At 46.7% G+C, this 144,179-nt stretch overlaps 1 protein-coding gene across 1 annotated transcript; it reads left to right on the top strand.

The window, feature by feature from the left end:
• The first annotated feature begins 67,846 nt into the window (after positions 1-67,846).
• On the top strand, positions 67,847-133,733 carry LOC142571124 (galactosylceramide sulfotransferase-like). Its single transcript, XM_075679412.1, has 4 exons — positions 67,847-68,161; positions 81,251-81,556; positions 122,761-123,018; positions 133,364-133,733. The coding sequence occupies exons 1-4, from the start codon at positions 67,910-67,912 to the stop codon at positions 133,502-133,504; spliced, it is 957 nt and encodes a 318-aa protein (XP_075535527.1). The 5' UTR covers positions 67,847-67,909; the 3' UTR covers positions 133,505-133,733.
• The last annotated feature ends 10,446 nt before the right edge of the window (positions 133,734-144,179 follow it).

Genomic DNA, 144,179 nt, shown 5'->3' with positions numbered 1-144,179 from the left:
TCTGGGAGAGCGGCCCAGACCATGCGAGCAAAGCCGGCATGTAGCCTTGCATGTGTTGCATGTGTAACCTATTATACAGTTGTCAGTTAAAAAAAAAGTTTTATATGCTTATCACTTGATCACGACACATAGTAGTGAAGATAGAAAAATAACAGAAGGTGCATTGTCCAAAATTTCTGGACATGCTTGTGCCACTTCATCCTTCAATACACATGAGAACAGAATTTTTTTTGTAAAAATCGATGCAACACAAAATGAGCAAAAATCCCTAAACTATAAGAAAATTTGTCACCCTTTGGCTGCAACTGCTTTCCTTGCCAGTGATTTTATGTCTGTAATTCACTGTGCTCCTGCTCTTATTAGGGGAACAGGAGAAGAATAAGCCAGTTTGTTGTTTAGAGTAGTGGATGTCAAATAAGGGAAAGAAAGACAGACTGTAAATGGAAGCGTTTGACAGAGTGAGATTTTGAGTTGCGGTAGAAGGGGAGAGGAAAGGGGCTGCTCGTGCTGGGTTCTTTCAGGAGTTGAGATAAAAACCAAAAACACAAAAGAATTTACATGCAGTGGTAGGCACTGCCGATTCAGTGTGCCATGTTTTCTAAGAAAGCAGGACCTATTCATATAATCTCTCTCGAGGTTCATAAAAGAGGGGGAGGGATGAAGGATTCCAAAGAAGGGAACAGGGTCAAACAAATTGAGGTGTAGCAACCTGTGTGAACCGAAACCAAAAAAACATTCATACACATACTTGTGAGAAATAGAAAAAATAAGGAAATGAATAATTACATATTCACTCCCCCTCTGATATTAAAAGAGCTTATGATATCACTTGTCCATTCGTGTTTCAACTCCTCCCAAGAATATATTTCAAGTTGGGCATGACAAGTACATGTGTTACAATGCTCACCTACATTGGTCTTCCTTTGTTTTTATATTCTGCAAATGTTCTCTTGCCCTTTCATCGTGCAGCGTTCAATTTGGCTTGTGTAGAGCTTACCACAAGTAAGAGGTTATTTGGTAAACCATTCCAACGGTACAATTCATGAACGGTGTTGCATGCGTTTTGTTAAAAGCAGCTGTATTTTTATACTCAAGCATGGGAACAAAGCTTAGATGGCTTCTTCGGAACCAGCGGCACAAATGGGGCCCCATATTTGTCATCAAACTTCTTCAATGAGTGCAACTGCTGTTCTCTTGAGGCAGTGCCTCTGGCTGCTTCAAACTGCGCGCTTTTAACTTGCTGCTTTCAGTTCCTGAAATTTTCGCAGTAGGAATTCTGAGATTCCGATGATGAGAGTGAGGGAGGCCAGCTGCTATGAACCTGCCAACCTGAGCACAAAAGCTATTGCGCATTGTGTGAATACACATTTTTAAAGCCTATTCAAGGCACATTGGGGCAATAGTGCGTTTAACGTGGGTGTAGGCTGGTTCGTACAGTAGCTAACCATTCTTTGCTCTCAGTCGGTAACTAGTGGAAACATGCCTTAGGGTGACCATCAAATGTTTACCTAAGATATGCAGCGCATTGCCAGTGGCTTAATGAAGTTGAGTCTGACGAAGTCTTGTCCAGTTAGGAAGAGTCAAGGGAAAAAACAGAACGGACACCGACCAAGGTGAAAAATTATTTAAAAACACGTGGGAGCCTTGCTTACAATGTTTTCGCCTTGCGCGTCTCATGTGTAAAGGTTAATCTTTTTCTATTCCCGTTAAAAAGATTTCAAATGTAATCTATTGTATTCTCATGTGTCATATTAGAGTTAGGATGTAAAAGAATTAAGATATGCATGTATCTGAACACACTTAGAACCACGGCCTTGTCAAATATGTAGTGATGTAACGTCACAAAGCACAGGAGCATTGTGATTATCACATATCGATTCCCCTACAGCAAAAGCTTAAATGCCAAATGCAATGAAATTTCAGTTTGGCTAAATTGGTAATAAATGAGTAGTAAATACCACTGTAGTGATCTAGGCAAAGCTGCGGGGCTGGTAACTCTCTAATTTTCTTTTTGGTATTCTTCTAATAGTGTATTAGCGGATGACGCATGTACCTGGTGGTAAGTGGCTATGACGAGAGTCCACATCGCATCCAGCTTTTTTATTACACTGCAGGCAGCTGCAGGTGGTCCCTTATCTCATAGGTCACACTAAGGAGCCCTGCAATCTGAGTCATGCCTCAGTTACTGGTAATTGTGGCATTCATTTCAGTCTGGCTATAAAGAATGCTAGAATGCTTTTTTGTGTTTACACTGTTTAAATTATTTTTATGCAGCCCTAACTTTTCTTGTAGTTGAGCTTTAAGGGCTGTAAAACAGCATAAGCCAGCAGTGCACACACTTAAAAACAGCTGAAGCAGCTGGAGGTACTGCCTCATGAGCACCAAGTGGCGCACTCACTGCAGAAGGTTGCTGACAAGCATGGGCTCTGAGTTGGGCTGTTTGATGTTGCGCTGCCAAGCTTGAGGGTGGATGATCAAATTGTAGGTGTGGTAGCTGCATTTTGATAGGTGTTAAATGCAAAATGCATGAATGTTGTGCATTGTATGCATAGTAGAGTAACCAAGGGGGTCAAAATTAATCCAGATTCCCTCGTACTTCATGCCTCATAATCATATTGTGGCTATGGCAGATAAAACTACAGAATTTGGTTCAATTTGGTGCTCTTTGATTTTCCAGTTCTCTAGTTCTCTTGCTTAGACAAGCTCTGTTCTTGCTACAAATGATGAATATGTTACTACGAAAGGCTAACCTTCCATCTAACTTAGCTCATTATTTTCCTTTAGTGTCCCTTTACCGTGTAATAAAAGCATGGAACACTAATAGTTTTGCATTATTTTTATTTGACTCGCGCTCAACAGCTAGATGGCATAGAAGTTGAACTACTACTGTGGGCTTCAAGTTGATAGGTTGCCGTATAAAAGCTTGTCTATTCTTTTATAGATAAAACACCTGAGCCTAGTTCTCTGTCTTTAGATAGACTACTCAGAAAGGCAAACATCACTTGCATGATAGATAAGTGATTAGTTAATTGTGCTCTGTTTTTACCCCCACCCCCAAAAAGGAAAGTGAACATAATTGTATATTGTAGTTGCAGAACTTGGAACTAGGAAGCGAAATGCACTCAACCAGTTCCCTACTGACGATGAGCGAGGCTGGTCATTGAAATTTCTGCCTGTACAACTAAGGCTGCGCTGGGTCCGTCAGAAGTAAAACCACAAAGTTCCGCCTCGCCGTCCATAGGTTTCGCTCCACTACGCTGTTTAATGCATGATAGATGATACCACCGGGCAGTATGTTTCTGTCCTGGCAACCAACTTATCAAAATAATGTCATCATCTTGTAGAAGCTCTGATTGAGAACTCCCGGAGTCAACCTCACAAAACAAAGAATGCATATCCCTAGCTACTCACCTCGTGGCTTGAAAATAAAAATTAAATTCAATGGTTTTGTGTGCCATAACTACAATTTGGTTTTAAGACATGCCGCAGTGAGGTACTTCAGCTTAATTTTCACCATCTGGGGTTCCTTAACATGTACCCAATGCACGGTACACATGCATTTTTGCATTTCACACCCATTAAAATGTGGCGGCTGTGGCTGGGATTCAAGCCCTTGGGCTTAGTAGCGCCGCACCATAGCCACTATGCCCCCACAGCGGGTATGTTATGGCTGGTCACTTGCCAGTTCTCCATGTGCGTTCTGCTAACTGCTAAAAGTCAAAAGCCAGCAAGGATACACTTTGTGTGCAAAAAACATCCCTCAGGTTATCGAAAGAGCTCCAATTGAAAGGAAATGAAGACATGGTGTAAATACTGCTGCATGGCACTGTGCAATATTCATTGCTTCGGTCTTCAGAACGGTCAAATCCAAGTTACACGTGCATTCATCAGTTATAGTATTGCTGTTTTGGAGGAAAGAACATATCTTTTCAGCTAAGCTATTTCCTTCGCTTCTAGTAACCCACCTGAACCAGTAGAAGTTTACTATATGCAACGAAGATAAAATATATAAAAGATACAACGAACTTTTATGTCCCGGTTATATAGCTCACTTTGTATTACCAGCATTGTTTGGGTTAATAAAATTACAGTGGACAGCATATATTGTAGCAGAGCTTCTGCTTAAGCTACTAAGTCAGACATACTAGTGGACATATAGCAGGAAGAAATGGGCACAAAGAAACACGTTGAAATTGCTCACACCAAGTACCACCCGATTTGATTCTTGGAGGGAGTGCAATTATAACCACATTCACTCTTTTTGGGGTAGCGATGAGTCTGTCTTGTCCAGTGATTTCATTTTACCTACTCAGTGCCATATAAAAGCGGCAATGTTTTCATCAATTTGGTGTGAGTGATGTCAGTTTCTGAGCAAAATGATATCACAGGGTGCAGTGAGCAGAAATTATGCAGAAGTTGCTTTCCCTGGGTTTTAATAATTACCGTGCAAAGTGAGGTAGCTGCAGTGACTAAGGTTACCTATCCAGTGCAAGAATCCCATATCATATCAAAATATGTCTTGTATTTGTTCATCTAAAGTAAAGAATTGAAGCTGGAAAACTAACAACTCATGTTTGGAGCTTCAACTTAATAATAATGATTGGGAGGAATATTTGGGCCCCTGGCGACCTGTTTAGAAAAAAACACCTTTTTTGCTTACTATTCTACGGCTTACTTATCGTGCCACACCTGCAATAACATATAAGAAGCCAACAAACACTTGCACCAAGAACAACATAGGGGAACTTCAGGTTAAATGAAGTGACAAATTAATGTAAATGAAAGCGGATGAAAAAACAACTGGCCGCAGGTGGGTAATGATGCCACAACCTTCGCATTTCGCGTGGCATGCTTTACCAATTGAGCTACGGCGGCGCCGTTTCCCCGTCCTCTTTCTTGGTATTTATGTTTCCTTGTAGAACCCTGGGAATGTTAGCCAGCGCCACCACTCACAGACCTTGGCGGCGAACGTGGAACATTCTTTCTGCCGTAGGCTTCATGAGAACATGATCTTTTTTGGGTGAGGGGAACCTGTCAAGAAACCCACACATGGTACCTGAAGGCATCAATGTTGCCGGATTTGAGACCCTCATTATGTAATAAATGAGAAGAAATGGGGTTAACCGAGGGGCCCAATCTTTATTAGTGATATCATAAGAAGCCAAGAAACACTGACACAAAAGACAACATAGGGGAAATTACTTGAGCTTAATAAATAAAATAACGAAAGGATAAATTAATGGAAATGAAAGTGGATGAAAAAACAACTTGCCGCAACTTGTGGGATTGTTCCCCACCTGCGGCAAGTTGTTTTTTCCTCGAAAGCTCCCTCGAAATGTAGGGAGCTTTCGAGGGAGCGAGGCCTAATCCCAACAGATTTCAAAGCCAGCCGGAGCTGGCTTCAGAAATTCATGAAGTGCTTTGGCTTCAGCCTCCGACGTCGCACTTCAATCACCCAGAAGCTGCCAAGCGATTTCGAAGAAGAGCTGATAGCTTTTCAGCGCTATGTGCTGCGAAAGAGAGTAGCAAGAGGCTGCAACATTGGGCAAATCGGCAACGTCGACCAGATAGTTGTGTATTTTGATATGCCGGTGGCGTACACCGTGCATGAAATGGGTGCCAAGGAGGTGAAAGTGCGCTCTGCGGACTAAGACATGCAGTGCGCAACTGTGATGCTGTGCTGCACAGCTGATTGACATAAACTCCCTCCTTATACGACATTAAAAGGAAAAGCATGCCTGCTCGAGAAACTTTTCCAAGAAATGTCACTGTACAGGTAAATGAGAAAGGTTGGATGACGGGTGCGATTGTTTAAGAGTGGGAACAGATATTGTGGCGATGGCGTCCAGGAGCCATTTTGACAAAGAACTCGCTCCTTGTCGTCGACTCTTACAGTGGGCACTTTACCGACAACGTGAAGGCTGCACTCGCCCAAGCGAAGATGGACCTCGCTGTCATACCGGGTGGCATGACGGGCCAGTTGCAGCCACTTGATGTCTGCATCAACAAACCTTGCAAGGATCGTCTGCAGAAATATTACACGGACTGGTTAACTGATGAAGACCACATGCTAACGGCAACGGGCCGCATCAAACATGCATCGCTATCGCAGCTTGCGGGCTGGGTAGCTCAGCCTGGGACGACATCCCAGGTTCATTGATCGTGCGCACCTTTAAAAAGTGCAGCATATCTAGTGCACTTGACGGTACCGAAGATTGTGCACTGTTTCAAGGTGACGGGGACAAGTAACACAGCGACAAGTCTAGCAGCGACAACGACGTTGAATGAGCTCTGCGCATTCAGATTCAATAAATGCTGTTTGCATTTTGTGAACGCTGTCCTGGCTTCTTTTGTTAGGCCTACATTCGAGGTAAATGAAACAGTTACTACACTATAAGATGAAACACATGAAATGCACACCATGAGCACTGCTAATGAACTTGTTTTAGCACATGAGTGATTATATGCATGGATGAAAGGCTCACATTTGCAGCAAAATTTGACTATACGTGACATATAAGAGACATCACTCATTCTATTTTGCGTGTACGATACATCTTTTTCAGGTAATCAATTTTTCTATTCCAGATTTGAATAGAAGGTGGGCTATTGCATTTATCGGTTTCTCTGGGAAGGCCCTTATATATCAGTGTGCACTTTTAGCCTTACATTTTCTGAGTATTGTGTGCTGTTGTATTTTGCCATCTATTGACATCTTTTACAATGTCCTGCAAGTTTTTCAGACCTTGCTAAACTGCGCAGAATGCTCAGCCTGTGTTTGGGGCACCTTTGAGTGCCTTTAATGCCTTCAGCAGCAGGTGTTACATAGGATAGACCAGGATTTATGGTAATGGCAGGCTGCAGGAGCATCGTGCACAGATGTGGGTGGTAACAGCATCTGGATATCTCACAAAACATAGCAAAAGATGCAAAACTGTACCAAAATTTGACTGTACACATGCACTTTGCAAATATAAGGCAGGGAAGTGCAGATTTGCATACTAGGCCTTATCCATCCAAGAAACAAATAACGGCATTAACAAACTTTCTACAGGGGTCTGGAATAAAGAAGTTGGTTACTTGAACAATATGATGTATGACATGGGTGCGTCATGAATCACATATTTTATGTCGTGTATTGTGAAACTTCCTGCGAATGTGTCGTTTTTATATATGTAGTCATTGTTTACTGAGGTCATTTCTTTTCCAGCACCCATTCTCTGCATATCATGTTGGTATTTTGCTTTGTCTTAGAACTGTAATTATGTTTCATAAAACCATACATTGCTAAAATTTGACTTTGTGGCAGTTTGTTCTTTTCATCCACGTTCTTGTTTTTGTCATTTCCCTTACCATGTGAGCATTGTTCATTTTCATTCCTCCTAATTAAATAATTCGTCTTAATCAACGTGCTTCTCAAATAATACAATTAGATGAAAGGTATCAATGAGGAAATAGGAGAGCGACATGAAAAACTGCCGATACAGCATTCTGTTCCTGAATACGGGCTACACAAAAGTGTTTTTTTGAGCCCGGAGGAATCCCGCAAATACAAACCATATTTCCGCGCGACTGACCGCTCGAGGCACTTTGCGCGTATGAGCGGGTTTCCTTTCACGCTCGGAAAAACTTTGATGTAGGATGTATCGAGCAACAGAAATTTTCATCGGGAGCTTTTGACGTTGCTGTACAATTGTCTCGTTTCCACCTATCTAATTAACATATTTGAGAAGTTCTTTAATTAGGACTATATATGCAATTAGGCAGAATAAAACAAATATTCTGAGTATATGTATCTCGAAGCGACGGCAAACAACATTACCTTGGTCCTTTTCAGCTACGTGGCATTCGCATATTTTGAAACTCTGGCTAAACATTGCTGCGGCATCCTGTCATAAAACATTTTCTGCTAAATCATGCACCAGGGCAGATGTTCACTTTCAATTTTTTGAGTGGAAATGATTGAAAGTTAATTCTACAAGATATGTGCAATAACACTTGCTCCAAACAAAGCCGCCGTTTTACGTGTTTGTTATTGCGCACATATGCATAAAAGTATATGGTGGCCGATTTTTGGAGCCATCAGCTCAGTTTATATCGTACCGGACCGCTTGACCTGAGTTGCAGCAGAGGACAATACGCGCGAAAATCCGAAGCAGCTGCGTCAGCCTTGAACAACACTGCGGCGAACGCTCCTCCTTCCTGAGTAGCTGGGCCGAAGCCCTGCAAATCGCTCAGCTCCCACCTGAACGCACCAGGCCCACTTCACGGCAAGGGAGTAGCTTCTTGAAATTTTGTCATAACTCGCAGCAGGGGATTAAGAATCCTGCTCAGCCAGTGGTCTTGCACAGATAAAGGAAAGTCTAATCAATACATGCTAACCGAACTCACGGCTAGACAGCATACTCTCAGCCAACTGAATCCTACCACTTCTACTTCAATCGCATAACTTGCCTATTCAAGCTGATCTCAGCACCAGCGCTGTCAGTAGCCCCATGAATATCTTCGTTCAGTGTATGATTCGGACGAAACAAATATTCGACAAACATAATAGCGAATTTCCCACGATCTGCCGTCTTCACTTGAACTGTCGTGGTTTTCCCGATAAGATGGCGGAACTTACCGATGCTGTCACACGCACAAGCTGGACATCGTGATTTTTTAAGATACCCAGACGAACATTGTAATTGAGATACAGAGGAAGACTTCATGAAGATATCCCCGCTATTACGTTATAGGTGAAAGCGCATGGCTGCTTAAGTTGGTGGCAGATGACAGTTGGCGATTTCTTTTGAGGCCAGTCGTCTTGACACATCTGCGTCCTTACACAGGCGCAAAGAATCGCATTCAAGATGAAAAATTGCCTAATTGTAGTCTACATGAACCCTGTGTCCCTATTATACAACCCCATCTTTTTTATCGTAGGCTACTGCAGAGGTCTCCCCGAAACAATTCTGACAGTGTTAAGAGAGACACGCCGCTGTCATTCCTAAGTCAATACTCATGGTTATATTGTGAACAATTCATGCTCGAGGAAGCAAAGATCACAGATAGAAGTCTGAAGCTATAATTAATGCTGACATACAGCGTGTCGTTCCCGCGAATCCTAAAAAAAGCCGTCGCAGCCAGACGTTTCAAATAAGTTCTCTTCCTCGTGCAGGTGACACTTGATATCGAACAGATGGGGGTTTGTGACATTTGCCGCGACCGCCAAAGAGAGTTTGGCATATAAGTATTCGTGCAATGCGGTCGGCTCGCACTTATTGGCATTGAATTCAAGCACAGAAGATCCGAATGACAAGCACTTAGCAGCTACCTAGAACAAGGGAAAAGTCTCGGGTAAGTCATTATAGCATTCGTTTGCTCTGGTATTGAGGTTACTCATGATTTTAATAATTTTTGTCATAATTCACCCACATTATCACGTAGCAATATAGATGAAACTTGCAGCGCCTAGCATTATGATAAAAAAAATTGCAGATCGCACGCACTGTGAGAATCGATGCAAGCGAAGCTTTGTATACTTTTTGCTTTGCTTGAAGTAGCAGAACTGTCAAACTATATTGAGTTACGGGGATGCACGTCATTGAAATGATTTTATAGTTTCACGTATACATTGTATACATACGTTCGTGGTTTCCGCCACGTTTCGCAGCACAACGAAATCGTTACTGTCCCGCGCAATGCTTCTTTCGAGCCATGGTGTCATCGATGCTAAGTTCGCGCCTTGAAGCCATTTCGCTGGCGCGTGTTGTGACGCAGGTGTGACGCCATCTCCAAGCGCTCTCGTCAGGCAATGAACAATTGTAACGTTTACACTGTCACAGCCCAGCAATTGACTTAGGCAGAGCGCGTGCCCTACGCAGAAACTGTGAAACGCTGCCACGGTGGCGCCGGTCGGGATGCGTAAAACCCCATAAAGTTCGTAAAGTAGCGACACGCTTTGAAGAATGGCCGCCTCTTCCTCGCGCGTTCTGGCCGAGGCCTACGCCGCGTCGCTATTGGCCTAATAGTGTCACGTGGGCCTTCATGCCGGCGTCGTTTGCTTACAGTCGCGTTTCAGCGCCATTTTCGCTTCAGAAGAATTCCGCCTGCTCCACGCGCGCTCTGGCCGAAGTAGAAGCCGCGTCGCTATCGGCCTAGTAGCATCACGTGGACCCTCGCGCCGGCTCCGTTTGTTTAGAGTCGTGCGTCAGCGCGATTTTCGCTTGATAATCGTCTGCGGAATGGGGAGGAGCGAATGTTGACGCTGTTGCTACGTTCGAGCGGTTTAGGTGGCGTAGCGTCGAGGAGGGAGCGTGAAAGAGAGGAGAAACTAGGGGAAACTGGAGAAACTAAGAGAAACGAGGAGAAACTGTGTTGATATTGTTTTAGGACCTGTATATCTCTCAAGCCTTACCTGCAAGTGATAGAAGATTCTTACGGTAGTAAAGACTGTTCCTTGGTAATACGCATAATTCATCTAAAGCCAACATATTGCACAATGAACCAATGTGCAGTTATCCATAATTTCTTATGCGGAACACGATTTGTTGTGGAATGAAGCTGAGCTTAACAAACTAGGCGCACACTTTGGTACAAATAGGCTTGATCTCATCGGTCTCATTGCTTGGTTCTAAAAGCACTGTAGTTGTTAGATATAAGTAAATACGTGATCACTTAGCGTAATTCAGAGCAACTACCGAATTAAACAAAATGTAAGCTTGTTCAAATGTGGTGTTAAATGAAAGGTACATGATTTCATAATAATGAGGACCACTAATAGCATATTTCGCACTAGTGAGGGAGCGTGTGGTGGAACATGAGTTCATTATCTAGAATTACCCCAAGAGCAATTACTATATTTGACAATTCGCAAAACAAAAATGGCCATGTGTACATAAGGCGCGATAACAAGTTAAATGTTTGCAGAACCACTACAATTATTTCACAGGAAGTGATGTCAAGATGCTTATTTGTGCAAGTGACGTCGTGAGACTAAGTGTTCTGTTTACTGACAATTTCTGTTTATTCTATGTAAAAATTTTCGTGTTGTTTCCCTCTATCGCACATTTAGGATCGCTAAAGACAGTGAACAAGTCCTCAATAGACAAGAGACTGTGATAATGGTGAAGGGCATTCAAAACGTCCGTGGTATGTAGGTCATTGTCACCGCGCTCTCGTGGGCGCCATCAGGTTTGATCACGTAGTAGGGCGTCCACTGCTTGCTTAAGGCGGCCTCCGCCGACTGTTTAGAATGGCAGCACATGGCGCTGGTGCAGTGCAGCAAGGCGTTATTTCGCCGTTTGTTACCGAAAATGACTGCGTGAACGGCATGAAACCTTGGGTAAAACTTAAAACTACATCGAAATGTCGCATATTCATCCTGTTAGCTAAGAACAGCCTTAGAAATGATGCGAGCACTGTTTTACGGTGCGCGTACTAGAAGGCCGGCCGAGAAATAAATTTTCTATTGACACACTTGTATGTACCTGTAAATGCAGTGGCCTGTACTAAACCCTGCACTTCTGCAATAAATGAAAACGTCTTTCATTCGCGCATCGCTTTGTTTAGAGCGGAGCTCTTAGTCGCGACAGGGGTGGCGTCGTAGCGTGGCGCGCACAGAATTGCCACGCTACGACGCGGCCCCCAATGCGTTAATTGAAATGATGCAGTCGTTCAAGTGAGGCACCATTTGTTGTCTCATTACGCGTGTATCCAGGACATAGTGGTCGGGCGAGCAAACGAACGATTAAACTGACGAGTGAACGTCGACTAAACGAGCCAGCGAACGAGAGGGCGACCGCACATTTTCTTTGCGAATGCTCCACCGCCGCATCTTAACCTACACACGCTAGAAAGCTGGCAAGAATTAACGCGTATTGCGTCGCAAAGACTTATGATGCTGTCGTTCATCGCCGAACGACAGAATCATCTGCGGCTTTCGGGAGAGCGCGCACGCTTTTCTTCTGTATCGCAAATCCACCGTGCGACCGCCAATGAAGAACACGAACAAAAGAGGCAAACAAAGCTATTCGCTCTAAGGAAGGCTAGTTATTAACCCAAAAATCCAGTGAGTTGCTTTCCTAAGATGAGTTTTCAGGCTGGACCTTCAAATTTTGTCAAAAAGAATGCTCTGAATCCTCAAGGTTTCGTAATCAGATTTTCGCACACAGCCTCGCGTGCCTGGTAATTCAAGCCTGTTGGCGTACAATACGATTAAGCGCGACAAAGTACACGTCGTGTAGGACTATACTATGAGAGACTCGCAACTACCACTTATAGTTGTGTACAGATTGTTGGTCTGAAGTTCTCCCTCCCAATTCGATGAATCAATGTATTTCTTCCTAACCCGCCGCGCTCACCAAACGGTATCGAGAAGAGCTTCTTGCATTTGCTGAAACCATCTTAGCATACGAAAGCGCAGCATGTTATGGTGATAGAAGATGCCTTGGAGCGACGTCGCACTTGCCACAAAAGTTCAAGCCGTTCGCAAACCAAAGCAACACAGAAGAGCAACGGCGCCAACATGTGCCCCTCGCCACTCCGTAGACGCCTCTCTAGCAACAATGTTGCTGAAGCGCGACTGTAAACATAAAAAGCGGGCGCGAGGGCCCACGTGAGGCCATTAGGCCAATGGTGACGCGGCGTCGGCCTCGGCCAGAGCGCGCGAGGAGGGAGCGGCATTCTTCAACACCTGGTGCTACTTTACGATGTTTAAGGGGATTTACTCTGTCTTGACTGCGTAAACGGCACGAAACTTTGGGTAAACCTTAAGAAGGCATCTAAATGTGGCATACACATCCTGCCGAGCTCAGAACGCCCTTAGAAATTATGCGAGAACCGTTTTACGGCGCGCGTACTAGAAGGCCGGCCTGGAAATAAATTGTCCATTCGCACACTTGTATGTACTTTTATATGTAGTGGCCTGTATTAAACCCTGCACTTCTGTATTACATTCTCTATTATTCTCTATGACAATGACTTTCATTCACGCATCCCTTTGTTAAGAGCCGAGCTCTTAGGCGCATGGAGTTCTTAGAACAGAGCTCTTAATTGCGACAGGGGTGGTGTCATCCCTAGCGGACGCAGATTGTACTTTCAGTGAACTTTGTGCTCATGCGTTACTTTTGCTATGGTCGTCGCTTCGTGCTGTCATAAGCCACTTACGGGCCGGGGGGAAGCCTTGAGAAATTCTCCTAAGGCTATTCGTCGATATTGTCTGTCATCAGAAACCATATAGGAACTGTAAGAAACTTACACTTACCTCCGTCCTTAATACACGCGAAAAGAAAGATCAATTTCCTCGGCATCCATTGCACTATTCTTGATAGGGTTTGTTGCATTTGAAAAGAAAACTTACTTTTTTTTTAGAAAACTGTAGGAATTATAATTTTATTCCATAGCAATTATATGAACACAGCACTTGCATTTTTGTCGTCGGTGTCACCGTTGCTGTTGACGTCGCCCTGATGTTCCACATAGAGTCCAAGGGCGATAACACGGTCGCCGCGCATCGTGTGCTGCCTGTGCGAATGGCCCAATCGCGGCTCAATATAGCCACCATCAAAGGGCGGCGCAAAAAAAAAGGACGACCACGAAAGGAACGTGCAAAGGACGGACGCGTACCTGTTATGTGCTCATAAATGCATCAACTAGCCCAAACAAGAGCTTAACTGCTAAACATGATGCGCGCGAGGGAGGAAGCGGATAGCAAACGCGGGAAAGACCGTGGGGGCGATAGGAGGGAGGCCGAGGGGGCGGGCGCTGGGCTCAGGCAGCCACTGCGCGTTTCGCAACCGGGCCCGACGAGAACTGACAATCGCGGCTCAATCTCGCGCACCACAAGTGGAAGAAAGCAGGAAGGCTGAGCGGGAGGGAGGCGAGGTGTCTTCCAGTGCGCCAGTGAGTGCGTGCTTTGCAAGGCCGCGCACGGTCGAGGGCGCCGTACCTTGAAAGTGCTTGAAATGAATGTACAGCCTGCTCATACCTCTGTGCGCGCTGTGTTCTCGCAGCCCTTGCGTTAAAGGGACACAAAGGCAAAGATTATGGGAACCTCAACAGACAGGTCAGTGCTCGAGAAACCCTAATGCGCCAATATTATCGCGGACAGAGTCTTCATAATCGAGAAATTGACGTAATTGCAGGTCATGAATAGAGACTTCCCCGTGACACTGAAGCACTTGGCCGATGACGAAAGCACTCCTCAGTCAGATTCTGTCGCTAGTACCCAACCACTCGTCGCGAAAAACATCCTTGCGTTGTGTTATAAGGCTAAATAAAATGCTACTTGTTCAGCTCTATTTCAGTTTTAGAAGAAAAGAACTCACTGAAGCTACCGTTGACTATGACGCCAGTGGTTGAAACATTTCATTTTCGATCGACTCCGCGCTGCCCACGTTTTCGCGTTTCAAAGTAATTTCGTGATTGCGTATTGCTACGCTGGTTTTGCTTGTTCGCGAAACTCGCACACACTACAAGCAGCAATGAATTCAACTTCCATGTGATGTCGCGGGTCTATCCATATAGGTGTCCTGTGGGTCTATGCCCCTTCACCAAAAAGCAGCTGCAGCGGCGAATCAACCGCTCTGTCTTTGAAACCCCTTAAACTTCTTAAAGTAGCGACACTCACCTCCTCCGCCTTCACACCTCCTCGTTTCTCCTCTCTTTCAAGCTCCCCCCTTGACCTACACCACTCGGGCGTAGCAGACGACCTTTGGCAGAGTGAATGCACGCATTAAATTCCATAGCTTTAGACGTTCGCGTCGACTTTCTAGGTCCGAGTAACTACGTGTACAGCATAGAATTTCTGTGCAGAGGGTTATAGAAATTCAGTGACGGCAGCTTTCTTCCTCTTTTGGTCATTATTAAAGAAAAAGGTATCTGAACGAGCGCTAACGCTGTCCCATGACGACTTCGAATGTATTGCGTGCGCTACAACTAGGTGCGCAACATTTGTAAAGTGAGTGTCGCAAGATGCTGTTGCGAATGGTTGTAAATAACACATTTACGATTGAATGCCAACATCCTGATCTCCAGCAACCCCTCAGTATCCTAAAGACTGCGTGCCATCCATACCATGTGAATTCGCGGCGCGTATGAGCTATGCCGTACAAAGGCCGACAGAGGACACGGACGATCGCTGCTCAGAAGGTTCGAAAGGGTATTACGAGCTACAGTGCAGCGAACGTGCGTGCTTGCCAATGTTCTAAGCACGAGCTCAGAGGTGGGCGCTGGTGCCATTATGTTTCTCGTGCCTCACAGTCAACACAAATACGCGCTGCTGATCCTTGAGTGGGAATTCTGCGTATATAGAAAATGAAATGAGTTCTTTAGTATACGTTCGCGAAGCGATAATGCGGTAACAGCGCTTCATTCATGCCTCAAACAAGTGCGTTATTTTTCAGGTTAGTGACTCATCCCGAATAATATTTTGTCGTGCGTTTACAAAGTCACTTACTTGTCGCGAATCGAGTTGCACTAACGCGCATGCATTTAGGAAGGCTGCGCACACTCCGAAACAACATTTGCGAGATATGACTCTGGCGAACTGATGACCGCGCACAGAATTACCTCTCCACGACGCGGCCGACATTGCGATAATTGAAATGATGATATCGTTCAACTGAGACACCATTTGTTGTCTCATTACGCGTGCATCTAAGTCATAGTGGTCGAACGACTAAACGAACGAGCGAACGACGACTAAATCAGCCAGCGAACGAGAGCGTGGCCACACATTTCTTCGCGAACGTTCCTACACACACTTTAAAGCTGGCACAAATCAACACGTAGTACGTCTCAAAGACTTATGATGCTGTCGTTGTTCGCCGAACGACAGCATCATCTACCGCTTTCAGGGGAGCGCGCACACTTTTCTTCTGTATCGCAAATCCACCGTGCGACCGCCAATGACGAACACGAACGAAAGAAGCAAACAATGCTATTCGCTCTAAGGCGGGCTAGTTATTAACCCAAGAATGCAGAGAGTTATTTTCCAAAGAAGAGTTATCACGCTGTACCTTCAAATTTTGTAAATAGGAATGCGCTGGATCCTAAAGGTTTCGTAATCACGTTTTCGCACGCAGCACCATGTACCTGCGAATTCAAGCCTGTTGGTGTGCAACATGATTAAGCGCACCAAATACGACCGTACTACTGATATAAACAAAGTACACGTCGTGTAGGACTATAGAATGAGAGACTCGCAATTACCTGGTATAGTCGTGTGGAGAATGTTGGTGTGGAGTTCTCCCTCCCAATTCGATGAGCCCATGTCATTCTTCCTAACCCGCAGCGCTTACCGAACGGTATCGAGAAGAGCTTCTTGTATTTGCTGAAACCATTTTAGCATACGAAAGTACAGCAGGTCATGGTGATAGAAAATGCCATGAAGCGACGTCGCACTTGCCACAAAAGTTTAAGTCGTTCGGAAACCAAAGCAACACAGAAGAGCAACGGCGCCAACATGCGCTCCTCGCCACTCCGTAGACGCCTCTCAAGCAAAAATTGCGCTGAAGCACGACTGTAGACGAACGAAGCCGGCGCGAGGGCCCACGTGACGCCATTAGGCTAATGGTGTTGCGGCGTCGGCCTGGACGAGAGTGTGCAAAGGGGCGGCATTCATCAAATCCTGGCGCTACTTTACGAAGTTTAGGGGGATTTACTATGTCTTAGCTGGGTACCGCCGTCTGTAGGGTGCCGTTTCATTCACGGATGGCGCAAAGGGTGGCGATGGCGTATGCAACGTCACCAATCGTCCGGTTGGGGAGCAGGAATTAGGAATTGCTCTAAACGTATTAGGACACAATTTTCTCGTAAACTAAGTCTTTTCTTGGCAGGAGACAAGCGTTGCGAGCTTTCTAGGATAGTATTTGACCAGTCCACGTTGACTTAGTGTTTGCCTTTAGTCTCCCTTCAAACGACAGGCCGTTGAAGGTCACCTCCCTCGCTGCTCCTACGGCACTTGCTCAAACCAGCGTTTTGACACCGAGCGTCCGCGCTCATCAAGTGTGATGTGTTCATGTTTGCTTGGGAGCGGAAACACCACACTTGTTATTTATATGAGTAAGCGAATGTTTTCAAAATGCTGCCGATAACACTATTATTAATACTTCGTAAAGCTGTCTACTAATTTCCTGTCGTAATCGATGCTTCGCCTTTAGGATGAAACTGCGAATTTTTTATGAACTTGTGAATCTATTTGATAAATATATCGTGTAACTAAAAAATTAAGCATTACATTGAAATCATTACCAAGGAAAAATGTCACAAATATTTAAGCTGCAATTATCCACTGGGGTTCCAACAGTGCGCAAAATTGATGTATTATACACTGCTCGGAAGTACACCAATAATTTCGGAGAAGGAATTTTGCAAAATATCCGCAAACATTCTGAATATTTCTTGTAAGCTGCAGATTTATATACCGCATTTCTTCCCTCGACATGCTCTAACAGATGGAGTTTACGCAATTGAGCTATCTGTTTTTAAACCAGATTTAGAGATATATGGGCTCTTCTGATTTTTCTTTATGGGCTCAATTTCGTAGGTTTCTCGGCAGATGACAATGAAAGACGCACACCGACCAAGTAAAGCTTATTTAAAAGACGACACGTTTCTACTTCCAGACGGAAGCCTTGCTCACAATGGGGCAAAAAAGGTTGAAGTGCCTACTTAAATAGTTATTAGCATGTGGAGCAAGCACCCTGCGTAAGGCTTGGGAGGGTTCCTTCGCTTTAATTCAGTGCGTGTTCTGTAAATTGTATCTCGAGCGACTCCAGGTGCGGACGTGACTTCCAGTTCCTTAGCTGGCCCGTTAGACTAGACTTCATCCAGTGAATATTGTGCATCATTGTTACTGCGTGCTCTGCCAAAGCATTTAAAGCCACTCTTCTCTTATCGACATTGTTTCGATGTTGGCGCCGTCACTGTTTCAAGTTGCCCGTCCTCCCTACGCAGATGCCCTCGCAATCCGCACTGGGGATCTTGCAAACAAGGCCAGGAAAGGTTTCCTTCGGTAGCTGGTCCTTCCCACTAACGAGTACGTGCCTGAGTTTGCAAATAGGACCGTGAGTCGTCTCAACGTCACGTTTACGCAGCACGAGTGATAAGGTCTCGCTTATCTCGGGCACGTACGGAATGGAAGCGTCTTTTTTCGGACGGGCACAACCAGCTTGTAAAGTGTTGACCAAACTGTGCTCCACAGCGTTCATGAAAGCAGAGGGGTAACCTCTTGTCGAAGCATCTTTCCGGATTGTCTGCAGGTCGGAATTTAAGTGTTCCGGTTTCCAGCAAATGCGGCTCGCACGGCCCCACAGGGAGGCAACAACTGCCCTATTGGGAGCACCACGTGTACAGACAAGAAATTCAGGTACCGACCAGTGTGTGTACTGTTTCTGAAAACGTTGAAAGAAAGCACACCATTGCTTCCTTTCATCACTACGTCCAAAAAAGGCAGTTTCTGGTTTGTCTCCATCTCAGCCTTGAACTGAATTGAATCTGCTGAGTTGTTTAGATGCGTGGCAAAAGCTTCCAAAGGCACAGCGCTTCATTATGGAAAACCATCGTCAACGTAGCCTAGAAAATTCTTGGTGATGTGTTGAAAGAAGCGAGCGCGCGACCTTCCAGGCATTCCATTGTCAAGTTCGCAGTGGTCACCGAGACAGAGGTGCCCATTCGTGTGCCGTGGACGCCGCCTCATTGTGAACATGGCATCACCATGGAAGCAGAAAAATCTTGTCTTTTAAACAAGTCTGACTTGGTCGGCCTACGTCTTTCTTTGTCATGTCTCGTGCCGGCCAGTCGGCCTTCCGTCGAACTCTCGATTACGTTTCCCTGGAGAGTCCAACATCTCAAATCAAAATTCTGCTGCACATTGTTCCTTTACTTCCAACATTATCTCCTAAACGCAACAACAGCAAAATAGAGATATAAACGCTTTTTTTTTTCATCTGAGTCACAAATGTGCCGCACAGCTCGCACAAGCACACACGCATTACAGGTCGTAACACGCCAACATGCTTCAAGAGTGTGCGCACGAGCGCCGCCGCTACTTTCTCGAAAAGAGGGGACGCTCGTATGCAAGGCGCGGTGGTTTCGGTGGCGCGAGTGAATAGTTCTAGTAGACTCTAGTTCAAGGTCGTTCAGTGGCGATTCACCAGTAGCGCCTTAGACGCGAATAGGTGGGCTTCTCGTGCTTCTTCGCCGGCTACAAGTTCCTTGAAAAATTAACCGTAAATATGTGACTTACAGAGCAATTACCTGCGTTATGTATTTGTTCAGAAGGCCAAATATACCATGTATATTTTTTAACACGCGGGCTCGGTAAGTTAGGTATGGTTTGTTCCAGCGAATGATGGTACTTACCCTCTATGCGATTAGCTCATATTTAGATTATTCTCCTAACTTCTTACCCACCTTGCCTTGGATGAATCGAAGTGATGATGTTATCATTGCTGGGAACCGCTAACTCCTGCGATTGTGTTGCTTCAGTTCTCTCACGTTCCGTAGGAGGCTAACAAGAAACAACATACGCGGAATTCACCATGCCTCATCCATAAGCGGAAAGCTTTAGTTTTTAGGGGGGGGGGGGGGGGGGGCTGGCGCCCGACCAGCTTTCGAACCCTACATCTTTATAGAGGGTGTTCATAATTAAGCTTCATAGCTTTCCTTAAAATTAGGCGCCGAGAGACACGTGAAGACCGCCCGTACAAATAAGTTGTGTGGCCAGGGGGGAGCAAAGTGAGATGATAATTATCGCTGTCTGCAGCCCAATTAACTAAAATTGAATAATTAACTTTTCTTTTTTTAATATTTTATAATATTTATAACTATTATTACTATTACTATTATTGCTGCTATTATTAAACTATTATTTATTTATTATTAAAATCGTCTGCATTTGGAACTGTTCTGTACCTAACTCGATATTCCACTCAATTTTAGATACTTACTGCTATATCATTTGTATTCTAACATGTCATATTATCCCACCTTTAGTTTACAGCACAGAAAATGGCGTCGACCACTGTCCTGGCAGATATCTTTCGTATTCGTCGTATCATCTTCATTACAAAAAAAAGCGCTGTCCTCGTATACGCAAGTGATCTGCGGTCAAAACAGCGTGCGCCTCAATGCTCTCGCTGCAGTTGCATGGAAACTAATGAGCCCATTAGCCAATTCCCAGAATTCCAGATCACGGGAGTGATGGAATTTGGTGTGGATCAGTGTCTTGCGCCGCAAATATTGCTCCTTCATGATAACTGCAAGGATCAGTGACAAGAAACAACGCCCAGTGATAATGCACCGCCTCTGCTCGCTGACCAAATAGGCCTTCCGGCACGTGGCATACCGGCTATAAAGCAGAATCTATTGGTACATTCTACTGGTTCCTACCGCGCTTCGTCAGACGTAATCAATATGCGGTGCCCTGTATAACTTAGAGCCAGATTAAGCACATGCTGTTTATGCGCAAATAGCGCGAGTTTTGTTGAGCGCACGTGTATAGAAAAGGGCGTTATGTTGCACCTGTCCCTATATGTGAGTCGGAGAAAGAGCTTAGGTAAAAGAAGAAAAAGAAAAATAGCTAAAGTGGACATTACGACGTCAATCGAGAAGTGGACGATGCGTTGTTACAGTATGCTTGTTGCTGCGAATGATTCAAGTCCTTTAATGTAGAGCATTTCGAGCGCTACATGATTTCCAATTTTCTTCTACCCGGTTGCAACTTAGATCAGTTTACGGGCGAGCATCTACAAAAACTTGGCTCCGTACTTTCCTTAAGAATGTGAGGGGAATTGGATGAGTGTGAGTAACAATGGCATAATTGTTTGAAAAACCAGTTTCGATTTATACGCCCCGAATTAAGGACATAATCCATTCAAAAAGCTATTTTCGAATGGATGAAAACTCGTGCGCTCAGCACACTGTCACAATGCGGGAATAGAAGAAAATCTCTCCACGTGAGAACTCAAGAGCTTATCATGTATTCATAAATGATTGACCAAGATATTCAACGTTACCCACTATGATCGTTTAACAAGCACTTCAACCTAATAGTCCAGCTGCCCGTAGGGTGCTCACTGCTCATGTTACGGAGAATGCAAAAACATGCAGAATGTTCCTTTTTGTAGCGTTCCGCATTTATTGCCGCAGTGGGACACGGCAACGCCTCAAGCAATTAATGCCGTTCTTCTAGGAGAAATGCAAACACAAACGAGATAAAGTTTAACGAAAATTGCCGGGGGGCTGATAGCTTGCAGTACGGCCAGTGTGCTGGTGAACTAAAACTTGTGTGGATAAATTACATACTCTTTTACGATGTGTTGGAAAGCGTCATATGCGGGCAGCGTTGCCAAGAGAGTAGTGATACAGGGTAACCATTTTTTACGCGATTTAAACACGGACATCACAAATTTTCACTGCAATTCATTATAAGAACCCACTTTTCCGCAAATACGGCACTCATTCTTATGGCAGTAGACACTCGCGCATGTCTACTGCCATATTTTTTTCAAGCAGCATGCTTACTAAGGAAGGCAGCCACTTTCCTTCCTGGATATGTCGTTGCTAGGCATATGGCACAACTGACGTAAAAGCTGACGCGCCTGAAATGCAGCAATTCGTGACTCGGCGAAGTGCTGCGATCCCAGCTGCCACCTCTGCTCCTTGCTCGCATCTCTCCTGCTTGTGCTACTTATCTGGAAACCAGTTGAAAGCCATTGGTTGTATCTGAATCTTTGTGTTTTGCGAATTGTTACGTCAGTTCAAGAGCAAACAGAATCGGGTGCCTCTTTGCCGCAATAAGAGAAAAGCAGGAGCCGTCAGGAGCGAGAAGATATAAAAATGAATTCCGCAGCATGTTACGCCCCTGTAACATGTGGAGGCCAAAGCCTTCTCACAGTTAATGCGCCTTCTTCCATCGTTGCGTTGCTGCTTTCACAGTTGCGCTTCTTTGGACCGTTTTCGACGTTTTGTTACGGCTTCGTGCGCTCGTATAGCTGGGCCAGACTAGCGCCAACGACATTTCTCTTCAACTTTAGGTTCCATCCCCTCAGCAAGGGATTGAAACTTATGATGTTCAGTCTCTTGTATGGGTGATTGATGTATGCACTGTTTCCTTCACTTTTCTGAGCGCTTGTAGCCACAGCCTCACGGGCGTATGACCATTGCAGTTTTTCCTTCCTTAAAGGGGTATGAGCTATTGAGAAGGCGAAATGTTTTTTTTTGTCACTCGAATAGGCACCATGTTTCTGTGCGTTGGATGCGTGAGATGACAATGAATGTATGCACTGTACGTTTCACTTTGATGAGTGCTTGTAGCCTCTGTATTAAGAGAGGTAAGAGCCATTGCTTTTTTTTTGCTTGCTTTGAGCGGGTATGAACAGTTTCTGTACCTTTGGACCAGACGACGAGTTTTTTTTTTTTTTTGAGGGCCATCGGGGTATAAGTTATTTAAGGTTTTCGCCTTAAAATGGAACCAATCAACGACAATCAATTTTGTAGACCTGCAAAGGGAGAGCCCGAGAAAATGCTGTCGCTCCAGAAACATTTCTTCGGCAAGGCAGCTGCAGCTGCTTGTGTCAAAATGTCAACCTAGACGTTATCTCTACGACACATATACGAGGCGAATATCCGAGGATGTTGACATTTTGTGTGTAGTAAGCCAATGCTCCACATCGTGCCCTTGACGACTGCAAGCCGTCAAGCCGCTGCGTCATGTCATGCGCACGTGTGTTTCTCGTGGTTTTTTTCGTTTTTCCTTGCTCTCCACGCGATACGCTAGCCTCAGCAGGTGCCACCATAAGCTTAGGTTAACCTTACAGTTTTAGTCAATACCGGCTTAAAATAGCGCATATAACACGGAAAGTAGTTCAAAATGTCGAGGCTTATAAAAGACTCCTTCCAAGCGGCCTGCTATGCGCGCTATCTTATGCGGCTCTTGCATATGCGGCCCACATTTAAACGGCCCCATTCGTTGCAGAGAAGGGAGCCGCTTGGGAGATGTCACACATAACGCCAAATGTTTATATGCGATATTACAGATCAAATTTGTCCGCTTGACAAGGCGGCTCAAATGTTATGAGGCTCAAGATAATGCGGACCAAGAGGCATTTTTCATTAAAAAAATATTTTTTTATGAGCAGGTGCCGCCCAGTGGTGTTTTGCGCAAGGTTTCATTCACACAGCTTCGAAGCACATTATTGGAAATGGGTCACATGATCACACAAACATCGAGATAGGCATTGCACAAACATGAACACAATAGGAATCAAACCCTTATAAAGAGGGTGACAACCGAACACTAACAACTAGACCACATCGATACGCTGACGGGGAGGATTGGCATAGCTAGTTGAGCATACATTTGTGCTTCTGAAGCTGCAGTTTTATGTCGATTGGTCAATGTCAGCGATCGTGTGTGGTATGCATAATTCGGGAAGAAAGAGGGTTAACCGAAGGGCCTGATCGTTATTAGTCATATCATAAGAAGCCAACAAACACTGAAACCAAGGACAACATAGAGGAAATTACTTGTGCCTAATAAATGAAATAAACAAACCATAAATAATGCAAATTGAAGTGGATGAAAAAACAACTTGCTGCAGGTAGCAACCGAACCCCCAACCTTCGCATTTCGCACGCTATGCTCTACTAATTGAGCTACCGCGGCGCCGTTTCGCCATCTAATTTCTTAGTTATTTAAGTGTCTTAGTAGAACCCTTTGAGTTAGCCAGCGCCACCACTCATAGACCTTGGCGACGGACTTGGAACGTCCTTTTTGCCGCAGGCGTCTCGAGAACGTGATCTTTTTGGGTGTAGGAAACTGGTCAATACATTCACATACGCTACCTGAAGGCATGAATGTTGCCGGATTCGAGACCCTCGATATGTAATAAACGAGAAGAAAGGGGGTTAACCAAGGGACCCGATTTTCATTAGTCATATCATAAGAAGCCAACAAACACTGACACCAAGGACAACATTCGGGAAATTACTTGTGCTTCATAAATAAAATTTGCCGCACCCTGCCGCCTCACACCCTCTCTCCTATAGAAGAACCCCACCTATATATACTGTGGCGAGGAAAGCATGCGTCCACTTGTCGAAACGTCGGCTCCTGCTGTCACCTTGTTCTCGTTTTGCTCATGTCAGACAGGAGTCGTTTATGAAATTCTTTGTTAGGAAGTAGAAAGTATTTGGGAAAATCGAGCACTGCGTGAATGATAGGCCGAGGCAGCATCAAAACAATGTTAGAAATGGGAGAGAGGGCCACCTGGTAATTCATTGTAGAGATTGCAAATGAAAGCCGAATTTTCACGCCTGCCAGGAGCCGGGACCAATTGGTTAGATTAGTAATTGACGCCAAACGCATCATTGAGGCACATGATAGGCGTATCAGTGTTGCATAAATCTCATTATCGCAAAAAAAGAACTGCTGTATTGATGTTTTTGCTATCTGAAAAGGAGTAGCCGTCACCATTATAAGGTGACTACGTCTTTTTTAATTTCATTTCAGTAAAGAAAGAACTGCTTTACTTGAGTGAAAATGTGCACAGATGAACTGTGATACTGATACTTGCATAGAATAGCGGCGTTTTTTTCCTAACTGAACATTGTTGGAAGCAAATAACGTGCCCGGTGTGTGTATTTATCTTTTTGTGTGTCATCTTTGCACCTTTCGCATCAGATCATGCCTAACCAACATCCTCAGTTTTCCATCTTAACATTATAAAACTAGGTGGCGATGATTTACTACAGAAAGCAGAGCATTCAGTATCACATACTACACTTGTGCGTAACTCATAAGAAATTGTGAACATGCGAATGTGTCCGACCTTTCAAGTTAAAACACTGTGTTTGAAATGTCTCGGGTATTATAAGTACGAAAGTCTATCCCTACTTAGTCTGAATGGAATGGATCTACACGTTGAGGTACCACCCGACTGGGCGAGTATCTTGTGCTTAGAAGTCTAAGCGATACCGCTTCTATCTCTGCATTCACTACGTAATTATTTGTTGGCGCAAGTCTATATCTTTGTCCACAAATACAGTGTCTCTTTACACATTAACCTAAATAGAAGAGTGGAAGCAGTGGGAAAGCTTGGGAGTGGGCTAGTTGGCATTTCATATTGAGTATAGTCAAGGGTGAGATCATGATGCGAAAATCTTGAACGGGATGGAAAAGCCCAACCTGCCATACTACTCATTTCAATGAGCGAAGCAGAACGGTTACGTGCACAAATTTATAATGGAAACCATGCATGATGCAATTGCTCCTTCGCCGCCACTGCATGATATGTGAAGAATACTGACAGAGGAAGGCTAATTCTTTGTCTAGTATGCGGAATTGATGTGACGCTATCCTACAGATCATGCGCGCTTAGGATTTATACTGTCTCTATTTTTCATCTCGTGCGATGTCTCTGAAATCTATACACTATGTACCACTTGCCCCTTTTTGGCCCACACCTTAGTGTGGGAGGAAGGGGCGCCACGTGATCTTCATGCGAGTAATGTTAACGAAGGGCTTCCAAGCGAAGGTGCTAATAGATATATAAAATGGACTGTTTTCGCATTTATTTTATTTAAACACGCCTAATCAGTGGGTATTTTAGGTAAGCGCTAATGGAAATGGATCCCTACATTGAATTATTGTTATTTGACTTGAAAACGCACGCATACACCTACAGAGACAAATAGGGAAAGAGCAGGCCTGTAACTTCCAATGGAGAGGCAGAAAGCCTGCCCCGTCTTTAGAAATGAGAGGAAACAAAAGGAAGTTGAAGATAAAGAGAAGGGAAGTAAGGAATAAAGAAACAGGAAGATGACAGGCCACAAAAATGAAAACAAAGCAAAACATGCGCAGAGCAAGTAGGAAGAGAACATACACGCAGGAGCAATAGGAAAGCACACAGGTCGCACCAAGTACAAATGAATGTAGAAATACCAAAGCAAAGTTAGCACAAAATATTTCGACCCCTGCAAAGTCTTTGGCAAACAGAAAGCCAAGCCAGCTTCCTGTACAAAAGTAAGCAGGCTGCCATGAGCCCGGTTGCGTCCAGGATACCTCCGTCCCCAGTGCCTGTGAAGCACCTATCCAAGGCAGCGGTGGGCGCTCCAAATTTCTTTTTATGGACAGGCAAGCGCTAGGAAAGGAACCTGTCAACCTTTAACTCCCAAACCCTCTCGAGTGAGCGTAGCTAAACTAGGTAAAGTAGGCAAAGTAGGATTATCAATCATATACAGCCTGCGGTATCACTGGAATTAGTGTTAGAAGAACTGGTGAGGATAATAAAGTACCTCTAATGGTCACATCATTTGATACAGGGGTCATCCAAATAAGATAGAATACGGCTTAGGATTTACGAATCGTAAGCACACAATGGGCCACACTGTTTAATTCTTCCGCATTAATAAGAGGTTAGCAGTCGCAGTGTACTGATCTTGCACCTTTCTCATTGGTAGTTCAATACCGATGTCAAGGCAAAAAGTGCAGAAACAACAGGCTTGAGAACGAGCAACAGGAAACTACGGCAGCGATTCCAAGAGAAGTAGATAAGATATGATGTGATAATTTGCGGAAAGAAACAGGCTCCGAATAATGAACATCTTTTTTTGAATTGAAGTAACAGGAAATGGGCCTGGAAAAGCCCTAATTGACGAACAAATATAGAAATAGATTTCATACTCTGTACCAATCGCAAGAGAGTGGAGGATTTAGAAGTGTTCAGTGGGTAAATGACAGTGATCATATGTTAGTGAGGTCTAAGATTGCTATGAATTTGAAGAGTGCAAGCGAAACATTATTCACGAAGAAAAAGCCGAACCTATAAGAAGATAGGGTAAATCACACGAATGCAGGCTGGTGTTTGAAAACAAATGTGCAGCTTTAGAACAAGAATTTGAATATAGCATAGAGGTAATGAATGACACGGTAACTAGAATAATTTCAAAAGTTGCAACTGAAGTGGGAGCTAAGGCATCAAAGCGACTTCTAGTTAAGCACTCCCCAATAATGAAGGACATAACAAAGAAAGATGAACGTATCTAACAAAGCATGAACCTGTTTACCTTAAGGAATCAGATACAATTTACTGAACAATGAAAGCTGATAAACAATTAAAAAGTAAGTGATATTCGCCATTAAAACGTCGGGAATATTAACGCAGCAGTTAAAGAGGACCACAGCTTGAAATAACTCAGAAGAAAACTTGACATAAGACATGGCAAGATGACGCGATGAATGATGAGCAGGGTCATATCATAGGCAATTTCGGTGATATAGTAAAAAGAGCAGAATATTTTGTACCGACCTGTAAAGTACCGAGAGCAGTCACGCAAACTTTTCCGCAATTGGTGATGAATGGATCCAGAGGCTGTTTTTGATAAGTAGCAGTCAAGTTAGTAGGGCTATAAAAGACACTTCCCAGAAAAACGTGGCAGGAGAAAGTCGAATAACAATCGAATTTATGAAGGAGGGAGAAGATAGTGTGCTTGAAAACATTGTGCCACATTAAGCGCAACGCCCCACAACTGCAAGTGTACCGGGAATCTGGAAGGATGGCAACAGTATACAAATGCACAAGAAGGTAGAAGCTAAAGGAGTGAAGAATTACAGGCTGGTTAGCTTGTTTTCAATATTGTATGATATATTCATCAAAGTAATTTAAAATAATATCACGGAAACCGTTTAATTTATTCAGCCGAGAGAATAGGTTGGCTTTAGGAAGGAATATTTTACAATGAATCACGTTATGCCATCAATGAGGTAACTGATAAATGTGCAGAGTACAATCGACCTCTCTATATGACTTTCATAAATTATGAAAGTGCATTTGGTTTAGTATATATGAGAACAGTGATAGAGGCATTGCATAAAGAAAACAAAGAGGACGTGTGCGTGAATTTCTTGGGAAATAACTACGATTCCACAGCTACCTTGGTTCCACGTCAAGAAAAGAAAGATTAAGAAAGAAGTAAGAAGACACAGTCTCACCAATGCTTTAGAGTGTGCAAGCTGTTAGACTGGGAAGGCTCAGGAGTGAGCACCAACGGCGAATTTCTCTACAATCTTCGGTTAGTAGATACATTGTCATGTTCCGCATTACGATGGTTTAACTGCAACAAGTGAGTGAGGACTTTAACCTAGATAGTGCAAGAGTAGGGTTGAAGTTTATTATTGTTACTGTGATGTTAGTAATATATAAAGAATATATTTACAATCCGCGTAGACAAGATGACTGACCACCACCAACACGCAGCAGCCAGCGTCTCGCAAATTTCTTCCTTTGTCTTCTTTCACCCTTCCGTAACAAGAACCCCGGGTGGTAAAGTGCCGTCTCGGCGCATGGTAGGCAAATAATTGCGAGCGAAGTATGGCTTCAGCCGCGAAACGTAGAAGACGTCAACAGGCGTCGGACTTGAGGATGAATCAAACTATAGCGGCGAAATCTCGTTATTTACGTCGGTTAGTTGACGTAGGACTTCATAAGGCCCTCTGTAGCGTTAAATAAGTTTCTGGGAGAAGCCAACCCGACGACATGGTGAGGAAAGGAGCACTCAAGCACCTGGCGCGAACTTAGCATCGCGATGGCAGCGGTCAGAACGCTGTTTTTTGTATATTCTGCGAGACTAATAAACGAGATCACGCGACTTCAGGTGCCATGTGAGCGCTATCGATGACTGCACGAAGGTACTCACTGCAACATGTGGCACAGAAGGGAGGATGGTGTCAAACGCCAATGTGTGCTCGGGACCATACAAAAGAGAAAAAGGGTAAATATCCTGCGGTGTCATATCGGGACGAGTTGTACGCGAACGTCACGTAGACCAGCGCGGCGTCGCAGTCACCGTGATTCTTTGAGACGCACATCGGCAGCATCTCTGTGATTGTTCGGTTGAGACGTTCCGTAAGACGGTGCGTTTGTGAGTGGTAGGCGGTGGACAGTTTGTGCTCAGGGGAACAAGAGCGGAGGAGGTCGTCCACAACTCGAGACAAGAACGAGAGGCCGCGGTCTCTAAGTAACTGTCGAGGTGCACCGTGCTGGAGAATGACGTCGTGGAGGAGAAACTCGGCGGCGTCTGTTGCGCAACTAGTCGGCAACGCCTTTGTTATCGCGTTGCGTGTCGTGTAATCAGTAGCGACAGCGATCCACTTATTCCCTCTAGTCCTCGTGTAAACAGAGCGAAGCAGCTCAAGGGCTACGGGAAAGAATGATTCAGAGGGAACTTCAATTGGATGGAGTTGGGCGACAGGTGGCAGGGGAGGTTCGTTCCGGCAGTGGGGGGGCAAAGAACAAGAAGCCGAGGTGAGCGGACGCGTGTCACATGCACTCCGCAGTTTTTGGACTTTTTGACCCGTCAAAGCCTCTTAGACCACCAAAATTTTGGCTGGGATCGACGCCCGAACTTTGGATTTTATCGGACTTTGAATTTCCCCCTTGGTTGGCCGGACGGTAGGCCTAACGAGACCTAGCACGAGAGCGGGGCTCCGCGGGCTCCCCAGCCTCGGCCCGAGGTAGAGATGACCCGGGGCGAAGTCCCGAATACCCAACCCCAACTTTGAGCAATCATCGACGAGAGGACCGACAGGTTTCATGGCGGAAACCCAGGAAACCATGGTGGAAGATTTTCCCGAAGCCACCGAGCCCGTCCTCGTGCAAGATCGAAGCGGGCCCGCGGCAGGCACCCAAGTCCCGAAAGGCAGCACCCCAACGACAGGAAGACCACAGGCAGAAAGCAATAACGACGCGGACCCGGAATGGGAGATCGCCATGTCCAGGAGACAGAAGAGGCGCCAGCGAGACGGCAAAGGATCGAGCAGGCAAGTTCACAGGCGGCGCGCTAGCTGCGCCGAAGCGAGGAGGAGGAGAGGGGGTGCCGCAGAGGTGACTGCCTCCGCTCCCCAAGGACGATTTAAAGATAGTGCTCAGGCCGAGGGGACTCGCAGTCAAGAGCTTGCAGACACACCAGGTTGCGCGAGCGGTGGTCGCGGCCACCGGATCCGGATGCAAGGCGGAAGACTTGATCATCAGGCTGCGCAATGGCTCCAACATCATAATAGTAAGCACCGACAACGAAGAGGCGGCCCAACGTATACGGCGCATCACGCAGCTAACGTTCGGGAACAGCAGCTACGCCATTAACGCACACGTGGCGGCGCCGGATGGCACGTTGCGGGCGGTCATCCACGGTGTGGACGCGGGGACCTCGCCGGAAGAGCTCCAGGCGAACCTTAGAGTCCGAACGCAAGGAGTCAAGATCTTAGCAGCCAGGATGCTGAGACGGTCGAGCACGGCGGTCATCACATTTTATGGCCCCATAATCCCGAAGCAAGTACTCTACTACGGTGGAGAGATGTGGTGCTACCCGTACCGCCTGACGAGACAAGTATGCTACAAATGCTGCCAGCAGGGGCATCGGTCGGACGTCTTCCCGAATCCAGACGCCAAGGCCTGCAAGCAATGTGGCTGCCAAAATCCCGCGGAACAACACCAGTGCACGCCCAAATGCCTGATATGCGGGGGCGACCACGTTACAGGCACGCGGGACTGCAAGCAACGACTCAAGACGGCAGGCGAGCTGCGAGGAGGTCCCCAGGGACATCATCAGCAGAGGCGCAGCCGCAGCCGAAGCAGAAGCGGCGCAAGAAGACCGAGGTGGTTCCGAGACGAGGGCCAGGACCCGGGTCAACAAAACTTCAATGCCTACCGGAGCGGGTCACGGAGCTGGAGCAGCGGCCGGCGCCGGAGCCAGAGCCGAGGGTCCAACCGGGACGGATCCTATCCACCCCTGGGCGGCACGGGCCAGCCGCAGCAGCAAAAACAGCAAAAGAAGAGCGGCGGCGGCGTTAAGGTGAGCTGGGGGAGCGGCCCTCCCAAAACACTTTTTGCTCCGCACTCGGGATCACACACTAACAACAACAACACGCAGACAGCGGCCGAAAGGTAACTAAGTGAGGAAAACAAAAGTCTCAAACGCGAACTCGAGCTAAGCCGAGAAGAAACGCGACAACTCAGAAAGAGGATAGATGACCTAATTAAAGAAATGCAAGAGCTCAGACGAGCGGGTTACTCGCCAATCAGAACGCCAACGCCACCACCGCAGGCCGTGGCACCAGTGCAGAAAAACAGAGAAGAGAAAAGCTTTATTGATGAAATCAGGAATTTTATGACTAGCGTGCAAAACCAAATGCAACAGATGCAAAATCAGATGCAAAAAACGCAACAAAAGATAGCTCTGCAGGACCAGAGCTTCCCTAACTACGTCAAAAATCAAAACACGCAGAGAACCACTAATGACGCCAGGGATAGGCTATACAGTGACCGGAGATTCGGATCAGAAACCCAAGGTACAAGCAACAACAGTACCAACGCAACATGGCAGGACAAAACCAACTAAAAGTATGGCAGTGGAACTGCAGAGGGTACAAGCGCAAGCAAGGACTCCTGCAACAGTTCATATCTGCGCGAGAAAATCCACCAGATATAATCATGCTACAGGAAACCAATAATAACCCCGCGCTTAGGGGCTACACGTGCCAGGAGAGTGGCCGTACCGCGACCCTCATAAGTAGCAAAGTAGTAACCATAGCGCATAAAGAAATCGAGGACACCCAGATAGAACACGTGATCACGGAGATGATTCCCAAAAAGAAAAGAAAGGCTAGAAGTACCTACATAGTAAACTTGTACAGTCCACCTAATCAGACAAAAGGAAACTTTACTCAGCTTTTCACGGAGGCCAAAAAATTCGCGGGACAAAACACCCTAATCATAGCGGAAGACTTTAACGCTAAAAGCCCGCGCTGGGGCTACAAAAAGAAAGACAAGAAGGGACGAGGCATCTGCACGGCGGCAGAAAACACCGGGTGCGAGCTGCTAACCGATGAAAACCAACCGACTAGACAGGGAAACAGCGTCAGTCCAGACACGTGTCCTGACCTAACCTTCATCAGGGGCGCCAAGCAGGCAGAGTGGGAAAACCTGCTCGAGAACCTTGGCAGCGACCATCACATAATAAGAGTCAGCACGGTGGCAGACAATGTCAAGAGGAAAATCGGTACGGCTCGGCTGACGGATTGGGACGCCTTTAGAGCACACTGCCGACAGCTAAAGGGTAACATTACCTCGGTAGAAGAGTGGAGCCAACAACTCAAGCAAATTCAGGCAATGTACACGCAAGAAGTGCACAGAACCAAACAAACACAGGAGGTGAACAAGCGGCTCCTCAGGCTCTGGGAGGCTAGACGCGGGCTCACCAAGAGATGGAAAAGACAAAAGCTAAATAAGAAGCTAAAGAAGAAGATAGCGGACATCACTAGGCAGACGGAGGAGTACGCGACGCAGCTGGCCAGGCAGGGGTGACAACAGTTTAGCAACTCGCTGAACGGGACCCTAAGTACGGCCAAAACGTGGCGCATCCTCAAGGCCCTAATGGACCCTAGGAAGAACAAGTCCGAAAGCGGCAAATCGATCCATAGACTGGTCCACCAGTACGAAGGTTCCGAAGAGCAGCTCCTGAAAGAAGTCCGAGAAAAATGCTACGGGAAAGACCAAATCGAAGGTTACAAAGGAGATTATCTCGATGAGGAAAACCCGAAAATGGACCGACCCATCACGAGAGAGGAGGTCACCGAAGCCGTGAGAGCTGCCACCAAGAATACAGCGGCGGGAGCGGACAAGATTCGAGACTCCCTCATAAGAAACCTAAGCGACGAGGCAGTCGATCAGCTGACGTCGCACCTCAACATGCTCTGGCAAGAGGGGCAGGTACCGGCGGAATGGAAACAGGCCGTCGTGGTCATGATACCCAAGCCGGGCAAGAAACTACAGACCGATAATCTCAGGCCGATCTCGCTTACGTCGTGCCTGGGAAAACTGTATGAGAGAATAGTCACCAGAAGGATCCAGCAGCACCTGGAGAACGGGAGGTGGTACCTTGACAGCATGTATGGCTTCAGGGCAACCTATCGACGCAGGACGTTCTCCTACAACTCAAAGAGGAGGTACTCGACACAATACCCAAGGCGGGTGAAAACGTTGTGATGGCGCTCGACATCAAAGGCGCCTTCGACAACGTCAGCCACGCGGCCATAAAGGAGGGCCTCAACAATACCAACTGCGGAAGGAAAGTACACGACTACGTCAAGGACTTCCTAACCGACAGAACGGCAACGGTAGGGCTGGGGGAGTTTAGAAGCGACACCTTCTCCACACCGTGTAAAGGCGCACCCCAAGGCTCCGTAATATCGCCCGTGCTATTTAATGTGGCGATGATCGGCCTGGCAAAACGACTCCGCGAAATCCAGGGCATCCAACACGCTATGTATGCGGACGACGTCACGGTTTGGGTCGCACAAGGTTCACTGGGAGAAAAACAAGAGAAGCTACTAGAGGCTACAGGGTGTGTCGAAAAGTACACCAGAGAGAGGGGACTGGTATGCTCCACAGAAAAATCCGAACTACTCAGAGCAGGTAGACACCCCACCCAAGCAACACTGGAAGTAACGCTTGACGGTCAAAACATCCCGGAAAAGAATATGATCAGAATCGTGGGCATGTGGCTACAGGGCAGCAGAAAATGCAGCCATACCATCAGCCTGCTGAGCAAAGTGACGGAGCAGGTGGGCCGGATGATCAACAGGGTCTCCCAAAAAAGATACGGCATGAAAGAGCAAGACACACTCAAACTCGTCGGCAGCCTGGTCGTCAGCCGAGTCATCTACTCGCTACCGTACCACGCGATGACCAAAGGAGAGAGGGAACAGGCAGACACGATACTCAGGAGAGCATACAAGACGGCTCTCCATCTGCCAAAAAACACGTCAAACGAAAAACTGCTCCAACTGGGCATCAGCAACACTTTCAGTGAACTGGCGGAAGCCCTGCTCGAAACGCAAAAAGCCAGACTCAAGAGCACCCCTTCAGGGCGAGCGCTCCTGACTAGGCTGGGACGCGACACGAGCGGACACGTAGATAGATACGCAGACGTGCCCGACTGCTTAAGAAAAACAATAAGCGTTAGGCCAGTACCTAAGAACATGGACCCCAACCTCCACGAGAGCAGAAGGCAGGCGCGAGCCGAATGCGTGGAAAAGAAACTAGCGCTACTAGAGAACACGGTATACACGGATGCTGCCACGTACCCGCGAGAAGGGAAGCGCACGGCCACGGCGGTGGTGGTGGACGGCGACGGGAATCTGGTCACATGTGCGACGGCAAAGGCAGCCGACACAGCGGAGGCCGAAGAAATTGCCGTGGCGCTGGCGGCAGTAGAAGGATATGGGACAGGCAGGCCTCTAAACATCTTAACAGACTCGAAGGAAGCGTGCAGAAATTACACGAGGGGCAGGATTACCAAAGCCGCCCTCAGAATTCTTGGCGGAGCCAACTTCGCCGAGAAGAACGTTACGCACAAGTGAATCTGGATTCCGGCCCACGCAGGCATACAGGGTAACGAAAGGGCTGACAGCCTAGCTCGAGAGACCACGTTCCGAGCAGAGCAGCCGCACGCCCCGGAGTATCACCCACACGCTTGTGAAGGAGGATACACAGAAATCTTAAACTTATACAGAGGGACGAGAGCCAAATATCCCCCACCGCACGAAGCTCTAACGCAGGAGGAAGCAACGAGTTGGCGCAGATTGCAGACAAACTCCTTCCCAAATTTATACATCCTAAACAGAATGCACCCAACACAATACAGAGACACCTGCCCATGGTGTGGGGCCAGACCCACACTATATCATGTCACATGGGAATGTAAACACAATCAATCATTCCACCAACACAATAACCCGAGTGCGGAGCAATGGGAGAGTCGGCTTACCAGCTGCGAGCTCACGGCCCAAAGGGCCTTAGTGCAGCACGCTAATCAGGTTGCTAGGCTCAGTGGAGCCCTGGAATGGGGGCCCACCCTTGCCGGAAGAGGCTCCAAGTCGCCGGCGCCTAAGAAGACGACCGAGACCTCGAGACGCTAAATCCTCCAAGGAAACAAATAAAGTTTCTCTCTCTCTCTCTCTCTCCGGCAGTGACACGATTCGCAAGTTGCGACATAGCGACGCACGGAGCGGTAGAGACCCGGCCAGAAGAACCGGTGTCGTACGCGGTCGTATGTGCACAAAACTCCAACTTGTCCCGCCGTCGGTGCTTCATAAAGTTGTTCGAGAGCGATGAATCGCAGGTGACGATAAAGGACAAGGAGCAACTCAGGGCAGTCAGGGGTCATATTGTGGCGGTAGAGGATGCCGTCGTGCAGCAAGAACAAGAGGCACGTGGCGTCAGGGCTGCCAGATTGCACTCCAGCGATGGTGGACTGCAGGGATTCGTCGCGTTGTTGTTCAGCGCGCATGTCGGTCATGTCAGTAAAAGCCACCACGCAAGTCACCGGATCATGCCCAGTAGGATCAGGGGGATCCACGGGGTTAGAATAGAGGCAGTCAGCGTCCTTGTGGAGGCGCCCAGTCTTGTAACTTACAATAAATGAAAATTTCTGCAGGCGCAAAGCCTAGCGACCAAGCCGTCCTGTCGGGTCCCGGAGGGAAGACAGCCAGCAGATTGCGTGCTGGTCTGTAACGACTGAAAACCTGCGGCCGTACAAATATTGCCGGAACTTGGCCACAGCCCAAACTAAAGCCAAGTACTCGCGCTCGGCGATGGAATAATTTCTCTCGGCAGTTGACAACAGGCGGCTGGCGTAAGCTATGACGCACTCGGTACCATTCTGTTGTTGGACGAGAACAGCGCCGATGCCATGACCGCTTGCGTCAGTGTGGACTTCGGTCGGTGCAGGCGGAACAATGTAGGCAAGCAGGGGAGGGGTGGTCAGAAATTCGATGAGAGCGGCGAACGCTTAAGCTTGCTCAGCGCCCCATGAGAACGACGTGTTCTTCTTTAGAATATCGGTCAAAGGCCGAGCAACGTCGGCGAAGTTTTTGACGAAACGGCGAAAGTATGAGCACAGGCCATCGAAGCAGCACACGTCACAAGCGGAACGTCGCACAGGGAAACTGCGTACGGCGCTAACTTTTTCCGGGTCTGGTTGAACACCGGATGCGTCAACCAGGTGTCCCAACACGGTAATCTGACGCTGCCCGAATTGACACTTCGTGGAGTTCAGTTTGAGGCCGGCTTTTCGGACGACTGCAAGAATGGCAGCGAGACTGATAAGGTGGCTACCGAACGTGGGAAAAAACAATGACGTCGTGAAAGTAACAAAGACAGGTGGTCCATTTGTAGCCTCGCAGAAGAGAGTCCATCATACGTTCAAATGTCGCAGGAGCATTGCATAGGCCTAAGGGCATGACTTTGAATTAATATAGGCCTTCCGGCGTCATGAAGGCCGTCTTCTCGCGGTCCCTTTCATCAACTGAAATCTGCTAGTAGCCGCATCGAAGATCGATGGACGAGAAGTATTTAGCTCCGTGCAATCAGTCTAAGGCTTCATCGATGCGTGGTAGTGGGTAGAGGTCTTTTCGCGTGATCTTGTTTAAATGGCGATAGTCGACGCAAAAACGCCAGGTACCATCTTTCTTACTCACAAGCATGGCAGGCGAGGCCCAGTTGGCTGGCTGACGGCTCGATGACCCCTTTGTAGAGCATTTTGTCTACTTCTGATTGGATGACTCGACGTTCAGCATGCGATACTCGAAAGGGACGCCGATGAATAGGATTCGTGTCTCCAGTGTTTATACAGTGGTGAAAAACAGATGATAGGCCAAGAGGCCTGTAGCCGAAATCAAAAGATGTCACTGTTCGAGTCAAGCAGGAGTCGAATGTTCGTGGCCTGTGCCGAGGTGAGCTCAGGTGCAATCAGTTTCGCGAGGTCATCCGTTAAGGAACCAAAGCTGGGAGCTGCAATTGGCGCTAGGAAACCACTCTCGGCATTCAGACTCTCAATGTCAAATTCGGAACCACCAAAAACGCTGGCGAAGAACATGCCGGCCGGAATCACTTGAGAGCACAGGCTGAAATTCAGAAGCGGTAGAACGACGTTGTTATCAATAACCGTGACCAGCGTATGCGCGACACCATGGTTCCGGTTCAAAAGCACGTCGACGATGGGGCGAAGCACATATTAACCGTCAGGAACCTGTGTCTGAGCTGTCAAAGTGACGTAAGGAACTACCTCGGGTACCAGACGCACATCGTGGCGAGCACTAATGCGGTGGGTTGGTGCACGGAGCATTGGCGAGTTTCGGCAGTTTTAACTGAAGAACGACGGTCGCGCAGTCGATTAGAGCCGAATGAGTGGATAAAATTTTTAAACCAAGGAAAACGGCATGAGGGCGGTGTTCGATCACAGCAAACAGAACAGAAGTAGGGCGGCCGGGTATACACATTCCAAGAACGACCAGCACGCCGTCGTCGGCAGCACGAAGCACTCGGGCAGCTGCTGGGAGGGACCTTCATTAAACGTCTACGTAAGCTAGCACTCATCACAGACACGTGGGCTCCACTTTCGACGATTGCTTGGACAGGTACGCCGTCTATTTTAACGTCTATTACGCTTCTACTTGTGGGCACAAACAGAGGATTTGCTGCAGTAGTAGGCAATGCAGCGCCACCTCGGAGTGCTGCAGTTCTTAGTTTTTCAAAAAGTTGTGGCCAAAAGCCACAGGCGACGAAAGGTGACGTGGCCGCGGCGAACGGGAAGAGGGGCGACATTTTTGTTGTTAGCGCGTCTGGTGTCCACACGGCGATGCTAAGCGGCTGTACGACGTGTTCCTAGCAAGAGTTGTACGCGCTGCTAGACTCGGCGGTGGGCGAAATATTGCGGGCATTTCCACCAAAACGGCTCACGTTGTTCGGCGTGCGAGGTGTTGAGGGCCACGAGTTGCCACACTATCGGGCGACATGACCAATGCGGCGACAGGTGAAACACATCAGCTGCTCGTCCGCAGTCATCGACTCAGCCGGGTTGCGACAACGCCTTTTACGATAACCTACTAACGCCTTTTGCGATAACCTACTATTTAGAATGGCCGAGGGCCGTTCTAAATAGTAGAAGGGCCCTCGTTGGCTCTGCGGTTGTCGACAGCACAGACAGGATGTACACCAATGTTTTCAAGTTCCTGTCGAACGATGGCTTGTACGAATGGAACCGAAAAAGTGGTAGCATGAGGGCTACGCAAACAGAAAGCTGCGGACGCCATCGCATCCACTTCACGTCGAATGATTGGCACCACGTCCTCTGATGGCGACGCATGCTACTGTGCGGGTTGATCTTCACGCGTCGACGTTGCGGCAGTATTAGAAAGTCTGGCGAATGGATGCAAGACGCATCGGCTTTTGGCCTTATGGAATTGTCGGCACTCTTTAATGATGGCATGAACAGTAGAACAGCTTTTGCACTTGAGCAGATTAAAGGCCTCGTCGCCATGCCCTTAAGCACGTGCCACGGCCTTCTCAGCTTCTTACATGCCGCGATCGGCTTTACGACAAAGTGCCAGCACGTCCCGCATGTACCAGACATAGGCCTCCGTGGGGACTGGGCATGGGAGGCCAGTTCCTGCTTTGCGGCAATATTACGGCCGGCTGGTTTGCCAAACAACTCTGTCAACTTCTCTTTGCATTGGTCCCAGCTGGTGAGCTCCTCTTCGTGGTTTTTGTACCACAGCTTTGCCGTGCCTCGTAGGTAGAAGAACAGGTGGGCTAACATAAGCGTAAGGTCCTATTTATTGATTCCACTCAAGCTTTGATATATAGCCACCCAATTTTCAACGTCGGCGCCATCGGTCCCACAGAAAGTTCCAGGATCCTTGGGTTGCGCAACCACAACCGAAGGCGACAGCGACGTAGGCGGTGACGGTGATGTTGGAGGCGGCAACAACGTTGATCCTGCGTGCTCACCGTCATTCATGGTGGGGATAGTGATGCGACGTCCACTGTGGAGCTCCGTTTCCTGCCGTGGTACCCCGCACCTCCCACCAATATCCTACGCGGATGTTAGGAATACATAAAGACTGTATTTACAATATATATACAGGATGAGTCAGCGTAGGCAAGATGTCTGACCGCCAACAACGCGCAGCAGCCAGCGTCTCGCAGTCTTATTCTTCCTCTGCCTTCTTTCATCCTTCCGTAACACTATGACGTTGGTAAAGGTAATGTTCAATAGCCTGGGAAAAGAACATGAACTCGTGATAGCCAGTCAATCTCTAGAATCTGTGAAGGAGTATGTTTGTTTAGGTCAACTGCTCACAGCGGACCCTGATCATTAACAAGAAATTTACAGAGGAATAAAAACAGGTAGGAATGCATGCGGCATGTTTTACCAAATGCTGAGTAGGAGAATACTACTGGGTTTCAAAAAAGTGTGCATCCATTGTATTCCGCTGGTCCTAAGGTATGGGTAGGAAACTTGGAGGTTAACATGAAAGCTCGAGAACACGGGTAGGACCGTACAAAGAGCTGTGGAAAGCAAGAAACCTTAGATATACCGTTAAGGTACAAGAGAACGGACGGGATCAGAGAGCAAACTGGGATAGCCCATATTGCAGCTCACATTAAGAGAAAGAAATGAGCTGTGCCTTCAAGGTGATGTGTACAGTTGATAACCGGTGGACTATTATAGTCACAGAATGGGGTCAAAGGAATTGACGCGACGCCCAGAACGCAGAAGATTACGTGGGAGGATGAAATTTTGATATCTAGTTGTGCAAATACTTATCAGCTATGCAAAGAAAGAGGTAATTGGAGATCGCCGATAGGTCTTGGCCCGGCGGTGGACCAGAGCTGAGCAGCGCTGGAGTCACATGTGTAAACTAGCTATGGATGCTACGCCAGAAAGACTAGTTGGCTTTTCTCGAAAGTCATGTGCGGGATATTGTTCTTTATTTCTATGTGTATGGTTGCTCTTCCCGGTGTGATTATCATTGATGTAAATCCACAAAAGGCGGTTTTCACTCTCTGTTCTTGGACATTACCGTTATTTGTCCAACTTTCCGTGCATGGTAATGAATATTATTGGACCTTTTGTTTTTGTATTTTCTTTTCATTCGCCATCCTTAAAGTTCGTAAACGCTCCAACTAGGTGGATATTGACGGTTTATTCCCATCTTCGGGCTAGATGCTGATCTTCATTTTTATCCCACTGAGCATATTGTTTCGCTTTTGTTTGCTCGTTGCTGACACATGTAGCCTTTATGAATGACGTCATTTTTCATTTTGAATTCTTTCAGTAAGGTCACACTTACATCGCGTTTATACGTAATCTGGTTTTCCTTTTAATGACCTACGTCCTAATGACCTAAGTCATACCTAATTGCGCGCTTCCTGCTGGTGATAATACATTGCCGGCATTGATATGTTTGGTTGGTAGACGACGCTGGTCCTATGTATACGTGTTCTCGCATCCTTGTTTATTCGCATCGGTTAAGTTTGCAGCAAGATAATTTCTTCGACAATAATATGCCAAGCATGGTCTATACAAAAATGTTTTTGATACCGGCCCTGCTTCTTCAAGGCACTGGTATTTGTTGAGTTCATTGCATCTTCGTTATGGCTGTTACAATCAAGCATATGCAGCCTTCCTGTGGAGTTTTACGTACAGCGTACAGCAGCGACGCTCAATATGTTTTTTATTATCTCTTCCTTATTTGATTAGATTTACTTGCCTTATATCCTAGCAACTACCGCACGAGTCGTATGTTGAAGGCGATCAGCGATGGGGACACAGCCTAGGTGCGCCGCGGGCTGATAGCAGCCTGTGTGTTGTGTTCATGCCCCTTAGTTGGCGTTGCAGCAAGAGGCAGCTCGAAGGTCAGTTCGCTAGCTGGTGCTGCCGCTTATCACCACGCCAGTGTTCTTACAGCGAGTGTCCCCTGTCAACGATTGAGATGTGTTTATGCGTTAATAATAATTATTATTATATTAGTATTAACTCTAATTTGTATTGGTCCGTTTACAAGTTGATCACGGCCGACGAAACTACTATCCTTTAATCTAATAATTTGCTATCGTGATCGAAGTTCCGCAATTCCGGCGAAACTGCAACATTTCTTCAAGATTGCCCGTGAAATATTCCGCCACAATTTGTGCTCATGTTGATTATATGAAAAAGCGACCTTACTTGCTCGACAAATTGAAAGGGATATTTGTATTATTAAAAAGCTGCATTATTGGGCCGCAGTATTCATTCACATGTGGAAGTTATGAAATTGAAACCGTCACATAGTGAAGTCAATGCGCCTAACATAAATTCCGAGAAAAGCATCGCTTGGGGATATCATTCCTAATGTTTGCGAAAAGGTGTGCTTGCGTCGCAATTATCGTTCGCAGATTTTAGGCGGATGTTTCTTTTTCTGAAAGTTACCAGGAACAGTGGTATATTTTAAACGAAAGTTACAAGGCCCACATGTCCAAATTAGCGCTAGCTTTAGGATTTCCGCTAGCCAAGCATGAATTCACCACTATTCAACTTCGGGATTCTTAAACAATTAATGAAGTTAACAATAAAGAATCAATATTCACAATAATGAATACTTTATATTGTAACTATATGTGCGCTGCGACCCGCCATGCAAATAATGTGAGCTTCTTCAAAATAACTAAATATTAAATACACCCAATAATGGAGTTCACAAGCGCAGCAACATAAAAAAAGATGTATATTGCAAGTACGCCTAAATGTTAGCTTCGTATACGGATGGCTGTCATAGAAAACAGTGATGAATAAGAGTGCACATGACAAGGCGGTGTTATCTCCGCACTTTTTTGTCCCTATTTCCGCGCAATATTTTTCGTCACGAACTTCGTGTACAAGAAAGGCACATATTTGCACCGTAAATGAGACTTTGTACCGCAGCATATGAGCCTTTGGCAAAACAGCAGTAAGCATGGTTGTGCGCAAGTTTCCCGACCGGTTCCAAAATGCTTCTTCTCTACAGTGAAATTTCGTGCATCCCTCTGCCCTTCCCGGCGGCTCAATATTTTTATGCTTTTTTTGTTCTGATTGATTATCAAACATTACCTGCGAGCCACAATGCGGCTAAGGCTTCCCTGGCGTTACAGAAGCTTTAGTTCTCAGCACGCTCTCCCATTTCTGATGTGGCTGGTGTGGACAACGCCATAGAGCTTCATACAATAATTTATAGAGGTGACTCTTGCGCTGAATTCGTTCAGCCCCAATGGGAACGGTGGGGAGCACATTTGTCTGATCATAGTGCGTGTGGATTCGTTATTATTAAGGCTTTGTTTGTTACGCTTTATCGGCTTTAATTGTCCAAAATTTCAGAGCAAGCCATAAGTTCAAGTGCTCTTTCGTTTATCAAATAAGCAGTAGCATGAGTTTCACCTATGAGGTGGCCAAGGAAGACGAGGTGCAACTTTTCAAAACGTGCTTTACTATATTCAAGCGGCGTGTGCATGTTTAATATTCGTAACATTTGTTACGTTCATGTTAAATGCCGCCCTTATGAGTTTAATATAACACGAATCGTATAGTGAGCTCTTACTAAAATTCCGCTTTCTCTTCTCACTCATGTAGAGAATGCGAATATCATTTCGTGTCGACTAAGAAGACTCAGGTCATTCATTCAGTCTTGGTTTACTCTAAACCACGGCGTATCCTTTCTTACAAACAACGTCACGCTCAGTGTAATAGCTAAGGAACCATTCCTACAGCTATAGGCATTTCCGGTTCTGCAGAAACTAACAACATATTTAACCATTCACTACATCAGTTACGATGAACGGTGTCAGGTGAATGCTGATAAACTAGGATAGCAGTTCTTTTTCTAAGGGTGTGCAAAATTTTAGGCAGAAATATGTAGCTATTGGCTTATAGCATCAAATATCTACGGCAATTTACTGCTCAAACGTCACTTTAAACGCTCCTGCAGTATTTTCGCACTTCTGTAAGTTAATTCCAAGGTGCCTAAATGTTTACATTTGTTCGCTTCCTTTCCGAAAACACACTTCATTTGCATATAACGTTTTTTTGTTGTTGATATGCCGAGCTTTTGGCAAGAAGGAAATATTTATTTCTCTGGCTGGCACTTAGAATTTTTATATTGATACGGTTGTGAAACTAGGTGAGATTTGGTCTCACACAAATAGCGGAACACTTTGAATGCAGTAAACGCCATGCGGATACTTGTATCTATAGCCCATAAGTTGTAGGGTTTAACAAGCGTCATCACTGATTCATACGAGTGCTAACTGTCAACTATAAGTGTAGGCACAATTCACCGGTGTTCTTGAGCATTATTCTATTTTTGAATTGAGGTCGCGAATTCGAAATACGCACAGGAGGTCGTTTTTTGACCCGAAAAGACTAAAAAATCTATATTTCCTATCCACCTGATTATTTAATTGGCAGCTATCTGAAAACGATGAACTTTTTTTCTTCTTCAGTAAAACTACTTTGTGCACTCTCTCCTCTCCCCTTCTCCTTTCGTTCCGAACCGAGCCCTCGTCCTCTAGACTATGGCGCTCGGATCAACAGCACGCTAGCTGTTAACATTCTAAGTTTCTCAATAAAGATATGTTTTATACTTGGTGCTCGCTCCGCAGGAGGCGAGTTCTTTGATATGTGAGCAGTTCAGGAAACACGATTCTACTCATACAATGGGACCGGAGCTAAGTTAGTTTGAAAATGAGACGATGAGCGTCCCTGCCTTGCGAAGCAAGTGCAACTCTCTTAAAGGAGAGAGAGACGGAGATAGGGGAGAGTTCGTTGCTGCGGCAGCGGCCACAACACCTGCACCTGAGAGATGCGCTTTGGCTGACGCAGCTGTTTTGCTGAATGTCTATCAGGGAACTTTCGGTCAAGCCATGAGGAACTTTCAGCGTTAAATTTGGCACTTCTGTGGGACGTAATATTGAATTATTTTCAGGATTCAGCTAGGCAGAAATGCCACTCCACTGTAAAGGACGAGTTAACGAAACCGTTCCTGGTACAAAAGCCACATGCTGAGGTGTCGAAAAGAAAAATGCCCTAGGTCGACCTCTCGGTGAATTCTGGTCAACGCTGCGTGAAACAAAATCATACACAATGGCGAGTTCCGGCTGTACACAAGGGCGAGTTCTGGAGGGGTCCTTGTTATGCAAAGAACAAACAAGCTGATTTGATAGTGGCCTGATGTTTCGTGTAAAAGCAAGCAATTACCTTAAAGTAAAGCAAAAGCTAGGGCTTTTACCAGAAGTATATGACTCAACGTTCAGCCCGATAAACCGTTCTACTCTTCGGTGATTCACCGTTTGAAAGTGGAAGTATTATCCTAATAAGTCAGCCTTATCCTAAATTATTTTTAGTAACCTGAACTTTTTTGCAGGGTCGCTGTTCACGTAAAGTGGATGCTATCGCTATTATTTTAAAATGCATTATGTTTGCGTGAAAATTTAAGAATGGTAACGTGGCTTAAAAAGTGAACTGTAGCATTCGGTGTGCTGAATTTTGAGAAACCGCCAGTGGTTCTTTTGAATACACACAAAAGAGGTACACAAACTTATTTGCTTGTTCTCTTGTAGTCTACTTTGTGTCAGGCTTGTGTCACCGTCGTCACATTTTCATACGGCATCGCTCCCAACCGAGTAACTACATGTGTCATTGTACAGTTCGCTAGTTCAAGGGTGTGAAGGCAGGGCAACGAAGTGGATGTACATAAGCAAAAATTCCATAAACCAATATATGGTAAGAAACGGTAAAGTTAAGTACAGGATAACAGATTGGCAGCTTAAATTGGGCAATATCTACAAATCCTACAAGGTCCGTAATTGACAGTTTCCTTACTTTTGTGGCACGCAAATGCTTAGATGAATTGCAACCTCATTCATTTATTGAAATGGTAATTTATCTCTAATGAACGTTTACGACTTGTATAGTGTGAACATAAAACCAATATTTGTGAGATCTGTAGTGTTAGGCGACAGGTAATGAATCAGTGACGATCATCATTAGTTTCAGCATAGCAGTGGTATTAAGTACACTATAATCGGTACTCTCGTGATACCACGCGTAGGTTCGAATGGTTACTAATGTTTCCTATATTAAAAAGCACTGGCATTGGAGAATCTCCTAAATCTCATACAGGGCTGGATGAAATAAGCCAACAACCTGTTATTTTTACCGCAGCATAGGGATTTGTATTTCCCTATCATGCGGCCACAGATTCAGTGCTGTTCTCTGCTACAAAGTAAAAGGTCGGTTATAAAAATTCTGAATGCTAAATATGACAACGCTAACTTATTGCAATAAGTGCAATTACCACAGAGCCGTAAAAAATGAACTGTAGTAAAGTGTAATCAAATGTGTCCATTCTAACGTAGTCACAATAAATGTGAAAGGTAAACATGAAGCAAAGCGTTATGACCATTCAGTTTTTAGCTTGCGGCTCAATGCCGTTGTTTGTTCGTTGCTTTAAGAATACGATAACTCCTACTCGATTTCAGGAGTTAGTAATCTATTTTTGCCTCATCATGTATAATAGGTAAAAATGGAGATGAAGTGGATAGGAGTAGTGTATGATGGTCCGAAGTACACATCTAATAATGCGGCCGCAAGTTTTTCTCCCATTCTGAAATTACAAAGCTCGCTTCTTGAGGCTGAAGAAGAGCGAAACGATTAGAAGAAAGGAACGGACAGGAAAGAGCGTCACGCGCAACTTTGTCTGCTCAGTGAAGACAAGCACGCTGTATTACAGAGGACACAAGTGTACGACACACATTTGCGCACTAAAATTGGATTAGTTAGCAACGAAAATGAAATTGGCAAGGTATATGCTCATTCTAACATTAGCTCACCGAATGGAATTAAATTTATGTATTCGGGCACATATGTATCGTTGATACAAATGTCTAGTTTGTGCGGATATCATAGGAATCCATTAACTCACGTGCCAAAGCATTTTGGCGTTTGCCGAGTGTACAGGTTATAGAAAGGATTCTATAATACCTGCAAGAGCCAAAGTGCAGAAGCAAACGTGCAGAAATCATGTTCTTGGGGGAAAGTTCGTGCTGCCTTGCTTTCTTTAATGCAGCAGCTGATCTGGCTAACCCAAACCTCACCGCAAGCTAACGACATTTCAACGCATAACCTTCAAGAAGCCTAATAGCCAAACGTACTTCATTAGAAGGGAAACATTTCACACCACTCGTATCACTGGCACTCATAGAAGTTTTCGCGTAGTACCTTGCAATTTACCGTGCTTTCGTTTCGCGACGGACAATAAAAAAAAGGCTACACGCGGCCTACGTTCTTTAACGGCGCTGTCAGCCATTTCATGACATCATTCAGAACTTTAACGCTAAGACAGTATAGATTAAGTAAGGTAAGTAAATTTAAGTAATAAAATTTACTAAATATTTATTTTAGCCAAATGAAAACAACATACGCGACCACTATAAGAATGTCCACTCGCTTCGCCGAATATCTTGACTTATTTTTAATATTTTTACGACAATGATTGGAACAGCATACATCTTTGCCAATGCCCCGCATTGTTATTGGCAGTTCGTGTGCCAAAAGGACCGAAATTAATTTGGTTGATATTTTTGGCTGCTTTCCCAGGGAATCTCCTTCGACGTTCTGCCTCAGAAGAATTTGGTTATTTTCGCTCCTAAGCTTCCATTTGCCTCCCAAGAAAAATATTCTTGGCACACTGAATCAGTTGGAGTGTCCTGTCCAGCTTGACAGCAAATGAAAAAACGTGTGGTACGTATTTCACCTGGTCCAAGCCAGTTATTTGTCTTTATATTTACGAACCACAAAAATAATTTATCAAAATATGCGTTCATCTCTTTGAATGCCTCTTGAGAAATTCTCGGACCCAATAAGTGGTACTAAACTGTTTTTTTCAAACTTTTTGATATCCATTACCCACCGTCTTCCTAGACCCACCAAGTTGGTAGAAATAAAGAAGTTTGATAAGAGACGAGGCCAAGTGGACTGTAGAATATGTGTGTCGTGTTGCCTGTGCCGATGTATGCGCGGCCGGCAGGAGGTCTGGACACCACTTCACGCAGTCATAGACGAGCAGATCTTTCTCGGAGAACAGTTCTTCATACAATGTTTACATGTTGCCGTGGTTATGAGGAGAGAGGAACAGAGCAGCCGCAAGTGGCTTAAATAACACCCCTCAATCCCCAGATTCCCCATATATTCCGAAGGACGAAACAAGGTCGACAGAAAGAGAGGGTGCGGGCAGCCTCTGTGGTCCTAACCCCGCTATTGGTGGCTAGCGCTTAGTGCAACCGCGCTGCGGCGTCAGACCGATCTGGTGGTCGGTCAGGGTGGTGCGCCGGGCAAGTTTTATGGCCCGGCATAGGCCAAACGGAACCAACTGCAAAGCATGGGGTCGAAGCACAGCCCTCCTTTGGAAATTGTCCCGAACACTGCGGGAGCCGTCGTCGTGTGGGCGCCGCCGCACGCAGGGGAGGAGCCTGCATTGCTGCCGGCACGGGGAGAGGCTGAATAGCAGTCCGTGGGCCGGTGGCTGCTTCCGTCGTGGACGCCGTACCGCCGCGAGGAAACCAGGGCCGTGCACGTAGTCGTCGTGTGCCCGAAGAATGGGCCATGTAGGGATGAATAGTGCCTCCACCGTCGACACACAATAGCAATGGACCCCGTCAGGCAAATCTCAGGGCACAAACATAACAGCTCCTGCGCCGACGGGGAAGATCTCGTACGGTGAGAAGTCTCAGCTACTCGACGGAAGAAATCTGCTTCGCCTCCCGTCTCTTGATTTTCTACTAAATCACGTTGAACGAAATCACTGGCTTGGCAGGGCCAGCCATACTCTCCAGGTGACCAAGCTGAAATTGACATTGAAAAATCGAATACTTCGTTAACTCCTGACAGTCACACAAGTGTTCCGGCTTCTTCACAAGGCAAAAAGACAAAATTATACAGTTGCAGCCAGAACAAATTTAGCACAAGCTGGCAAAATAAACTGAAACGCGCGGCCTAAACCATCGGCATTGCCATTCGCTGCTCCCTTTCGATACCGCACGCTGAAATTCAGCTCTTGAAGTGCTAGACCCCACCTTAACAATCAGGGATTCTTGCCTGACATTTGAGGCAGCCACTTTAGCGGGCAATGATCAGTCACAAAGACAAATGTCGTTCCGTAAAGGTAGCAGGCTAGTTTTCGAGATGCCCAAACAAGCCATGCACATTCTTTTTTCCGATGCGCTATAGGCCTCCTCTCGCACCGTGATCTTTCGGCTAGCGCATAACACTGTGTGCTCTTCACCATTGTCATCCTCTTGACACAACACAATCCCCAACCCTTGATTGCTTGCATCGCACTGTACAATAATAGTTCTGCCTAATTTCGGCACACGCAGCACGGGAGAAGCCGAGAGAACCACTTTGAGCCGCTGAAAGGCGCCCTCGTTGACGTGATCCAAAATCACGCCTGCAGGAGCCGATTTTCTTAGGTTAAAGGACAGTGGAGCCACTAGTTCTGAGTATTGCGGAAGGTAACGCTGGTAAAATCCAACCAGCCCTAGAAAAGCTCTGATGGCCGCTTTCCTTTTTATTTTTTATATTTTCTATAGGGGGGGGGGGCTCCCGGACACACCGTCACTGCTTCTAATTTTTATTCGTCGGGTCTCCATTTGTCTTGGCCTACAATATGGCCTAAGTACTTTACCTCAGCGTGAACTCACTGGCATTTTGTAGGTTTCACAGTGAGACCTGCATTCATCAAGCGCCTCAAAACATAACGGAGGGGGTAGCTATGCGCCTCCCAAGTGACAGAAAATATAGCTACGTCGTCTAAATAGGGACGGGAATACTCCTTCGCGCCCCTTAACTCCCTGTCCATTAACCTTGAACAACAGAAAGGATGACCTTCAGCCCGAAACTTAGTACAAGGGGTGTAGATGTGCCCATCGGAGTTACGAAGGCAGCACACAGGCTGCCTCGCTCCGCCATTGGCAATTGCCAGTAACCCGTAACTAAGTCCAGAGTGGATACATACCGCACGGCGCTCAAGCTCTCATTATCTGGAATGGGATACACCTGATATTTGGTTATGGCATTCAGCTACCTATAATCAAAGCAAGGTTGTGTGTCTTTAGCCGGGACCTCTAAAGGAATGAACGCAGAAGCATAGAAGCTCTCGCAAGGTGTGTTTATTTTAAGTTGTAGCATTCACTCAACTTCTCTCTTTATTTGCTGTTATCTCGTTGCCATCCTGTAAGCTCGTCATTTCACTGGAGTCTCGGATGTGAGTTCTATGTCGTGAGTAATCAGATTCGTCTTTCCTGGATTTTGAGAAGACAAATCCATGCGCTCTTCTACCAAGTTTTTAGATCAGCTAATTGCATCTCTGTCAAAGCTTTCTAAGATGCAGCGACCATCTCACATCTCCCACTCCTGCAATTTCGTTGATTCCACTTAGGCACGGAATTTCTGTCGCCGATTCCTCCGTCATGGTGAGAGCTCAATTAACTGTTTTCTCTTTAATGAGAACCTATCTCGTCACTTTCGCTAGTAGGCTCAAATCTCTCTCTCATGCGTAACAGTCTCTCCCTCACTACTCGCAGTTATTGAAAGGCTTTCTGATTCAATTTCGGACTCATCGCCGAGTCGGTTGCTCACATTCCCGCCGGCATCCCGTTCTTTCCTCTCCAGTTTAGCAGCCAAGGCAAGCGCTCCAGATCTCATTAGAGCCTGAACGGTACCCTCCACCTAATCTTTACCTTGGTCCACCAGTAAACGACCGGTGCGTTTAGACAACACGTAAGGGTACTGCGGCGGCAGGTTGTTGAAAACAGCCACCTCAGTGCACACTTCACCAAATGGCCCGCTGATCACCACATACGCGACCGGAAGGCAGACGCCCGTGTCTTCTAACACAGGCTTTATCCAAGCGCATTTGCCATTGTATTGCTCCTGCTTCACGTAATCCGGGTGCACCAAGTCAATGGTTGCTCCACTGTTCCCCCAACATGTTACAGTTTTTCCCATTCACCTTCATTTCAGGCAGCTATGGTGTGAGCAACTCGTAATTAGTCAGAAACATACGTGAACACAACTTTGTGTTTGCGGCAGCCGACCGCTATATGACCGGTTTCGTTGCAGTTAAAGCACGTTACCGGCCTCCGTTCTTCAAACAAGTTCTTTGATCGTTCCTCACGAATCTCTGTCTCCTGCCTCCAACCGGATTCTCGCAGACCTTCGTCTCCACTTCTTTTACACCTTTTACATTACTGGGCTTAGCTGTACCTTTCCAGCCTCTCTTTTCCAGCGCACCGGCGATCGCAGACTGCTCTTTAATTCCTCACCGTGAGGCATACTGATCCGCCAGGTCAGCGGCTGACTGCACCGACTCGACACGATCCCTGCCTTGGATCCAAAGTTTCATTGCCTCAGGCACCTTTGGGTAAAACTGCTCCAAGGCAAACACCTCTACCGCCTTTTCCGAGCTACCAAAAGCTTTGCACCCTTTAACCACTCGGCTAAATTTACCTTTAACTCGTAAGCAAACTCTGCAAAATTTGCGCTTGCGTTTTGTTCAGACTTCGAAATCTCAGCCTGAATGCCTCTGCTGACAAATGAAACCGCTTCAATAGGCTCGCTTTCACTTGATCATAGTTCCGCAGACAACCTCGCAAGCACATTTGTTGCCTGGCAGGGCAACAAATTGTGCAAGCGGAGCACCGACGTGTTGCGAACAAATTTTGACTTTACCCTAGTTCCCTCAAAATTAACTAGATAGAGGCCTATTTGTTGCCCAACCTTGAAGGGTTGCATAAGTTTAGATAGACCATAAAGGTCATGTCTACCTGCTCCCTCTGATTCTGAAAACACACTAGCATTTTTCAACTCGGCTTCAAGTCGAAGGTTCTCTATCTGAAGCTCTGCTAGCTTCTGCTTGTCGGCCTAGAGCCTCAGAATCTCGTTCCACATCTCTGCGATTTCCTGTTTCGCCAGATACGCGCTATCAATCGCTTCAATGATGCTGGCTTTCGTCATTTGAAGCTTCATTTAAATGCCTAGCTCCTCGCAAAGGGATATGAGCTCAGTTTTAAGCAACTGTCTCAAATCCATCGCTGAACAGTGGCGTCATATTTCCTCGACCTCTACCCAGAAGTACCAAAACATACGCTTCTGCGGCAGGCCCCTACCAGCGGCAAGGATTAAACCTCTATCCAGTCAGCCTGGTCACTCAAAAGAGCAAAGCCAACACTCAGCAGCCCTAAGCTGTCCGTCACTGTGATCTCGGTTTGCTGTCGTCCGTCATACTTCAGGCTTGATCCCCTCGCTTGCCATCCAGTTGTCGCCTGGGCCTAGGTATGCGTCGCCGGAAGGAGGTCTGGACCCTACTTCACGCAGAGTCATAGACGAGGAGAGCTTTCTCGGCGAAGAATTCTTTATGCAATGCTTACATGTTCTCGTGTTTATCAGGAGAGAGAAACAGGAGCAGCCGCAAGCAACTTAAAATAACACCGCTCCGTCCTCAGATTCCCCAGACAGTTGCTAATGACGAAAAAAGGTCGAGAGAGAGAGAGGGTCCGGGCAGCGTGCGTGGTCCTAACGTATCTGTCGGTGGCCGGTGCTTCCTGCAACCGTGCTTTGGCGTCAATGCGATCTGGCGGTCGGTCAGAATGGTGCGCCCGGCAAGTTTTATAGCCCGGCATAGGCCAAACGGAACGAACTGCAAGGCACGTGGTCGATACACAGGCCTCCTTTCGAAACCGTCCTAAACAGAGCGGGAGTCGTCAAGATGCGGGCGTTTCCGGACGCGGAGGGGTGCATTGCTGCCAGCACGGGGAGGGGCCGAATGGCTGTCAGTGAGCGCGTGGCCGCTTCCGCAGTGGACGCCGTGCATCCGCGAGTAAACCCGAGCCGTGCACGTAGTCGTCGTGTGCCCGAAGAAGACACCCTGCGGCGATTAATGCTACCTCCACCGTCGACACACCATAGCACCGGCCTCCCGTCACCCAAATCCCCGGGCACAAACATAGCAGTCTACGATATCTGCTCCCCACATCTCGGGCACTCGATAAAAAAATTGCTGCTTGTTTTGGATTTGACGTTACCATTGCGCTCTTGAAGGAAACGACTTCGACCACATTCCGCCAGGGAGCAGATTCCGAGAGATGTGAGTCACCTGCAGCTTGAAAATTGCCGCTGTCAAGCATTCTCAGCGGTGAATAAACACTAGAAGTCCCGAAATAGGCTGCTACTCTGCCAGTATTGCACGACTTGTGAGTCATTATTTATTCCTACACATGTAGCCCGCAGATATCTTGGTAAAATAAGCAACTCTTTCAATACTGCTGCTTATAGCTGTCATCTACCCAATATTATTCAATTGCCTTGAATAAGGAGAATTTGTATTTTAGGCGCACCGGCTGCTTCGTTGTCTTGCGACAGTTTCAGGGCTGTGGTGTCAATTCGGGCTAAGAAGTTTTTTTGGTGGTTTTTTTTATTTTATTTATATAGGCGCACATATTGCTATCGAGGAAGATAAGATATGTGATAATAAGCGCTCAGTAGTTCCACCCTTCGACACCCCTTTTCCTGCGTCGTTTTCATAAGAACCTGTGCCAATGAGGTTAAGTTTAGACTCTTGTAAGATGTATGGGAAGTACCAATCCCTTCGCAGATTCAAGTGCACAGTATTTCTTTTACGAGCGGGGGCATTTATTCATGGGCCACCTTTCTCGCGCGTAATGCTTGTGACAGTTATCTTTGAGATAATGTAGCTCCGAGCGTATATGGCCTACCGCTACTGAACTACACATAATTTTGTGAGAGCGGGCCCAGCAATGCTGAAATGCCGTGGCGAAATTTAGACAAACTACAAAACAGCGTTAAATACAACCACTTTGGACAGGAAGTGACTGCTCTATCATGAAGGCACTGAAGCGATGCCACAGTGTGACCTGCGCGCCCGAATTGATGCTACTAAGTGGTCCTCTCCTTAAGCTAATAAGGAATGTTTCTCAACACGAAGGGGCACCGACTCGCAGAGGCAGGTTGCAAGTGCGGCGCAATATCTGGGCCCGAAGTTGTGTTCTTAGTCGTCAAAACAGGGAGCCTTCAATGCTGGCGAGACTTCGAAAAAGCGCAGTGTAATCAGCGACACACCAGGCAGTCGCCAATGTTGGAGACTTAGTAGTACTGTTATCTATAGTCTGCAATCATTATGCTTAGAAATGTTCAGAGGTTTCCGGACCTTCTGCCGAAGCTACCATTCTATAAAGCTTACTCGAATAAAACGAAGCTTTCCTTGATCTTCCGGTTTCGTAAATTTCGAACCACACAACTGTGCACTAATGTGCTGCGGATATTTCCGCAGACCCTTTTCCGGCTGGCAGCTCGGCTGCATCGCCCACGCCTGGCGCTGCTCATCGCTTCGACACTTCTGCTTCTGGGATTTGTGAAGGAGCCAATCTTGAAAACCGGTCTCAGGTGAGCACGAGTTGCAGCGCGTTTGCCAACTTTAATTTTCCTCCGTCATTCATTATTGACTACGCGTTGCGCGCATTGCCCTTGTATTTAGGCATGATGTAAGTAGGTTGCAATGGCGTATATCAAATTAAATGGTTTCCCTCCGCCCTCCAGAATGCATATGGCACCAAAACTGTATTTTTTATTTGTTCAGCGAATATAGGAAGTGAGCGCTCCATTAAGTTTTAGCTCACATTAAAGAAGTATGCAAAACGCTGGAACAGTTTTGTGAGTATATAACACGTACCCTAAAACAGAAGTTTAGCTCCTAAGCTAATACACCCCACAGGTTCACGTCGTGAAGCGGAATTTACCAAGAATTCCAGACATGCTTTAGTTTTACCAGTACACAATAACGTAGCCACAATTTAAACGGCTGCCCTGCTGTTGTGTAGCAATGTAGAAATGCTGCCTAATTTCAACGTTAAGAGAGGTGATTTATGAAAGCACCAGGTGTATCAGTGCTGTACCATGTGGAAGCGAGATTCTGGGAACAATTAAATGCAAGATTCAGTATACCTAGCACGTATACCTTAAACTACAAATTTAGCAGCTAAGCCAATACAACCCACATGCTCCCCTGATGATGCGGAGGTTAACAAACCGTCCAGAGATGCTTTAGCTTTAGCGGTACACAATAACGAAGCTATAATTTAAACGCTTGCCCAGCTGTTGTTCTAGCAATCTTGAAATCGTGCATGAATTTAACGATAAAAGACGTGATTTATGAATTTACCAGTCGTATCAGTACTGCGCCATGTGGCATCGACATTCTCGGAACAATTAAATGTAAGGTTCTACTTAGCGCCAGGACGATTTTAACAATGCACAAATAATACACCTTCAAATGCGCTATATTCTAATACTGGCCCCGAAAGGGGCGGCGCGAAAACATTGCGTAACTTACCAACGCATTATGAGAGTAAGTTTCTTAAGTATTTCCCAGTTGATGGAATGGGACCGTTCTGCCTTTTTTTGCATTCCCATAGTGAAATAAAGAATTTCTCAGTATTTACAAGCTCTTGGTATACATTATTAAGCCTATGTAATTATACTTCACGCTTCTCTATATATAAAAGAACAACTTGTTAGTTGGCATTAGCGCGACCGAAATACACAACCATACGTCTTCTAATAAAAAGAAGCGGCATAAGAAACCATGGTGAAACAACACGACTCTCAATGGATTCATTCCTGGTGAACAGTGAAAGGCCTTTTGTAATTTATTGAGCCTGTTGCGGCACGCAGGAGATGACGCGATCAACCTACAATTAATTACACTTATACTAAGAAACAGCCAGAAAGCTGCAAAACAAACTCTTGAAAACAATCTAAAGTTCAATGCTGAGATGCGTAAACAGCAATAGTAGCATCTGCTCTAATTAAAGAAGAAAATATCACGGATGCGTGTCCTGAATTAAGTTCAGCATGCAACACCCACCAGTACGAGTAATAAAAACCAAAATGCTAAATTAAAGACGACCAATGTGGGCACTGAAGACCAACGAAAGCGCTCATGGGGAAGCACACGTTTGTTTCAGGCTGACGCACAAAGAATATGTGAAAGTGATTACTACAATAGAAGCTAATAGCTATCATTTGGGTTTTCTGTGCCCTTCCTTCTGTTGGGCTTATCATTTGAAGCCGTGACATCGTCATCCTCGTTACCATGTTGAGGTGGTATAGGCACCGACTCATTTTCAGCTGGAACCTTGCCTTAGTGCGAAGTACAATAAAGCTTACGCATAGTAAGCACTCAGAACGCCATGTGTGCAAATCGGCACCACGTCTATACATTGTCATGACTCTGCACCGTCTGCGCTGAATTCAGGTTGAGAGCGTGAAGTCTTTGGTTGGCTACCAGGCACATGCGTCATTATCATGCGTTTATATGGTTGTCAAAAAAGGATCGCGTGTCAATGTCATGTGCAAGTGACCGAATCATAGTTGGTCAAATATAATATGGACCTCTCAAAAAGTGTGGCTTCAAAGATGGTGGTTTCAAAATATCTACCAGAGTGTGCCTCTATGATTATTGCCTCTGATGATGTGAAAACTGGTCAGACCTTTATTTTGCTGCCTGAGAGCGGTGGCCAATGCTATGAGCTTATTGGGAGGTGCTGCACAATCAGTGGGACATTCTGTCATGTCTCTTCTAAAGAAGCATGTTGGATGCTGTAGTGAATAAAATAGCAGCCTTACGGAAAGAAAAAAAGTGCAGATGCATGCGTGCCCGGAAAAGGCGCACTAATAGCAGCCACAAAGTTCATATTGAGTTGGGCATGGTGAACAGAGACACAAGAAAAACATATGCCTCAGGAGGCGCCCATCAAGAAGTATGTTATGGAAAGTTACCGAATACGACGTCATAAATTAATTTCATTGCCGACATGCAGCCCATGACGAGGGCTAACCGTTTACACCTCTAAGTCAAACCTCCTCTCTTGTCCGCATTTCAAAACCCAGAACGGAATTAAAAGGCTTGGAAGTGCAGGAACTGGTATTACTAACTTTAGGCAATATTTTCTTAGCGTACTTTTCAGCGTAAAAGCACAAAAGCAGGGCATGTGCTTGTTCCGGAATGTAAAACGTGGCAAAGATTTATTGCATTCTCACAAGACTATTTAACTGGTGGGCAATAGATGATCCTCTCATCGAAAAACGTTCTGGGCAAAATTCTGGGTTTTCTTACGTCTTGTACCGACAAAAGGTGTTTAGGCTTCTCAGTTAACATGGGAGCTGTAAGATCTTTTCCGTAATGACCAAATGCTTATCACTGCAGAACAGTATACCGAGATGAATGGTTATTCTGATTGTGAATGTACGTCAGAAGCACATTTGGTCCATAAGAGTAAGCGAGTTACCAGCGATAATACACTTTTGCTACAGAGTATTACACTGTACAAAACTGCTACCTGTCAAGCTTTGCGGGCACCAAGAACAAATATATCGGAACTGAGCCAACCCGCGAACGATTAGGCAGAAATAATAAGATAGTGACCGCACCAAGGAAATTGACTGAGTCAGAAATTTATTTTTATTTCATATACCTCAAAGGCTCCAGAAGGAGTATTGCGTGAGGGGAGCGGTACAGATAACAATTGTGGAGCAAAAACATTTTGTTACACAAATATGAACAGAACTAGAATAAAATAAAAAACAAAGAACTCGAAATAAATAAAGATAAAAAGAAAGGAAGGTAAACGAACAGTAGTTAGTTTTCAGTATACAGTAAAGTAAACAAGCTTAGAACAAATGCTTACAGAAATAACTAACAATCAAGTTAAAATTACCAAAACTAAACAGATACTTGTTTTTAGCTAATTACTAGCCAAATATGCAGTGATTTTTTGTCTGAAGGTTAATGGGTCGTTAATGTTAGCGATGTTATCAGGAAGATCATTCCACAGTGCAATCGCACGTGGCAAAGCTGAGCAGTTGAATGCATTGAAATGCAGTGAATGCAATGTGACAAGCCGCTGCTTCGAAATATTTGCTAAGTAAATAAGGGACAGCAAAACACACTAATCCTCATTAAATTCATGAGCGGAGAGTTTTAGTTGCGTGGAATGCATATTTAGCCTCGCTATTAAAACACGCACCACATACGCTACTCACGCTGTTTGGAACATAGCATAACCAGCTTCCAAAGCGCATTTACATGTTCTCTGAAGCTGTGGCCAAAGCTTCGTGTGGTCCACCCAGTCACTGGCTACCGTATCTCCCGAAACACAGGTTCGCTAAACCGCACCGGCGTCACACACACCCATTGCAAACGCGGAGGCAACGGAACCACTTAACAGAAGCAACGGACGCGTTACCACGCGATCAAACATGGTGGTGCACCCGGGATCACAGCGAAAAGCTTAAATGATTAATCAGGACGTAATCAGCTGGTTATCATGCTGCCTCTTAAGAGGAAAATTTAGTTCGGGCCCAGCTCCGATGCTGCCTATTCAAGTACACGTACAATGTAAACTGCTTTTCTGAGATAACCATTCGGCCTGTTTTAGCGGTCTGTGTAGCATTTGAGAGAAAAAGTTAAATGCTGGTGAAAGTTGAACGCGCAATTTTGATTGACCGCCTGAATTTTTTTAACAGAAATTTTCAAGATTGGTGTGTCTGAAAAGAAATATATGCAAGAAGTTGCCAAATGCTTAGCTTTGGATCCAGAAACAGATATCACAGCTGAGTAAATTGCATCCATTAAAGCACGCGAAGCAAAGAAACTTTATGTAATAACTTATGGCTAAATTCAGAGGACGAACCACTGAGACCGAAGCTCAGACACAAGAAGTGCTTCGCGCTCTGAATTTAGCCATGTTTCCGTACCAACTCACGCATTTTTTCACTTTTGATCAATATTGATTCACATGTTACAGGAATTTGTAACGTTGTTCACATTAGTTTAACAAAAGACCGACCCACGTACTATTGGTATATTTAAGATACATACATATAACAGGAAACTTTCCCGCTTCATATGTGCTAATAGTTGTAGTTTACCACCCTGTCAACTATCTGTCAGTGGCGAATAGTGGTTGCCAAGTGGCTAGGTGTGGCATGCAACAGAAGAAGACAGGTTTACATTTGTGCTTGAACACATCCCTTTAATATCCCCGGGCTAGTAATGATTACGAGTTCTCCAGCTGCCCTGGAAGTAGGCTTAAATGTTGCGTTGTGTAGTCTAGAAAAGACAAGAAAAAACGCAATATATTAGTTTTGCTACAGTGACATTGCTACACACCATGCATCTGTTTCTTAAAAAGGAAGTGCACAAGACAAGTTTTCAAACCTGTGAGCTCTAAACATCTCCACCTGTTTTGTGCAAAGTCCTAAAATGCATGAAATGACTGAATTAGTGCATTAGAGCTGGGAGCGTGATGGATGTGCGTAATACCAAGAGATGCACAACACATAAGCTATATCATACCAATTATCATCTGCAAACAAAAGCTGGAAATCAACTTCAGTTTAATGAACTTCGGTATTCGTATTGTGACCAGTACATGGAAGTTTAATGTGTGAATTATCTTAGGAAAGGCAAGGTGCCAGTCAGAACTGTGCTGCAGCTTTGCTTGGGCGCAGGTACATAGAAGAGTTGACTTTTGTGTTGCACTTAAGAACCACGAAATGATACAAGCAACATGTAAGCAGTTGAATAGGCATTATGGACGTTCTACAGCAAGATTAGATAACGCCTTGGCTGTGCAGGCCGACATTGTAAGCTTGTTACTAAACATGTTAGGTTTCCACAAGATAGGATATTATATTATCAGTGCATTCATATGACCAGGGCCTCTATCACAAAAATAGATATGCCAACAGTAATGACAATTTTCTAGTTATGGTGGCAAAGCTTGCATTATAATATGCTATTATAATAAGGTTAATAGCTATTTTAGCAGGAAAGAAAGGAGCATACCCTAAGATAGCACTGAAATTGCCATGGAAGGAGTTTTGTTGAAAACTGCACAAAGAATATTAAGATGCTTCTTTGTGACACATCATTGTATGGTGTTGACCTTCTTGGAATCCAACGGGCCCTTCTGTGGAAGGCATTTGACAGCCGCCGAAGGAAGGGCCTCCCTTCAACCACTTCTTTTGAAAAAGGAGCTTTAAGGAGGCACTCCGCGAAGAGAAAGCCTGAGTTGTTAGCATCCAGGCACAGTCTCTTCAGCAGGCCCTTTTCAACGTATACACCAACACCGATGTGTACCTGTGAAACAATACAACAAGCACAGATTGATTTTATACACGTTTGATCAAGGAATGGTTAGGAAATAGGGTAAGGTTTGCAAAAACAGAAGTAGCTGCTTCTTGTTGTATTTGGTTTAAAGAACAAAGCAACCTTACGAATACCATACATGTAATGTACTGAGCTGTGTACTTTTACGTAAGACTAGAAAGTATTAGGAACTTCAATGCGAAAGAAAGACATGTATCTGCCTAGATCTAAGCAAATGTGTGCCACCCCTTGACACAGAGTGAGATCTGGTGCTGTTTTAGCGATTAGCAGACATTGAAGGCTTCAAGCCTGATCGAGTATTGGGCCAAGCTGTGCTCGATTACTGACGTACAAGTGCTCGAGAAATTGTCTTCAAATACAATTCTGACTTCCCCTTGCAGACATGCAGTTTTCAATTTACTGACTGCACTTGGGTGTAAAGATTTTGTCTGACAGAGTGAATAAGCCACATACAGAAGCAGCATTTTCATAGTTAGCATAGTCTTTAATAGGTACTGATACCTTCAATTTATAAAGCTTTGTATATTGGGCCTCATCAAACTAATTTCATAAAAGCTTTGTCAAGGTAGAAGCATACAACTTTAGTGATTAGAAGACAAGTGAAAGGAGCTACTTATTGCAATTATTACTGAAAATTAAATTTTAGACAGCTCATCTCTATAAGAAATTGATGCAAGCAGTTTGTACATGCCATATAAGCATTTAGATGTCAAAAATAGTGATTAGAGAAAACCTTCGCTTGGAGGTTCATTAGTGCAAGCAGCCATGCCCTCGAGGAGACATAAGTTCTTTTTCTGTAGGCAGAAAGAGGCTCGAGTATTTTACTGACACATATACGTGCCCATGCATATATGTAATCTCTGTTGTAAACCTTTTTTTCATGTACATGCAAGGTGTGTTTATAACATCTCATTGTGCACAAAATCAAATCCATAAGAACCTGACAAGAAGCTAATCAAACAAGAGAGCAATCCCAGTGACAAGCCATGCTAAACCAACTGGACAGCCATCCCGATAACAAACCGTATCAAAAATTTCACTGACATGAATTCTGACTGTTGAAACATGACGTGTACATGAATGTTATCTACATTTGGGCAAGGGGCAACTTTAAACAATGGCTACACCAAGATCAGTATGATGTGGATAAAAAAAGAGTGGCATCAAATGCTTTGGCAGAGCATGCAGCAATAACTAAACACAATAGTGACTGGATGAATTCTAGCCTAATCGGCCAGGAAAGAAATCGGAAGCCATGCCTGTACCCGCATTCGCTAGAGATACAATCAACAGGACACACGCTCAACTGAAACCAAGGTGCCCTCCCCCGTCTAATTCTAAAACGCACTTATATATGCATTTCTAGTTTTTTGCCCCATTGTGAACAAGGCTTCCATATGGAAGCCTAAATTTATTGCTTTTATTGTTGTATTTTTTTGGTCCATGTCTTTCTTTGTCATGTTTCATACTAACCACACAGGCTTCCGTGAAAGTCTTGATGATCAACTTTTGTGCGAAAGCACTGCTTAAGGCACTTTTGCCTAAACTGTGTCTTTAGAAGGTAGAACACATTTTTCTAGATGCTCTAGAGCATATTATTCACAGCAAGAAACCTCAATTCGTGGTTCTTAAAAAGACAATTTGGCTAGAATAATACAGAGTATATATGGAGCATAAATCAGGCGTAATTACCCAAGCCCCCAATTATATTTAACTCAGAGGAGGCTACTTTTGGTAAGCTCATTAAACTGAGGGCACTCCACCAAAACAAAAAATTCGTGATCAGCCAATAGAAATCCTGAAAATGGTCATGCAGTAAAATGAATGCATATTACACAAATGTATCCTACAACTCGAAAGGTAGTGCCAGTTTTGTACACACCTTTGTGAAAGCACACAGATCAGGTGCTTTGTCGTCGTGCTGTCCAGCTTCCAGCAGTGCAGCAGGTTCCTGCAGGATGTAGGGATGCCTCCAGAATCCGCATAGCCTTCAAAAGAAATGTTTAATTAATTGTGCTGTGAACCTGGAAATTTGTGATTTACCAGAGTCATGTAAATTGCAAATAGGGCCTCACACAGCCAGCTGCATGAATTTGGGTCTGGTTGTACAAATGTCTCTTTGCTACATCTCGGGAGGTTACACTGCTATATTGTAACAAGTGAAATTTCAGGAAGGAACGAAATAAGCAGCAACAACAGACTACCAGCACAATCAACAACAAAACTCAAATATGTAGTAAAACATAAAGCATTGGATGAAAAAAAATATTGAGCACATGAAAACCTTTCTGAAAGCTAGACCACGATTTTGTAGCGATGCTATTCCTTTTCGCTATTCGTTCGTAGTCTGACCTACGCCCCGGCCCGTGCTACGTACTGGAACTGCCGGCCGTTAGCGTTGGGCGAGAAGAGTGATATAGAATCGAGGGGTAAGTATCGCTACAAAATCGCAGTCTTTAAATTAATACGCACTGCCGTAACCTACGATTGCAAGAGCTGACATCTCGTTATTAAGTTTGGTTGGTCTGTCTTTCGTAAAGGCCGGCGTCTGATTGAAATGTCTAGATTAAAAATAAACCTCGTTATTGTAATATCGGCCTATTCCGCTCTGAAACATAGAAGACAAATACGCGAAGACACTCAAGAACATAAACAATACACACAGGTTCTCGCGACGCGGACCTCCAAACCGAACTGCATACATACAAAAATCTTCATACAAGCTTCTATCTGCTTATACGTCAAGCATAGCAATCGTGTGTCAACGCGCGAAGCCCATGATACATCGACGTATACATTACACATCTACTGTACTTGCGGGAATGCCTATATAGCGAATAACTTCTTGCCAGAAAACTATCGAACGAACACCAACTTTCAATGTGTTTTCATAATTGTGTGCCCATTCAGGCATAGCAATCAAGGCGGGAAGCAGAATGCCAGTATGCCGTAACATCAGAGGAAGCTTTCGTGAAAATGCTTGCTAAATGTGCATAGCAACATGGCTAACATACGACAGGGGAGCACTTTGCTCTAGCTAGTTAAACAACGCTCATTAGGTAAATCATAAGCTTCAAGAATGCGCGCAAGCGCCAAACTTGCTTATCTTTCAAGACTTGGCAAACGCTCCTTCGTCTAACAGGTACAGAGGCACCGACGTTTCTCTGGCGCAAGCACTGTAGAACTTCCGATGAACTCCAGCTCCACAAAAGCACAACCTTCAACAGTCTTCCATACACTACGATTCGAAGCCCCAGTACCAGACTTTTCACGAGAGCGCAGGCAGGCAGCTCGGCAGAACAAAGGCAGCTCGGATGGGCGCTGTACTAGGGCACTCACTGTCGACACTGGTGGATCGCTCGAAACACACGGCGAACTATTGGCGTTACACGAGTCCGGAGGCTTTGGGATGGTTACTGCACACGACAAAGAGCACATTTTGTCTAGGCACTTCTAAAATATAACTCAAATACCACCTTAGTGCAAGGAGCATTCACTACCAGGGTTGCCAAGTCCAAAATGTGAAGAGTAGCGAAAAAATCTCGGAAAGTAGCCAGAAAAGTAGCCAACTTTGGCCAGATACAGAAATGTAGCCGAAAATGTAGCCACATTATGGAAAAACGTTGCATTTTCATTCATTGTGTAACTCGGAAGACATCATTACAGCCAACACTTAAGGCTGCTTTTAGAAAATACATACAAACATGTAGGAACATATGAAAAAAATATTATGATACGTGTACAAATGACTAGAGCTAACAGTGCTTGCATCAGCATGACTGTAATGTTATCACAAATCAGAATCACAGCTGCAGTTCAGGTGTAAATGTTCGAATTAATCTTGGAAATCATTTCTGCAGGAATATCAAAGCTGGAGCTGATGAAGTGTCTCAGTCGCAGTCCGTATCTTATCCTCAGAATTGAGACTAACAGATCATCAGACATTCTGTTTCTAAGGTCAGTTTTGGTCAAGGTTCTCACTGCGAAAACTCGCTCGGCTTCTGCGTTCGATATTGGCAAGACAAGCAGCTTCATGGCTCCCTTTGCGAGATGCGCCATAGGGTTACTGCCGGACGGATCTTTGTAGTTGTATATCTTCGTCCAGAAATCTACGACTAGTTCACACGCGCGGATCTCTTCCACGTGTTGTAAATATCGTAGCTCCCGTTCCAGATGCAGCTGCGCACAAACAAACAAGCCAGGCGGCAAATTGCGTAGTACATTCATAGCTTCCGTTCCGAGAACTGACTTCGGGCTTATGGCCTTCAGCTTCCGAAGCAGTGAAGCAGCGTTTGCTAGTTGCTTTTGTAGTTCACTCGCACAACGCTGAATGAAAGAAAAACAACGACGCTTCAGGTCGCCTTCCTCTGCAGCATCCAAGCTTGTTTGCTGAAGGTGATCACAGAAAGTAACCCCTAAATCTGTATCCTCCAAGCTAAGAAAAATTGAGATAAAGCTCATGATGTCGAAGTCCTCAAGACGACCCTCGTGCTGCCGCAGAATGGATGGTTTAAGAATTGTTGTCATCAAGCCGTTTAGAAGTTTCTCGAGTTCTTCAAAAACGCCGAGCGCGTCAACATCATGTCCCTGAAAAAGCTTGTTGACCTTTTTCATATCCGCACGAATGGGACTAAGAAATCAGGTGAGGTAGGCCCGGTTCCTTTTATCCACATACATTTCTTTTAGAAGTCGCACATTGTAGCTTCTATCCACTATAGTCGTAAAGTGAGTTTGAAGAGAATCGTATTGTGACAATATGTGGTCAATGCAGTGAGGGATCCCAACCCATCGTGTCCCTGACGGAGAAAGGAGCTTCAGCGGCTCACCTGCTTCGTCACTCCCGCTGACTTCGCGGTAGAGGCTTCTGTAGGCAGCTTGCCTTGAGCTACTATGCGCGAAGCAATTGTGGGTCTCTTTAATCATGAAAACAAAGGTCGAAGGCATGTCTTGCATAGCTTTTTCAGCGACGAGGTTAAGGGAGTGACAAACGCACTTTACAAGTGTGAGTGAAGGATTTTCGCTTTCCATCTTTTTCCACAGTGAAGAATTTCGGCCGCACATGACACTAGCACCGTCTGTACCCAAGCCAACGCAGTCACGTACATTTAAAGAATGTTCCTGAAAAACGGATTTCACTCTGTCGTGAATTGACTGTGCTCGTCCTTCCACCGTCTCTTTGAGCTCGAGAAACGTGGTTGTGATGTTCTTGGCCACGTCGCTATAGTAGCGGACTGAGATGCACACCAATTTCTTCACTGACACATCAGTCGTTTCGTCGACTAGGATTGAGAATGGTTTGTTGGCGAGGTCGTCCCTCAGCTTGTCCGAAAAGTATGGACCGATCACTTTTGTTAACAGGGAAGTGCACTTTGTCCTGCGTAGCGAGACGTCGTGCCGCAGTTCGCCTTTTAACATGTCAGTGAGCTCATCTACACAGCTGATTGGCATGTGGCAAGCCGTGAGCAAAGCCAGCTTGACGGCACATCACTTCTGTGCTTCATCGGGCGACAAGCGCACCGCGACTGCGTCGCGCAAGGACTGTTGACCCTTCGGTTTGAAAGCTTTACGATGTTTTTTTCGTTTCTGAGTGCTTTACTAAATCTGTATAATGAGCTGGAACTTCACATGAGCAGTACTTGCACTTAACCGAGTGCTCATTTCCGTCAGGCGGCGTAATGCAATCTGAAATCAATAGAAGAAAGGCAGCGTAAACACTTGGCACTATCGGCGTAGATTCGCAATTGCTTCAGGTGCATGAGGTTTACAAAAGCACGGCCTTCGAGATCGGACTATGTCACTCAAAGGAAGCCGTAGCTCAGAGGCGGACAGGCATTTAGGCCCCAATCGTTGGGTTTACAGTGCCTAGGTGGGCTTCCTTACTTATAAAGCATATACAGGGACTTAAGCCGAACCATGAGCGAGCTGTACAGACACACGCGGTACGATTCGGCGTCCGATCCGACGTGCGGCGCTGCATGCTCTGGCATGCGGGATACGACAATTCGGGGCACATGGTGCGTGCATCCGAAAGATTGAGCAGCGCGTGAGCTCCGCCCACATCCAGCTCCACAGCTTGCGTTCATATCCACGTAGAGAAACGCAATATAAACAACTCGGCACAACACTGCTTCGCTTTACGCGAGCACTGTCGACAAAATTATGCCCCTGCGAGTGAATAGAACACTTCACGACGGCGTGTTGTCCACTGACGGCTCCGCAGTCAGTGATAGGGCCGGTGGGCACAGCTTAGCGGACGCTGCGGCCGACGGTGCTTGCGGTCCAGCCCGAGCTCGTCGAAGAGCGCTTATTTTTTCCAAAACAATTAACACTACACTTAGGTGGGCCGTAATTAAATGCAATTGGTTTACTCGACGCAGTCGTTGCTAAGGGCAAACGTGCAAGCGAAGCGAGCGGCCTCGCTCAGACGGACGGTGTGTGATGTCTGCCCGCGAAATACCGTCGCGTCGCGGCTGCCGATCTCGCTAGTAGCTTAGTGCTAGTGTACTAGGCGCTGATTTGCATAACACGCACACGTTCGAGATAATCTTACGGAACTGGTAACTATTTCATGTCGGAAACAAACTGCAGCAGGCAAGGAAAAAAAAAACTGCGAGAAACCGGCCACCCAGCACCGCATCCCTAGAGAGAACGTCAGAGAACGTCACATGCCAGCCGCGCTGTCATTGGCTGCGGCCAGACGACAGTGAAGTTGTCGGACGCGTCGGACGATGAAAATCTGCCCGGTTTGTCGCACGCCGGACCTCCGATCCGGCGCTTCGGCACGGAAAAACACCTCGATTCGGGCTGCCGTTTTGGCGTATCGGACGCCGGATCGGACACCGAATCGGACTGTGTGTCTCCCGCTTTAGTTGGCGAACACAAGCCGATTAGCGCGCCGTCCGTGCAGCTCCGTCTGCGTGCAATAGTGCATGGCCTACGGGCTTCTTGGACACATACTGTGCACAAATTCATGATCACCGCTCATATACACGCTTCCCATGGCGCTAGCTGTCGTCTTCTCGAGAATACGTGCCCTCATATTGAATTGGTGAGATTATATTTCCTCTTAGCGTCCGGTATTAAAAGCAACCTTTTTCTATGAACATTCTACTATCATCTGTTACTAGGAAGTTGATTAAAAATTGGGAAAAAAGTTACCGTGCAAGAAAAACATTTTTTTTAAAGCAGCCAGTCTTTGCATATTCATATATAGTTCAGATGATGTTATCTGTTCATTTTTCACTAAACCAGTTTTAACAACTTTCTAGTAACCAGTGTTACTAGAAAGTTGATTGAAAATTGAGGAAGTTTACATCTGTGCATGAAACAAGGCTGTCTTGCAGCAGCCATGTTCACTGAATAATCATAACCTGTTTTAATATTATTCATGCATGTTTTGTAACTTGGGTTATGTAATTTAAGAACATAATTATTTTATTGACTTCCTATTGAACGGTGTTTCTAAAAAGATAAAATAGTGTGTCTTAACTTTCTAGTAACTTTCTTTTTACATATTGAAGTTGGAAAAGAAGTAACGAACTTTCTTTTGACAAACGTTACTAAAAAGTAAAAGTCAATAGGATGTTACTAAAGTTGATAGGAAGTTGATAAAAGTTCTAAAGAAAGTAAGGAGGCATTTTTGTATGGGTAGTGCGCGTTCCAATGCCCCCTTGCCCCCTTCATACTGCCTAATTAAGCTGTTACACGATAAACAAGTTCGAAAGAAAGCATTGAGTAACATTTACGAATGCACTGGTTCTGAAAAGCCATAAAACGAAGTTCGCGTAGCACAAAGCAATCAAATGATTTGAACAGTAGCGAGTGTGACTGTAACAAAACGTCGCAGAACTGTAACCGGCTCCCGAGGTGACTATCATTACTAGGTGGTGCACCCTGAAGTTTCAAGGGTATACAGAAACACAAATGGTATGATGAATAGTTTTTATCAATCAGCGGTATCTACCACAACGCTGATTTGTGCAGCTCAACTCATCGCGCAGTACCGTTGTCAAGGCGATATATTCCAGTTTCAATTACGTCTCCGATTTTAGACGAATCCTGTGAGAGCATCGGGCTAGCCGGTAGACCACAGCACAGAATTAAGAGCAGGTTGACTAACTTCAGGCTTGTTTTTATGGATCTATACGATGAATCATCAACCATGGCTAGGATTTCATGTCGTGGCGTGCGAATGCTACACCTAAAGTCGTGAGAAGCGAACTGCCGCAACGAACGGTGTTTCCGGTTAAGTTTCAAAATAGCGGTTTGCTTTCTTGGCGATGGGTTGATGTAAACACTTATTTCCACGGCACAGTTCAATACTGCGCGATATGATATGTGCACTGCCCTCAACCGAAATGTATAATTAAAGAGAGAACTGAAACAATCTTGATTGATGCGGTCGGCAGCATGCCAACATGCTAAACCAAAATGAAATAGAAAAACAAGTTCTAAAGCCGTTAACAAGAATACACAAATTTTGATCTTTGCAACGTGGCTAATCTTCAAAGTGTATAATGCACACTGGCAAAGAAAAACTGAGCCTTTTCTTCCGTCCCGCTTTATATGTGGTGATGCTTTGTGGGTTCTGCAGCATTGAGCCTTTTTTCTCTATTATTTTTATTTTAGTAGTGCTTAAATGCTTTCCCTGGATGCCGCAGGTTGTTGCCTGTGCCTGGAGGTAAAATGGGCCGCTGTCCTACGGAAGAGCAGCGCAGTGTGTGCTTCTTGAAAACGCACAAGTGCGCCAGCTCGTCTGTGCAGAACATGCTGATGCGCTACGGCGAGAGCCATGGCCTCCGCTTCGTGCTTCCAAAGAGCGCGAACTACCTTGGTCATCCAAGCCTCTTCCACCGTAAGATGGCGTCAGGACGGCCACCGTTCGACATGCTCGTACACCACGCGAGATTCCATGAGACGGAGATGCGCGCTGTGCTGAGACAGCGGCCGCTCTTTGTCACCATTGTACGGGAACCTGCCGCTCTATTCGAGTCTCTGTACTCCTACTATGATCTAAAGGTGCGTTCCAAAACAGATGGAAAGAATTCACAGAACATGACTCCACCATGTTCGAACAAAAAGGTAAATGGTTTCGATGAAAAGTGTAAGTTGCACACGAAATTATAATGCGTTCGTTTCACGGGCACTAACAACTTATTAGCACAGACAAGTAGGTAAACGCAAGAAATGTTCACTGTCTACAAAGACTAAAATTAAATGACCATCTTATTAACTTGGTGGTATAGGACAAGAGGACACATAATGCCTAAAATGAACTTTTTTTAGAACTTCAGATGTGATCATAAAACTGCATTTGAATTATTCCCTGCCAATACACTATTATTCATTATTCTGCAAAATTATTGCAGAATAGTGAGGATAAATAAGGTTGCGAAACTGGAGAAAAGAAGGAAAGTTAGAAGAAGGATTGAAAGATGAAAATAAAAATGTTGCGCAGCCGTCACCAGCACCAGGGTCCTTCAATACTTTACTTTTTGAAAAGTATTGAAGAATACCGGTGGCACTTAGCTGCAAAGGAATCCCATGTGGGTTTTCCAGAGTAAAAAAGGGGCCGTGGACGCGCTCGGAGGCCTGGCATGATATCGTCAAATTCCTATGACTGTGATGGATGCAGTAGCGACAACTGTTGATCATCTAACTGATTCTTACTTGGACGAACTTGTGTCCAGCAGAACAAGGAACACTCAGGTACAACGAGAGCTGGGAGCAAAGTCGGCGACCGTTGGAAATATCATCAGCGGGTCAAGGTGTGCTTTTATGCAATGCTCGCCGAAGGTTCGAGCGGAATAGCTGGTGCAGGCATGCCTTGCATAAATTACTGGAGAACTTGCGTCGCGCATACAGTCGGATTACACAACGTTCAGTTACAACAGACACAACAGATAGAATCAACGATAACCATCGAGTAAGTTCCGAATAATGCAGTGGCGTCAAGCGCTGATTGATAACTTTAATTTGTTGGCGAGTGGAATGCGGTCCCCGAGAAAAATCTAAATGAGTGCACGCCTCAATGCCTCCTCTTGGTAAAGCATCCTGCCGAAGCTACAAGCAAGAGAACAAGAAACGAAAGCACATGTAGTAAGAATAACAAAGACAGAAAGAATCGAACTGCCTGAGTTCTTCAGCGCCGGTAGAACGGCCTAAGGCGCACGATGTGGGCTAGTTCAGGCCGTGAGGGGCGCCACTTTGATAGGAAAATGTTGTTTGGCACGACCTCAGTCGAGTGCGCCATTACATCGGATGATATTGTTACGTAGGAAGACGGCGACGAAGATATACAACTGTATTTGCAAGGCAGTATGCCGCACTTGGCCAAGAGGCAACAGCCCGCGCTAGCCTCTAATCGTCGTCGTCGTCTCCACCCTGAACTCCTCTTTGACATCGCAAATACTGTTCCGTAGCACTACCCCCGGCGGCAAAAGCGCCGTCCCGGAGCGACTAAACGCCGGACTCGGAAGCAGTGTAGTAGGTCTTGAGCCTACTGACGTGCACAACATCACTAGATGCCAGGGTGGAGGACGAGGTTGAACGCACAGGAGCGATTTCGTACTTCACAGGCGTCACCTGGCGGAGCACGCTGTAGGGCCCAGTATATCGCGAAAGGAGCTTCTCTGAAAGTGCGACGCGACGAGAGGGCGACCACAGGAGCACGAGCGCACCAGGCAAAAACTGTACGTCATGGTGGCGGGCGTTGTACTAACGCTGCGGAGTGGTTTGCGAGGCTGGCAGTCGAGTACGGGCAAGCTGGCGTGCATGGTCCGCGAGGGCGATGGCATCGCGCGCATACTCGCTTGTTGAGATCGCAGCAGGAGGAAGTGCTGGGTGTAGGGGCAAGGTCGGTTCGCGAGCGTACAATAGATAGAATGGAGAAAATAAGGTGGTGTCGTGCAGGGAAGAATTGCACGCAAATGTAACCTAAGCAAGGGCAATGTCCCAGTCCTGGTGGTCCTCGGAAACGTACTTGGACAACATATCGGTAATAGTATGGTTTAACCGCTCTGTCAGGCCATTGGTTTGAGGATGGTATGAGGTAGTCAGCTTGTGTTCAATGGAGCAGGAACGCACAATGTCGGCGATAACTTTCGAGAGGAAGTTACGACCACGGTCAGTAAGCAGGTGTCGCGGGGCGCCACGAACTAAGATACTGTCACGCAAGAGAAATTCCGCGACGTCAGTGGCGCAGCTGGTAGGGAGAGCCCGCGTGATAGCTTATTAGGTGGCGTAATCAGTTCGTCGGCTACCCATTTGTTCCCAGAGGATAACGTGGGAAAGGGACAGAGGAGGTCTAATCCAACACAAAAGAACGGTTCCACAGGGACGGTGATCGGCTGGAGATGAGCGGCAGGTAGCACCTGAGGTGTTTTCCGACGCTGGCAGGAATTACAGGCAGCAACATAGCGTCGGACGGAGCGAGCGAGACCAGACCAATAGAAGCGGCGGCGGGCGCGGTCAAACGTGCGGATTACCCCAGGATGTCCTGCACTGGGTGCGTCATGCATCTCAAAGAGCACAGTGCGACGGAACAGTATTTGCGATGTCAAAGACGCGAGCAGGGTGGAGACGACGACGAAAAGCTATATACAAGTATATTTACTAGGCAATACGCAGCACTTGGCCAAAAAGCAACAGCCCACGCTAGCCTCTAATCGTCGTCGTCGCCTCCACCCTGCTCGCCTCTTTGACATTGCAAATACTGTTCCGTAGCAATATTATATGGTCTAGGATAGCATCGCAAAAATTTCTCCCTACATCAGCGTCGGTGTATTTGGGTCCAAACACAAACTCCACGTCCAGACTGGTACTCCACGGACAGTCGTCAAATATCATAGTGCCGGCTGTCGGCACTGTGCTTATTCTTGAAGGGTGGGGGATGGGGGGAGACGAGCTTGTTGGTCTTCTTTGGCGCGCTGGAGATAGGCATCGACGGCGACATCTTCTTCGACGAAGATGCGCGGCAGCATGGCGTCAGAGTCATCGTCGGGTTCCATTTGCAAACCAGCTTGAATGGCGTGATCTGCATTGTTTCTATAACTGCCGTGTTGTAAGCGGCGGCTACGTAAGCGACGGCGGTATTTAACGTCCTGTGCTCCATATCGACGCATATTGTAACATGTGGGCGAGAGTTTCGTTCAGTTGTTCCGTAAGACCATTTGCCCCCCCCCCCCCGGTTGGTAAGCAGTTGTCCTGATGTGGCTTTGCTGGCTTCATTGCAGAATGGCTCAGCTTAGCTGTGCTGCAAAGGTGATTTCTCTGTTGCTGATGAGGAATAGAATGCCTCGATGTTGTAGTATTGGTTGCAATACCCTTGGCGAGGCCTCTTGCTTCCGCTAAGAGAGTAAGGTAGTCAGTCGCCACGGCGATCCACTTATTAGCGGACGTTGACATCAGAAAAGGCCCAATTAAGTCCATTCCGATGTGTTGGAATTGTCGGCAATGAGGCTCGAATGGCTGCAGCAATCTCGCTGGCATTGTTGTCGTTGTCATGCGTCGCTGACGGTTCGGAGGTCTTGACGTAACGGGGGATGTTCTGGGCCGGGCGCGTCTAGTGATGCTTCTGAATCCTCGCAAGGGTACGGGAGAATTGAAGGTGCCCAGCAGTCGGATTATCATGAGGGGCATGTAGAACGTATGGCCGTAGAGCTGAAGGCACAACCAGAAGGTAGCTGGCACGGACTGGCGAAATGTTCTTCGCAAAAACGCCGTTGTGCAAAGTAAACGAAACGAGTCCACGCCAAAATACCCTAGGGAGAAGGCCGGTCTTGCCTGCTAAGTACCCCACAAGGCTTCATAACGCCAGCTGTGCTCGTTACTGTTCCGTGAAGTCGTCTGTAATTCTTCTTCCAAAAATGGCGTCGTCGCCTCGTTCAGCGGCAGGTCAATAGGGGCGCGAAACTTGCAGTCGGCGTCAGAATGCTTCCATCCGAACTTCATGACCGCGGTAATGACATATTTCTCGAGTCTGAGACGCCATAGTTCTACGTGCAATCTTCAAGATTTGCGTCCGGAGAAGCTGAGACGACCAGGAAGAGTGAAACTAATTCAAGAACCACAATTATAGACCAAGCATTACCTGCAGCCAAAAAACCCAGAGAACCGCCAATCTTCCGTGGCACTTGGTACGCCGACGCAGGAAGCGGTCTCTATACATTCGAAAGGGTTTTAAACTTGAAGAACTAGAACTCTGAGAACAAGTTTCGTCATGTGTACTTCTCCTTGGAGGGCGCCGCAAATATTTGCTTTGAGATCCGGCACACCACTCTAACATGACCTATTTAGAAGCAATTTCCTGACGACATTTACGAGCGTCGTTCGAAGAGAGATGGCCAACCTACTACTCGAAGTCAGAGTATAATTGCGCCATGAGAATGTCGCTATCTTCACGGAATAGATGACGCGTCTTTGTCGTGGCGCCAACGTGTTAATGTCCGAGAAAACTTCCGCTTTCTTATGCGGAGCACAAAGCAAGAACTGTTCGTCGGACTGATCCGAAAACCGTTGAAGACCATAGCAGAATTTTTCGCAGAGACGAGGACTAATGGGAAGACTGGAAATACGTTCTAGGCAATATATTCAGGAAATGCTCACGCCGCAGCGCCAAATTTAAGTACTGCGCAAGATGTCCCTTTCCCTGCATGCTTAGGTAGCCCGGATCAGTGATATGGTCAAGTAATAACTTCAACGGTTCCTGTAAGTTTCTTAAGTGCAGGCGGAATCGCCGCATCCCGCACTCGAAGTGATGACCGACATCTTCATCGGCCGCCGTCATAGGCCGCCGCGCCAGCGCTAGGATTCCTGAAAGGCCTGAGTTTCGCTGTCCGCCAACGCTGCCGCAAACGCCAGCTCGCCCACCCATCGCCCAGCGCAGTTACCCAGAACATCCACAATATGTCACAATGTAGCAACGGTGAATAACACAGTAGTGACAACCATGCGTCACGTAATTAACTCGTTAATGTGCGAACTTGTGCCCAGTAACACAAGCAAAGCTCAGGCCAAAGTCAAAGCAAAGTCAAAGTCCAAAGTCAAATCAAAGTCGGCAACCTTCCAATCAAGCGCATCGGCTCTTAGACATTACTGGTCGAAGATTTCAGCATAACTGCTTGTGTCCACGTCCCTTCCAGAAAGTGAGGTAATTGTGAGATAGAAGATTAATTGTGAGATAAACTATTTGAAGCGTAGGATTAAAAGGCTTAGGAAAAATAAGAAAACTCATCTACCCGAGTTTGGTGAACTTAAATAGGAGCTCTCCAGGAGGTTGAATGCAGCCAGGCAAAACTTTTTCAATAATCAACTTGCTGATTTCGTTAAATCTGAGCCGAAAAAAACTCTGGCTGTTTTTAGGTGAAAGAAATGAAGGGATAGACAATATAAAAGTCAATAATGATAACAGAACAGAACCCAGGGTAATCTTTGATACCTTGAATAATTATTATCAGTCAGATTTCACTGAGACCAATAACAATTTGCATACGGAGCGCTTTTCTGACTCAGGGTGTGATTTAATATTAACGCGTTAGGTAGTAATGACCATGTTGCCTAATTTGAGCGATAAGAATTCTGTAGGGCCCGATGAAATTCCCGATGCATTTCTTAGGCGTTACGTTAAGCAGCTATCACAGCCATTAGCTAAACTTTTCAGTCAGCCTATTTCTACTAGTGAGGTTCCGGCTGTTTGGCTCAAAGGTAGGGTTGTTCCTACACGTAAAAAAGGCACTCGGTTACTGGTTTCGTGCTGCAGGCCAGTTTCTATTACCTGTTCCTGGTAAACTGCTCGAACATGTGGTCGCTAATTATATAAACAAATTTTCAACACCTAAGAAAGTTCTGACGCGCCATGTTTCCGTAAAGGGTTATCCATAATCACTCTGCAAATAATAACTCTGCACAATTTTTCGAGTGTTTTTGCATTTAGCAGGACAAGTTGACCTACTGTTTTTCGACTTCTGCTAGGCATTCGATGAAGTGCCTCATGGAAAGTTGACAAACTGCAGCAAATAGGGCTTCCAGGGTAAACTTTTCAGTGGATAACTGCTTACCTCTGCAATCGTTCACACTTTGTTGCGATAAAAAATGTGAGTACACAATGCTGCATGTCAGTTCTGGTGTTACCCATGGAAGTTTTCTGGGACTGCCATTATTTATAATCTATGTGAGTGACTTGGTCGATGCCGTGCCCCAGGTGGTAAGCATTAGATTATTGGCGGATGATATTATTTTGTTAATAAAATATCCTCTACAGCCAATCAGAATGTATTAGAGACAATTCTTATGTGCATTGATGATTCGTGTAGAAAGAGGAATATGGCGCCATATATTGTAAAGCTACTTTAACATGTTTATAGTCCAATCACCTGTCGTTAAATTATGGGGTTTTACGTGCCAAAACCACGCACTGATTATGAGGCACAATCACCTGTCGTGAAATTTGCGTAACCACCCACCGTCACCTGCAGGGTCGTCTGAATAAACCAATCAAATGCTCTCCTTATTCATGGGAGGTCACTCATGTTTGCTTGAAAAACGAATAACATTGCCTGCTCTGAGCCGCTTGTCTTATCTAATTGGCCCACAAGATACGAGGAGCATGCTCAAGTGGAGAGGGATTAGATGGGGCCCAGCCACTGCACTGAACATAGATAACCAGATGAAGACGGTGGTGCCGGCGTCTGCGATTGGTCCGCTTTCTCTTACTTAGCTTGCGGTGGCTTGTCAACAATCGCGGCGGTATCCAACGGAAGTTAAGAATGACGCTAATACAGGTCCTCAGCAAAGAAGTGTTGGCAGAACGAGGTCGTAAACGTGCCGAAAGTTCTCGAAAACGTTACACGGCCACGTATAAAGTTTTATTACACACAAATAAACCCATACTGTCCGGTAGGGACGAGTAGCCAGTGCTCGAGCGATCGGCGGCCGCCATCTTTTATTCCTTTCGGAACGGGGCAACCTGCAGCTATTCAGAAGAAAATTACAGTTTTGTTAGGCATATTAAAGAATCTTTAACGCGTACGCGTCACTTTGACGCGGTAATTATTGCGATTTTGTGACGTTGCGTGAGAGGCAGGTGCAATGGCTGCAGACCGAAAGCTTTTGACCAATAGCCGAAGGCTAATGGCAAAAAGGCGTCAAATGAGAAATAATTTTTTTTTGTTTGGTCAAATTACGCATAATCAGTGCGTACACGTCATATCAGATGGCGAGGTATCGCAGTTTTCGTGACGTCGCGTGACAGACAGGGGAAGCGGGGGTGGTGCAAAAAATGTTTTTGACCAGTTGTGGATGGCTGATTGCAGAATTGGAATAGAATAAAAAAGTTTGGAAAAACGGCGCTATAACCTAAAACTATTCCAAACTTTTGTATTCCAATTCTGCTATCAGCCCTCCGCGATTGGTCATTTTTCGACCACCCCCCACTTATTATGCATGGTTTCACAGAAAAAAGAAAAACAGTTATTTCTTATTCGACCCCTTTTCGCCATTAGCCCTCGGCTATTGGTAAAAAGTTATCGGGCTGCACCCACTTCACTTCCCTATCAGCCGACGTCACAAAGCAGCACAAGCTCACTACGCCAAAGTTAAGTGTACGCGATAAAGATGCATTAGTATGCCGAACAAAACTGAATTTTTTTTCGGAATAGCCGCAGGTTGCCCCGTTCCGAAAGGAATAAAAGATGGCTGCCGTCGATTGCTGAGACGCTGGCTACTCGCACCTGCCGGAGAGAATGGGTGTATTTGCGTATAATGAAACTTCTTGCGTGACCATGTAACGTTTTCAAGCACTTTCGGCACGTTCACTACCTCATTCTGCCAAATCTTCTTTGCTGAGGGTCAGTTTGAGCGTCACTCTTAAGCTTCCGTTGCATGCCACCGTGATTTTCGACCAGCCACCACAAGCTAAGTAAGGGAAAGCCGGCCAATCGCAGACGCCGGCACCGCGCTCTTCATCCGGTTATTGATTTTCAGTGCACTGGCTCTGCCCCAGTGAATCCCTCTCCACTTAAGCGTTCTCCTCGCCTCTTGTCAACCAATTAGATACGAGAAGCCGCTCAGTGTAGGCAATGTTATTCGTTTTTCAATCAAACAAAATTGACCTCCTATGAACGAGGAGAGCGTTTGATTGGTCTGGTCCGACAACCCTGCAAGTGACCGCCCGGTGCTTGCGTCGGTGGTTACGCAAATTTGACGTCAGGAAATCGGAATAGAAACATATTGGAATAGTTTTACGTTTTAGGGCCCTAGTTTTACGTTATAGCGTCCATGATGCTGAATTCTAAAGAAAAGTGTTCTGGTACGCATTACGGCGAAGAAACCTGCCGTAATTTATCGCTACATCCTTCGCGATAGTCTACAGATACAAGTCCACTAATATAAATATTTAGGCGTTAGCCTCAGTAGCAACCTTACTTCGACACCACATATAACAGATATTTTCACTAAAGCGCTTCGCAAAATATGGTTTTTAAAAGAAAGGTAAAAAGTGCTCCCCGTAGCATAAATGTTTTCACTTACAAAGTTTTCATTCCTTCTAAACTTGAATATGCTGCAGTCACATCGGATCCCTTTACAAAAAAGATATGCCTCCTGAAAAGCTACAACATTTGGCAATCACATTTATTTTTTGCAAGTATCGAAGACTCGACTAACCTAGTACAATAATGCAATTACATAATATTCCTTTGTTAGAAACAAGAATGAGTCGTTGACGTTCTTCTACAAAATCATCGCGGGATAAAAACACTAAATGTACCATGTTGTAGACTGGAACTCACTGCATCGGGAGATTTTAGCAGCTGAGAATTTAGCTACAACACCTGAAAATTATCTCTTTGGTGTTTAGTGTTCAAATGTATTGTACTGTTGTGGTTGTTGCTTCACAGGCATGCTGTTCTTTTTAGCGTATTGGTTAGTGTTTAAAGCAACGAATTGACGTTTTCTTGTTCTTGCTGTTACGATTGCCTTTATGTTTCATTTGCCCCTCCTGCTTGGACCAAAATTTTCAACCGCAGTATGTTTAAATAAATAGAAATAAAATATAATAAACGTTCTACGTAATTCGCGCCGCATACAATCAGATCAAACAAGGTTCGTTGACAACAGATAGGATCAACGGCAACCTTCGCGTAGGTTTCACACAATGCCGGCGCATAGTGCGCTGAGCAATAGCTTTAAGCTATTAGTGGGTGAAATGCGGTCCCCGAGAAAAGGTAAATAAGTACCTGTGTCAATATTCACGAGCGATGTTGCTTTGCTCTTTGCCGGTGTTCGGATTTAGCGGTAGATCAGTGCCAGTAGTACGAAAAGGAGGCGAGCAAAGCAGAGGGCCAATGGCGTAAAGCTCAACACCGCTTGCACGCCCACTTCTGGATGTCTGTCTTTCGGTTCCCCGAACCCGTATCAACTTTCTGAGCTTCTTGTCATCGTAGCTTTTTGGATTTATTCATTTATTTTGAATACTGCTGGTATCAATTGAGACCATAATAAGTGGGGCTACAATAATAAAGAAAGGCAGAAACATGAGAGAAAGAGCGTACCATCATATCTAATCAAGTCTACTTAAAGGGAAGCTGAAGAGTCCGTCGAATTCAATAAGACGCTCATATACGCATGCGGGAACCTTATAAACCATGCAGGCAAAATTTTGGGGTTTTTTTTCCTTACGAGCGACGAATGGTCGGTTAAAATTGCGCTGTGGCTCGCCCTCCGCCGAGCGCTGCGCGCTGCGGCTGACGCTGACGATGCGAACGGACACCGGAAACAGCGGCGTAGTGACGTCAGCACTGGTGTTCCGTTCCTTCGCAGTCTCCCCGACCGTGCCTGACCGTACTTATTTCTGCGTGCGTGCCGTCCTAATCCGCTTCGCTCGACCCTACATTCCTTTGTTTGTGCGTATGTAGAGTGGTAGTTGACGTGCGCAGCATCAAATCAACTTGTAGGCCGTTCATGTCAGCATTCTGTACAGCCTACAGTATCACGAACACCAGCGACCGCGACGATGTTCCGATGTGCAATTAGTTGCCGCAAGCCAAGAAGCTTTCAGCTAAGTGGGAGGCTGCTGTGAAGCGAAAGAACTTCAAGCGCGCAAGAACAACAGTACTGCGCTCTCACCACTTCCGCGACGACGATTACTACCGGAGTTTATCAATAGTGCGTGCTTTGGGTTCTCCTTCATGTTAGCACGCTGAACGGAAGGTGCACGCTTATCTGCCACCCTTGACGCAGGTTTCATCGCCAAGTGCATCGAATTTTCTATTCGCACGTGTGTTGTGAAACATCCTGCATGCAGCTACCATAGCGCAGTGCAATTGTAAGGTTTGCATGTGTTGGAAAGCCGGCACGCGCCAGGACGCTGCGCTCTCCCTTCTCTCGCACACATAGAGAAACTGGCCATCTCACGTAGGCGACGGAATTATCCGGTTACGAGTAGCGTGCGGATGCCGCGCCGATGAAGGTTCTATACTACACGTGCTACAACAGTCGGTAAGCCTTTCCCGTGTTTAAACCGTCTGTGTACATTGCCAACAGCTTTGGGGCAGCGCACAAATGCCGAAGATCGCGTCACCGCTTACGTTCAACGAGGAGGCATGCAGGAACATAACACTACAGTTGTTTGCCCGCAGACGTACTCACTGGATCGCTGAGCGTAGCTTTGAAAAAAAAAAACATACTCGCCAAAGAACATTTCCAACACAAGGAGATGCTAACACTTCGCCCTCGTACGCGTGCAAAGCACTGCTTGCACCAGCATTTCTTGCTTCTTGGAGAGGCCCGTTATTCGCAATTTGCTGGTACGCGTAGGGAGTAAAGTATAAACCCAATACAAGTGATCTTGCACAAGACAGCGACAGTGACAAGAGAGGCGATGGCTGTCGCGTTCACTCGTCGCCTACAAGCCGAACTCCACGCGAGCGACGGCTTTGAGCAGCAATTTCCCTTTATGAGGGCAGCAATATACGCGCCGAAACTAGCGTGACGCATACTTTGCTAATTTCAGTTGATGTATTTTACTGTAAAAAGGAGCACAAAATACTTCTGAAGGTCTTGCACTAGGTTCTTATTCTCGCACGTCATAAATTCAATAGTTTGCTCGTTCCGTGCGACGAACAGTAGTATTTCAGTAATTTAAACCCAGTTCCGGCTTTGCACTATTGGCTAGTCGCTCATACTACTTCCGCATGACGAGCGACGAGTTCTACATTTCTAGAAACGAGGGGATCGTGTGACAACAACGAGCTATCTGTTAAAGCGACAGCCTGTTTTGTCGCTCGAAGCAGTCGCCCGTCGCCGTCACGCGCAATATCGCTCTCCTAGGGTTTGGACCTAACGCAGAACTCTTTAGAGAAACGCAAGCTCTCCAAATTTTCCATGACCGTCTCAGCAAAACAGCACCAAACTACATTGCACCGGGCTTCATGTGTAGCGGCAGCAGTCGTTCCGGACGAACACCATTGTTTACGTCATGAGGCGCCCGACCAATCACAGGCGGAAACGAGGCGCGCGAGAAGCGCCGAGTCTGCTGCTGCACTTTTCGTCGAAATAAAATCTGTTTGCGCTCTCTTTCATTCAATTTCGATACGATATTCGAATTCAGAGGGTTGAAAACCATGACGTACTGCTCTTCACTCATTTTTTCTGCAAAAGCTTTCAGCTGCCCTTTAACTAAAACGGAAAATAATGAAAAAAAAACTCAATGTTATCAAGCTGTCGTTCCCCATTTCCTGTTCAAGAACTCTGTCACGAACTTCCTTTATTCTTTCAAACTTTTTATGGAAAGAACCATGTGTCAACAGATTGTGCACGCATAGCGATCAGCGTTGTACGTGCTCAAATATGCACATGAGTACCAGCGATTGTACTGGAATGTACAGGCGCCATCAGACTTCAACCAACACTGAAGACACTTGTGAAGCATTTGCGTTTTTCGTTTCTTTCCTTTTATTTTTTTGAGGTGCACGCAATTTTGCAAAATCGTCTGCGGCAGATAGCAGAATTCTAATCTTTGATTTAAATTTCTCGATGAGCCGATCAATATTTCTAGGAGAAATAAATATATCTCATCGATGAATTAACAAATTTAGGTTAATGAACATTTTCATTATTTACCTAACGGCACATATTTATTTCGAAGTATCGTAGCTAGTTAGTATGGAAGGCATATCGACTTGGAATGAATTCTGATAGTGGCACCGGTTTCGGAATATACGGCGTCACACTTGCGCCAAGAATGCACTCTTGTGCCACTTAGTGTTTTTAGAAAATACTATTTTGTGCATTCCAGCACGAAAGTAACACAAACGCCAATATATTTCGTTGGACACGTTCAAAATTAATATCTCAAAACTAGTACAGTCCTGAGAATCATTTCCCGATGAAAATGTGTCGCATGCTTACTAGCTGGCATTCTTGTGTTGAAATATGTGCGTTAAAGTAAATATATGGAAAAATACTTAGCTTAATTATGTTAAATGTTCAATTAGGCGTTCTGACTTCTCGTACAAGTAATGGCCGCCTCAGTGAGTAACTTACATCAAGTTTCGAATTGTACTATTTGCCACAGCCAGTTCTTGAAAATTTGGTGCAGCTAGAAAAAATAACCTGTATCGTGGCTTTAGTTTCGCGATCGGGAAGTGCAAGGATCGATTATGAGAAGTACTGGAAGGAAGAAGCCAGTCTGACTAGATATCTGCAGCACTCTCTGCAAGAGACGCAAAGCAGTGCCTCAGGCATGTTAGGGTTAAGTATGGCACCGACTCCACTGATACATTCAGTCACAATAAATTCGACTACCAATCACTGTGCTAACCAATGCTATTGTTTTGGAGTATTGCTTTTCTTTCCAGTGTACCTCTTTGCCTTACAAAGAGATACTTAATTTGCACCTACTGCACTGTTTTCCTTTTTTAAGATCGCTGCAACATTAAAAATTTTTACGTTGCATGTTAACGTATAGTGCAAGACATTCATCTGATGTCGTCAAATAATACAAAAGAATTGCTCGGTATTCCAATAGCTCTTCCAAGAGCAATAAGTTCTTGTTAGAAAAACCGAAGTTGTTAACAGCAGGAAACAATTTTTCTTTTGTGGTTGTCACAGGGAAAGACCAACATGAGTCTGGAGCAATTTGCCAGCACTGCTTTGGCGAACCGGTCAGTGATGGGCCTGCTGGACCGAAGCCGCACCCGGAGCCCGCAGGGCTTCAACCAAATGAGCTTCGACCTGGGAATGGCGCCGGCGGAATTCGGCAATGCTTTCTCAGTGCGTCGCTTCGTTGAGCAGCTTGACGCAACGTTCGACCTGGTCATGGTGGCTGAGCGCATGAACGAGTCTCTGGTCCTGCTCAAGGACCTCTTATGCTGGGACACAGATGACATCGTCGTCTTCAAACATAACGCCCGACAGGTGACCTTACAAGACCTTGCGACAGCTGTCATACAGCTGTGCTTTTAATACCATACCCGGTAGCCTAACTGCACCAGTCCTTCACTTGCCTTTTACCCTTACCGTGTATCAGTTGAGTGCGAAGATGACCAATCACTCAATGGGCGCGAGGATACGGGAGCGGAGATGTAAAAAAAGAGACGCCTGGAAGTGTTACAGAACAAATCCAACAAATAACAGTGGGAGAGGGGAGAGGGCAAGAGGGGGGCAACATAGGGAGTGTCGATGTTCATGCAGCACATTGGGGCCCTTAAAATTTGCCTTCAGTATACGGTCATCGTCGCCATGAGACAAATTTCATTACCCAAACAGAGGTCCGTGCTCCTGCTGCTGGTCCATTGTCCGTTTTTGACGGGGCCAATAACATTACAGTATATTATTCCGGAACTAATCGCATTCTGTACATTTTTTCTACTTCCATACGGTAAGACAGGTGTGTGAAGCAGCTCTCCAGCATGCCGCATGCATCCTGCGGACCAGAGCGCCGATTGGGGAAGAAATTTCCGGAATGACAGTATAAAACTACACAATCAATCATAACTTCACGGTCTTCACATGCACAACTCGGTATGCCACATTATGATAGGTGTCGTTTGAGAAGTAATGGGGATATGCGAGTTTTTTCTGCATAAATAATGTGTGGCTGAACTAGAGCAAAGCGCACAGGTAGCCTCTTGCATTTCTGTGCAGTTTTAGAGCGCAGCTTTTAGGCGCCAGTTACTGTGCGTTGCAGTGCCAGTTACAATGCGTTGCTCGTAGGCCCTCGGCGTAGCGAAGGATGTGAAGCGAACACGAGGAACAGCGGGGTATGAAAGAAGGCGGTAGCGGAAATAGTGCGAGGAGGAAAGCAGAATAGGACGGTGCAGCGGAACGATGAGGCGGCGGAAAGCGGAGGATGAGGCTGTGGCTATTAGCGGTGAGAATTTGGAGTGGCGCCCTCTCGCAAGTGACGTCACGGCCTGGACGCTGCACACTCCGGGTCGCTCGGCTGCCACGTGCGCTCGTTTTCTTGCTGGGTGCTTGGGACATTGGCGGCTTGAGCCGTACTTACAGAAGGTTATTTCGGATTATTTCTGTTGTCATGCGTGGACCGCAGTTTCTTCTTTGAAACCGCGTGAGTCATGAACATTTGCGACTTGGATATCGCAAGCTATGTAGCGCTGAAGGGGTCTCTTGGTCTTGCAATGCATATATGCACCCTGTTTGTTCATAAATTTTGCCTGAAAAGAACTTCTGCAAGTTCAACACGCGAAGTTATTTTAGATGCTCATCTAAACACTTAACATTCCCTTATTACTTAAGTATGAGAAACATAGCATTTTACATGGAAGAAATACCTTGATATTTGGCGTCATCATTGTATATCCGTGTTACAAGGACACTGCCCTGCGAAGCTTCCATAATGATTCTTATCACTCTGGTGAGTTGTGAAATGTCGCAATTGTATTAAGGCCTAAATGGCAGAGATAGGCGCGCATATTGTGTGAAAAGGTTTAGTACTACTTTCACCGTTCTCTGAAACGGATCGATGGATGGAATAACTTTAATGAAAGGTCTGCGAGCTACGGAGTACAAGGTCCCATAGAGCGGGCTCCTCTCACGTTTAGACCGGGAGGTAGCTTGGTGATAGTAGACTGTGACGTCACAGACGGGTGGTCTGCCATTTCTAGCGGATCGAGCCTTGCCCCATGGATGTTGATCTTCTCCATCATGTGGTTTATTTGTAGCGTTATCCTGTCGTAACCTTCCTTGAGGGTTCCTACAGTCGTCGGAAGTTTGTCTTGCCCTTCCTTCAGTGACGCAACGATAGTTCCAAGCCCGCCGAGCAGTTCCTTGATTTCCTTAATGTCGCTGTCCGTGCGCGATGGACGTGTGTTTGTCACGGCTTTTTCCTTATGCGGATTGCGCGTGGATTCCGCGACGGGTATTTCCACCACATGGGTTCTGATGTGGCTTCGGTTTGATTAGAGTCGGAGGGTGGTGGCGTTTTTAGTTGTCTGATGTCCTCGACAAGTTGTGTGAATGTTTGCCTTAAATGTTTGTTGTCGTGTTCCTGTCTTTTAATCGTACTTGCTATTTCTAATTGCTCTGGCCGTGCCATAGGACTCACCTGGCTGGCGGCCGCTGTTGGTGCTGCTGTTCTTGTAGCTCCTGTTGTTGGTGCTGCTGAACTCGTTGGGCCCACGTCAACCGGTCATCACCGCCAACTGATGGGCTGGGGGCAAATCGCATCCTTGACGTGGATCTCTGGCTCGGGTTCCTGGAGCGTCCTCGCGATCGTAACGCCAGGCGACCGCGGTTCTTCGATCTCGAGTGGCCCCGCTCGCCGGACAAGCGAGCATCTGCGTTGGTGGCCACGTTGTCGTTGATGGCGCTACACTCAGCGTTCTTGAGCGGCAGGAAGTCGTGCTGACTCAGGGCGTTTGGTCCTGATCTCGTGGCGCTTTTGTTTATTTATTCAATAATACTGTCAGCCCATGAAGGGTCATTACTGGAGTGGAAAATACAAACACATACAAGGATACAGTATGACAACAAAAAGGAAGTAAATGAACAACTGCAGACATTTAAGCAGGGACGAGAATCAGTTTAGATTCTATGCGCCTTACAAACTTCCCCCAAGAAATAAGGAACCAAATGAACGGATACACCTTTGGCAAAGTTATGATATACATATTAGTTAGCGCCAAAAAGAATAACCTGTACACATTGCAAAAATTCCTCAACGCATGAGGCCGACATGACAGAGTCGGCGAGCGCATTTCGTTCCGTAATACCTCTCGGGACAAAGCTGTATTTAAAACAGTCATTTCTGACTAAAGGGGGTGTGATATACTGGCTATGACGATGTCTCATTTTCTTGCGTTTGCTGCGATTCTTCTTTCAACTCGTCTTCTTCGGAGGACGTAGGGGAGTTGGAAGCGGTTCGTGCATTCCTTGCTTGCCCTGACGTGATTTCCCTCGCAGAGCGCCCACTTAATCGAGGTGCACACATGATCTGCGTTGGGGTTAGCTAGTCCAGAGTCTTTGCAAATTGCATCGCTTGGCGAGGGGCATACGTCGACACGATGGCCGAGTCTTCCACACACATGGCACATGGCGATCTGTTTGCGGTAAAGAGAACGCTTGATCAGGGCGTTGTCGTATCTGACATAGTTCGGGACTCGAAAGCCGTCGAAGGCGATGATGACCGTGCCAGTTTCCTTAATTTTCTTTGCCGCCAGAGCGAGCGGGCTGCGTGGGTTCACGATCCTGCGGTTAATGGAGTCCTGCATCTCATTGAGCAGAACCCCTCTTATAACGAATTTGCCCGTTTCGTGCGGCGCCGTCCTATATGCAGTGGTTTCAAACGTTTGCTCTCCTATGGAAACGCTGCGGATCCTGAGGTATTTTACTGCGTTCGCTTTGGTCGGTGTGTTGACCACCATGATGTTCTGCTTCAAATTGGGGCATATTGTATATATATATATATATATATATATATATATATATATATATATATATATATATATATATATATATATATATATATATATATATATATACGTCATGAACACCATAACAGCAATCACATGAAAAAAATTTCGTTGTTAAGATCGAGTACCATGCAATCACCTGCAAGTGATAAAAGGTGTCATAGTGACCCTCACTAGTTTTTATCGACGATATGGCAAACCCTTCCCGCAACGGAAGCAACTGACTGTCGTTATGGCGAGGTGCGCTTTGTTCGCGAAACCCAACATTTCCTTGCAACTTCGAATTGAAACCATGAAGTAGCTCTTTACAGCTCCAATTACTATGGCTATAGCATACTCAAAGCACTACAGCGCAGCTTAGGCTGCGTTGAAATGAAAAATGCAGACACATCGTGCCTCAGCATGTCTCAAGCCTGCGTTGTTTAATTACACAGACTGAAAACAATTTGCTTCGTCAGTGCATAAAAGAAAACCACGCATCCCCGCCTCTTAAAGAAGACACCACAAGTCATTGACACAAGACTTGACCTCCAATGGGGAACAATGATATCTTGAATATGTGCAACACTACTAATGAATGGGCCTTAGGCTTCTTGCTGGCTGCCGCGAACGGGTCCAAAAGGCATATTTCACTCAAATATTTGACCACAACAGTCTGTGTCAGTTCTCCAAACAGATTCATCATGTCTGTTTCTCAGACAAGAAGCACCAGTAAGTTGCTCAAGTGAGTTGAACGCGTTGCACGGAAAGGGAACCCATATTGGTACATTCCTTTCTCTGTGCTGCAAACAGCTGTAAGCCTCAACCAGCTTTGCTTCAAGTTACCGCCACTTAAATCAAGCCGGCGAAGAACGGCCTAATATTGAGAACCAGTTAAAACGCTAGTGGTGCTGGCCGAATCTAAACTGCAGTGGTAGTTAAGTCCTCGAGTTACTGCCGAAGGTTTCTGTGAAGAAATAGAAAAAATAGATGCTGTACCGTGAACTATTCGTCGTGAGCAATCATGTTTAACGGGTTAAAATCAAGATAAATGTTGAAGAAGTCATATATAGTCAGCGTTTTTTGTGGCACGCCTATTACAAAATGGTTCGTATGGAATCTTAACTAGATTCTTCCATGCTGTGCTTTTGCGTCTATGCTTCTATTATTCACGTGAGCTACCACTGGAAAGTGTAGATCCGCGCATGAAAAACCCGTAATGGGCTGGTTTGAGCTCCCTCGGGTGGCACTGTAGCGTTACCTTCGAGAAATATATTGTCGCCTAGAAAATAACCTACTTGATTACAATTTTGCGAACGAAGAGTTCGTAAAATGCATATTTGACATGCCCGTCATAAGTATACAAGCATTGGGAAGGAGAGGGAACAAACGGAAACACTGCAGCAGATTTGCGGACACCGCCCGAACTGCAGCAGACGACACGCGCGAGTCCGTGCCCTGACGTCACGCCAGCGGCGCTCGCAGCGCCCCTCTAGGTCGTTCTCGGGGCTATAGAAGCAAAGCTTATTGCCGTGCAAGACTGGCTCTGCGGCGGCTACCGCTACGAGATGGTGCCAGAGTAGTGCGCCCTCATCTCCTCAGCAATGGCATGCTGCGAGCCCGTCCATTGATATCATATATGGAATCAAACACAACACAACAATCAAACCCCGGCCCTCAGTCCCCAGCAGCTGCGAAGCAACAGACCACGGCGGCGTTCAGACCTGTGACGCAGCAGAGGGTGCTAAGATTCACTGGCTCCGGACAGGCCGCCATTGGAATATGAACCTGGCAATGTTTAACGCTAGAACGTTATCCAGTGAGGCGAGTGTAGCAGCACTATTGGAGGAATTAGAGGGCAGTAAATGGGATATAATAGGGCTTAGTGAAGTTAGGGGGCCAAAAAAATTATATACAGGGCTAAAAAGCGGGCACGTCCCGTGCTACCGGGGCTTAGCGGAGAGACGAGAACTAGGAATCGGATTCCTGATTAATAAGAATATAGCTGGTGACATACTGGAATTCTATAGCATTAACGAGAGGGTGGCAGGTCTTGTTGTGAAACTTAATAAGAAGTACAAAATGAAGGTTGTACAGGTCTACGGCCCTACATCCAGTCATGATGACCAGGAAGTCGAAAGCTTCTATGAAGGCGTGGAATCGGCGGTGAGCATAGTGAAAACAAAATACACTATACTGATGGGCGACTTCAATGCCAAGGTAGGCAAGAAGTAGGCTGGAGACAAGGCAGTGGGGAAATATGGCGTAGGCACTAGTAATAGCAGGGGAGAGTTATTAGTAAAGTTTGCGGAAAAGAATAATATGCGGATAATGAATACCTTCTTCCACAAGCGGGATAGCCGAAAGTGGACGTGGAGGAGCCAGAACGGAGAGACTAGAAATGAAATACACTTCATACTCTGCGCTAACCATCGCATCATACAAGCTGTGGACGTGCTCAGCAAGGTGCGCTGCAGTGACCATAGGATGGTAACAACTCCAATTAGCCTAGACATGAGGAGGGAACGGAAGAAACTAGTACAGAAGAAGCCGATCAATGAGTTAGAGGTAAGAGGGAAAATGGAGGAATAGAGAAATAGAATAGAGAAATAGAATAGAGATAGAATAAATAAATAGAGAAATAGAATAAACAGATCAAGCTACAGAACAGGTATTCGGCTTTAACTCCGGAAGAGGACCTTAGTGTTGAAGCAATGAACGACAGTCTTGTGGGCATCATTAAGGAGTGTGCAATAGAAGTTGGTGGTAACTCCGTTAGACAGCATTCCTCTAAGCTATCACAGGAGACGAAAGATCTGATCACGAAACGTCAATAAATGAAAGCCTCTAACCCTACAGCTAGAATAGAACTGGCAGAACTTTCGAAGTTAATCAACAAGTCTAAGACAGCTGACATAAGGAAGTATAGTATGGATAGAATTTAACATGCTCTCAAGAACGGAGGAAGCCTGAAAGCAGTAAAGAAACTAGGAATTGGCAAGAATCAGATGTATGCGTTAAGCGACAAAGCCGGCAATATTATTACTAATATGGATGAGATAGTTGAAGTGGCTGAGGAGTTGAATAGAGAGTTATACAGTACCAGTGGCACCCACGACGATAATGGAAGGTAGAATAGTCTAGAGGAATTCGAAATCCCACAGGTAACGCCGGAAGAAGTAAAGCCTTGAGAGCTATGCAAAGGGGGAGGGCAGCTGGGGAGGATCAGGTAACAGCAGATTTGTTGAAGGATGGTGGGCAGATTGTTCTAGAGAAACTGGCCACCCTGTATACGCAATGCCTCATGACCTCGAGCGTACCGGAATCTTGGCAGAACGCTAACATAATCCTAATCCATTAGAAAGCGGACGCCAAAGACTTAAAGAATTATAGACCCATCGGCTTACTGTCGGTTTCCTACAAAGTATTTACTAAGGTAATCACGAATAGAATCAGGAACACCTTAGACTTTCGTCTACCAGGGGACCGGGCAGGATTCAGTAAAGGCTACTCAACAATAGACCATATTCACACTATCGATCAAGTGATAGAGAAATGTGCAGAATATAACCAACCCTTATATATAGCTTTCATTGATTACGAGAAAGCGTTTGATTCAGTCGAAACCTCAGCAGTCATGGAGGCATTACGGAATCAGTGTGTAGACGAGCCTTATATAAAAAAATGAAACATATCCATAGCGGCTCCACAGCCACCGTAGTCCTCCATAAAGAATGCAGCAAAATCCCAATAAACAAAGGCGTCAGGCAGGGAGATACAATCTCTCCAATGCTATTCACAGCGTGTTTACAGGAGGTATTCAGAGACCTGGATTGGGGAGAATTGGGGATAATAGGTAATGGAGAATACCTTAGTAACTTTCGATTCGCTGATGATATTGCCTTGCTCAGTAACTCAGGGGACCAACTGCAATGCATGCTCATTGACCTGGAGAGGCAAAGCAGAAGGGTGGGTCTAAACATTAATCTGCAGAAAACTAGTGTTTAACAGTCTCGGAAGAGAACAGCAGTTTACGATAGGTAGGGAGGCACTGGAAGTGGTAAAGGAATACATCTACTTTGCGCAGGTAGTGACGGGGGATCCGGATCATGAGCCGGAAATAATCAGAAGAATGAGATTGGGCTGGGGTGCGTTTGACAGGCATTCTCAGATCATGAACAGCAGGTTGCCATTATCCCTCAGGATTAAAGTGTATAATAGCTGCGTCTTACTAGTACTCACTTACGGGGCAGAAACCTGGAGGCTTACGAAAAGGGTTCTACTTAAATTGAAGACGACGCAACGAGCTATGGAAAGAAGAATGATAGGTGTAACATTAAGGGATAAGAAAAGAGCATATTGGGTGAGGGAACAAACGCGAGTTAATGATATCCTAGTTGAAATCAAGAAAAAGAAATGGGCACGGGCTGGACATGTAATGAGGAGGGAAGATAAGCGATGGTCATTAAGGGTTACGGACTAGATTCCAAGGAAAGGGAAGCGTAGCGGGGGGCGGCAGAAAGTTATGTGGGCGGATGAGATTAAGAAGTTTGCAGGGACGACATGACCGCAATTAGTACATGACCGGTGTTGTTGGAGAAGTATGGGAGAGGCCTTTGCCCTGCAGTGGGCGTAACCCTGCTGCTGCTGCTGCTGCTGCTGCTGCTGCTGCTGCTGCTGCTGCTGCTGCTGCTGCTGCTGCTGCTGCTGCTGCTGCTGCTGCTGCTGCTGCTGCTGCTGCTGCTGCTGCTGCTGCTGCTGCTGCTGCTGCTGCTGCTGCTGCTGCTGCTGCTGCTGCTGCTGCTGCTGCTGCTGCTGCTGCTGCTGCTGCTGCTGCTGCTGCTGCTGCTGCTGCTGCTGCTGCTGCTGCTGCTGCTGCTGCTGCTGCTGCTGCTGCTGCTGCTGCTGCTGCTGCTGCTGCTGCTGCTGCTGCTGCTGCTGCTGCTGCTGCTGCTGCTGCTGCTGCTGCTGCTGCTGCTGCTGCTGCTGCTGCTGCTGCTGCTGCTGCTGCTGCTGCTGCTGCTGCTGCTGCTGCTGCTGCTGCTGCTGCTGCTGCTGCTGCTGCTGCTGCTGCTGCTGCTGCTGCTGCTGCTGCTGCTGCTGCTGCTGCTGCTGCTGCTGCTGCTGCTGCTGCTGCTGCTGCTGCTGCTGCTGCTGCTGCTGCTGCTGCTGCTGCTGCTGCTGCTGCTGCTGCTGCTGCTGCTGCTGCTGCTGCTGCTGCTGCTGCTGCTGCTGCTGCTGCTGCTGCTGCTGCTGCTGCTGCTGCTGCTGCTGCTGCTGCTGCTGCTGCTGCTGCTGCTGCTGCTGCTGCTGCTGCTGCTGCTGCTGCTGCTGCTGCTGCTGCTGCTGCTGCTGCTGCTGCTGCTGCTGCTGCTGCTGCTGCTGCTGCTGCTGCTGCTGCTGCTGCTGCTGCTGCTGCTGCTGCTGCTGCTGCTGCTGCTGCTGCTGCTGCTGCTGCTGCTGCTGCTGCTGCTGCTGCTGCTGCTGCTGCTGCTGCTGCTGCTGCTGCTGCTGCTGCTGCTGCTGCTGCTGCTGCTGCTGCTGCTGCTGCTGCTGCTGCTGCTGCTGCTGCTGCTGCTGCTGCTGCTGCTGCTGCTGCTGCTGCTGCTGCTGCTGCTGCTGCTGCTGCTGCTGCTGCTGCTGCTGCTGCTGCTGCTGCTGCTGCTGCTGCTGCTGCTGCTGCTGCTGCTGCTGCTGCTGCTGCTGCTGCTGCTGCTGCTGCTGCTGCTGCTGCTGCTGCTGCTGCTGCTGCTGCTGCTGCTGCTGCTGCTGCTGCTGCTGCTGCTGCTGCTGCTGCTGCTGCTGCTGCTGCTGCTGCTGCTGCTGCTGCTGCTGCTGCTGCTGCTGCTGCTGCTGCTGCTGCTGCTGCTGCTGCTGCTGCTGCTGCTGCTGCTGCTGCTGCTGCTGCTGCTGCTGCTGCTGCTGCTGCTGCTGCTGCTGCTGCTGCTGCTGCTGCTGCTGCTGCTGCTGCTGCTGCTGCTGCTGCTGCTGCTGCTGCTGCTGCTGCTGCTGCTGCTGCTGCTGCTGCTGCTGCTGCTGCTGCTGCTGCTGCTGCTGCTGCTGCTGCTGCTGCTGCTGCTGCTGCTGCTGCTGCTGCTGCTGCTGCTGCTGCTGCTGCTGCTGCTGCTGCTGCTGCTGCTGCTGCTGCTGCTGCTGCTGCTGCTGCTGCTGCTGCTGCTGCTGCTGCTGCTGCTGCTGCTGCTGCTGCTGCTGCTGCTGCTGCTGCTGCTGCTGCTGCTGCTGCTGCTGCTGCTGCTGCTGCTGCTGCTGCTGCTGCTGCTGCTGCTGCTGCTGCTGCTGCTGCTGCTGCTGCTGCTGCTGCTGCTGCTGCTGCTGCTGCTGCTGCTGCTGCTGCTGCTGCTGCTGCTGCTGCTGCTGCTGCTGCTGCTGCTGCTGCTGCTGCTGCTGCTGCTGCTGCTGCTGCTGCTGCTGCTGCTGCTGCTGCTGCTGCTGCTGCTGCTGCTGCTGCTGCTGCTGCTGCTGCTGCTGCTGCTGCTGCTGCTGCTGCTGCTGCTGCTGCTGCTGCTGCTGCTGCTGCTGCTGCTGCTGCTGCTGCTGCTGCTGCTGCTGCTGCTGCTGCTGCTGCTGCTGCTGCTGCTGCTGCTGCTGCTGCTGCTGCTGCTGCTGCTGCTGCTGCTGCTGCTGCTGCTGCTGCTGCTGCTGCTGCTGCTGCTGCTGCTGCTGCTGCTGCTGCTGCTGCTGCTGCTGCTGCTGCTGCTGCTGCTGCTGCTGCTGCTGCTGCTGCTGCTGCTGCTGCTGCTGCTGCTGCTGCTGCTGCTGCTGCTGCTGCTGCTGCTGCTGCTGCTGCTGCTGCTGCTGCTGCTGCTGCTGCTGCTGCTGCTGCTGCTGCTGCTGCTGCTGCTGCTGCTGCTGCTGCTGCTGCTGCTGCTGCTGCTGCTGCTGCTGCTGCTGCTGCTGCTGCTGCTGCTGCTGCTGCTGCTGCTGCTGCTGCTGCTGCTGCTGCTGCTGCTGCTGCTGCTGCTGCTGCTGCTGCTGCTGCTGCTGCTGCTGCTGCTGCTGCTGCTGCTGCTGCTGCTGCTGCTGCTGCTGCTGCTGCTGCTGCTGCTGCTGCTGCTGCTGCTGCTGCTGCTGCTGCTGCTGCTGCTGCTGCTGCTGCTGCTGCTGCTGCTGCTGCTGCTGCTGCTGCTGCTGCTGCTGCTGCTGCTGCTGCTGCTGCTGCTGCTGCTGCTGCTGCTGCTGCTGCTGCTGCTGCTGCTGCTGCTGCTGCTGCTGCTGCTGCTGCTGCTGCTGCTGCTGCTGCTGCTGCTGCTGCTGCTGCTGCTGCTGCTGCTGCTGCTGCTGCTGCTGCTGCTGCTGCTGCTGCTGCTGCTGCTGCTGCTGCTGCTGCTGCTGCTGCTGCTGCTGCTGCTGCTGCTGCTGCTGCTGCTGCTGCTGCTGCTGCTGCTGCTGCTGCTGCTGCTGCTGCTGCTGCTGCTGCTGCTGCTGCTGCTGCTGCTGCTGCTGCTGCTGCTGCTGCTGCTGCTGCTGCTGCTGCTGCTGCTGCTGCTGCTGCTGCTGCTGCTGCTGCTGCTGCTGCTGCTGCTGCTGCTGCTGCTGCTGCTGCTGCTGCTGCTGCTGCTGCTGCTGCTGCTGCTGCTGCTGCTGCTGCTGCTGCTGCTGCTGCTGCTGCTGCTGCTGCTGCTGCTGCTGCTGCTGCTGCTGCTGCTGCTGCTGCTGCTGCTGCTGCTGCTGCTGCTGCTGCTGCTGCTGCTGCTGCTGCTGCTGCTGCTGCTGCTGCTGCTGCTGCTGCTGCTGCTGCTGCTGCTGCTGCTGCTGCTGCTGCTGCTGCTGCTGCTGCTGCTGCTGCTGCTGCTGCTGCTGCTGCTGCTGCTGCTGCTGCTGCTGCTGCTGCTGCTGCTGCTGCTGCTGCTGCTGCTGCTGCTGCTGCTGCTGCTGCTGCTGCTGCTGCTGCTGCTGCTGCTGCTGCTGCTGCTGCTGCTGCTGCTGCTGCTGCTGCTGCTGCTGCTGCTGCTGCTGCTGCTGCTGCTGCTGCTGCTGCTGCTGCTGCTGCTGCTGCTGCTGCTGCTGCTGCTGCTGCTGCTGCTGCTGCTGCTGCTGCTGCTGCTGCTGCTGCTGCTGCTGCTGCTGCTGCTGCTGCTGCTGCTGCTGCTGCTGCTGCTGCTGCTGCTGCTGCTGCTGCTGCTGCTGCTGCTGCTGCTGCTGCTGCTGCTGCTGCTGCTGCTGCTGCTGCTGCTGCTGCTGCTGCTGCTGCTGCTGCTGCTGCTGCTGCTGCTGCTGCTGCTGCTGCTGCTGCTGCTGCTGCTGCTGCTGCTGCTGCTGCTGCTGCTGCTGCTGCTGCTGCTGCTGCTGCTGCTGCTGCTGCTGCTGCTGCTGCTGCTGCTGCTGCTGCTGCTGCTGATGATGATGATGATGATGATGATGATGGAATCAAAGTGCTGCATGAGTGGAAGTGTGTTTTTTAGTGTGGTCTACATAATTCGAAAACAGTGTTTTCCTTTTTTTGCAAGTGCTTGTTAGCAGTCTGACTTTCGCACGTTCCACTAAATTAGGACTTTCAAAAAGTGCATAATCTTGCTGTTCGCAAAAATTTGATTTTAGAAAGAACCAAGAAAACGGGTCTTGAAGTTTGGTATGGAAAAGTTTGGAGGGAAAGTACTTACTTAGAAAAATCAATCAATTTAATTTGTTGAAAACAGGATACTGGTATACTAGGAGTATCGTGCTGCTGCAGATGTTGCGTCATCTTCTGCCTGCCACCAAGAACAAAGAAGAAACTTACTACGTACCTAATATGCCTCACGAAAAGAAAGTGGAATCGAGTTTTGTCTAAGTATTCTTTAAGGCTATAATTAGGTCCGAACTGTCTGCCGCGCTGCACACAATGAATAACACCCGTTTCAATCGAAGAGAAATTTGACGTCACCTTGAGTTCTCTAGAAAAACGGAAAAATAATGCTAATAATGGCCATGCGTTGATTTCGAACACATCCTGAAAGAATTTTTTTACAACGGCTGGAAATTGTTTGTGGTAAGAAAGCTTCGCACTGAATTTACAATAAAATCTCACAAATCTTTTGCAATATATGGTATCGTGGCACTTAATATTATCTCAGGAAAAGGAATTCAATAGAAACCTTCTAAATTTTGCCCAGAAACCCCAAGTAATTTACCCTATCCATATCAAAGAACTACGCGTTTCACGAAGGTGACTTCTTTGGGTCGCCAGAAACATTGTGGGAACCACGTATAACGCATGAAAATAGAGGCAATGAAAAGAGAGCGTATACCTTATTTTGAGATCAATGAGATTCGAGTACGGCGTCTTTTTAGTGGGTCTGGGCCCCCACCGCGGACGTGGTTCCGAGACCTTGTCTAGAAGCGGCTTCCTCGGCTCGCTGGACGGCCCAGAGTTGAGCTGTCAAGTTCGAGATGAGCAGTGCGTTCTTAAAGCGCGAGCGGAGGCTAGCGGTGGAAGAGACCGAGGGGTCGGCACTTCCCGACTTGTTTGTTAATTCCTGGCACTCCCATAACGTGTGATTTGGTGTGGCAACCTCGCCACACGATGTGCATCTGTTTGTAGTGTACATGTTTTGTACATGGCGTGCATGAGTCTGGGGTTTCTGTAAGAATCGGTTTGTAATAGTCTGAAGTGTACTGCTTGCGTCCTGTTTAACCTAGCGTGAGGGAATGAGTATACGCGTCTTTGTAGTTGGTAGTGTGTCGTGATGTCGTGGAACCTGGTCATACGATCGTCCCACGCCCAGACGTTTTCAGTACCCCGCGGGGCTCTTGCTCCGATAATGCTCAGTGAGTGAGGCCTGGAGCAGCGCGGTCAGCCGCTTCCTTTTGGATGCTCAATTCAGTGTGTGCCGGGATCCATAGAACATGCCTTCGGTTATCGAAGTCGGCTTCACCCTGTTGTATGGGAAGTTGCTGGAGTTGTAATACGACTCTCGCAATGTGCGCCCATTTGCAAAATTTCTAATTGCCGTTTGCAAATCGCCGATCACGTATGTAGCTTCGGTTTTTGTGACGACCAGTGCTATGGCCGCTTCCTCTGCCACATAGGCATGTGCCGCATTCACGGTACATGCCGTGTTCACCGTACATGAGCTCGTTGCCTCGGTGGCTAGTAACTGCCGCCACGAAACTCTTCCTGTATGGATAACGGGCTGCGTCGGTGAAGACCGGCTCCTTGTTTTTGCAGGCAATAGAAGGGTTCACTAATTATTTAAAACGCTGATATTTCAGCCAAGTATTTTAATCGTTCGCCACATATTACAATTACAATGCCCCCTAACCCCTCCCCATCAGTTTTCCCCAAGCGTGAATTTGTGGGAGGCACGCTTCTCTAGGGAGACTTAAAAAGGGAAACATAGGGGATCAAGGCCGTGTCAGGCCTTGGAGCACTTGTTGAAGCAATGTTTTGTAGAATGGCTCTATTTTATCCAGTCCCACTTACCCTCTGAAAAATATTGATTATGTGGTTTCTCTACTTTTACTAAACTCGGTGTTAGTGAAAGTTACTCTACTCCCTGGAAAGCGCACTAACTTCTGTGCTTTTCATAACATACCACACGCCTCGGAGCAATCGCTTGCGCAATTCACGCCAGAGATCAACCCAGGCACTTTGAACTTCACTTACAGATCACCCATAACATTGCGCTTCTTTCCCTAGTTTATAAAGAAGGCGTCTGTTTTAGCTATCCAGAGTTACCGAGGATATTAACTCCTAACGTCTTATGATGTATAAATATAAGGAGGAAACGAGTATTTGACAATTAATTACAACAATCATATTTCAGCCATTAATGTCAAACGTTCTCCACATGTCAGGCCTAGCATGGCTCCCAGTAGATAATAACTCTGTGTCACGTAGTCTTAATATAGGGCTCTGGGACACATTGCGGATAACGCTTGTGTAGCGCCCCCTACCACTTTCTTGTCAACTTATTCTGCAATGGGCCTTTGTCAATTTATATTCAGCATCTACTTAACACGTGTATTTATAAGTTTTTCTGGGCGTCACCCTCAACCAACCCACCCAACCGTCAGCTTTTGTATAGTAAAGTTTCTAATAGCAGCAGAAACAATGTCCATATCGTATCGCCGTCGTCGGTTTGTTTCTGTTGTGCCAGACACGAATGGCGGTACATACGGAATTTATGCCCTTACATAAAGGCATTGGTCCATCCTCGAAACACTTTCTAGATACCAAACTATACTACGCGGCCAGATATTCGGTAAATTCTTCCCGTAACGAAGATTCCTGCAATGCCTGAAATGTGCATATTCTTGTGCGCCTCCTCCTCGGGTACCATTTTTCATCAGCTTTTACGACCACTGCTCGGTTATAATTTTGGTTTTTCTGCTAAAGAAATGGATATGTGATTTCTAAACCTTGAATCTCCAAACTTATCTTTAGTAAGAATATATGTTTGTGAGCGGGCACTCCGTTGCGCGCCATTTATGAAAGCCATCAGCGGGACAACGAGACGATCAGTGCGTGGAAAAAATATATTCTAGAATAGTGATAAGCCGGAGTGCCAATATCACAACTGATTATGAAACAAGCCGTAGTGGGTGAGCCCGCTTAAATGTGGCTACCTGGGTTTCTGACCGTCTAGCCATTACGCAACATACGACTTTTTTGTCCCTTCGCTCCCATCAGAATAAAGCCATCGAGGTCGTGATCGAGCGCTTGACCTCTGGCTCATTAGAGAAGCACCGTAGCCACTGTGATAATACGGTGAATGGCACGGAAAAGCCAACCAAGGTACAGAAGAAACAAATTTTGAGTGCGAGGCCTGGATGTTTCTTAAGAAAGTTTTTTTAGCTGATTTTAGACGGCGTTGGTGTATGTGGCACCTCGTTATCCCTTAACCACTTCCAGAGAAAAACGGTAGTCTAAGCCAGATGCAGATGCCAGATGACAATGAAAGTGGAGTCAGATAACCTATGAATATTCAGTAACAGAAGATATAATCCAAAAAGTACTGACGATTACGATACTCCCTAATGCGAAATTTGAGCCCACCTCTTTAGGTGTTTCAAATTCCACCAGTAGTATCGCTGATTGTTCAGAAAGAAAGCGTGAACACGGAAGCGCGTGGGTCGCGCGCATTCTCTAGCAGTGGCGGCGCAGGCGAAGAAACACAGGGCACTCGGTCCAAAGGCAACGCCAGCCTTTCGTTTCCGTGTATGGTATCGGCGGACGCCTCGCCGTAAGCCCTAATAATGACGTAATTGGCGAGTGGGTGATGGCGCACGCTAGTATAGCGCCATCTTGCAGCGGGGCACCGCCGTGCAGCGTGTCTCCTGCAACGCTGCATTTGCCCCTTCACCTTTTTGTCATACTCTCTTCCTCCAGTTTCCGCCTCGTGCTTTCTTCGCTATCGCCATCTTTCTTTCTCCACTGCGCTTCGCTCGTTCGTTTTTGCGGTTACACCGAAGCAGAGGCGGGCGCTCAACGCAGGAAGGGGCGATTGAGAGCTGCACTATAAAATGAGTTGAAAAAGAGAGAACGATGAGCCACTGGCCACGCCAGTGCATCGCCCGAATTTCGGGCAGGTATTTTGGAAAAGTCACAGTTTCGCCCATAAGCGAAGCATCGATGCCGATGGCAAATTATTAGACAGCTTTACGAAGCAAGGATAATTATTTGGCCGTGTAAACTTCTAAACATTCGTTCACGAACTAACTTAACAAGCATGGTGTCACACGCACACCAGGCAAAATGAGCATATATCACTCGCTGACCGCCGACACTCGCTGTCGAAACGCTGGAATGAGGAAACACGTCAGCAACAGCAAGCGAATTGATCTTCGTGCTGATTCTCGCTTCATTGCGAACTAAGCGTTGAGAACACAGCGAACAAGAATATTTCAGCCCTCCGCGGAACTAGACTCTGCACTCATCGCAGTTCGCTTTCAAGATAGGGCCTCTGCGGCCCAGTCATACGCAGCAGCCACCAGAGTATAACTGCCTCTCCATCCTCCCGGCAACTTTCGCGCGACGGAAGATCGCTTTCAACAATGGCCCACTCGGCGCGTACGCGCCATACGCAGCACCCACCGTAGTAGGAGGCGCCCCTCATTCTTCCCATTCTCCCGGATCCTTCCTCGCGACAGCACGCTTCTTGCCCGGTTTCCTCCCTTACGCGCATCGAGATTGAGCCGCCATCGACGCCTCACCATCGCATGCTTTCACTCGCACATGCAGCATACAGTGCGCGGCGACAATGTTAACGTTATTTGTCGTTACACGGAACATCACTGCGGCGGCAGAGACGCGTCGTGAGCGTCCCTCAAATAATTCGCGCAATAAAAGCCGTAACCAGTTGGTGCACCTTGAAAGCGCGACGAGAGAACAGAGGCGTGTGGTGCGTTGCAGAGTGTCACCCGCTGGCAAAAGAACGCGTCAAGCAAACATCGGCTCTAAGCCAGCGCATCTGCGCGTGCAAAAGGCTGATAATTGTTCCCTCCCTTGCCGTACGCCCAGAGGTACATACAGAGTGAACAAAGTTGGCATGTGGTTAATTACCGAGCGGAATATACCCAGTGCATTCTTTGCGCATCTGGTTGAGCCTTTGGCGAGAGAGACGTTCATCTGAATGCGGCACAAACATAGTGCATTTGTCGTTCACCCTACTAGAGCGCCGTGTTATTGTTCTTGAGGAAAAATCTGACAGTGGTTCGATTATGCTCCTTGTAGAAGATACCTAAGAAGTCATTTCCCTCATTGTAGTGCGGCACACACCTAATGGTACAAACCCAGTGCTCCAAGTCGGCTTCAAACAGTTCATTAGACATCGGTACATAGCACGCCACGCATCTGCAGTGACCCATATCAGCGTGAGAGAGGTTGGTTGAAGTGCAGCACATGTGTACACGTTGCCCCATACTCAACCAAACAAGTTCTATTTATTTATTTATTTATTTATTTATTTCAAAGTACTGCAGCCAGCAATGATGCCCTAGCAGGAGAGGTTTACATCAAGTGCAATGACAAAGATTTCACAAAGGAATCTGCATTTGCACAATCAACAATAGACGCTGGCAGACAATTGCGCTCTTCAATTTTGAGCGGAAAAATAGTTCGTACAAGAGTTGGTTTCGAACCTTGTTACCTAAGCATAGCACACCGATGAGTTATCCACTTGACCATGTATTATTACCCTGTAACTAAGGCAGGCGGCAAAACGATTAGGTACAAACAGTCGTACATAGAAAGAGAGAGAGTTACCCCACAGAAAGTCCGTAAAGTACCCGAACAATGCTAACGCGTTGATATGGAGGCCTCCAACTGACACTAAGGGCTGGATTCTGAAATGACCCTAACCTCAAACCGTTTCTCTGCCTTCCGCAAGGAGTCCTCCATGCTACCTAAAGGTTAGGATCCCTCGGAAGGCCACCGCGTATTCTAAAAGCATCCTTTCGCCTTCCCTGTGAAAGGAGCGCCTCACCAAAGGAAGTGTAACGTTGGAGGCTTCTGGTTTCGAGATTACTTACAAAAATGCAAAATATTTGAAATGAATTGCCAAAGCAAAGTGCCGGGACTGTGAAAATTGGATTTATGCTTCTTTACCGGGGCATAAATTCTATTTCTGTGTTGTAATAACGTAAAAATAGTTCAGAAATGATGCATATGGCAGGAACGAAAACTCAGTCTAGCAACTATGACAGCATCTGAGTGCGGTTGGTCAGGCGTCGCTTTCCTTTTTTTGCGTGCGTTTTGTTTCGTGTGTATGTATTTACCGAGAATATCCCATTCCTGTTTAGGAAGACTTCTACGTCGTCTCCACCGGGTGTTTAATTGGTATATGAGTACAATCGATGCACCCAGTAACCCCAGGGAATTCTCCGACTGAATCGAACCTGGTCATGACTACCCTCGCTTCACTGGTGTTTCGCAGCCGAACGTACTTAGGATACAGAGGTAGGCATATCAGCTGTGTCACCTCCGAAATACATAGGCACACAGAGGGTTGGGATACACACACAAGGTCGCCTACGACAGTTTGCATGGCGCCCGTTCCGTAAAACCGCAGTGCGATGAGGACCTTCAAGAGAACAGGCAGCGGCTGTCCTGTGTTGTCAGTGCTACAATGCAGTTGCAGCTCCGCCAGTATGGTTATAACAGCTCGCTTGGAAAAACGTTACCGGGCTAGAACGTCCACTTCGTCGTAGTATTCCAGTGGATTCTGCCTGTCAATCAGACGCCGGGCTGGTGTCAAAGGCGGATGCTTGTGCACAGTCCCGTAAAGAAGTTCATTTGCTCGTCTAAGAAACCGTGCAAAGCTTTCGAATCTATCGTCTTCGAATAAATATCGCAAGGCCGTCATTCTCGCTGCTCACTTTTCACAAAATCAAAGTAAAAAGATTTGGCACAAAACGCGGTGCACGGAACCAAACTGGACGGCAATACACGGCGGCTGCCTACCGCACGGCTTTCGCTGCGCACGGCACCTATTCTAGCCGAGCGTACCGTGTGCTCGGAAAAGCGTGTGTTCAGTTAGAGGAGCACGGTTAGGAAGCATTAAGGAAGCATTCCGGCTCCCTAAGCGCTAGTAAGCACAAAGGAGGCCCAACCTTAGTGCCCCTTGGTAATGTACGTTCCAGAATTGATGGCAGGTCGCCTTACAACGTGTGAGACATCCTTAGTAAGGAAAGCATTGTTTCAGAATCCGGGCCTAAGACTTTACCAACGTCTCAAGTTACTCATCATGTGCTATCTTCCGGTAACCCAGGACGATAACAAAAAAATGTATGCTTCAGGTCCACTAGAAATTGAAATTACTGAATACTATTTCAATGTAAACAGCGCTAAATATACACGAATACTGATGGGTATGGGCTAATTGGTATTGCATATTTAATGCTTACCAGAAACTGTAAACGAATGATCGCATGTAATCACAGTCGTTCACAAAAAAGCGCTAGGTTGTGCCGCATTCTTTTCATACCTAATTATTGCACCCTAATCATCAAATGTACTGCTTTTGCACAATTTCACTTAATGTAGGCACATCATATTACCATCATAAATTATTACGACAGTATGAACCTATTATGGGTAAGAATTGCTTACACAAATTTGGGGCACGAAATAAAACAAACGAATGAACGCACGACCGAAACACCCCAAAATTCAGAAAAGACTGGATTTAGAAAATCGAGGCGGTTTGCGTAGCAGAGAAAAGTCGCCAACCACGACAAAAGAGAGGCTAAGTTCGTTTCAACGAAGCTCATGGGCAAATCATCCGAGTTTTGTCACGAGCAATCAAAAGACTAAGAACGCCTTTGACTTCAAGTGGCTTATTTATTGATATGAGTAGTTGGACTGGGGTTATTTTGAAGTTTCCGGTAACTGAAGGTAAACTGAAGTCGACAAATTTCAGTGCCCCATTTTGGATATGCTGCACTGGCTTAGTGCGTGTGCAAGTGCGATCAAAACTAGCGCCTTTTCCCTCTCTCTCTCTCTCATGTACTCCCATGTCCCGCTCCTCATGTGTACGACAGCAAACATGACAAAGGCCCGTCAACCTCCCTGTCTTTCCTTCCTGCCTCCTCAGATTTGTCTCTATCTCCCTTCTCTCTTTTTCTCTGCTATACCTGCACTTTTTTAGTCTTAGAAGTAAGAGGCTGTTGTGAATCGATGCGGTAGACGATAGGCGTAGGCATGTCCGGTTCGATTATGTGCTAGAAATGTCGACGGTAATTAGCTCAAAGGGCTAGAACAATGAACTTTCGAAGCTCTGTTGGGCATATTAAGGATAAGATGCTCCCAAGGTAGCAGTGTGCAAGGAATGTTAGTAATTTATGTTAAATTGCGAGAATTACGTTAGTATTTCTCAAGCCTGAAAATCCAAAGCAAGCTAGCCTGTATCCACCTTACCCAACTATTTAGAAATTTAAGATTCACTGACGAAGAAATTACGGCCGGAGATATCTGACGTTTACTGTCGACGGTAAAGTGATTAACATTGAAGCAATGCAGCGACATATCTTATTACTGAATCACTAAAATTTCAAATGTGTTGTGGTCATGGCCCACTTCACGTGTTTCGATTATGTGGCATTCACATTACCTAACATCCGCCCACTGGCCTTTGAAACTCCCTTGCCAAAGTCCCGGATAAGCTTGACGGCTTCAAAATGGTTCTGTGATGATAAAGCAGTGACAACGGTGAAATCACAAAAAAAAGGAATGAGTAGACGGAACGACGAAGGCAGTATAACAAAAGCAGGATCACCATGAGTTGAAAATATTCAAATGATGAAGATAATACTATAACCACAACAGGAGAATGGCAACTGGATGACGAAGCTGAAGTGGAGGCGTAACGACAACAGCATGACAACGGATGCATGACAGCGATTACCTGACGTCTCAATTACCACGTTGGCATGACAACGGCAGCACAATATCTATTATATAAAGACAGTTTAATTCGAATAGAATGAAGAAGAAGGAATGACGTTGACAGCATGAAGATACACGTGCGAGTCAGAATGTACTGGCCCCAATTTTTTTAGCTAAATTACGCCTCTAAATGTGAAGTCAACATATCCATCCCTAGAGGCGGGCCTTTCTTGGACCGGCCCGGTGTTATCTGCGGTAGCTCCGCGGCACGGCACTACTGTCGGTTGTTGACGAGGGTGGTTTTGCTTCACACATCCACAGTGCATAAAAAACGAAGTGTGATTCATTTTCTATGGAGCAAGAGACGAACGCCCATTGAAATCCACAAGTAAATGCAGCCCAGGTATGGGGAAAGGTGTCTTGCTTTGAGAAGTGTGAGGCAGTGGTCGTGTGAGTTTGGAAAAGGCCGTGAAGTCTTGCATGATAATGAGCGTTCGCACAAACTCAAGGGAACGAATTCCACCAGCACCATAGTGCTGCGACAGCAGAAATGTCTGGACCGGTGAGGGGAGTATGTACAAAATTGTGTAACGCACGTAGAGTAGCACGTATATTTGTAATTACCTGTATGTTTCTTATTTTGGCTAATAAAAACAGGGGCAAATGACGAATATCATGCACGTACGGCCCAGACACTTTCTGACTCGCCCTCTTATTAGGATAAGGTGTCCGAAGTCATGGCGGTATTACGACAACAGAATGACGACCATCGGAAAATGAAGTTAGAGCGGCGATGATGGAATGACCATCATGTCATCACGACGACAGTATTGCAACAAATACATGATGGCGGCTGTATAATGATCATTCAAAGATAATGTTGGCATGACAAAGGTACGATGACAACGGGGTGGCGATGAGCTGGTATGACGCTCCATGTATGACGATGACTCTGTGGCGACGATGGCATGACGGCAACAGAGGGACACTGACGGTATGACGAGTCGGATTGTGGAACTACAGTGACGATGATGTTACAATCACAATAGCATCATTACCATGACCTAGTAGCTGAAGTTGTTCGACAACTTTGGCCTAGTAGACAGCGCAGACTGTGGGCGTCGAGGGCATGACGTGGGTACGATGCCATCATTAACGCCAGCGCCTACTTTGCGGTTAAGGCTGCTGGCAACGCGGGTCACTGGGTCCGCGTAGGAGGCTAGATAGATAGATAGATAGATAGATAGACAGATAGATATATATATAGATAGATAGATAGATAGATAGATTAGATAGTAGATAGATAGATAGATAAATAGATAGATAGATAGATAGATAGATAGATAGATAGATAGACAGATAGATAGATAGATAGATAGATAGATAGATAGATAGATAGATAGATAGATAGATAGATAGATAGATAGATAGATAGATGCTGCTTGCTCAATCGAAGTAGCAGCAGTAATTCATGGCACGTGCACGGCCTCACCCGTTTTAGCGTTTAGCACTCTCTGTCACGATGACAAATTCGCTGAATGGTGCTGCCAAGGCAAGAGTGCCGATGAAAGGTTTATGCACATATTGCCCAAGAAAAATTACGGCGCAACCCAACTCCTCATGACTATCGATGGTAGATGTGATTACCATTAAATCAATTTCTCCAGACACATTATTGCTGATGTCACATTTATTTACAATCTGTAGTGACCACTCTGAGACTTCAGTTGCTGAGCACGAGGTCGCGGGATCGAATCCCGGCGACGGCGGCCGCATTTCGATGGGGGCGAAATGTGAAAACACCTGGGTACTTAGATATAGGTGCACGTTAAAGAACCCCGGGTGGTCGAAATTTCCGGAGTCCTCCACCACGGCGTGCCTCATAATCAGAAAGTGACTCTGGCACGTAAAGCCCCCCTCCCCCGAAAAATAAGAGACTTCAGTTGCTTCGGCTATCTGCGTCATACCCAGTCTCCGGCATCAACAGACTTTGCTATGGTACTCGACTGCCATGGTCGTCCATGAGCGTAACAGGATTTCAATAACTGCTTGATGACAAGGCAATGTCGGCAATGAAGCGTCTTGGAAGGAATGATGTCGGTATAACGAAAATTCGCTATGAACACGACGGCACTATGGTAATGCGGTGACAATTATTTTTGGTGATTACTATGGCATAACGACGACCATGTGACGACGACGGCCTGAATACAGTGGGATGAAGATGGCTGAATAAGGACTTTGGCGTGACGACAACGGTATGGCGACAACTGGAAACCGAAATGACGATGGTGACGCGAACATAGCCGCATGACGACGACGTTATGACAACGGCTGCATAACAGCGACTTTTTGACGACGGTGGCCCCCAAAACATTGGCATAATCACGATTGAATGATTACAGCATGATAACGATCGAAAACGAAGGGATGATGTCTAACGACGAAGGCGGTTTAAAGACTACTGTAGGGTGATAATGGGATGACGTTTCGGAAGCGATAACGATCGTAAAATGACAGGGTGACCATGACGGCATGACAACAATATTATGACCGTGACTCTGTGGCCACGACAGCTTGACGACAGTCGAATGACTGGGTTAGAGTGACGAGCAGAACGAACACATAGCATCGTGACGACGGTATGACAAAGAACGCACAACCAAGACTTTTCGATCGTAAGTGAAAACTGGAGGACAGATTTCGCAAAGTGAAATGTCGTCGTCAGTCAGAGGTGCACATTGTAGGTACTGGAGGCCAGCTACTGACACCGACTGGTATGTGTAATGCAAGGATCAACATAGACGATTCGTCATACTTCGCAAATTTTGTTATGCTTCCCGACAGTTGCAAGGATATTATCTTAGGTATGAAGTTCTTATCCGAGTAGGGCAACGTCATGAACATACCAGGAAGTATAACAACCTTTTCTCGGGACGAAAGTGCCCAACTACAAAGCAATTCCGTGTGCATCATAGACGACGTGACCGCGCCACCGTTGTCTTGCCCTTTTGTTTCCTTCAGGCCCGACACAGAGTATGATGGGGCAGGTCTTGCCGAGCAGATAATTACGCTTTTGCTCACTAAAGGTGTTGCCATACCCAGCCGTCTCGGCTAAGTAATGCGAACGGATGTACTGCTGACAAACTTCTGCAAGGAACGATGAAGTACTGCAAAAGGCTCAGCAGTTGCATACCTCGACGAAATGGCGGAATTCGCCGAGTACTTTGCATTACAACAGGAAGAGTAAGACGCATCGGCGCCTTCACCTGTTCCTTTGTGAGTGCCAGCTTGTCACCAGCGGAAAGGCAGCGCCTCGTAGATTTGCTGCGCCAGTGTCACGATTGCTTCTTGTCGCCACCCAGAGTCGATCAGACGCCATTGACGAAGCACCGGAATATCACCGAGAAGACAGCGGGACCGATTCGGAAAAACCCGCAGCGTGTAACAACAAAAGAACGCGAAGCGATCCAAGAGCACGCGCAGAAAATGCTCAACGACGACGTTATCCAATCATCAACAAGCCCATGGGCATCGCTGGTAGTGACGGCCAAAAATAAAAGACGGCAGTATACGTTTTTGTGTCTACTACCGCAAGCTGAATCGGGTGACAAAGAAGGACGCGTACCCTCTACCGCGCATCGAGTATTCTCTAGACAGGCTGAGGCATGCGCGCTGCTTCTCGTCGTTGGACCTAAACTTGCTATTGGCTAATCGAAGTCGACGATAGAGACAGAGAAAAGACTGCTTTCGTAAGGCCTGACGAATATTACGAATCCAAGGGCCTGCCTTTCGGTTTACACTCAGCTCCAGCAATCTTTCGGCTACTCGTACGGTTTTGTCGGGTTTGAAGTGGCAGACATGCCTGGTGTACCTTGTCGATGTGATTGTTTTTTCCGAAACCTTGGAGGAGCACCTGAGACGCAACTGGCGGTTCTACAAATGATGTGGTCTTTGGGCATAACACTGAAAGCAGAAAAGTGTCACTTTATTTTCGACGAACTACAGTTTTTAGGTTATGTTGTCAATCACCAAGGCATCCGCCATGATCACGACAATATCACGGCCGTCACAAAGTTTCCAGCACCAATGGACAAGAAGGCCGTAAGGCGTTTCCTAGGTAACTGCACCCGTATAACGAAAATTTATTGCCGATTTTTTGTCATATTAGGATCACCATTACCGCGCCTTACAAGAAAAGACGTTGCCTTCGCAGGGGCCCAAAAGAACAAGCAGCGTTTAATGATCTTCGACAGAGCCTGCAAACCCCCGTGCTCTCTCAATTTGACGAGGACGCTCCTACCGTAATTCATGCGGACTCTAGCAGCATACGTCGAGGAGCTGTGCTCGTGCAGTGGCAAGACTCAGCCACGAAAGCCATTGTGCACGCAAGCAGGAGGCTCTCACGGTGTAAGTTTAATTACTCAACCACAGGAAAGGAATGCCCTGTGGTGGTATGGCCTGTTATGAAGTTTCGCCCATATCTCTATCGTCGTTCCTTCAGTGTTTTCAGCGATCGTTATTCACTTTGCTAGTAGACGAACTTGAAGGATCCGTCCGGTCAACTAGCGCGTTGCAGCCTAAGGCTTCAAGAATTTGATATGACAGTGATGTACAAGAGCGCACGACAGCACTGTGACGACGACTGCCTTTTAAGGTGGTCAATTGAGCAGGAAGTCAGAAAAAAAGATGTCGAAGACATGGCTTTTATAGGAGTTCTAGACAAGGCCACCTTTGCTCGTCAGCAGCAGGAAGACAGCGAACATATTCCGCGAATTGATTTTTCAGAGTGCGGGCTTACAACCGCGCCTCGGACATCTGCAAGAAGCTTGCTATCATTCAGCTTTCGTAATAATGTTATCTACAACAACTTCTCTGCAAGTGGAAGCAGACGCTTACTTGTCGTCGCAGTGTCTATCCGCCAGGAGGTCTTGGAAGCCTGCGACGAGGAACTGACCTCTGGCCAACTCGGCTACACGCGAACACTGGTACGGTTCAAAAGAAATATTACTGGCCAAGGATTGCCGCCTTTTTGAAACATTACGTGCGCGTTTGCCTCCATCGTCGGCGACGCGAACCACCATATATCAAACCAGCTGGGCTACAACAACCAGTCGAAGTGCCCACGACCCCATTTGCCCAAATCGGCATGGACCTTCTCGGACCATTCCCGACTTTCAATACTGGCATAAGCGGGTAATAGTCGCCACTGATAAACCTGACACACAATGCAGAAACCAAGGCCCTTCCAAGCGGTACCGCAGTCGAAGCAGCGCCATTCGCTTTTGAGAAAGCGGTGCTGAAGCATGGTGCGCCAATGGCAATAATAACGTACAGAGGGACTGCCTTTACGGCTAGACTTCTAAAGACAGACATTAGCTTCAGCGGTACGGCCTATCGAACGACCACAGCCTATCACTCGCGAACGAAGCGCCTAACAGAACGCTGGAACAAGACTATCGCGGACATGGTGAATATGTACGCCGACGTGGAACACAAAAATTGGGGCGACATTCTACCGTACATCACATTCACTTATAATATTCCGCAACAGGAAACAACGCGAAACACGACATTTAGCCTTCAGGGCTATGAAGTGACGACGATGCTCGATGTAACATTGCCATATGACTGCGGTTATAAAGGCACGGATGCTGAAGGTTTCGCTCAACGGGCTGAAGAAGCGAGACAACTCGCCCGCGTCAGACTCACCCGACAACAGAACTGCGACGCTCAACGCTCCAAGCTATGGCACCGATATATCACATATCAGCCAGGGGAAAGGCTATGGAGTGCCATCCGTCGGCGACGGCTTTCGGAAAAGCTACTCAGGAAGTACTTTGGTCCGTACAATGTTGTGTGACGCCTCAACAACCTGAATTATGAGATTATCTCCGACAGTACTGCTTCCTCCATGTCAAGGCACCGTCCACCAGAAGTCGTGCACGTTTTGTCGATGATGCCCTGTTGTTCGGAATGTAGTGAAGTGCTCACATCTCGTCTGACACATCTTCTTGCCGCCAGGTGAGCATCAAAACGATGCTCGCTCTGGAGGGATGCAAATGCCACATTCAATGTGCGGGTACGTGGAGAAAAACGAAAATATTGCACATCGCCTATCTCATGGCCTGAAGGGCGTTGCAGGTCAACTTGGGGTGCAGGTTGTCTTTTCGGCTCCTGCAAAATTGAGTGCTATTTGTTTGGCGGTCGAAAGGCGAGAAAGTGGAGCAGAACGTAATCGATGGAACGTAATCGATGGAGCAGAACGATGGATTGACCGCGATGGCATTCCCACCCACCACGGGCACACACCTAGTTGCTTCAGCTAGAATACAACTTCAACTACTGGTTCAGTGCAAGCGGCTTTATAGATAGATAGATAGATAGATAGACAGATAGATAGATAGATAGATAGATAGATAGATAGATAGATAGATAGATAGATAGATAGATAGATAGATAGATAGATAGATAGATAGATAGATAGATAGATAGATAGATAGATAGATAGATAGATAGATAGATAGATAGATAGGCAGGCAAGGAGGCAGGCAGGCAGGCATGTAGGTTGGTTAGTTGGTGTTTAATGGGGCAAAGCCTACTCAGGCCATGCTGCGCCAGTCACAAGTGCGCAAAGCAACGCAAGATTAAAGCAGGTAAACCTGCCTTCCGTGATAGTTGGTGTAAATAACCCATATTCTCTGAAGTTAGTATATGGCACTAGTGGCTCATCTGCCAGTAATATGGCAGGGTATAATGGTATATGTAAATTATATTGGTTGTGTGAAAACTTTGGTCTGTGTGTTTCAAAGTGTGGACATGTCATAAGGATTTATATTACTGTAAGATGTTCGTTGCATTTTTCACAAGTCGGCGGGTTTCCTTTACGGAGTAGCAAATTGTGTGTTAGATGTGTGTGTCCAATACGAAGTCAACACAGGATCATTTCGTAGAACTGTTGCTGGTAAGTGGTGCACGACTTCCACTCGCCAATTACGGGTTTAGTAAGATGAAGCTTGTTGCTTATACAATGGTCCCATTCTTGCTGCCATTTTGAGATCAAGGTCTTCCTTATTGCAGTGATACTATATTTGTATGGAAGCGTTGTATTTGTTATGACTTTGTGCGCTGCAATTTATGCGCATCTATCCGCTGCTTCTTTACCCACTATGTCAACATGGCTTGGTAACCACGAAAACCTAATTGATCTGCCGTATTTGTTTGATATTACCACTTTTAAAATAACCCCTAAAAGGGGTTGACATTCGGATTTTATGCGAAGAGCCTTCAGCGTGATTGACGAATCAGTGTATATGATTGTGTTTTCCTCTTTCGCGCCGATAATCTTTTTAACCACAGTAAATATGGCGTAGAATTCGGCTATGTAGACAGGGGCATGCTGTGGCAATCGAATTCCTCTTTCCCACATTTTGTCACAGCCCCCACGCCCCCGTATTCTTTTGTCTTGGAGCCATCCGCGTTATATGCCATGGAATTTCGATATTTGTCATGAAGGGCGGGGAATTCTTGTAAGATGTATTCGTACGGGGTGCCATATTTCTTTAAAGGTACCGATGCCCAATCAAATAACAGTATGAATTTGGTCCACATGGGTAGTCATTGTGGCCGCTTAGCAACCTGAAGGTGCTCATCAGGAATATCGTAATCACGACAGTATTCCTCATATCGAGGAAGAAGAGGTCTAATCATATTGGGGTTATTTTTTTAGTGTACGCATGAGTCGCTCGGTGTGACAATGTTGTAGCATGTGTATTGTGGTGAGGACTGGATTCTGAGTATGTAGGAAAAGGTTAGTAGCGGTTTGCGATGCTGTAAAGGAGGCTCATTACATTAAGCGTGTAAAGTCTGGAGAAGTGATCTTCTGTAAGCACTATTTGCCAGTCGTAATCCGAGGTTATAAACCGGATGTGTTGATTGTAATGCGATTAGCACTCAAGTAGAGTAGAAACACACCCTGTTCCTGAAATCACGCTTATTTAGCATCCATTTGGTGAATGTGAAACCATTTTACCTTGGGCTGTATGGGACATACTGCGGTATCGTCTCATTTTGGTATGGCACTCGCTTGCATAGGTCATTCATGAGCACCTCGCCATGACGATGACTGTGTGATGCCGGCGCAGAGACGGCAACGGATTGGCAAAGACAGAATGACATCGTTAGAACGACAAAGACGGCATGACAATGACGGCCTGATTACAATCAGAGCTCAGTTCCTAAATAATTGCGACGATATCCTGGCAACTGCGTGACGGCGACATGAGAGCAATGTGATGCTAACGAGTGTATGACGGCGCCGTATGACGACAGCGGAATGAAGAATCTTTAATGTGAAATAACTACTACTAAGGTATGACGACGACGGTATTATAGCGGATTAATGAGATCTACTGTCTGACAGGCAGTGGGGGAATATGGCATAGGCACTAGGAATAGCAGGGGAGAGTTATTAGTAGAGTTTGCGGAACAGAATAATATGAGGATAATGAATACCTTCTTCCGCAAGCGGGATAGCCGAAAGTGGACGTGGAGGAGCCCGAACGGCGAGACTAGAAATGAAATAGACTTCATACTCTGCGCTAACCCTGGCATCATACAAGATGTGGACGTGCTCGGCAAGGTGCGCTGCAGTGACCACAGGATGGTAAGAACTCGAATTAGCCTAGACCTGAGGAGGGAACGGAAGAAACTGGTACATAAGAAGCCGATCAATGAGTTAGCGGTAAGAGGGAAAATAGAGGAATTCCAGATCAAGCTACAGAACAGGTATTCAGCTTTAACTCAGGAAGAGGACCTTAGTGTTGAAGCAATGAACGACAAACTCCGTTAGGCAGGATACCAGCAAACTATCCCAGGAGACGAAAGATCTGATCAAGAAACGCCAATGTATGAAAGCATCTAACCCTACAGCTAGAATAGAACTGGCAGAACTTTCGAAGTTAATCAACAAGCGTAAGACAGCTGACATAAGGAAGTATAATATGGATAGAATTGAACATGCTCTCAGGAACGGAGGAAGCCTAAAAACAGTGAAGAAGAAACTAGGAATTGGCAAGAATCAGATGTATGCGTTAAGAGACAAAGCCGGCAATATCATTACTAATATGGATGAGATAGTTCAAGTGGCTGAGGAGTTCTATAGAGATTTATACAGTACCAGTGGCACCCACGACGGTAATGGAAGAGAAAATAGTCTAGAGGAATTCGAAATCCAGAAGGTAACGCCGGAAGAAGTAAAGAAAGCCTTAGGAGATATGCAAAGGGGGAAGGCAGCTGGGGAGGATCAGGTAACTGCAGATTTGTTGAAGGATGGTGGACAGATTGTTCTTGAGAAACTGGCCACCCTGTATACGCAATGCCTCATGACCTCGAGCGTACCGGAATCTTGGAAGAACGCTAACATAAACCTAATCCATAAGAAAGGGGACGCCAAAGACTTGAAAAATTATAGACCGATCAGCTTACTGTCTGTTGCCTACAAAGTATTTACTAAGGTAATTGCAAATAGAATCAGGAACACCTTAGACTTCTGTCAACCAAAGGACCAACTAATGACATCTTAGTTGAAATCAAGAAAAAGAAATGGGCATGGGCAGGACATGTAATGAGGAGGGAAGATAACCGATGGTCATTAAGGGTTACGGACTGGATCCCAAGGGAAGGGAAGCGTAGCAGGGGGCGGCAGAAAGTTAGGTGGGCGGATGAGATTAAGAAGTTTGCAGGGACGGCATGGCCACAATTAGTACATGACTGGGGTTGCTGGAGAAACATGGGAGAGGCCTTTGCCCTGCAGTGGGCGTAACCAGGCTGATGATGATGATGATGATGATGATGATGATGATGACTGTCTGGCGGTGACGCCATGACTATGATAGCATACCAACGATGGCATAAGCACGATTGAATCGCGACAGACTTATTCAAATATAGTGATGAACGAGGAACGATGTAGATGGATTGACAAAAGGCTGTTGCACATGGCGCAACGATTGGGGCGAAAAATATTGTTCTGCCACGCACGTCATATGCCTTGGCGGCAGCGCGATTTCCGCCGCAGCGATGCGCAAGGTTTCCCCATGCTCACGAAGAATCCATGTTTAAGTAGTTAAATAAAACAACGTGGAAACTAGTCAAATATTTGAATTTACCTATTATTATTCGATAATAGAATAAGTACAACATTTTTAACGTTTAAAAGCGTTGAGTGCTTACGACAGCTTGCAGATGCGGTGAGTGAGATGCTGCACAACACCACTAGTATGAGCGTGCGTATTCTGCGGCGTTGGTAGGGTGGTTCCGTTTAGAACACTCTACTTTCGTTGTTACCATGGAAGCCACAACTTTCTCCTTGGATGAGTATTTGCATTTGCAGAAGAAGGAGGAGGAGGAGAAACATTTATTAAAGAAAGAAAGGACAAGCAGGTGTCTTTCTGCTTGTGCGGGAGGCGCCCTTAGTCCAGTGCTCCTGCGGCTCTTGCGGTATCCTGGGCCCGCCGCACCAGTTGCTGCTGGTTACGAGGGTCCGTACTACTCAGGACGGCCTCCCACTGCTCGGGTGTGGGTTTGGGTATTTGCGGGGCCGCCTTCATGTTGGACCGGGGTTGTTAGGGAAGTATGGGAGAGGCCTTTGCCCTGAAGTGGGTGTAACCAGGCTGATGATCATGATGATGATGATAATTCACGTTGGGGCACGCCCATGTGTTGTGATATAAAGAGGCGTAATCATTACAAATGAGACGTTTGTATGAATATAGTGTAGGGTGTATTGAGTGTAGTCTGCTTAAATGGAGGTATGTATTGGTTTGTAGTTGTCGCCATGTTACGGCTTCTTCACGTGAGAGGGTTTTGTGTAAAGGTGGGTATTGTCTTTTGTTCAATCGGTGGTTTTGTAGTACGGCGTTGTATTGTAAAGGTACGGGCTCCGTGGATCCAGCCCTATCCCACTCTTGTGGCACCCGGAAGACATGAGCTCGGGCTGCAGCATGCGCACGCTGATTTCCATGGAGGAATCAACATTTTAACATCCGGGAAGTGGGAGGCTTGTATGAGGAGTCGGTAGGCGATTGAAGATATTCTGCCTCTCGCGAAGCTACGGCAAGCTGCCTGGGAGTCAGTAATTCTGACCTACTCGTTGGTCAGACTAGAGGGGATGGCCAAAGGCGATGGCTGTCTCCTCCGCTACGAGTGCGCTGGCAGTGCGGACCGCCATCGAGGTCACCTCTTGTATGTTATAGTCGACAACGCTGGCCGTCATGGCTGCTTTTTGGGGGTACTGCGCGGCATCTGTGTATAGTGTGGTGGGGAGACTGCCATATTTTGTCTGTAGTGGTTTTGCGCGAATTTGGCGACGATCGACATGATGTTCCGGGTGCATGCTTCTGGGGATAGGGGCGACCTTGATGTGCTCCCGGAAGCTGAGGGCCAGAGGAATTGCTTGTTCTTGGCCTTTGCCGTGTGTGGGGTAGCCTAGGCGCGTTAGGACTGTTTTTCCTGTTGGTGTGAAGGCTAGTCAATCTCGTTGGCTTGTGACGTGGACGTCTATGATTTCTCTTATAGTATTATGGACTCCTAGGGCATCAAGCTTCAGTGTTGCTGTTCCCGCAGGCTTTCCGAAGGAGTACGTCTAACTTATCTAACTCCTTGGGAGTGAGGGACAGTATCATCATCATCATCATTATTTATTATCCCTTAAGGGCCCTGGATTGGGCATTACATAAGGGGGGGTTAACAGGAGAAGTATTCACATGGTCATATAATTATAAAGCGAAATAAAAAGGCAGACAGGAAAAGTAACATTATAGATTGTTATGGAACCGTGGTTGAAGGCAAAGACGGAGCAAAAAAAATGAAAATAAAACCCATGCAGTTGATCTCCGCATATGTTTGCAATTGAATAAAAAGGTTACAATACAATTCAATATAAAATTCAATTCTATACAACCTTCAATTCAATACAAAAATACAATTCAATACACATATATATACACACAAGTCAAAGCAGAAAACGTGACATATACGTTATGTCCCATCTTAGTGAAGAGCCACAAAGTGAAATACGCGTTGGATGTATGAGAAAAGCAGGAAATGTTTACCGATTACGAGATTATTTGGCAAAGTGAGCCGATATTACCTGCCTGAATTTTGAGTTGTCACATTCATTGACTAATGGTTCTGGAATCGAGTTCCATTCTTCAATCGCCAATGGTAAGAAAGACTTAATAAATGTGTTTATTGAACCAGTTATGCGTTGTACACTCATAGAATTGAAAAGACGACGTGATGTCCGTACAGGTGGCACTAAAATGGAGGTTCTCAGGTCAGGGCGATTATAGTATAGATTTTGAAACAGGCATAACCATGAAATCTTCCTACGATGAGCTAACGATTCAAGATTAATGTATGATTTATTGACACTAATGCTAAAGCGTCTATTATATTCGGAAACGATGAAGCGAGTCGCCCGATTCTGAATGCTTTCAAGTGATTCAATTAGGTATTGCTGGTGAGGACTCCATATTGCGCTGGCATCATTAGGTTTCGGCCTAACGTACGCATCATAGGCGAGTTTTCTGATATAACTGGGGGATAAAGAAAGGGCACGCTTAATGAAACCAAGTGTTTTGGATGTCTCTGCCACTAATTTCGTGATGTGTTCAGACCAGTTGAGTTTGTCGGTGATCACAACACCAAAGTATGGGGCAGCGTAGGCAATGCTGCTGATTGTCAGGGCCTGGACGAGCTATATTATGTCGTCTTCTTTCAGTCCTTACTGTTTGATGGTGAAACGGCTGGCCATTCGCATGATTTCGAAGGTGGTCTGCTTGAGACGTCCGATGGTGTATGCGCTTCCGCCGTCCTTTCGTATGTGGAGTCCGACAATGCGGACGCGGTTTGCTGTTGGTATTTCTTTGTCGTCGAGGGTGAGTGTGATGTGGGGTAGTTCATTGAGTTTTCTTCGTGATTTCTTTCGAACGACTAATAGTTCTGACTTCTCGGTGGAGCACCGGAGACCACTGGTTTTTGCATATTGCTGGATGACTTCGGTCACTCGTTGAAGGGCGTCTTGTTTCTCACCTTCGGAACCAGTGGTTGTCCAGATAGTGATGTCCCCGGCGTATATTGCATGCCTGAATCCTGGTATTGCGTTGAGTTTGTCAGGTAATTTCGTCAAAGCAATATTGAAAAGCGTGGGTGATAGAACCGCACCTTGTGGGGTTCCTTTGTTGCGGGTAAGTAACGTCGGGGTTCTGATTGAGCCAATACCTATTGTGGCCGTGCGGTTGCTTAGAAACGCGCGTATATAATTTCAGGTATTACGAAGACAGTTCGAGAGGCTTAGGTTTGTAAGGATGGTATGGTGAGCTACATTGTCGATAGCGCCTTTGAGATCGAGTGCTAGAATCGCTCCTGTGTTGTGCAGTGAGATGTGTTCAAGGACTACAGTTTTCTTCAGCTGAAGAAGGATGTCGTGGGTAGAAAAGTGGGGCCGGAATCCGAACATTGTTTCGGGAAAGAGGTCGCTGGATTCTAGGTGAGGTTGAAGCCGGTTCAGAATAACATGTTCCAGAAGCTTGCCTAGGCATGAAGTCAGTCAGACTGGTCTCATATTTTCTGAGCTGGAGAGTTTGCCTGGCTTCCGAATGAGTATGATGTCCGCGTGCTTCTAGTCTGCTGGTAGCGCACCCACTTTTAGTAATGATTAAAGAGGTCAGTAAGGGATCGAATGGTACGATCATCCAGATTGTGCAGGAGCTTGTTATTTATTTTGTCCTTGCCTGGAGTGCTGTTTCTTGTGAGCGCATGGAGTGCTTGTTGCACCTCAGTGATAGTGATCAGCTTGTCGAGGTCGTAATTGTCGCTCCCGCTGTAGGTTGGAGGTTGTCCTTGTAGGGTTCGAAATTGCCTATGTACCGCGCGTGCAACTCCTCCATGATTTCGTCATCAGAACCCGGATAGCTCTGGAGGATATGTTGGGTTGTTTTCTGGCTAATTGCCTTGTTCGTGTGGAGTCAAGAAGATGGCGTAGCAGCGACATTGTTTTGGCCGTGCTAAAATTACCGTGCAACTTGTTGCATATTTTTCGCCAGTTGGTGACGGGTGAGCTCCCCAGCATAAAATTCCGCGGTTGCCATGAGTTTCTCTATACGTAGTTTCAATTTACGATTATGTTTTTGGCACTTCCATCTACTAACAAGGCCTCGACGTGCTTCCTAGAGGTGAAGAAGGGGCGGGTCTACGTCCTGTATGTCTGTGGTGAGTCTGATCTGTTTTGAGTGTCTGGCTAAGCCTTGTTGGAGCTCTCTTACCCACTGCTCGAGATCAGTAATACCGGTTGAGGAGTCGTGCGCTCGCTCTTTGCGAAAAGCTGTCCAATCTGTGAGTGTTGTATTTTTTATCGGGTGGAGTGCATGCGTAACGTTCAGTGTGGTGGCAACTATGCAGTGGTCACTGCCCAGAGTTTCCTCCGTGTTGTGCCAGGCAGCGTGCTGTATCTCTTTAGTGAGGGTGAGGTCAGGGCATGTATCTCGGGAGACGCTGTTTCCTAGACGAGTGGGGTATGCGGGGTCTGTGAGGATGGTGAGACGGTGCTGCTGTATCGTGTACTGGGGTACAGTGCCTTTTGATGTGACTGTCGTGTAGCTCCAGGCCTCGTGAGCCGCGTTGAAGTCGCCTACAATCAACCGACTATTATTTTTGCCTATGCGAATCGCTTTAGAGATCAAGTAGTCGAACTTGGCCTGCTTCTGCTTGGGTGGCCTGTATATTTTCAGCATGAAAAGGCTCTTTTGGCCTCGTTGGAGTGGCAGGATCTGAATTATGTTATGATCGACGTCACTGCCGTCTATTGTGTGTTGTGAGCTTTTTAGCTGTAAGTGTCGCCACGCGGCTTTCAGGCGTGCTGGTATGTGTGTTGTAGCCAGTTTGAGTTGGGTGTGTGCCTGTTTCCTGTAGTGCGTTTACGCTTGAAGTCGTTTTGGCGTTACTTATGTACTGTCTGAGTGATTCTTGCTTCCGTTTGTAGCTGCGACAATTCCATTGGCAGATTATGAGTGGGTTTTCGTTCCTGTGGTTGGTTTTGCTTTTCCTTTATTGGGTTCCTTTTGCTGAAGAACACGCTACTATTCAGTGTGCATGTATAAGCAACTGACACAATTTGTAGCGATGAAGAGGCTGACAATGGTAGCGATCGAGTGGGTACGTTCCTTATGTTGAGGCGGCGTCCTTCTCCCGACATGGATAGCGTGCAGCTTCTTCTTTTAAACGAATTGTGTAAGCGGAAGAAAAATATGTTTATGAAGCTTCTAAGTCGCAGGTAGGCTGCAGCGATGGCGTAGAGGTAGAACACCCGCCTTGCGTGCAAGAGGTGCGTGGTTCGAATCCCGGTGCCGGCAATTTTCCACCGGATTAAAAAAAAATCCGCGTGTTGATAAAATTGCACAAACATGCCTGGAGTGTGGCCTGATCGCGGTGACCAGAACCGGTAACGCACTCCCTCACCAGAGCAGGATTGGCCACCCTGGTGCAGTATTTGGCCACAACCTCCTATATGAACACAACAATCAAAGCCCGGCCCTCAGTCCCCAGCAGCTGCGAAGCGACTGACCACGGCGGCGGTCAGACGTGCGACGCGGCAGAGGGCGCTAAGAATCACTGGCTCCGGACAGGCCGCCATTGGAATATGAACCTGGCAACGCTTAACGCTAGAACGTTATCTAGTGAGGCGAGTCTAACAGTGCTTCTGGCGGAATTAGAGGGCAGTAAATTGGATGTAATAGGGCTCAGTGAAGTTAGGAGAGCAAAAGAAGCATATACAGTGCTAAAAAGCGGGCACGTCCTGTGCTACCGCGGCTTAGCGGAGAGAAGAGAACTAGGAGTCGGATTCCTGGTTAATAAGAATATAGCTGGTAACATGCAGGAATTCAATAGCATTAACGAGAGGGTGGCAGGTCTTGTTGTGAAACTTAATAAGAGGTACAAAATGAAGATTGTTACAGGTCTACGCCCCTACATCCAGTCATGATGACCAGGAAGTCGAAAGCTTCTATGAAGACGTGGAATCGCCGATGGGTAGAGTGAAAACTAAATACACTATACTAATGGGCGGCTTTAATGCCAAGGTAGGCAAGAATCAGGCTGGAGACAAGGCAGTGGGGGAATATGGCATAGGCACTAGGAATAAAAAGGGGATAGTTATTAGTAGAGTTTGCGGAACAGAATAATATGAGGATAATGAATACCTTCTTCCGCAAGCGGGATAGCCGAAAGTGGACGTGGAGTAGCCCGAACGCCGAGACTAGAAATGAAATAGACTTCATTCTCTGCGCTAACCCTGGCATCATACAAGATGTGGACGTGCTCGGCAAGGTGCGCTGCAGTGACCACAGGATGGTAAGAACTCGAATTAGCCTAGACCTGAGGAGGGAACGGAAGAAACTGGTACATAAGAAGCCGATCAATGAGTTAGCGGTAAGAGGGAAAATAGAGGAATTCCAAATCAAGCTACAGAACAGGTATTCAGCTTTAACTCAGGAAGAGGACCTTAGTGTTGAAGCAATGAACGACAATCTTGTGGGCATCATTAAGGAGTGTGCAATGGAAGTCGGTGGTAACTCCGTTAGGCAGGATACCAGCAAACTATCCCAGGAGACGAAAGATCTGATCAAGAAACGCCAATGTATGAAAGCATCTAACCCTACAGCTATAATAGAACTGGCAGAACTTTCGAAGTTAATCAACAAGCGTAAGACAGCTGACATAAGGAAGTATAATATGGATATAATTGAACATGCTCTCAGGAACGGAGGAAGCCTAAAAACAGTGAAGAAGAAACTAGGAATTGGCAAGAATCAGATGTATGCGTTAAGAGACAAAGCCGGCAATATCATTACTAATATGGATGAGATAGTTCAAGTGGCTGAGGAGTTCTATAGAGATTTATACAGTACCAGTGGCACCCACGACGATAATGGAAGAGAAAATAGTCTAGAGGAATTCGAAATCCAGAAGGTAACGCCGGAAGAAGTAAAGAAAGCCTTAGGAGATATGCAAAGGGGGAAGGCAGCTGGGGAGGATCAGGTAACTGCAGATTTGTTGAAGGATCGTGGACAGATTGTTCTAGAGAAACTGGCCACCCTGTATACGCAATGCCTCATGACCTCGAGCATACCGGAATCTTGGAAGAACGCTACATAATCCTAATCCATAAGAAAGGGGACGCCAAAGACTTGAAAAATTATAGACCGATCAGCTTACTGTCCGTTGCCTACAAACTATTTACTAAGGTAATCGCAAATAGAATCAGGAACACCTTAGACTTCTGTCAAGCAAAGGACCAGGCAGGATTCCGTAAAGGCTACTCAACAATGGATCATATTCACACTATCAATCAGGTGATAGAGAAATGTGCGGAATATAACCAACCCTTATATATAGCGTTCATTGATTACGAGAAAGCGTTTGATTCTGTCGAAACCTCAGCAGTCATGGAGACATTACGAAATCAGGGTGTAGACGAGCCGTATGTAAAAATACTGAAAGATATCTATAGCGGCTCCACAGCCACCGTAGTCCTCCATAAAGCAAGCAACAAAATCCCAATAAAGAAAGGCGTCAGGCAGGGAGATACGATATCTCCAATGCTATTCACAGCATGTTTACAGGAGGTATTCAGAGACCTGGATTGGGAAGAATTGGGGATAAAAGTTAATGGAGAATACCTTAGTAACTTGCGATTCGCGGATGATATTGCCTTGCTTAGTAACTCAGGGGACCAATTGCAATGCATGCTCACTGACCTGGAGAGGCAAAGCAGAAGAGTGGGTCTAAAAATTAATCTACAGAAAACTAAAGCAATGCTTAACAGTCTCGGAAGAGAACAGCAATTTACAATAGGCAGCGAGGCACTGGAAGTCGTAAGGGAATACATCTACTTAGGGCAGGTAGTGACGGCGGATCCGGATCATGAGACGGAAATAATCAGAAGAATAAGAATGGGCTGGGGTGCGTTTGGCAGGCATTCTCAGATCTTGAACAGCAGGTTGCCATTATCTCGCAAGAGAAAAGTATATAATAGCTGTGTCTTACCAGTACTCACATACGGGGCAGAAACCTGGAGGCTTGCGAAAAGGGTTCTACTCAAATTGAGGACGACGCAAAGAGCTATGGAAAGAAGAGTGATAGGTGTAACGTTAAGGGATAAGAAAAGAGCAGATTTGGTGAGAAAACAAACGCGAGTTAATGACATCTTAGTTGAAATCGAGAAAAAGAAATGGGCATGGGCAGGACATGTAATGAGGAGGGAAGATAACCGATGGTCATTAAGGGTTACGGACTGGATTCCAAGGGAAGGGAAGCGTAGCATGGGGCGGCTGAAAGTTAGGTGGGCGGATGAGATTAAGAAGTTTGCAGGCAAGGCATTGCCACAATTAGTACATGACCGGGGTTGTCGGAGAAGTATGGGAGAGGCCTTTGCCCTGCAGTGGGCGTAACCAGGCTGATGATGATGATGAAGTCGCAGGTGCTGGTGGGTGCCCTAAGAAAACATAACTAAAATTGGTGCACGACATTACTCCACGGGGCTACCAACGTGCGGTAAAACAGCAAAGCACCTCTTTTACGGCGCTTTGCTTCATCACACATTGTTCCTCCCACATCGCGCCGATCACTGCGACACAGCGACCAACTTGTTGCTATCTAGTGGCAAAGAACCCATGACGTCGCGGCGGTTGTTGAGCGACAGAATTCGCTGTGTCGCTGACCGAAAATCGCCCCATGTAAAATAGTCTATAGGCGTTTAACGACGATGGCATGACGACTATGGGACCAAGTTACTGAAGTGATACCCATGGTAAAATGACAGCGTGAGGACGAAGGCATACGAGAATATTATGACGGAAACTCTGTGACGACGCCAGCGTGACAGCAGTTGGATTTGGAGAGAGAATGATGACGATGGATGACGGCATCATGACGACGGCATGCCAACTATTGCATGTCGTCGACTGCGTAACGACCACGCAAGACGACAATGATATGGAGACCATGGCATTAAGATAATCGGGTCGCGAAAAGTGTATAAAGGCAATAGCGTAAGGATTAACGCATGACAGCAATGGCGTAACCACAACTCGACCATGAAGCCTGTATGACGATGATGGTATGATTATCATGACATGACAAGAGTCGGATGACGAAACTAGAGCGGCGACGTTGTCGCGATTCGATGACACGGCAACAAAAGTATGATACTACATGCATGGTAGCGATTGTCTCGCAACAATAGAATGTAGAAGATGGCAGTACCACTGCCCGACATTCACCGTTGAATGACGGCAATGTGCTTGTAATAGAATTACGAAGGAGGAGTGATGTCGATGGAACCACGAAGGCGGTTCGGCAACGACGGCATGAAGACAGCGGGGCTACGTTATACAAATTACAACGATAGTAAAATGCCAGCATGACAGCCACTGCGGGACGACGATGGCATGATGAGAGTCAGGGGGGGGAGTTAGAATGAAAACAATAAAACGACCCTACCCCCATCATTACGATGGTAAGGAAACTTGCGCATGGCGTCGACACAAAGTGGACGATGGTGTGCAAATCGTATGAGTACATGGAATGACGATGACTGTATAATAAGAATGGCTTGACGATGTCTGTATCCAAGAGCGTCTATGAAGACGATGTGTTACGATGAGGGAATGACAATAGTAGGGTGACGATTCGAGAGTGGAGACAATAGAAAGGAAACGACAGCATCACGAGAGTGATGTGACAGCTACTCCATAACTATGACAACGATAGCGTGGCTATGACAGCATGACGGGAGTCGATGCTAAAGGCGGAATGACGACCATGCAGTGACAACAGCATCGCGACCAGGAGGGCATACCTAGTGGTCCAAGCTATTAGGTAGCTTGGGCTACTGGGTCCTGATAGAAGGTGTTGCGACGACGGCATGATGAGTCAGATCATGCAGCTCGAATGACAACTGTGAAGTGGTCACGTCGCCATTACGATCGTCAACACACACCGAGTGGCCTTAGCTGGTCGAAAACATGAGTCACTGTTCAGGCGTGAGATCATTCATAGATAGATAGATAGATAGATAGATAGATAGATAGATAGATAGATAGATAGATAGATAGATAGATAGATAGATAGATAGATAGATAGATAGATAGATAGATAGATAGATAGATAGATAGATAGATAGATAGATAGAAAAAGGCTGAAGTTAATCGCACAAACTTAAGTCTAGTGAACAAGGGTCGGAAGTAGATATTTTTTACAGTTATCGTATGGGCGGTGATACTGTCGCTGGTGTGCTCACGTCAACGTTAACATTATTTTTGCAGAGTGTATACCGGCATCTCCTAAGTCCTGAGCTGGCGTCTCAGATACGTTGGCTGAATTCGGCTGATGTGCACTTGTACGAGCACTTCGCTCGCCGGTTCGAGCTACGGGTGCGCCAATTCGGCCAGGAGCGAATGGCCAAGGAGCTGCGTTTGCTTCAGGAGCGCACGCGCTATTGGTACGAACGCTGCGTCAAGGAGGTCAAGCAACCGGACAAAAGATGGCCTCCTTCTCAACGAAAGTTCTGGACTAGCCATAAGGTAACGACTGAGTTTCCCTTCCCATGCATGTGTATGTATGTGAGCAATTCACAAGCAGGTCCATTCTAATGGTCCCCTCCAAATGTGGACAAATACATCGATAGATCTATTGTACTTGTCGCAGTAAAATTGAGCGGGGATGTTGTTAATGACAAGAGAAAGGTCCATGCAAATATATTTCTGCTTGCGCTCACGTTCAAATCATCGACATACTTTTTTGCTGAATCAAAAAAGAGGAGATTATGCCATGCTTTCATCAAACATTTTATACTTGCCATCGTCATCGCCCTCGGGTAAGTGACATCGAGTCTGATATGCGCAGTGACAAAAACGCAAGAAAATGCGAATTTCTTACGCTGTATATTTTGCTCATTTGCAATAGATTGCCATCATAATCACAATATTACATATCGCGAATATTTTGATGAAGCGACAATAGCTTTCGCATAACTTCATCAGCCTGTTTATCGTTCAGCAAATCAAATTAAAGGATAGGTTTCCTCCATTTACGGTTTACATAGCGGAAAAGATCTCGACAGAAGACATGTCATGATCTCTGCCGACGGTAATTCGAATAGCATTTGAGCAATGTAGCGCCGAACCATATTCCTGAATTGACCTTTCATTGGCGCTTGTAATAGTAATTTTGAGACACTTGTTGCTTCGGCTGTATGTCACATACTTTGATATAGTGCCCATGTCTTATGACAGTGAATTGCCAAAGTCACCCGTGAGCATGGTGTCATGCCGATGACTGCATGACGCCAACGTAGAGACGATGGAACGATGCAGAAGGAATAATGATATCGAAGGGACCACAAAGGCAGCATAACAAAGACGGTATGATGGCAATTAGATGTATATACCTAAATTATGACAATATTGTAACGCTAACACGAGCACAGGGAGCTGACGACAAAACTAAGATGAGAACTGCTTATAGGGACACTAAAGGCAAATACTAAGTCCACGTGGACTGTTTAAATACTGTTCCAGATACCTTACAACGCTTGTTTCGTGCGAAGGAAAGACTTTGTTTATGAGGACATTGTATCCGAGGGTCCGAATACCATTTTCGAAATTCAAATCTCCCAAGGCTTGGGTTCTGGCTAGTTGGTATTCCATGGTATTCCATTGTATTCCAAGGCACTTGCCTTCGTCGTCCTTTTCTGTCCCTCGTCTATGTATACGCTGTAAGTGATGATTGATATCAATTATCCCGCCACCCAACGAAGGGAGTGGTGACGTTTCCTACGGCGGACTCAAGCCAAGATAGAGCGGCGGATTCGCTGCTGCAGCTGCTTTTTGGTCAAACAGCGTAGATAGTTCGGACATCCCTCGACATCGCATGGAAGTTGAATTCTCTGCTACTTCCAGTTTGTGCGAGTTGCGCGAGCCAGCAAAACCAGCGCAGCACTACGCGATCAGCAGAGTACTGAAACGCGAAAGCGTGTGCTGCGCAGATTCGATTGTAAACGATACCTTTCGACCAACCTTGTCGTTGTCGACGGTAATTTCAACGAGTTCTTTTTTCTAAGCATTAAACAGAACTGCAAAAGTAGGATTTTATTTTAACGCATAATGCAATATGAGGCTATTTTCGCAACGAGTAGTTGAGTACTAGTGACAGAATTTAACTGCGGAGTGCTTTCGTCGTCGGGCAAGTGCTTAAATGTCTCTGGGGAGTCTCTAATCATGTTCTGCATTTACCTCTATTTTACGGTTATTAAGGCTCTGTTCGCGATAATATTGACGCCTTAGCGGTTGTCGAGCACTAATCTATCACTTCAGCTTGACTTAGTATCTGTATTTAGCGTCTTTCTTCAAGAACGTGGAATAACGACAGTGCTCCGACCGTGTCCGCATGACAACAATGGTATGAAAAAGGATGCATTATAGCGCATTTCTGGCGATGACGCAATAAAGGCTATGGCATGACAACGGCAGCATAACCACGATTGAAAGGCGACAACATGATTACAATAGAATGACAAACAATGAATGATGTCGACGAACGGACGAAGATGTATGGCGACGACGGGTTGATGACAAGCGGACGGCCTCACTGAACTGATGACGATAGTGAAACGACAGCATGAGAACAATGTCATGATGATAGTGGCACGCGAACGACTGTGTGATGAAGATGGTTCGCCACGACGTGATGTCGAGAGTGCGAAGTCAAAGTCTCAGTGACAATGGTGTAATGAGCCCAATGGTATCATGGCGATGGTTTGAGAACGAATGCATGACGATGACTGTAGTATGACGGGGCAATGACGACGATGGCGTGACAACCATTTGAGGGCAATGCGATGACGACGAGTGTATTATGATAATGATGGAACGATGACTCAGGACACTTCTATGACGACATTAGCATAATCTCGAAGGCACGATAATAGTCAAATAACAAAGCTGGTGTGACAACCATGGTATGACAATGACGGCCTTACAACGGATACATGATAGCAATTGTCTGATAATGACAGCAGGTCAAGGGAAGCTTAGTTGAATGAATGACGGCACGAACGAATCAATTTTGAATGATGGCAGGTAGGACTTAAATAAAATAACGAAGGAATATTTACGTTGTGGTATCGACGAAGATGGCATGACGGTGGCAAGGCGACAAGGCACTGATGTTATTTAATTGGTGACAATAACAAGAAGATAGCATAACGACAGCGGCATGACGACAGTCGAATGATGAAGCTGGTATGACGACGACGCCACAACCACGACGGCATCACGACCACGAACACACACCTAGTGGCCCAAGAAATTAGACAATTCAAACTACTAAGCCGGAGCAAAATGCATGGCGATGACAGTCTGAGGAAACATAGAAGTGTGATGGTTTGGGCTTGTCGGTTTTCCATTTTAGATTGTGCGGTACAGCGCGAAGCAGGGACAAGGGATGCAAAAAAAAGGGGAACAAGCGCTTACTACCAACTGAAATTTTATTGGCTGGTGCAAGGTGTTATATATAAAAAACAAAGGGAAAACTACATAAAAACATCTATCTTACATTTCCTTATTTTTGCACATATATTTTTTATGTAGTTTCCCCTTTGTTTTTTATATATAACACCTTGCGCCTTGAAATAAAATTTCAGTTGGCAGTAAGAACTTGTCCTCGTTTTTCTTGCGTCCTTTGTCCCTGCTTCGCGCCGTGCCACACAATCTAGCATGAAGAAAGTGAGATCACGAAGGTAGGGCGCGATTGGACAACCACGACGGCAAGAGCATCCCGATGGCGGCGTGACAAAGACAGAATGGCCACAGTGTGATGAAGGTGGTGTGACGACGAAGGCATGAAGAAACTTGGGTGGCATAGCTGGAATAAAGATGGTGCAATGGGCCGTGATGGCGTCATGACCAGAAGCCCATACCTAGTGGCCCAAATTATTTCACAGCTTGGGCCATTGAGTGCTGGGTAGAAGGCCGGAAGACGACGGAATCACATCAATAATATGAAGCTGGAGAGACGACGATAGAATTAGCGCTCCGGCATCGCGGCGAGGAGCACCTAGTAGCCCAGTAGCTCACCTAGTAGTTCATGCAAAAGACAAATTGGGTCACTGACTCGGCATTACAGAATAGATAGATAGATAGATAGATAGATAGATAGATAGATAGATAGATAGATAGATAGATAGATAGATAGATAGATAGATAGATAGATAGATAGATAGATAGATAGATAGATAGATAGATAGATAGATAGATAGATAGATAGATAGATAGATAGATAGATAGATAGATAGATAGATAGATAGATAGACAGACAGGCTGAAGCAGGCATTCAATGTTATTCGTATTAAAAAATTGTCTTATACAGCTATACTTAGACGCTCTTTCATTGCATTAAAAGACGTTTTTTATACAGTGTACTTAACTGATTCCGCTTTCGGAGGGATTCTAGCTGTGTATTAGCAGTCACTACCTGAAAAATACTGTCCAACGCGAGTTCAGTGTAAAGGCAGCAGTACGTGTATTATTTTGTTTGGGAATCGGAACTGAGTTCTTCCACTCATTGTATATATTTGCACTTAATAAAATATAGAAGCAATTTAAAGCAACTAGGGCAATTATGCACCATTTCACGGTTCTGCATAGATGATAATAAATATTGTCACACCATGAAAATTGACACCAACCCCTTAAGGAATTTCATTCGCAGAGACAACGGCGCCCGCTCTCAACTTCGAAGTGTCCGTTTGTGCAAAGTATAGCAATTATAGGCAAAATAACACCGGGAGGCAAAATGTCTTATTAAAACAAAGCTGTTTATGCGGACCGTGTGCCATAGTTGTCGGAGTTTGATAAAACTATCATCATCAGCAATGGCTTGAGCATCGTCCGTTCTTCCACAGCTGGCTCCGTTGTCGCTCGTCATTCAAGCGTAGCATTTCACTTCTCTTCTGTCGTAATGGCAAGGCCGCGTTTACGGTGGTACAAGTCATTGCTTAAGGGGCTATGGGCCATTCATGAGTGAGTGAGTGAAGAAACTTTATTGTAGGTGCGTTGAGGACGCGAACTCCTCACGCACCCGGCTAGTCCCAAGACGGAACCGGTAGGTATAGCCCACTGGCCCGGTCGCGGGCACGCCGGACAGCCAGGATTTGCATTTGCAGCCGAGCGTTTGTGCTAGAGTGGAGGTCTGTCTGCAGAACGGGCAGGCGTCGTCGCGATATACGTCGGGGTAAGCCTCGTGCAGAACGGACAGACACGGATATATGCTGGTCTATAGAAGTGTAAGCGAAAGGGCATTCGCGCTATTCGGCTTGGGGTGAGGGGGTGGAAAGGCACTTCCAGACATGAAGAGGAATTTAATAACCTCGTGGTGAGTTGCGGGAGCCTCCCTGTGGCCGTAGGGAGGAGGGGAGTCGACGCTCCTTACTGATGAAGCACGGTCGTTAAGGTCACGTGCTGCCTCGTGAGCAGACTTATGGAGGCTCAGGGAAGCACCCTCATATGGACTCGAGCCCCTAAGGATACGAGCAGCTTGTTTCGCGATGCAACCCTTCTGAAAAGCCCTAATTGCCGTTTTGAAATCGCTATAGATCTCGGACCCACGGACGCCTAGCAGGGTGAGGCGACGGCAGTTTGCACGGCGGCCCCAGCGGGTGAAGTGCGAATGCAGGCGCTATTGGAAATCTTGCCACTGGGTTCGACCACAACGACGACAACGGTCCTCCCATCTCTGTACTCCGCGGCGTCCATGAAACGTGCTCTAATGTATTGTTCCTTCATCTGTTTGCAGATCGCTAGTGCTGTGGCGTTGCGTCTGCCCTCGTTGTGGACGGAATGGACGTTTTGGGGCACAGTGACCACTTCGAACTTGTCTCGAATGCGCCTAGGGATCGTAGTACGGAAAATCGGCACTCCTGCAGGGTGGTAACGCCGCTCTTCGAAGATGTGTTTACCTGCCGCTTTGCTGGTCAGGCGAGTGAATTGCGTGCGTTCTTGGGCTTCGGCAATCTCCGCGCCAGTGTTATGCACCCTCAGCTTGACGAGATCCTCGGTATGAGTCCTGATGGGTAGCCCGTGAGCCCTCCTGAATATTTTGCGGATGACAGCGTTGAGCTTGTCTCGCTAGGTTCTGAGCCAGTTGTCCACAGAAATCGTGTACCTGAAGTGGCATAGTACGTCTGCCATTCATTGTCTTACGTGACGGACAGATTTCTTATTGAAGCATGTTAATTTTCAAGAATCGCAAGAAGCGACTCCGGGCGGATGCTGCTAACCAGGCCACCAAGCAAACTCGAGACCTCGAACACAAGCGACAATGGCGTAGTTTTCTCCGTCGCAGCCAAATGAGAATATCAACTCATTAAGAAAGACAAAGATGTCAATCGTCAAAGATGTCAATCGTCAAACTAATCCAACGGATCTTCAAATCAATTGCTGCACCCACATCTCCAGAGGTGGGCCTTGCTCCCAATGTGCGGAATTTGGATTAGTGTTTCGCGACATTCTATTCTAGCTACAACTATGGGAAGAACACTATTATGCAGTGCGTAATCCTAAGAGAGAGGCTGCCTACCGCGACCGTCAGCGACAGATGGCTCGCGAATGGCCTCGTCGTCGTAGGGCCGACGCCGAGCTTCGCGCCCGAGACACGGATACACGTCGGCAGCGTCGGAACGAAGAAACCGGGCACCACGAACGAGAAGCTCTAGAACGACATTAACGCGGAGAAGCAACCATTCTAAAAAAGGCATGGCAAAACACATACAGAAACCTCACGCGCGAAAACGAAAACAAGAAAAACACTGGAGCACCGAAAAAAATAGCCCTCATAAGCGATAATAAGGTGAAAGATTGGTGAAACAAAATATCTACAAGATAGACTGCTTACGCAGTATGACTTGCATGCTCTAACACTGGTGTAACTAGCAAAGCTTCTCTGTTCGACCATCTTCACGCACTGGAAGGGGCGGCGACCTTTTTGAGCTTCCCGTCAACGCGCCGCGTCCGATTCAAGGCCAACGACCACGTGACCTCGGCGACAGCAGCGCAGCTCCTGAGGGGAGACCTCAACGGCCTTCTCATTCACCTCCACCAGGAGGGTACTTGCCACCGCTGCAATGCCCATACACTGGCCCGTCCCGTGCCTGGTCGTCAGCCCTGTTCCGGAAAACTGAAAGCGGCAACAGATGTAGCGCAAGTTGCTTTTCGTCGGATTACCTATGTTCATGCGACGCCGACAACGACGTAGCACAATTCACCTAGACGACGTAGCGATGACACGCCGCTACGGCTCGAGGCACTGAAAATGCTGCCGAGAAAACAGTAGACTGGGGGACGTCCCAACAGTAGGAAAATGCGGCGCAGACATGATGCGACACCGCGACCTAACTCTCATCCAAGTCGACGCCCACCAAACTCAACATGCTCCTCGACCGCCACCAAGTCATCACCCTAGTAAACACAGGACGCAACTCCTGCGTCATCAATGGATCCTTCGACGCCAAGTTAAAGAAGTGAGCATGAGGCAGCCGTCAAATCTGGATAGCTTTAGGACAACGAATAACGCCGAATGTAATCTGCATGGTAAAGTTTGCAGCACCGCAAAGGACTTGCACTGCGACCATCGTTATTGTGCACGAATGCTCACAGGACGTTATACTCGGAACGACTTCCTTAGTCACCACGTGATCGTCATTGACGAAATGTGTAAGTGGATAATAACGGCCAAAGACCAGGCGATATCACCGGAAAGGACTTTCTGTTGCCGCGCCTGCAGAGTACATGAAGATGAAGTTAGCATCGCGCCTTGCGCCAGAGTCACAATTTCTGTCAGCACCGAACCACCTGGAGACAGACAAGCCGTCGTCATGAATGACTAACGCCTTCTGCTCAACCGTGAAACTTGCGTCGCAAGGTGTGTCATCTAGTTACACGAACAAAAAGTGCAGGAAATAGTGAGAAACTTCAGCCATGAGTATAAACAGCCGAACAAGGGCACAAATATTGCATACGTGGAGAAAGCTACAGCAGTGAGTGATGCGCTTGTCCTCTTGGATTCTACTGAAGCTACAACGATTGGTCCGTGTTCCTGAAATAACTTTCGATATTAGTCCGACTATTCTTAGGGATAAGCAATAGCTCACAGGCCTCCTTCAGAAATACGCGGACTGATTTTCATCGTGATCAAGCATTCGACAAACCCGACATGTAGACATTAGACCCGCCGTGTAGACATTCCGAGAAACGCTAAATATTGCGTAAAAAACGAAGAATGCAGCCCGGTCACTCCATCAGAGCTCATACCGAGTTATGGCTGGGCCATGAGAAACCATCAGGCAACAAGTAGCTGCCGACTACCTCGCACGCTACGCCACACTGAAAGCACTGCCCATAGCTAGTGAGTCCGACAATAACGTAATCCTTTGGCGAGAACATCATGGTAGGATATGGTGCCCCAGAAGTCCTCATCACCGACCGAGAAACAGTTTATAAAGAGGAGCTGACTCAAGCCATTCTGCAATACAGCAGACAAGTCGCTGCAAGACGACCTCCTGCCACTCTCAGAGGAACGACTCCATAGAGCTCCTAAAGAAACCCTCGGCGACAAGTTGGCGATGTGCGCTGACGTCGAGCACAAGACCCGCGATGCGTTCCTTCCTTACGCAACCTTCGCTTACAACATCGCCCGGTGCAAGACTCAACGCACATGACGCAGTTCGAGTTGCTCTGCGGAAGGAAACTCGTGACGACGCTCGACACGATGCTACCGTACGTCTCCGACGAAGGCAACCTCGACGTTGCCGCCTATGTACAGGGCACCGAAGGAGCCCGAGAGCTCGCCCGCTTGCGCATCAAGAATCAGCAAGCGACGGATAACCGACGTTAGAAACTGCGACGGCGCTATATGCAATACAAGCCTGATTACCGTGTTCAGCTCTGGACTGCGATACGCCGAGGTAAACTAAGTGAAAAGCGACTTCGCACTATTTCGTGCTATACACGATTAGCCGACGTATTGGCGCACGGGAATATGTTCTAGTGTTTGATGCGATTTCACTATCCCAACGTCGCCGCGTGCGTCCTCAATTTGTCTATGAAGTGGCTCTTGAACGCTTAAGTTCGGTGCGCGCTGATGAACACTGGGATTTGAATCTGCTGTCGCATTGCTTTTGTTTCTTTACGACCTATGCTTTCATTCGTTTCTGCGGTATTCGCACCATCAGGACTATGCTTTTAAGAGGAAGGCATCTACTAATGTATTTCTTTATCTTTTTCCCGTGACCGACTTTCGCTGGCTAGCAAATGTCAAACATCATTACCCAAGGAAGGACCCTGCTGCATCTATATGAAAAATTACAGAATCTTACAGCCCATTCTCTCTCTTCTCTGTGCAGTCATCGAGCTTTTTGTATTCGCAGTGCATGTATGAGGCGAATGTTGTTATTCATTCTAGTGCTGGACGAACAACTGAATGTTCACCCGCTATTACGCTGGACTCTTAGACGAATACCATAAATAGTCGACGCCTCTCATCTGATATCATATTTAGACAATCAACGATTGTGCTCTCCGCTGTCATTGTGCTACCTGTTTCGATAGGCAGAGGTTCGCGCAGAAACAGTTCGTTCCATCACTTGCGCTGTGCAATAGATATTGTTCACGGTCACGACAAAATTACAAAAAGCCTGCACATACAACAATCTGTTGGAATTGACGTTATCGGAAGCAGTGTGCTGGGAGCCTACCAAGGTAATGAAACGACCGTGATGCCACCAAGGCCTAGGCTCCTGCTTCATAACCTACATGACACGCATGTCATGACCTACAATTTACATTCGTCATACACTCTATATCTATGCTTCTTCACATTATTCAATGACAAGTAAGAAATGAGAACGGAGGGGGCAGATTTCACGTATCAGCGACATAAAACAGCACGAGATGGTGTTCGTGCTAGACGCTTAAGGGAATTAAAAGTTCCAAGACATCTCACATTCAAGAGACCCCAAGCACTGACTTTGAGACTACTTCCAACGAATACATACCCCACACCCAAACGCCTACACTAATTCATGGCGGAACAATTCCCCTATACAGAGTGCGCGAACCGCAATGAATCACTTAACTTCGAACATACGCTCTCACCGTGCGGCCGACCCACCAATGCCAATTACACTCGGGAGCTGGCCAGGTTCGAGGCTGCCATTCGCAGTCCGGATACGGTTGAACAGCCTTGGGCAATCAGCAAGCCCGTGACGCGGCCGCGAAGCTCCGTCTTCCGGTCCCGCTGTGTGATTAGCCCTTCAATTGGTCACCCCATAGAATTGCAGGACCCAATAAAGTTTTCCCGCCATCCACCTATACATCCATCCATTCATCTCTATACTGACTGCGGATCTCTTGCCCGTTAAAAAAAATGTTGGATTCTACAAAGCCTTTGCGACCTCATAACTCCGCATGCCTGAGAGGCCGTCACTACCAGCTGGGGCACAAAATAACATGGTTGACGATGCAGGAACGACACGTACAGAGAAAGCAATACCCCGAAAATGAGGGGAGGAGAGCCGTCCACGTTGCTTGAATGGTCATAGGACAATGGAACAGGAAGACATTTCGGATTACTTGTGGAACTGGAACTGTTGGCATTTTGAACGATGATAGCAGTTATCCAGAGCTTCATAGCTTGAAGCATAAGCTTTGTTTTGTGGGTATTTGCAATTTTAGCGCAACTACGTTTTTGACGCACGTAAAGTGTGCCTAGGGTCCTTTATTGTACTTTCTTGCAGCCTAGACTATCTAAGTATGACCTTGCAGGATTGAGCTACTCAGGTGCTCAATAACATGCACATTGCTGTATTCATTGCAGGTGCTGATGTTCCGTGTCAAGAGGGATAGCTCAGAGGAATGCGTCCGCATGACGTTGCCCGAGCTAGTCTACACAGAGCGTCTGCGAAAGAACCAGTTCGGCAACACAATGGCACGTCGCCCATGGCGGCGCCTACAGTGACCGCAGATTGGCCGCTGATCTCTTCGGTGCCCTCGCGATACGGTGTTGACCTTACGCTTTCCGCTGCGCGAGACAAAAACTTTGGGTTGGAAGCGGAAAGAGTGAGAGGCGAAGCATAGCCCGAGCCATCGAGACAGTCGGCTTTCTTGCGAAATATTGTCGGCTGCCATCACTTGGCAGCACCGTAGTGCGAAAACTTTGTCTGTGACGTGTCTATATGATGCGCCAATGCCCGTACACTGCTTCAGAAACAAACGCGACTATCGTGGATCATCTGATGCTGGATCACCGACCGAGGACGTTTCAATAATATTGAGTCTATGCCGATGTCGGCCGAAACTAAAATTGCCCCCCCCCCCCAGATACCAGTTGTTTCAATTTACACGAGAGGAAAATACGCTTCTCTGCACCTTCAAACTATAATCCAAGGCTATTCTGTTAATGACCGTATTTGGCGTGTTCGCTTTGAGAAGTTACTTTCTAAGCTTTAAATGGTTTGTTGGTCTATTTCTGCCTCGCGCAAGTTCTGTGGAAGAATCAAAAGCAACCACACTTGCGGCCGCGGCCATCTGTACGTATATGTTTACGCAACAACGCATCTGATCGTCCTATGTGGGCAGATCCTTCCTCTGAAAGAGGACTAAAGCCGTGGAATCCTAGGAGACGTGTTCTGCTGTGAAGGTTCTCTTTATTATACCAAACATTTAAAAAAACTTGTACATGCATTCTATGTACCCATAATGTGCCCAGGGCGACCCTAACCCATGCAGGAAATTTGCGCTCGATACTAAAACTGCGGCCAAACAGTTCAGCGAGGAACATTCCCTGGTCGTAATTGGCACCTACCAGAAATATCCGTATCCTCGCGGTCGATGTACAAATGATGCTTAGCGGATACCACTTCAGACCGTGCGACACAAATGTCGCTGAGACAAGCTTGCTGTGGGGCCGAGCTGTACGCTCTATATTGCGGTGGCTGTGCTCGTTGTTGACGTGTTTCAAAACACAAGTGTGTGATCCACCAGTATATTTAGTGCCTGTATAATACAGGGATTTTCGGAAACAATAAACTGCGCTAACGTACCCACATTACCTCATCTAGGAGCGACACCCGTCGTATACTGCTCCCATAGAATATGTAACGTCCCACGTTCGAAACAAACTATTGCAACTACAACCTTTAAATGGACCTGTAACCCAGCAAGATTCTCAATATCCAGAAGCGAAACATAGCTTCGGGGCAGCATAGCTTGTTTCGTGGCCAAGAAATGTCCAAAATGATGCAAACTATTACCGTGCTTCCTTATAGCGTACAAATAAAGCAAGGTTCATAGGCATGTTTCCACTTGGCAGCGACATTACAAAGGACTAATGATTGGCTCGTGAGCCAAGCCGACCAGACCGAGATTAGTCACTACGTGAATCTTTGCTTTCATTAAGGTACATTGTCGTACTAGTGTCCCCACCTCACCCCTTCACCTTACTGCTTACTCGCAACTGCGGGTTACCATAGCGCCACAAGCAGTGACTTCTCAGTTCCTGAAACTGATGCACCCACCTGAATAAAGTTGGAGAATTTTTCTTTTCACAGTGCTAGTCTAGGAGCGGATTTTTGTATGAAACCCTCAACATGTCTTTAAAGCTTTCTTAACGTGAAATAAAAGAAAATCGCACAGACACAGACTCACTACCGCTACTCTACAAATGCATTGCATTTCTTCTATAACAACGCTTTGACTTTTTGCCCTATCTTAGTTCATGACAAGATTTATAATATTTAATATACGCATTATTATGAAAACACATGAAATCTCCGCATTTATAATGTAAATTTTGCATACGGTTTTACGCCCATGGCAAAAAGAGGAGAAAATTTTGTATCGTGTATAGGGAAGAAGCGCAAAAAATATAACTTGCTAAGATGTACGTTGCACCTAACAATACGACCTCCACTAATCACTGTCACATGAGTCAATAACCGCATACTCTTTTTAATGTTCTTGTTCGTCCCCTAACTCCGGAGTTGTTTTTTTTTTTGGAGAAAAACTTAAGCAGCCTATTGCAGTTGCCCATAGAGAACCAATGCCTATACAGCATAAAACTACGAGCACCCGCATCTCAAAAATTAGTCAAAGCTGTCGCTCCTCTGTACCGCCAAGTATATTTCAACAGTGATCGTTAGTAGAGAGAAAGAGATTAGCTTTATTTGTTAACTGCTTTCAGTCCGAGTCATCGCTGTCAGAGTCCAACTGAGTCCCGGATCTTTGTGGTGAGTCCATTCTTTTGGACTTATTGAATGATTTGATGTATGTTATTTCCGGTAGCCATTTCGGCGGGCCATTCCAGCTTTTCCAGGTGCAGGTTAGGTAGGGAAGGATGTACGTGCCAACGAAACATGGGTGTAAAGAGGGTGCTGTGCTGGTAGTTGGAAACCATTTAAAGAAATTTGTGAGAGAAGCCCGTTTTAGGTGCACCGTTCGATCATCCACCGAAAAGCCGAAGGATTACGATGATCGTCGGCATACCTGCAGAAGAACAACGCGGTCTACCAGAGCTTCGAAGCTTAATTGGATAATTACAAGACAAAAACAATTCCTCTCCTCGACTTTCGTCGCCAACTCGTCATGAGAACTCGTCGGCAGGCCCAAGAGGGGAGTCGAAGCCAGAGAGCCTTCCCACTTCAGGTGAAGCCAAGCCTCGCTCAGGACAGTGTTTTCAATAATAAACGTTTCTTTCTCTCGCTTCCCTCGAATCAATTCAAGTCTTAGTGCATTTCTAAGAGGGAGAGAGAGAGATACTTCGTTATCATGGAGCACGAGAGAGGTGGATCCCCATTATGGGTGTAGCCTTCAGTCCATCGCATCGGCGGCGGTGGCAGCACTTACGGCTCTGGCCATCAGCCTTCGCTGACATACCAGTTTCCAGTTGGTCAGCACCATCTCCCACTGCTCGTGCGTTACGTTTCTCTTGGTGGAGTTATTAGGATTTTTTTGGCAGTCCTGCGTGTTGTGGTAGAGGGCAGCTCGCTCTGTACAGAAAAGACAAAGGGGATGGTGAAAGGCGGGGTATATCGCATGGAAGAGCGTTAGGTGAGGATAGGTGTGATTAAGACTTGCGTTGGGGCTAGTTGGAATTTCATACCTGTGTTTAAATATACAGCGCTGCAAAGTCGCATCACTGAGACGTTTCATTTATTGGCGCGAACTAACGTGGACAGACGAAGGAAACACGCACCAAGCCACGAGCGCAGACTGCCAACTGTTTGTTTTTGATCCTGGGCATGTTTGTCGAATTCAACGGCGGAAACGGAACTGCTCTCCGAAAGATTATCGCAAAGACGGACAACGCTTTCCGCCTAGTTCGCAGAATCGCAAACCGGCATCGAGGCATGAAGGAAAGCAATCTTCTCAGGCTGATCAATGCCTTCGTACTCTGCCCCCTCACGTACACGATTTCTATGCACAACTGGCTCAGAGCGGAGCGAGACAAGCTCAACGTTCTTATCCGCAACATAGTCAAGAGGGCTCTCGGGCTACCCATCCGGACCCATACCGAGGATCTCTTGAAGCTGGGGGTACATAACACCGCCGAGGAGATTGCCCAAGCCCAAGAACGCACGCAGCTCAGTCGCCTGGCCACCACAGCGGCAGGTAAACGCATCCTCTAAGAGCTGGGTTACCACCCTGCGGAATTCTCGATGGTCAGTACCCCGATCCCTAGGTGCATTCGAGACAAGTTCGTAGTGGCCCCTGTGCCCCGAAACGTCCATCCCGTCCACAACGAGGGCAGACGCAAGGCCAGAGCAGCAGCCATCCTCAAACAGATCAAGCGACACGACATTAGCGCAAGCTTCGTCGACGCTGCGGAGTACAGTGATGGGAAGACCTTTGCCGTCGTTGTCGTCGACTCGAGCGGAAACATTTCCAATAGCGCCTCGATTCGCACTTCAGACCCCGGAGTCGCCGAGCAAGTCGCCATCGCCCTCGCCCTGCTAGACAGTCGTGGGTCCCAAATCTATAGCGATTCCAAAACGGCAGTTAGGGCTTTTCAAAAGGGTTGCATCTCCAAGGAAGCTCTTCGTCTTCTTAGCGGCTCGAGTCCACATGCTCTCACAAACCATTCAATTCACTGGTTTCCCGCTCACGTAGGATCGGTCGAGGGTGCTCCCCCGAACCTCAATGAGTCTGCCCACGAGGCTGCGCGTGACCTCACCGACCGCGCTTCCTCTATAAAGAGCACTGACTCCCCTCCTCTCTACGGTCACAGGGACCCTCCCGCTACTGACAACGAGATTATTAAATATTTCAACATGTCAAGAAGGGTGTTTCCACCCCCTCACCCCAAGTTGAATAGGGCGCAAGCCGTTTCGCTTAGGCTCCTACAGACCAGCACATATCCGTGTCTGTCCGCTCTCCACGAGGCTTATCCCGACGTGTATCGCCACGACGCGTGCCCGTCCTGCGGCCAGACCTCCACTCTACCTCACATGCTCTGGGAATGCGGGTCGACATACGCCAATTTCATCAAGGAGGAGTGGGACTCGCTTTTGCGTAGCCCCGCTCTAGAAAAGCAAATCCTGGCCGTTCGGCGTGCGCGCGACCGGGCCGGTGGGCTAGACCTGCCGGTCTCGACGTGGGACTAGCCGGGTGCGCGACGAGTTCGCGTCCTCGCCGGACCTACAATAAAGTTTATTCACTCACTCACTCACTGTACACGTGTTCAGATGTCTCATCGTTACCAGAAGAAGTCAATTTTCTGAAATGTCTCTTGCAAAATATTTCTTTAGGCGGTCTAAAATTTTTGGTGTTGTTTGTCTTTAAGTTTGTTTGTAGTTCGTGCTTTGTTATGCGATTGCAGCCTAGCATTAGCTTTTCACCAGGTTTCACTCTTTTCGTAGCCATGCTTGTAAATTCTCTCGCCGTCACCCTTACGTGTACAGTCGTTCTTAGCAAGCCATATTTTCAGCCGTTATGCTTTCATGACGTCATTGCCCCATTTGTTGTTCAGTATGACATTCCCCGTTTGTTGTCCTGTATTTTTGTTATTTTGCCTTTTTCTTGCTTCTTCAAATGATTTTATGCCCTCATCCTTCGCCTTTAAAGTAGGTTTTTAAGTGCCATATCTCCTTCCTTCGCGTGCCTCGCCGCCTGTTGCTGTTTTTTTTCTTTCTCTGCTCTCTTCTATCTTATGTTCTCTCTCCCTCTTTTGACAATACTGTAAGAATGGCTTATTGTTATTTTGGTGATTGCTTGTCGCAATCTTGGTCCACACAGTTATCAAGCAAATAATTAATGTTTTTATGTTTATCGGCACGGGCACCGATTCCTGAATGAAATACATGTATGTTGCTTGCTTACTAAAAATAAACACTTGGCAGTTTGTGCTAGGGGTGGTGTGTGTGTGTTTCTTTCGTGTATCCTCATTTTTTCGCGCTGTTAAAAGGAACGGCCAACGATATGAACCAACTAGCCCGCCATAACATCGTACTAAATCACAGAGAGGACATACAAACACACCTATCAACTATTGTCTCCATGCCGTGGCGTCAGCTCTGTTGACAGATGGGTGGGGTGGCGGCATCGATGCTCTCGAAAAGCATTAGTGTTGCACTATTTCGTAGTAAGTGTGTAGTTCTTCTAGACTGGGGTACTCTTGCGTCTCTTTTAGTGCCCGGTTGCAGTGATCTTGGGGTATCGAGTGTACGCGATGGTTTCCGCTGACGGATGCACCCTACCAAATTATCATATCCTATGCCATTATTGTGATGTGCCATACACCCTCCAAGAAACGGTGCTAGTGTGCCCACACCACGAGAAAAACAATCAAGATGAGGCTTCAGAACCAGTACAAACCATGGGAGAAATGTGGGAGGCAACGTTACCCGCACAGAGTCTCAACGATACGCGAAGCCTGGTGCTCTGGGCCCGGGCCGCGGCATTAGCCAACGGCTTTCTGGACTGACAGAACCGCCCGCCCCGCTAGAACAAAGAACTTTCTTGCTTTTTTACACAATGAACGTTTATTAATCCTTTTCTCTGGACGCCAAATGACGACGGCAATGGCGGCCTCTTCTGCTGCGATAACGCTCTTCGCACGAACGAAGGCGGATACCAGTTCGTCATGCCTGCGTCCTGCCACGGTGATTACCATGTCCTCCCCATTCGGGTACTTGGCCGCATCTGTCGAGCGAGCAGTGGAGAGAGGGCTGTGTTCTCTATTGCTTTGGCCTGTGCTTTTGCTCGTGCTAAAATGATATTTCCGGTGCATGTTACGTGGAATAGGGGCCACCGTTATTCCCTTATGTAGGCACTTGAGGAGTACTTGTTGACTGTTGGTTGTCAACACTGGGTTTTGCAATCTTTGAAGAGTTGTTCTACCTTTTCTAGTGAGGTTGAGCGTTGTTAATTTTTCGGTATAAAAGCAGGGGCGTCCTCCCTGTCAACAAAATGAGAGCGCGAGTAGCAATGGCTAGCCTGGGTCATCTTTGTACTTCAAAAAATAGTGCAAGAGATAGTCCTCATCCCACATAAAGTTCACAGAAGGGAAGCGAAAAACCAGATGTGGTATACAGGGTCCATTATGAAAGTAATGCGCATGATTTTTTTATGACGCAACTATCCTTGGGAGCGTGGTACAACCGGTAGGGAAATGTGGCGAGGGTTCTGCCCGGCCACATTTTGAACTTTACTTGGAACTGTGTTTATTCCAGATTTAATCACACTGCTCGAAGTTTACCCTGAGCAGTGTGAGTGAATAAAACAGCGCGATGGAGCGTTCGCTTGAACAGCGCTACGCTATCACGTTTTGCGTGAACCTTACAAACAATGCAACCGAAACAATCTCGATGCTTCAAGAGACCTTCAAGGACGACTGCATTTCAAGGTCACAGTGCGGGAGCTGGCACAAGGCGGTCAAAGAAGGCCGGGAGCAGGCCGCCAACGAACCTGGTTCTGTACACGCAACAACGACGCGAACCGACGAAAACGGGGTTTCCGTGCGGAAGTTTTGCGTTCTCACTGTTAACTGATCATCCACCAAACTGCTGACACCCTACGCATGTCCACATTTGATGTACAAGGGATAGTGACCGAGGATCTCCAAATGCGCAAGATCCGCACGAAGGTTTTGCTGAAAATGTTGACCGAAGATCAGAAATAACTTCAAGTTTAGCGCTGTCAAGTATTGTTAGATTTGATAAAAATGAGCTAGAATTTCCCAACTCTGTCGTAACCTGGATGTTTGAGTACGACCCAGAATCGAAAAGGCAGAGCAGCGAGTGGCCCACAATATCATCCCCCCGCCGCAAGAAAGCGCAAATAAGCAAGCCTCGCATCAAAATAATGCTCATTGTCTTCTTTGACGCCCGAGGAATCGTCCATTTTTGGGTTGTACCGCAGCAGGAAACTGTCATCTCAGCGTTTACCTAGAGTTTCTCAAGAGATTGAAACGCCGGGTCACGCGCGTGAGGGTTGGAATCAATGATACGGTCAAGCTCCACCATGACAATGCCTCCAGCCACGCGTCTTTCATCGTTACCAACTTCCTGGCCCGGAGCAAACCTCCAGTGTTCCTCCATCCTCCTTGCAGTCCCGACTTGGCTCCGTGCGACTTTTTCTTTTTGCTTCCCCAACTGAAGACAGCGCTGAAAGGAAGGCATTGGAAAACCGTCGAAAACATCCAAAAGCCTCTTACAGCGTTCCTGATAAACGTTCCCGTAGAGGACTTTCAGGGTGCCTTCCAGGCGCCTACTCCGCAAGTGTAACATGGCAGGGGGAGAGTATTTCGAAGAATTTAATCATTTGTAGGGGTCCGCTAAAAAAGTTGGCAGCGGTGGCATAGAGGTAGATTATCCGCCTCGCGTGCAAGAGGACCCTGGTTCGAATCCCGGTGCCGCGCAATTTTCCACCTTTTTCCGCAAGCGGGATAGCCGAAAATGGACGTTGAGGAAAAGAAATAGACCTCACACTCTGCGCTAACCCTGGCCTCATACAAGATGTGGACTTATCAGGCAAGTCCTCATTGGGGATAAAAGTTAATGGAGAATACCTTAGTAACTTGTGTTCGCTGGTGATATTGTCTTGCTTAGTAACTCAGGTGACCAACTGCAATGAATGCCCACTGACCTAGACAGGCAAAGTAGAAAAATGGGTCTAAAAATTAATTTGTGGAAAATTAAAGTAAAGTTTAACGTTCTCGGAATAGAACAGCAGTTTACGATAGGTAGCGAGGCACTGGAAGGGGTAAGGAAATACATCTACTTAGGATAGGTAGTGACCGCGGATCCGGATTATGAGACTGAAATAATCATAAGAATAAGGATGGGTTGGGGTGCGTGTGGCAGGCATCCTCAGATCATCAGCAGCAGGTTGCCATTATTCCTCAAGAGAAAAGTGTATAATAGCTGTGTCTTACCAGTACTCACGTACGTGGCTGAAACCTGTAGGCTTACGAAAAGAGTTCTACTTAAACTGAGGACGACGCAACGAGCTATGGAAAGAATGATGGCTTGAACGGTTAGGGATAAGAAATGAGCAGATTGGGTGAAGGAACCAATGCGAGTTAATGACATCTCAGTTGAAATCAAGAAAACTAAATGGGCATGGGCGTCATGCCCATTAAATGGGCATGGACTTTTATAGCATTCTGCTATAAAAAAGAGAGCGTTTGACTGGGGTACTTAGAAAACGTTGTAGTGCACCTCCCCCAGCTTGCTTCTTACCAATTTGTCAACAAGATATTAGAGTAAAACGAGAAAGGGAAGGTTTTACAATATAGGAACCCAGTTACCATTCGCCAACGAACGCGACCTCCAACTCGGTTGCCTTTAAGCACATGCTCTTTGCGTTACCGCATATGTATGGGTAGCACCACCAATCACCGTTCACGAAAAACGGCAAAGTAGCAAAATGGAGCTCTTCGCTTTTAATATGACACTTCAAAAACGCTAGTACACATAACATTCTTTGGTCTGCAATTCTCGAAAAATAACTTTAAACTTTCAATTCTAGATTTTTCTTCAGTTAAATGATATCTTACGAATCTACGAATTTTGCAATGTAATTTGCTTTTATTTTCGAACATGCAGGTAAGAAGGCGAAGCAAAAATATGAATGGCCGATATTTCCTTAATAAGTTTTCGGTGGCTTCCTGCTTAGCTGCTAGATAATAAGTTTGGTTCTAGAGCTAATCATAGCAAAATTCACAAAGTTTCATGCTGACAGGCTTCTTGGAAGCGTGCATGAACTTTAGCATTAGCGTGTCGTGTGGGAACATCTTAATCGGGCCTTTTGACGGAACAGGGCCCGTATTCACAAAGCTTTCTTACGCTAAACGCGTTCGTGCCACCAGTATTATGCAGGACATATTATTAGCGAAGGCGACTAGCCAATGAAAAACAGCACTTACGAACGAAAAGCTTTAATAATTTTGCTCCAGATGGCTCGTACTCTGGAATTCTGGACCTGGTTTTAGTTTTCTTTTTCGCCACTGCGTGGCGAAACCTACCTTAAAGATCTGAAGTTCGCGCCGTGACCAATGCTATGACGCACAACAAAAGACAACATAATAAAACGAAACACACCCTAAGACTGCTGCTTCACCCCGGTAGTTGAGTTGAGTTGATAGGTTGTAGGCTGCAGGTGGGATTACTCACCAACTGCTCATCACTTACAATTGCTCCACCGTATCGACACTTAAGGTGCAGCGGTGGCGTAGAGGTAGAACATCCGCCTCGCGTGCAAGAGGTCCGGGTTCGAATCCCGCTGCCGCACAATTTTCCACCGGATTAAAAAAAATGCGCGTGTTGATAAAATTGCATAAACAGGCCTGGTGTGTGGCCTGATCCCGGTGGCCAGAACCGGTAACGCACTCTCTCACCAGAGCAGGATTGGCCACCCTGGTGCAGTACTTGGCCACAACCTTCTATATGAACACAACAATCAAACGCCGGCCATCAGTCCCCCAGCAGCTCCGAAGCAACTGACCACGACGGCGGTCAGACCTGCGACGTAGCAGAGGGTGCTAAGAATCCCTGGCTCCGGCCAGGCCGCCATTTGAATGTGAGCCTGGCAACGTTTAACGCTAGAACGTTATCTAATGAGGCGAGTCTAGTACTGCTATTATAGGGCAATAAATGGGATATAATAGGGCTCAGTGAAGTTAGGATGCCAAAAGAAGCATATGCAGTGCTAAAAAGCGGGCACGTCCTGTGCTACCGGGGCTTAGCGGATAAACGAAAACTAGGAGTCAGATTCCTGATTAATGAGAATATAGCTGGTAACATACAGGAATTCTATAGCATTAACGAGAGGGTGGCAGCTCTTGTTGTGAAGCTCAATAAGAGGTACAAAATGAAGGTTGTACAGGTCACGCCCCTGCATCCAGTCATGATGACCAGGAAGTCGAAAGCTTCTATGAAGATGTGGAATCGGCGATGGGTAAAGTCAAAACAAAATACACTATACTGATGGGCGACTTCAATGCCAAGGTAGCCAAGAAGCAGGCTGGATAGCCTGCTTCTTGGGATAGCTGGGATAGCCGAAAGTGGACGTGGAAGAGCCCGAACGGCGAGACTAGAAATGAAATAGACCTTTGAGGTCTATTTCATTGAGGCCTTTGCCCTGCAGTGGGCGTAACCAGGCTGATGATGATGATGATGATCGACACTTAAAATAAA

The sequence above is a fragment of the Dermacentor variabilis genome, chromosome 2, assembly GCF_050947875.1.
Source record: "Dermacentor variabilis isolate Ectoservices chromosome 2, ASM5094787v1, whole genome shotgun sequence".
NCBI classification, from domain to species: domain Eukaryota; kingdom Metazoa; phylum Arthropoda; class Arachnida; order Ixodida; family Ixodidae; genus Dermacentor; species Dermacentor variabilis.
Note: the sequence above shows the minus strand (reverse complement) of the source record. Positions and strands in the feature narration are given on the sequence as shown.

Excerpts from the sequence above, each read along its gene's own strand:
- LOC142571124 (XM_075679412.1), top strand. The coding sequence starts at position 67,910 with ATGCTGATGCGCTACGGCGAGAGCCATGGCCTCCGCTTCGTGCTTCCA. Across the intron at positions 68,162-81,250 it reads ACTCCTACTATGATCTAAAG|GGAAAGACCAACATGAGTCT; the intron begins GTGCGTTCCAAA and ends TGGTTGTCACAG. Across the intron at positions 81,557-122,760 it reads TCAAACATAACGCCCGACAG|AGTGTATACCGGCATCTCCT; the intron begins GTGACCTTACAA and ends TTATTTTTGCAG.